Source organism: Protopterus annectens, chromosome 17.part0 (assembly GCF_019279795.1).
Source record: "Protopterus annectens isolate FY-2018-M chromosome 17.part0, PAN1.0, whole genome shotgun sequence".
In the NCBI taxonomy this organism is placed as follows: Eukaryota; Metazoa; Chordata; order Ceratodontiformes; family Protopteridae; genus Protopterus; species Protopterus annectens.
Window position 1 is genome coordinate 405573075 of NC_056751.1, and position 144179 is coordinate 405717253.

A 144179-nucleotide genomic window follows, 5' to 3' on the forward strand; every position below is an offset into this window, starting at 1 on the left:
TCAGGGAGATGACCGTGGTCTCCGTGGCTTTCGGTTGATGGGGGCTGAAGGGGTGAGACCATTGTTGGGGATTTTGAGACATCCACCAGAGTAAATCTTGCTTGCATCTCTGAGTTACACCTATCTGAAAAGACAAAGGATTTTGTAGAGGGTACCACTGACTGAGAAATAACCACTGAAGGAGCCTCATGTGGAATCTGGCTAGAGGAGCAATGGTGATTGAGGCTGCCATTGACCTCAAGAGTTGGAGTATAGATCAAGCGGGAGATCTGTGGTAACAGAGCAGCGGTTGAACCTGTTGCCTTATTCTTTGAAGCCTGTGGTCTGGAAGAGATGCTGTGCAATTTCTCGTATCTAACCGTACCCCTATGAATTCCAAAGACTGAGCTGGGGTCGTGTTGGACTTCTCCCAGTTTATAGTGATTCCCAGGCTTTGTGCTGTGAGGACAGTTTAGTGCAGGGTTTCTTCCAGTAGACACTTGGTGGGGGCAGTGAGGAGCCAGTCATCTAGATATGGAAACACCTGGAATCCTTGAAGTCGCAAGTGAGTGATAACCACTGCCATGTATTTGGTAAACACTCTGGGGGCTGTAGAGAGACCGAAGGGCAGAGCTTGAAATTGGTAGTAACTGGCTCCTATGCGAAAACTGGGTGGAACGTCGGGTAATACTCCGCATGAGATTGGACAAAGAAGGAAGGGGGATGCGATAGCCTCTGGATATTATCCATTGTACCCAAGAGTCGGTGGTTATATTTTGCCAGGCAGCAGGGTACAAGGAAAAACGACCCCCGACCACTTCCAGAGGTGAGCAGTCGGGCAACGCTTCAGGAGCGCTGATAGGGTTGGTCAGAGAACGAATCTCTAGAACCCCGGTTTCACAGACCTCCTCTGCCCCGAAAAGGGCACCTTCCATTGGAGTTTCCCCCTCTGCCTCTAGGGGAGAACTCGGCATGTGCACCACGGAAAGAGGCCTGTGATTTTCTCTGCCACATCTTCCCGCTCCTCTGATTTCTGAAGCAGAATCGTTGAGGAGTGGGAGTGTCTGACACCAGCGGCAGACAGGGTCTTGCCATCCTGTTCGCACCTTGCCAGCATATCTTTCACTTTAGGGCCAAACAAAGAAGTGGCCTCAATGGGGGGCGTTCATGAAGGAAGCCTTAAAGGAGTCCGCAAAGTCACAAAGGCGAATCCAGGCATGTCGTCTGGTGACTATACCCGCGCCTGCCGCTCTAGCTGCTCCTTCCATTGCGTGAGAAATAAGACGCATGGAAGAATTGGAAATGGACTCTAGGGTGGCTATCTGAGAAGCCATGTTGTCACAGACCTCATCAGAAACAGCTACTGCCAAGGTTTCAGAGAGCTGGTTGATAAGATCCCTCTGAGGCCTGGTAAAGTGTGCCAAATAGTTCACAGACCTTATGGCAAAGGTAGATGAAGCAAAGACATGCTTCCCTAGTCTGTCTATCACCCAGGACTCCTTGTTGGGCGGATGGACAGTTCAGCTCTCTTCTGCCAAATCCTTCTTAGTTGCAACCAACACCCCCATGGCATCTACTGGAAGACCTCGTGACCAATATGGGTGCTCAGCTGGGGGCGATAATATTTTATATGTCCTCCGTGCTATCGCTTCCAGGGTGTCAGGAGCCTTCCATGTGAGCTGGATGATGAGCTGGACAAGCTCAGTGGTTGGTGGGGTAAACCAGGAGGTAGGGGACCTGGCACGTAAAGCTTGCAGGAATACGGATTCCTCAGAGGAAGGATTAGAGGGCTTCCAACCACCTCTCTGTCTAAGGATCTAGAGGATGTCACCAAAGGACACCTCATCAGAGGGTGACCGTGAGGACCCTTCCCCATCATCAAAATCCATATCTTCAGTCAGCGACTCCTCAGTGGAGTCCATGTGCTTCCTCTTGCACAATGCTTTGCGGGGTACTTCCTCAGTAGGAAGTTCTGGGGAAGACTGCAAAGAGGGGGTCTCCTGAGGAGGAGAAACCTGAGGACCTTGTGCCCAGTGTCCAGCGGTTGCGGCTTGTGAGAGCTGCGGCACAGAGGTGGGAGAGGACTCCGACATGTGGGGCTTGCCAGTGGAGGCAAGCACCCTCTCCATGTCCTGGAAGGCAGGCCCGCCCAAGGAGGGATGGGAGCCTGGAGCCAAGCATGACAACCTCAGAACTGGGGTCACACCCCATCCCAATGAGCTGACCCCCAGACCAGGAGTCACAAGAGGACTGTGAACCGTGAGAGAGGGAGGATTCCTGGAGGGTGCCATAGAAAAAATCGGCATGGAACCAAGAATGTCCTCCCCCATGGCACAACCACTGGCCTGAAAAGAGCCTGATGCCCAGTGCACCAATGGCCACAAGGACGACTCCAGTTCCGAAGTGAGATCTACTACTGGAGTCAGAGGAAGGGAAGCTGCTGTCAGAGTAATGGGCTTTGATACTTGGGTGGAAGTCGAAGGAGGAGTGTACGTTGGGGTTTGAGGCGATATACTTTCACTTGCGGGAGGGAACGTGGACTTCGACGGGTGAGAGAGAGACCTCTGGCCACAAGCAACCGGTAAACATTCACAACACATCTTGTTCAGAGAGGCTCCTGGTCGACCTCATAGAGAGACCTGATGGTGATTCTGGCCTTTCAAGAAAAGGACTATACAGGCTCCCAAAGAATGGATCCAAAGAAGGCGAGTACTTAGTCCTTGTTAATTCGAGATGTCCAGAGCCCATAACCGAGGACGTTTGCAGCGAAGAAAACAGCTTGGAAGTAGTCTGCACCGATGACATCAGCGCCACAGAAGTTGAAGGTGTCTGCACCGTAAAAGCAAATGTCTGCACCGATGGGTATGGTGCCATCAAGGAAAGTGTCTGCAAGACTAAGAAAGACGGTGACGAAAAGGACTGCACCAAAGAACATGCCGGTGCCGAAAGTGTCTGCACCATGGAGGACAGTAACGTCATACTCAGAGCTGAGGGGGAATGTACCAACGGTGCCAAAGGGGACTGTACCTGCATGGACAGTGCTGGTAAGGGCTGTGATGGAACGGTCAAAGCCATAATTGTCTGCACCTGGAACTCCAGTGCCGGTGTCGATAAGGAAGACATGGCTGGAGCCAGAATCAGTTGGGGCGGTGCCTAGCCTGGAGCCGACAGGGTCACAGGTGGCAGTGCCAAAGTAGTAATCAATTTCACATTCTTATGAGTTGACTCCCTACAATCTCCAGAGAGAGAAGAAGGGAGCAACCTTGATGAGGAAGAGGAAGAATGCCTCTTACGGGGTATAGCATTAGGGGGTGCGCCTTCAGACCCAGAAATAGCCTCACATAAAGGAGATTTGAGAAGGCCTTTCAAGATTAATTTGTTCTTTTTCTTGTTAAGAGTTCTGGTTGAAAATTTTCTACAAATCCCACACGGGAGATCCACAGTAAGGTGGGAGAAATTCAGACAATAGACACATAAGTCATGGCCATCGGAAAGTGGTAACTTATGGCCGCAATCCTTACACTGCTTAAAACCAATGCTGCTTTTCTTATCTGACATAATGATGTGGAGAAGAAGAACAGTACCAAAAAGAAGAGGAAAAGCTACCCAAAATGGTAAGAAGAGAGAAGAAAGAAGGATTGTCAACGATGGTAATGAAGAATTACCTCAAAAGTAAGAAAAAGTTAATAAAGAGAAATAGACTAAAGAGAGAGAGTCTTAAGTATACAATAGGTTACGAGAATATTAGCAGAAATGGTTTGAAAAACTTTAAGTAGAAAGTAATCTATAAAACTTTCAAAAAATTAGACAGCTGAAGAGAGTGGCTTGACACGGCAGTACAGCAATGCGGTAAACAAGATTATGGAAAGGATCATCATGGACCTCATAAATAAAGATATTGGAGACCTACAGACACTGGATCCTACCCAGTTCGGCTTTGTTAAGGGCAGATCCTGCCACTTAAACCTGGTTGATTTCTTTGAAACAGTCACCAAGGCCATTGACGAGGGGAAGGTGGTCCACACAGCCTACCTGGACCTCGCAAAAGCCTTCGATACAATACCCCACTTGGGCATTATAGATAAGCTCACCAGCTTAAATATAAACCCCTATGTCACTAGATGGATTGCAAACTGGCTCAAGGACAGAACCCACATGGTTCGAATTGCTGGAGCCATGTCAGACTCCAAACCAGTTACAAGTGGTGTCCCACAAGGCTCAGTCCTGGGACCTCTCTTGTTCGGTATATATTTCTCGGAGGTACAGGCCAACACAGAAGGACTGTGGCTGACCAAGTTCGCAGATGACTGCAAACTGGGCGCCATAATCGACTCTCCAGCCGACACAAGCATCCTCCAAAAGGGCCTCATAGAAACAGACAACTGGTGCCAGAGCCATGGCCTCAAGCTAAATGCCAAAAAGTGTATAGTCATCCCTTTGGCAAAAACAAAGTGCCCACAAATTACCACATAGGTGGTAATCCATTAAGTACAGAAGAAGTAATTAGGGACCTGGGGACCCAAGTTGATAGCAATCTGTCATTTGACAACCACGTGGCCAAAGTGGTTAGAAAAACATTTTATATAGCCCACCTAATCATGAAGGGATTCACATCTAGATCAGGGGAGGTCATTGTGCCTCTTTACTCATCCCTCATCAGGCCCATAATTGAGTACAATGCCCCTTTTGGGATGTACCTTACCAGACACCTGCAGCAACTGGAAAGACCCCAAAAGTACCTCACCAAGAGGATCAAAGGGCTCAAACAGATGCCATATGCTGCCAGGTTAAAGAAACTCCAGCTCTACTCAGTGGCATACCGCCTGTTCAGAGGCGATCTGTGGCTGACGTATAAAGCCATGTCCAACCTGGAATTAATGGACATGCTGCACCTCAGAAAATCCAAATCCCATCGAGCTACGCGCTCAAGAGACTTGAACCTCAGCACTGAAATAAATAGGACATGCTGGAGGGACAGATTCATAACCCAGAGGCTCCCTTCACTCTGGAATAAAATCCCAGTCCAGGTTAGGCAGAGTCCCTCACTGACTCTCTTCAAGAGGAATCTTGATGAGTGGATGGGAGATCGTAGGTTTACCCCGGGTATCACTGTTAGACAGAGGCACAGTATACTAACCTCGAAAAAGGGCATAGCAAAATAAATTTAAAATGGGTGGCGAAAGCCAAACACATTCTGGCTAGGCTTATAAATGCCCAAGGGCAGATAGCCTAGTATGAACCTATGAACCTATGAGGTAACAGGGAGCAGAGCATTCTGGGTAGGACCTTGGCTCGAGTGTTTTTGGCTGATGCGAGCTTGATATTTGGCCAGCTCAGTTCTGAGGACGGAACCAATAACCCATCAGTAAGGAATGAATGAAGATTAACAACATCAGATGTTGATGTTATAGTATTTGATTTACATTGCATATTAAACAATTATTAGGCAGGTTTACTCACACCAGGATCCAGCACTATATGACCTATGCAGTTGCCTAGGGCCCCTTGGCTGGGGGGTCCCACTGGCCAGGGGCTGCCACAACATGTAATTTTTAATTTAAAAAAAAAAAAAATACATGTCTATATGTTTTTAGCAGTGGTCTTCTTTACGAATACTCTCATATTTGTTGCTGCTGCTTTTTCTTTTCCACACATGCGAACTTTAAAGTTGCTTGCTTGGGTTCAGGTTCCTTTTCTTCTTCTTCTTCAGGAAAGGCGAGACAAATGTTCATTCTGGAGACATCGGTAAGGAGTGTATGTGTGTATTTGTGTGTGTGTGTGTGTGTGTGTGTGTGTGTGTGTGTGTGTGTGTGTGTGTGTGTGTGTGTGTGTGTGTGTATGTGCCTGTGTGCGTGTGCATGTGCGTGTGTGTGTGTGTGTGTGTGTGTGTGTGTGTGTGTGTGTGTGTGTGTGTGTGTGTGTGTGTGTGTGTGTGTGTGCGTGTGTGCGTGTGTGTGTGTGTGTGTTTGAAATGCCCTAGTTAGGGATGGCAGGTTAGTTAATTAACTTGCTCAAGCTCAAACCTGTCTTTTGGATACAAGAAACAACAGCTGGAAACCAGACTACTTAAGATAACAGTTTTGGTGTATTTTTCAAGGAACTGTGAGTTTCACTGCATTTTTCAAGGAATTGTGAGTTTCAAGAGAAGTTTACTGTTGCTTATGTTACATCTGTTTTCAGTGTGCAACTGCTTTCTTTAGCAAATAGTAATCAGTGCTTGTGCTATACAATTTGAAAGCAGTGTTAGTAGCACAATAGGTAGTATACTTGCCTTTGGTTTAGAAGGCTATAAGTTCTACTCCCACACCATGTAGATAGATTGCTGATACTGCAGTGTACTTTAAGGGGGCTTGTAGGTACTGCACTGCTGAGTGTGTCCTCCTCTGGATGAGATGCTTAGTAACTATGAACCCGCTGTCAGTTTGCCAGCATTCCCTATTGCAATATAACCAGCTTATCAATTGTTTTTTCTTTTGTAATATGACATCGCCAGTTTATTCTGAAAGGGCACATGCACTGAATTTGTAGATAAAACTCCGAAATATAAAGTTGTTTGCCAGCAGCAATGTCTTCATTAGTTACAAAAAAGAAGTTATGTACTCACCATAACGTTCCACGTGAGTTGTTCATCTTGCCTTCATTCTTTACTGATGGGTTCGGAGCCGATCCTCGGCTCCGACTCATCCAACTGCAAAAGCTCAAAGTCTTCAACCAGCTGGAGGCCAACTCCCTATCTCATGATGCACGGGAGGTCTTCCATCAGATCTTGTTTGCTGCCTGACTACTTAGTAGTATAAATATGCCACTCAGAGAGTTGGATAAGAGAGAAAGCACCCTATACGGACCTCAAGTAGACTGGATGGGGGTTGGATGGTGGGACGTAAGAATGAAGGCAAGATGAACAACTCACATGGAATGTTATAGTGAGTATATAACTTCTTTATGTAAAGTTGTTCTATCTCACTGTTCATTCTTTACTGATGGGTAGCATCCCAAGCACTATCTTCTTGGGTGGCTCATGGGAGTATATTCCTCAGAACTGTGGAACCAAAGGAGCTCCTGTCCCTGGACGCCTTGTCTACTTTGTAATGAGTGATAAAGGTATGAGGTGTTGACCAGGTAGCTGTTGCACAAATAGAGTCTAATGGCAACCTCACAGAAAAAGTCAATGAGGTTGAAATACCTCTAGTAGAGTGGGCCTTTACTTTTTGTTGCAAGGGGGCATTCTGTGAATTATAAACGAAGGAAATGCAATCTGATAGCTATCTTGACAAGATTACTTTTGTCGCTGAGGCACCCTTCTTTGACTCTGAAAAGGAAACAAAGAGTTGATCCGTTGACCTGAACTGTTTCGTTCTGTCTGGGTAAAATCGGAGTTGTCTATGAACATCAAGCTTGTGCAGCATGTGTTCCATCCTATTTGTGTCCTGGGGAAAGAAAACTGGCAACTCAATAGATTGGTTAAAATTTGCCTCTGAACAAACTTTTGGTAAGAAGGATGGATTAGTTCTGAGCGAAACTCTGTCATTGTGGAAAATCAGATAAGGAGGTTTGATGATTAAGGCTTGCAGCTCAGAAATCCACCAAACAGAATGAATGGCTATCAAAAAAATAGTCTTCCATGAAAGGAATTTCAAAGAACAGGACGAGGCTGGTTTGAAAGGAGGTAGTATGATTCTGGATAGAAGACTGAAGCATGACCATCCGGAGCTTCGTCTTTTTCACTGACCTGTTTAGTCTGCTTAGGTCCAGGATAGGTCTCCAGTACCCTGTTTTCTTTGGAACTAAAAAGAACCTTGACTAAGTTCCGGATCCTCTTTGGTCTGCTGGGACTGGCTGGATGACTCTTTTGTCCAGCAACCTTTGGACCTCTAAGACTGCTAGCTCCCTGTGACTGGGTGGAATGTCTGGGATTTTCTTTACTAGAGGGGGTGGATTGGCAAAGGGAATAGAGTATCTTCTGAATATTATGCTTTGTACCCAGTTGTCTTTTGTTATTTTTAGCCAGGCATCTAGGTACAAAGATAGGCGTCCCCTGACTGCCTCCAGAGATGGACAGTTGGGCCTCCTCTCAGGAGCGCTGATAGAGCTTGCCAAAGAACTGGTCTCTGTCACCCTGATTCTGTAGACCGCCCCTGCCACATGGGTGGCATCTTCCATTATTACCCCATCCTCTGCCTCTAGAGGGGGTGTCACCACGAGTGGTTTGTAAAGATCCTTGAGACTTACAGAACCATATCTTTCCACCTCCCCTCCCTTTGGGGTAAGGTTTGCTTGGGGTAGAAAGACATACACCGATGGCAGACAAGGTCTTTCCGTCTTTTTCACTCCTGGTAAGAGTTCCTTTACCTTATGTCCAAAAAGGGACAAACCGTCAAAGGGGATGTTAAAGAAGGAAGACTTAAAGGGTTCCGCAAAGGAACATAAGCGCATCCAGGAATGTCTCCTGAGAGCGATTCCTGTACACACTGCCCTGCTCGTACCATCAGCTGCATGAGACAACAGATGCATGGAAGTGTTCACTAACGAATTAAGAGTGGAGAGCTGGGAAGTTACTTTGTCCGAAAAACTCCCGCAGCTACTGAAACCTGTAGGGTGTCTCCTAGCTCGTTCAGGAGATCCCTTTGTAACCTAGTAAAATGTGTGAGGTAGTTTAGCTATCGAAGAATGAAGGCCGCTGAACTGAACATACGCTTCCCATACCTGTCCATAATCCTAGATTCCATATTAGGAAGATGAACAGATGAAGTCTCCAATAATTCCTTCTTGGTGGCTGTCGCCACCACCGTAGCATCAACAGGTACTCCTTTGGTAAGGAGAAGTCTGCCTTGTGGGCTAGTAATAAATTTGTTAGGCCTCCTAGGGACAGACTCCGTGGTGTCTGGGGACCCCCACGCCCTTCAAGTGAGTAATTCCAGCAACTCATCAAAGGGTGGAGACACCCAAGAGGTGGAGGTTGAGATCCAAAAGCCTTCAGCAGGACTGACTCATCATCAGAAGGGTTAAGGGATTTCCAGCTACCCCTCTGTTTAAGAATCTCTAAGATATCTGCAAAGGAGATATCTTCTGATGGGGACCATGGGGACCCTTCTGACTCATCCAAGTCAGTATCCAAAGTGATTGACTCCTGTGGGGAGTCCAAATGCTTCCTCTTGCAGAGTCTCTTCCTAGGCACTTCTTCAGTGGGGGCTTCTGGAGAGGTCTTAGAAGAACATGGCTCACCCAATGGAGCTTCCTGAGGCTCAGGATCTCTACGCTTCAATTGAACATGTGATGATGAGGCAGACACCGGTGCTTTCAGGGAGGGAGCTGCACGAACTGATGGAGTGGTTGTCGGGGCGGACAAAGCCCTCCTCATAGCCTCGAAGGCCCCTCGGTCCTGACGAATCCCTCGGATCCGAAGAACCGATGGAAATCGTCTGCATCAGTACAGAGTGCTCCGAGTCAGAGGTCAGGGCTGAGCTCACTCGAGCCAAAGCCCTGAGAGGAAAAATTGGCATCGACACGTCAGTCCGACTGTCCTCCCCGGACCCGACGGGTGAGTGTCAGCTATGAGATTCCTCTGTCGGTGCCGAGGGTGTCAGGGCAGTCAGGGCCGAAAAACCTATAGAAGGTGTTAGACCAGAAGGGTCCACAATCATCAGTTGTGCGCACTCCAGCTCTGAAACATCCATGCAAGTTGGAGGAGGAACAGAAGGTGTAGGAGGAAATAAGATCAGCTCTGAAGCCCCCTGGGTTGGTGCCGATAAAATTTTTGCTAGCGCCGGTATCTGTAGGAGCTTCTGCACCACATAGTCCACATCCAAATCAGACAGTCTACTTAAGGCCCATGAGGAATGTGACAAAGCCACAGATTGCAGTATAGGGGACTTTATGGTAGGAGATACCGGTTCCTAATGATAATGACAGTCATTTCTGAAGGCTGTGGAACTGATGTTGATGCTTTTCTGGAAGCTGACTTCGATGTAGATGGAGGTTTTGTCGGCTCCGTCTTCTTTGAGTGTTTGTCTGACTTATCCAACGATTCCTGAAATGAGGATTTAAGCAGACCTTTCTCCATCAACTTTCTCTTTCTCTCATGCAACACTCAAGCTGAAGGAGTGGCACATAGAACAGCTTTCTTGCAGGTGAACCTCACCCAAGCAGTAAACACATTCAATATATCCATCAGTTATGGACATCTTTTGCCCACATCTAGGGCATTTCTTTTAGCCAGACTTGGCTTTCTCTTTTTCCTGGTGAGACATCTTCCTCAACAGCAATAAGATTCACACAACAGCTATTCATGCCTTGTAAAGAGAAAGGCTTTAACAAATCAGTACACACAGAAATTATTTATACGCCCTGTAAAAAAAGAATGGCTAAACAACACACACTAATAGGGAAGAAACTCTGTGCCCTATGAAAATTAAGGGCTATAAACTATTAAACACACTAAACTTTGCTAGAATATATATATATATATATATAACTATATGCCCTATGAAAAGGCTAACATACACTTTTAGCTAAAGAGTAAAGAGAAATAAAGGGCCTAAAATGCGGCCATTAATTCCTCTGTAATTAAGCTAATTCAAGAGAGATAGGGAGAATGGAAGGCCTAACAAAAAAAAAAAAACGACCTTAAAGATTAATTATATAATCTAAATAGTCAAATATATATTTACAAGAACATGCTACACACTCTAACTACTATATCAATGCTAAATGGTTACATTTTTGCTAAAATTATAGCTATAAAATTTAAACAAGAAAGGTTATTCACTGGCCAGAGTTGGTGAACATCCGATCAAGTTGCAGCGGCAAACGAGATCTTAGGGAAGATCAGGGTGCATCATGGGATAGGGAGTTGGCCTCGAGCTGGTTGAAGACCTTGAGCATTTGCAGTTGGTCGGGTCTCCGAACCCATCAGTAAAGAATGAACAGCGACATAGAACAACTTCACATGCTCTTTTATGTGAAATTATTCAGATGACTTTTAGTTTTGCAGAGATTGTACATATTGACTGATATTGGTGGATTGTAATGTAGTTTTAGTGGCCTTTTATGGTTAAAATGCCCTAAAATGGGTAGTTTCACCATTATTAGTTCATATGTTTTGTTTCATTGCTTACTCAAAAAATGTTCAAAAGTACAAAGTTAAAATTTGCTCTAACAAGTGGCACTGTATTGCACAAGGAATATAAATGAATTTAATCAGGAAGGTGAATCAAAGAACACATGCATGTATGCATGATTCTAAAAAACATGGTCAAGGGGTCTATGGTTTGAAAACAGCCCAAAGTTAAACTTAATCTGCCACTGGCCAGATGCATTTTCTTTGAATGTGGGTTTCAATGCTGTTTCAAGGGCAGAGAAGTTTATTGTTCATGCTAAGTCTGTTTTCATTCTGAAACTGCATTGTTCTGTTTAGCAAATGGCTATCAGTGTTGGTGCTATAAAATTTGAAATAATGGTTTTACATTAAATCCAAATATCTGCAATCATTGTAGAAGTAAGGAAGAAAATAGTACGCACACTAACAGGTTTGAAAAGTGTTCATGATAACTGGGCAGAAATAGTTAAGTAATGGGACACTGAACAGCTGCAGGTGGAGGGGGGCAATCTATTACCCTTTCTAGGACCCTAGTTGACCATGATCAGGCTTTGGATTTACTGCATGAATTTCTGCTACATATTACATTCTTTAATAATGCTACCAAACAGTACACATACTGACTGTGGTACAAAGCTTATTTATGGTTATTTAATTATTTTTGCACTTATTTTCCGATTACCATTTACACTTGATACAGATCATCTAAAATTCTATCAAGTCCTTCCTTTTTTTGCTACAGAATGAAACAGGTAATACATGACTATATTTTGTATACTTCTATAATGAAATGAGTAATACTTATGAACACCTTCTGTCAATCGTTTAATCCTCCTGTGAGCCTGATCCTTAGTGTAAATACTCTCATTAACTGTAGTAATGAGAAGAAAAGGCATGCATACTTGTTTACCCATGCTAAACCTGTGTGCACAGCTGTGGAACACATATTTTGTTTTTCTATCAGACTTTTTCTACTAGATGTAATACAACACATGTATTACTTAAACGAACAGTACAGTAGTTCTTGCTTGATCAATGCAAACTGCTATCTGTAATGAATGCTTTTCTTAGTCACTGAAACATTTTGCTTAATTTCCTTATTTATTTATTTATTTGGTACAAGAAAGTGTTACATGATTAACTCTGTTCCTGTGATTTGATGCATTGAGAGGCACCAGAGTGTCTGGGGAGGGGGTAGAGGGAGGGATAGCTATTCCTGACTTGCTCTTAATGCAAAGTTACATGATAACTTTAACAAAAATCTTTACTTGACAACTGTAATCTGGATTTTGATGTGTATTACTTAATTTTGCTCCCTGATTTAGTACATTTTCATCTACCTGTAAGGCATACAATTCCTAGTTAATGGTAAAATGAATAGAGCAGTGCAGCATGCAAGAAGTTCTATGTAGGTCACTGACTTGCTGCTCTGATGTCCCTCCCCCCACCCTCCCTAAGGTGTGGTGGCTAGCTCTAGTCAGCCATTTTATATGTTCAATAAGTATTCTGGAAATAAGTTACATACTTCAGAAAAATGTGCAGTTTGTAGAGCAGTAAAACAGTAAAGCCTTATTTATGCCTAGCGATAACCACTGGAAAATAATTTGGCATTCATTCATTGTGTCTACCTACTTTTTAAAAAGTTAGGCATTTTCTATAATCCGTAAGAAAGATGACAAAAATGCCTTAGGGAAGCATTACTTGGTCTGCATGAATTTCAATAGTTTTAAATTCTTTGTATTACAACAAATCAATCTTTTTTTGGAGGACATGGACACATTTTTAGAGTTTTGTGAATTAATGTGGTAACTTGAACTGAACGCAGACTCTTATCCAAGACTCAATGACTACATTTATTTAAAATGTGCATTAAAATGCTCAAGTAGAACTGTATATTGCATATTTTGCACTATGAATTTGTACTGTATCTAGTTTATATTTTTAACAACTACTACATATTATCCACTGAGATTTTGTACTGTATTTTGTTTTATTTTGGAACAAAACCTACGCTGCCATTTTTTGTAATATAACTCAAATGTCAATTTTAGATACTGCACTACACTACTAGACAGGAGTTTTTTCACTTTAAAACTTTGAAACCTTTACTTTTTCATGTCCCTCTCTAATGACATGGTCTCTAAAGCTGATATAACTGACGTACTTGTCAAACAATTGAGAACTAAGATATTAATGCTGACTGTTATTTAACTTATAGGCTATATTTTTGACAACCCAAGGAATGCCTTTCAATTTCCTACATGCTACCATGGTTCAATTTATTGATTTACGTTTCCATTTGATTCTATTTTATTTTATTTTATGGCAACTGGCATACATGGGATTTATTTAGTTTATAAACGTGTATTTTGTGTTATAGTTGTACACAGTGATAGACTACCTGGACAATACCGAATTCTTAAGACTTGTATGTGTTTTATTATGCTCGTTATTAATTATTAACAGTTTCTACTTGCCAACCAGTGTACATCTACACCACCTGGGCTACAATTTTAGGATGTTCTCCTATTGGTTACTTATCTGTCTTAAACTAACCAGATACTTTAAGTCATTGGATTACATATGTAATTAACTATACTGCATTGTGTAACTGCTGATTGGTTGACATTAATTAATTAGTGACTGACAAACAGGCACTATATTTTCTATAAAAAGGCATTCTGTAACATTCTTGTTATTTCTGATGAAGTTCTGTGACACTGAATAAAGGGAAAAAAGTGCTAAAATACTAGTTTGCAATCCTGGTCTCGTTTTTAGGTAAAAGTTTATTGTGTTTATAGGTTCATAGATTAGTACTAAGCTAACTGCTCTTGCGAACCATTTTAAGCCTAGCCAGTTATCCCTTGTGAGACTCAAACCCTGTACCTTGTGTTTGTAAGACAAACACCTTAACCATTAGGCCACCCTTATTTTCTATAATTTCACACTATCTATTTGTACATACAAATATGAAACACTTCAGCAAAAATTCTAACACAGTCCTTCCTTTTTTTTTTGGCTGATACAATCATACATATATATGCCTGGACTGACTTTACCTAGTTATACCTGCAAACATGCAATGTTTCCTTACATTATAGAAAAAAAAAATAAAGATCTCCGCCATTCTCTCCTGCACCTCAGTACTCAAATGGACCAGCTGGCCGTCCTCCACCTTTGCAGGATGTCATATCTGTGCCAACACTGATGCCCAGAATAGGGTATCCCTGTAAGAGATGACAGGTGCTTCCCCCAGCTCCTGCTAGATATCATTTTTCTTCTACTCTGTGCTGGCCACAGTCTAGTCAAGTTTCTGCAGGTATGGCTCCTGCAGCAGGTAGAGAAAGATCTTGGTCTCTTTTTCTGACCAACTCTGGGGTCAACCCTGGGCTTTCACAGATATCATCCTACAAATTTGCCAGTATAAACAGTGAAGGATATAGGTGTAGAACAGGAGATAAAAGGGTATAAATTACACCATGGTGTGACATCAGCCTGCCCAACTCATGCAGCAATATGGGAGTACTACCCATGGAACTTATATCAGGGCAAGATTTGTTTACTAATTGGACTGAACGAATCCCATGGATTTCCACAGTTTTTATTTAATTTTACTGCTTCTTTAGTCACGTAAATGGAAATGTTTCAGCAGTATAATAATTGCAGATGTACTGGAGTGGTGGCTTTTTAATGCACGTGAATCTATTCAAAAGGCTGTTAGGTATTTATTTCTTTGAGTAATCTAAACAATTATGATAGCACAACCTTAAGGTTGATAATGTAACCTGTGCTTCTATGATGCAGTCATTTTTAATGTTAAAGCAGGTCATTTCTAAATTTTTACATTTTTCTCTAATGTAGCTGGCTAATGCTCAAGTTTCCCACATCAAAGGTACATGGTTTAAATCCCAATGGTTAAGATCCTTACCTCATAGACACAAGGCACAGAGTTTGAGTATGGCCTTAGATTACTGGGCTAGACTTTGTGTCCACTAGCAAGTAAGTCATTGGTAGAACTTTATAAGTTGATTTATGGGTCTTGGAGATACAGTAGTAGAAGGTTAGAGTACAGTTCTATTGACTGTAACCACTTCACACAGATTCAAAACGTATGGTATAGTTTATTGTGTTTGACATCTGTTATGTGTCAGCATGTATCCTGTGCTCAGCATCCCTCAGCACAGATTGCCCACTAGAAGCCAAAATTACTATATACCTATTGAAATGGAAAGATACTTGTGCTACTGTGTGATTCACAGAGTTCAGTTCAGCTGAGCTTCATTTGTGTAGGATCTTTGTAAATTAGCCTTAATTGTTCACCAACATGCTTAAGTCCGCCACATTAAACTATGTTAAGCTGTGTTTGTCACCAACTAAAGGTGGGCAAACCTGGGATTTTTGAAGGCCAAACCAGAGAAGAGCCAAGGGTCTGGCTTGGCTCTTAGAGCCCAATAAGAGACAAGCCACAGCAGACACTCACAGCAGTAGCTCTGTTAAAAAGTAACTACATCTGGAAGCCCAAAGGCAATTATGTAAGTAACAAAAAATACAACAGCTATACCCAAACAGACAATGAGATTGCCAGCATTCACTTGAATGAATGCCAATGGTATGTTGATTACACTTCCTAACAGCATAAACCCAGCCATCTCCTTCACTGTTCACAAGCCACAGGTCTGTTGACAATGCAAAATAGGGTGAAAAACTATAATAAGCAATAACATGCAAGTACACTACTTTGTATGAAGGAACAGGAATGTTGCCCTGGCTAGTAAAAACAATTCACTTTCCCCCTTCTGGTATAATGATGATTTAGTGTACAGCAGTTCAACCACACTTTGCAAGAAATGATCAAACAGCCCCAAGGTAAAAACTAGATACACTGCCTAAATGGAGCAACAAAAGCCTTGTAAAGTAAAAACTTATGTACTCACCATAGTTTTCCTTCTGTGTTGTCCATTTTCATTCTTCCTCAACTGTTGGGTTTGGGTCCGACTCTTGGATCCAAATCATCCACTTATTCTACATCATATGATTCTCAAACTCTCAAGCTTGTCCCTTTACCCATAATGCCATATCCACCTAACATACCTCAGATCTAGTTTGCTGCCCATATGATTAACAGAAAAGTGGAAAAATAAGAAAAGAACTGAAGCTGGAGCTCAAACAAGGAACACAGATTCCTCTAATACTCTTCAGTCTCTCCAGAAGTAGAACAAGGAGGAGGTAGGTGGGAGAGAAGTTGAGGAAGAATGAAAATGGCAATACAGATGAAATGTTATAGTGAGAACATACATTTTTAATCTGATGTTTTCATTTTCCTTCATTCCTCAACTGTTGGAACAGAGTCTCCAGCTACCCTAAGGAAGGATATTCCGAAGCACTGACGAGCCAAAAGCTGCTCTTCCCCTAGAGACCAGATCCAGTTTGTAATGAGCAATAAAGGTATGAGGATTAGCCCAGTTTCAGCTGCACAAGTATCATCCAAGGAAGTTCTGGACAAAAGGCTGATGAGGTTGCCATAGACTTGGTGGAGTGGGCTCTGGGTGGTTTTGGTAACGGTAAGCCCACTTTTTGCTAAACAAAGGTAATACAATCAGTTAACTAATTGGCCAGCGTAACTTTAAATACTGGTTTGCCTAGCTTTGAATCAGAAAAGGAAACAAACAATTGCTCTGACTTTCTTAGATCCTTAGTTCTGTGAAGTTAGAAATGTAATTGTCTGTGCACATCTAACAATTGTACTAATGTAACATATACTCACCTTTGTTTGAAAATTTTGGAAAGAACACTGGAAGATTAATATCCTGATTAATTTTAGACTCAGAAACCACCTTTGGTGAAAATGATGGACTGGTCCATAGAGAAACCCTATCCTTGTGAAAAACTAAATAAAGAGGCTTAGAGGACACGGATTGAAGTTCAGACACTCTTCTGGGAAATGTAATAGCAACTAAAAAGACAGTTTTCCACATCAAAACTTTTAGATCAGATTTAGCTGAAGGTTCAAAGGGAGGCTGAGTCAAGGGCTGAAATTAATGTTTAAATCCCAAGGAGGGGTAGGATCCTCTAATGGAGGTCTAAGTAAAAAGATTCCTCTTAGAAAGGCTTTTCAAAGTTTAGAGAAAGGTAGAATTATTTGCTCCCAAATGAAAGTTGGAAATGGCTGCTAACTGTACTCTAATAGACGAGGAGCTTGCACCTTCACTGAAAATTGTGGCTAAAAAGTCAAGGACATTTGAAATCGGTGATGAAAAAGGGGTCTAAGTTTTTGCTTAGGACCCAAAGAACAAATCTTTTCTATTTACTCTTGTAAATCTTTCAAGAGAAGCTTTGCGGGAAGATAATAAAATGTGATGGACAGGGGAGGAGAGCCTGGTTTGTCTAGCTATCAAAGGAACTGGAGAAACCATGCTGTCATCTTGAGGCCAGTTAAGTCTGGGCGAGTCATGCCTGTCGGATGAGACAGGAGGTCTGGAGTTGGATCTAGAATCCACTGTGGATGTAGAAGATGAGGCCAGAGGAAGGGAAACCAAATCTGATGAGGTCAGTAAGGGACAATGAGGATAACTGTGCTCTTCAATCAAGATGCTTTCTGTAGAAATTTGGGAATATCGGATACAGGGGGATAAGTGTAAAGGAGATGGGGGGCAAGCATGAAGTAGAGCATCTCTCTGTGTCTCCCCCAGTGAGGGGATCAGGGCAAAGAACCAGCTGCATTTGTTGTTGAGGAGAGAGGCAAATAGATTGCAGAATGGTTTGGCCTCATTGGTGGCATATTCTCTCCATCACATTGACATTGAGAGACCACTGATGAGGCATCAAAATTAACCTGTTTTAACTTGTCTGCAATCACGCTGGATTTCCTCAGGGTGTGCATTGCTATTAGAAAGCGATTGGAAGATATCGCCATTGCCATACACTCACAGCTTCCCTTCAAAGATGGTAAGATTAGGTTCCCCCGTGTTTGTTGATGTACTACACTACTGACATATTGTCCATCTGGATAGCAACATTCCTGACTAGGAGAGTACCTTGGAAAGCCTGCAACGCTAAGAAGACAGCTCTCATCTCCAGGACATTAATATGTATCTTAGCCTCTTCAGGGGGCCATGTGCCTTGGACTCTCCTTCCCAAAAAATGCCCCTCACCTGAGCTGAAAGGTATCCATGGCCACTGTGGCCTTGGGTTGAGGGAGAACAAAAAGATGGCCTTTGTGGAATTGACTGGAGTGGATCCACTATAGAAGGTAATTCTTGCACACTTCAGTAATTTTGACTGGAATGGATAATGAGTCCTGGAGAATAGACCACTGAGTGGTGAGTGTCCACTGAAGGATTCTCATATGGAACCTGGCAAGCAGTACAAGGATGATTTCCACTGCCATGGAGCCCAAGGCTTATGAATCAGTCATGCTGGAAGGGAAGAATTTTTAATTATCTTCTTGACCTGGAATTGAATGATGTCTATTCGAGACACAGGAAGAGAAACTGCTTGAGTGACTATTCAGATGAGCACCAATGAACTCCAAACTCTGAGTCGCTGTGAGTTGAGATTTGTTGTAATTGCTTGATATTCCCAGACTAGAGCACAGATGGACTAAATAGTCTGTTGTCTGAATACGTTGATACCTGGTTGGAGCAGTCAGGAGCCAGTCATCTAGATAAGGAGATAAGGACACACTCAGAATCCAAGCAGGCAGAGGTAAGGTGCTATGACTGCCATGCATTTGGTAAACACTCTGGGGGCTGTGGTGAGACCAAAGTGCAGTGCTCTGAACAGGTAATGACTGGCTCCCAGCCAGAAGCGTAGTTACCTTCTGGAGCGTCTGCTCATTTTGATGTGATAGTACATATCCCGAAGATCTAATGAGCACATCCAGTAGTCCTTGTACAGAAATGGCAGAATGGACTGAACCATGATTATCTGGAACTTTGTATACTGAACAAACTGATTTAGTCTACTGAGATACAAAACTGGTCTCAAGTCTCCTTTTCTTTTTTGGCACCAAAAATAACCTTGAGTAAGTTCTGGATCCTCTCTGGTCTGGGGGACCTCTTGGATGACTCATTTTTTCTAACAGCTTTTTTATCTCTAGAGAAGCTGCTTCCCTCTGACTAGGTGGAACATCAGGGATCTTCTTCTTAATTGCTGGAGGGGATTGGGAAAATGGTATAATATAACCTCTGGATACTATCCTCTGCACTCATAAATGTTTTGTGATATCTAGCCAGACTCTCTGGTGCAGGGACAGACAACTCCTGACTGCCTCCAGAGAAGAACAGTCAGGCCTTCATTCAGGACTGCTGACAGGATCTGTCTGAGAAAGAATCTCTAGATCCCTGGTTATGTAGACCACATCTGCCATAGCGATGCTGTCTTCCATTTGAGTGCCCCCCTCCCCCCCCGTCTGTGCTGCTGCCTCTGGGCAACTACCTCCATGTGATTCCTGAAAAGGATCCTGGGATTTCTTGAACCAATTCTTTCTACAACCTTGCTGGTTCCTAGAAAAAGACCTCTGAGGAGCAGAAAAATGTATGCCCACAGCAGACAGGTTCTTTACTTCTTGGTTGCACCTGGAGAGTGTGCCTTTTACCTAGGGGCCAAAAAGCAAGGCTCCATCATAGGATGCACTGATGAAAGAAGATTTAAATGGTTCTGCAAAATCACACAAGCGCATCCAAGCATGTCTCCTAATGGAAATGCCTGAACACGCTGCCCAAGAGGAACCTTCTGCAGCATGAGAGATTAACCTCATGGATGAATTAGATATTGATTGAAGGGTAGCCAGCTGCAAAGAAATGGTATTCCCTTCCTCGGAAGACATGGACCTCAAAAGAGATCTGGTAAGCTCCTTCATCAAATCTCTTTGAAGTCTGGTAAAATGTGTCAAATAATTCAGTGACCTTAAAGCAAAGATCGCTAATGCATCGACATGCATCCCAAACTTGTCCAGCGTCCTAGACTCATTGTTAGGTGGGGTGGACAGAAGAATTCTGTTCTGCTAGTTCTTTTTTCTTGGCTGCCGCAACAACTATGGCATCAACCTGCACTCCTTTACTCTAGCGTATATGGTCTTTTGGTGGTGCAAGTATTTTATTTGGTCTCTTGGGAATAGGCTTAATGGTTTCCAGTTCCTTCCATGCCCACTGAGAGACCAGATCTACAAGCTCATCAGTGGCAGAAGTCACCCAGAAGGCAAATGAGCAAGACCCAAAAGCCTACAGAAACACTGATTCCTCTTGGTGAGGGTTATCGGGAGACCAACCACCTATTTGTTTAGGAAGGTCCAAGATTTCTCCAAAGGAAACATCATCAGGTGGTGATCTGGGGGCCCCTTCCCCGTCATCAAAATCAGTGTCCTCAGTAATAGACTCTTGTGGGGAGTCTAAGTGCCTCCTCTTGCATGTTCTAATCTGAGGGACTTTCTTGGTGGGATGTACTGGGAAAGTATCGGAGGAGAAGACTAGCTTGGACTGGCTGTCCAGGTGGAAGGGATGATCGAGGCTCAGAATGCAAAACCGAATGAGACAAGGTAGTCTGATCTGAAGAGAAGGGGGTCATCTGTTCTCTAGGCAAAGAGAAAGCTCTCTCTACTACCTTGAAAGTGGAGAGCCTAGGGGAAGGAAAAACAGACAGATCTGACAATGGTCCCTCTTGGATTACTGGCTCCAGTCATCCCAAAGGCACTCCACCTGAGGAGGGAGTTTGAAATGAGATATCTAATGCTGATGCTCCAAGGGGAAGAGATGGTTCTGACAGCTTCTAAGTTGACTTCAAAACCCCAGAGCCTGCACCTATGTTTCTGCTCTAAGAGTCCTCCAACTCCGAGGTGCTTTGTACTATTACACTCAGAGAAACCATCAGAGTTGAAGAAATAAGGATCTTCAAATCCAAGGAAGACATCCCCAGGGGTTGTGGATCTGATGACGCCAAAACCGAAGGATGGATCGGAGAAGGAGAGATCAATGATAGAGTGGCTCAATGGAGACTCTTCAGACCCAATGCGGTTTGAGCCAAAAGAGCTCCCATTTGAATCTGTGTCCTAAGGAACTTCCTCATTATCATATCCATATCTGCCTTGGATAGGCTCTTGGAGGATCAGAGAGAAGAAGCCGTTGATATGGCCTAGAATGTCTGTTCAAGAAATGGAGATGGCAACCTAGAAGAGATATGCTCCAAAGTTAGAGGTGGGCTGTGGATCCGAGGAGATTTATCCATCTAAAGTTTTGGAGCCAAAGGGGTAGGATCTGACTTTTTCAAAAGTTTTGCAGGTGCTTCTGGCAAAGGAGCCAAAGTCATATTCAAGGTGGAAGAACGATAAGGAGACCTTTTATGAGTCTCCTTGTCCTTAGGAAGAGAGTCACCCTTTTTATCTGGTTTCTTAGGGGATTGAGTCCCAGGAAAGGATTTGGAAGGAAGAAGCGCCCTCAAAATGAGCTTATTCTTCCTATCAATTAAAGCTCTAAAGTTAAAGCCTGCACAAATATCACACTCTACCTTTAGATGTTTCGGACTCAGACAGTATACACATTCCATGTGGGCGTCAGAGTTTGGAATCTTGTAACCACAGGAAACACATTTTTTAAAACCAGAAGGCATATCCGACATTTTTCAACAAGAAAAACAAACAACAGTAATACAATACAATAACAGAAAGGGGTTGACAGGAATTTTTTTTTAAATGGAGAAAAAGACTACCAACAATGATATTTAAGAGTACTGTAAAAATATGAGAATGGATAGAAAAGAAAACCAACTATGGTATTGAGAGGCACTCAAAGAGTACAAGGAAAAAAGGCCATTAGAAGAGAAAAAATTAGGTGACAGGGATACAAGTATGATTAAGATAATAAAAGAAACTAAACTCACTCATATCAATAGCAAATCAACTATAAAAACCTAAATCTTGACATCTCTTAATCCACTTCTGTTCACAATGGTGGCAAACAAAATTTGAGGTATGTTAAATTGGTGGGGCATTATGGGTGAAGGATGAAGTTCAAGAGTTCAAGAATCCTATGATCTGGAAGAAGAAGCTGAGTCAGATCCGATCCAAACCCAACAGTTGAGGAATAAATGAAAATAACAGCAGATCACAGATTTTTGTTAGCTTTATGTAAGAAACCATATTTCAGTTCCCTTAAGGCAACCCACAGTAATAAAAATCAGTATTCTTACTAATCTATTTGGGTACAAAATACACACACTGTCCAAGTGGAATGTGACACTTCTGAGAAAGTATACCACTGCTGACTGTGAAGTTGCTAAAACTATAATAATGGCAAACTTTGCTCTTTGATGGATACTGCACTCCAATAAACCATATTAACCATAACTGCCATTTTGCTCTCATGTATTGCATGCCCCTAACAATGATAGCACCTTTCTGTACACTAATTTCTCACAGAGAAAAGAATGGAAAATGTAAGAACTACAGCAACATTTTGATATTTCAGCTTATGATTGGTAAACAAATACAATATCACCAACAAGTCAAATCACTTTTATTTGCCAGCAGTAATTATATGATGATGGGCTTGTGCTTTCATGTACAAGATGCCTCCACACCCCTTCCCCAAAAAGGGAGCCCAGTTCTCTGCACGTCTGATGATTGATGGTGAGGAGAGTGAAAGAAAAAAGATGCAACTACTACAATAATATAGTAATTTCAAAATATGTTGCTCTTGAACACATATACTCATCCTCAAACATTCACTAAGCACCTCTTGCAGATTCACAGCATTGAGCTAAAATCAGGGACAACTGACAGACTGGAGTTTACCTCAATAAGAAAGAAACACAAAATAATTTTGCTCATGCTTTCCTTAGCTTTGGTTGTGCTTTCCAAGCTCTCCTGGATCTCTCACTGAAACAGGCTCGTCCCCCTCCATGGAAATATAAGTATTCTGAAATAAAGGAAATAATGCACCCATCACCTGAAAATGAACTGGAAATCTTTTTTTTTTTTTTTTTTATAAAAGGACTGCATGACTACAATGTCTTGCGATAGTCCTGCCCCATGAAAAATGTTTAAATCTTCTTCCTCTTCAGCACTATGACATGTGGCACCACCCTGTCTGGCATTCCATCCAACCTGAATGCTTAGATATACTGATCTGACGTAACATAAGGCACTCACAGCCTGCAGGTTTTGTCTAAATCAACAGTCAGCAGTTACTCAAAAAAAAAAACAAAAAAACTTGTGACTTAGCTCTTTGACTTGCTGAATCACGAGCCACAGCTGAGCTTATACTCAAGCTCCAGCCAAGCTCTTTGTCATCTCTGGATTGCCCATCTCTACCACCAACAGTCCAAAGAAGCACAAACAGATTAAAAGAATTATTAAAAGAAGCAATATGTGGAAATTATTAGAAAATCACAATTAGATCATTTTATCAGAGGCATATAGTAAGGAATGACAAATATGTTTTATTACAATGTTAAGAAATATTATAATGGTAAAATGTAAAGTGCCATTTCTGACAGGTTTGTACAATGTATTTTGTTACTTTCTGGTCTTTGTAAGGGTTACAAAAAAGTAGAGAGGCAGCATAAAATTAACAGCATGGTTAAGGCAACCACGTATATAATTACTGGCTGCAATAATAATGGAGAAAAATTAAAACGACACTCAATACACTTTTGCAATATCTACTACTAGACTTTTTTTAGCATGAGTGTCATTTGTGAGTCTGATTTAACTGGGGCCCTCAATTAATGCTTTCATGTTACAGCATGCTACTGTAGCAGGAATCATGACACTACAGAGACAGCTTCACACCTACAGAGGACCACATCCTAATGGATGTGCTCAGGACATATAGGAAATGTATGTTTGGTAAGAGAGATCAAAGCAGGCAGACAGAGCTAAGGCATGCAATCAAGCAGTGGCTGACATCATTGATGTAGGGGGAAGGAACCACACATTGGCACAGTATAGGAAAAGACCAAATGTCCAAGTGAGACATGCAAAGACAAAAAATGGTAAAATACAGCAGCACTGGTGGAGGCCCTTCCACAATCCAACCATTAATACAACTGTTAAGGAACATCTTCTTTTGACAGGGGATTAAGACTATGATGCAGGTGATGATGCCACAGGAATCATCAGTAGAAGTGTGGACACCAGTACTTCCAGACCACTGCAGCAATCATAGTGTGGCCCACAAGGTTAGTGCATGGGTGATGGCAATATTTCATGCTGGCATATACTGCTCAGGAGAGCTGTGCATATATGACCCATTATATTTTCCATCACCAGATACTCAATCTACATCAAACATGCAAGAAAATATTCACTGTGTGTATGGTAAGTGCCTGCATCATCTGTTTATACAAAAAATAATTTTTAGTTGCTGGAGTCCTAAACATGTCATCACTTACTCTCACATGCTCATCACTAGGATCAAACACCTCCACTGTGCCACCACAACAAACTGAACATGACAGCACAGTGGCTGTTGACAATTATGCCATAACTCTCATATTCATGATGCAGACTGTGAATAGTTAGACACAGTCTCAAAGTGTACTTGCAGGTCCCCCACCACAACAGGAATGTAACTCCATAAACTGTGGCATGGGCACACACAATCAACAGAATAAGGACATAACACTGCAATCTGAAAAATGTGATATACCATGTAGCTCAACACCCATCTCTTCTGAACAAGTACTTAGCAGTACTCAATGTGACACCTGTGCAAAGGGGTGCCAGGTTAAAGCATATGCCACAGCTATCTCTGGAGACACACAAGGCCTTGGCCGACCATCAAAAGATGTATCATGACATTTTTCAGCCTCAGGCCAATGCCAAAGACAGTCAGGTAGAGATAAAGTACAACAGAGTATACATAAAGAATTTCATCAGTACATGGGAATGATGGAGTCCAAGGACAATGACATGATGATTCTCATATGTAGTATGGTGGCACACACAGCATCCATGTCCACTTCCATATAAACACTAGTAAAGCCTTATCAAACTCAAATAGGAAGCACAGCTGGATAAAGAAAGGGGAGTGTTAGCACATGTGGGAACAAACAGGCTGCACATCAAGTGATTCTCAAGGTAGTGCTACAACAACTTCAGGTGACATAGCACAAAAGAAGGCAGGAAGGACTCTTCAGCCTTCTATAACATGTTTTAAAATCTTACAGTCGAGGTCTTGCTCCTACAGTGACAGCACTGTCAGATCACTGCTTAGCAAGGACATCAGGAGGCATACTCACTGTATGCACTTCAGTACAGAGTTTGTGTGGAGGGGGTAGCACAAGGCAGGCACTAGGAGCCAGAGGAGAAAGCTAAAGGCAAGGGAGCAGGAACCATAGGGTGAAGGGGGTGAGCACCCTGCCACTTTTACAGTTGCAACCTATCCAATAATTAAAAAAAAAAAAATTCTCTCCGTGGTGGCAGCATCTTCTCCTTCAAGGAGGACCATGCATGCACTGCACACGTGCTAATGCAGATGTAAACCTATTTCACACTAGTGCATGGAATTTAAAATAGCCATTCTGTTGAGAGAGAAGGTAAGTGGCATATATGTGTGTGTGATTTGAGCTAGCTGTTCTGTTTGTATGAGAAAGAAAGTGTGTGGTGTGTGTGTGTGTGTGTGTGTGTGTGTGTGTGTGTGTGTGTGTGTGTGTGTGTGTGCGTGTGTGCGTGTGTGCGTGTGTGTGTGTGTGTGTTACTTACTGTGGGAGATAGTCAGGCCCCAGGATTCACTAACCTTCCGTGTAAGACTAAGTTAGTCTTACACGGAAACTGCAGCCTAAGAGTAAGACGTCAGCGCGCCATGCATATTCATGAGGGCGCGCTGCCTCAACTCTAAGGCTAACACGGAGCGTGCATGAGTGCAGGGGGCGTGTCGGACTGCCGAGCAGTCCAAAAATCCACTCACCTGCAAGTCTCTTAATTGGGAAATGTCAACTGACATGAGCGAGTCCGCTCAAATGTGTACATACCCAACACTACATTCCCCCACATTCTAAACCCCTGTACAATTATAAAATGTAAAACTTTTTTTTATTATTCCCGATATAGCTGCCCGTATTTGCACGGGTTTGCCCATTGCTTAGCTTCAGTTAGCAGTTTAGACATCGAAGAGGATAATAAGAAACTTTTATGCAAATTAAGCCAAATAGCAGTAGCGTAGTGGTAGAGCCTTCGCACAAAGAGGAGGCATTCCCGGTTCGAGTCCCACCACTCCCCTTACTATTTTCTGTTGGAAATCTGTATATAAAAATAATTCCTGACATTTATCCTTTAACTTTTAGTAAAAAGCATTGAAATGGCCTATGTAGTAGTGAACGATATTTTATATAAATATATATATATATATATATATATATATATATATATATATATATATATATATATAAGAAGGTGAAATGGTTATGCATACTGATGAATGCATAAGTAACATATCTTAAGCAATGTGAAGCACTGCTAAGCAAAGTTTACCAGTATTAAGCACATTTAAGTATATAATTGCTCATAACTTAGCACTGCTTTAACTAGCTCAATGGCTTTGCGCGTAGCTGAGCATCGCGCCAACTAGTGCAAACAAAACATGTTTGCGCGTAGCTGCGCACAGCGCTAACTAGTGCAACGTCAGGCAACGTACAGCACCATAGAGCAACATTGGGCAAAGTTGAGCAAAGTTGGCTAAACACAGCCTCACCTCCTAGCTGGTCTGGCCAGTAGTAAAATAAAAAGCAATGACAAGCCTCAAACCCAGGATACTGTGCACCATAATCACAGTACTAAACCACTAAGCCATGACAGCTTTACATATGCATGCACTTTCAACACACACATACATATCAATGGAAGTTTACCCATTGCTAAGCAGGTGTGCTTTCAGCTGAGATTTTTCAAAACTGTCCAATCACAAATAAGTGAGGGAAATTAGGCATATTTAAGCTCCATAGGTGGGAATACTTGCCATAACTGGTTGTAGCTCCCATCTGCAGTCAGCATGGCGGTGTTGGAGAGGGCTCTCGATTTCGAGCGCAACGTTGGGGCATTGAGGAGTCAAAAGTAATGGCTTGGCTCCTTCTCCATAATCATGATGAGAGACTCATGCAGGGCCAGTTCCAGGGCACCCAATACAAAGCGGAAGCCTGGAACCGTCTAGCTCATGGTCTCACCAGTGCCACTGGCGTCCCTCAGACTGGTGAGCAGGTCAGACACCACTACTCAGACCTGAAGAGACGCAAGGAGGACCGACTGAACCAGTGGATACAGGAGGCCCGTGGGATGGAAAATGCCCCACTACTGAGTAGGAAGCCATGGAATGAAGTATGTAAGAATTGCTATTATAGTCTATATTATGGATAGGTATGTCTCAATATCACTTCATTTACTACACAGCTGCAGGTGTCCATGCTGCGAATCAGCAAGCCTATGCAGATAGGCTGCTAAGGCTGCGCCACCGGGCAGGTTAGTAATTATTCTGCATGTACTGTTATATAAAATAAGGGAGAGAGCCTGAAAAAGAGTGTTGTAACCCATTAATAAAGGTATAACAAGTCTTGAATAATTTCTCTGCATGTACTGTTATATAAAATAAGCGAGAGAGCCTGAAAAAGAGTGTTGTAACCCATTAATAAAGGTATAATACATCTTGAATAAGTCTTCTTCATGCACTGTTATATCAAATAAATAAGAGAGCCTCTAGAAAAGTGTGTTATGTAATTAATAAAGGTATAATTCCTGGAGTGTGTCCGTGTCACTTTCTTTGATATGTTGTTGTACTCTTGCATTATAGAAATAGTACTGTTGTATTAAGCGCTGTCAACCCACACTTGGGTAGGCCCATATAAAGAGGATGAAGGAAGTGCCAGTAGCTGTTAAGCATATATATACAGTCCTCAACTGTTGGTTCATGGACGGCATGTACAGGTTAATCTGGCACATGAGTAGCTTGTTATTGTGTTCCCCAGAAATGTCAGTGTGCTGCTAGAAATGTAGGGGGCTGTTAAAATATAACTGATAATGTCACCTGAACACATCTAGATATGTAGATATATAAATATAAATATAATATATAAATATGTAGCAGTAACATCTGCATCCTGGACAGTTTGTATGTCAGATACAGGTCAGATATATAAAGAACTAGCAAAACCCATTACGCAGTTCAACGGACATTGCGTAGTGTAATAATACATGTAGGGGATATATACCTGCAGTCAATAGGAATGTAGTGTAAACTATAAGTATATATAAGTTATTAATGGAGGTATCTTTTTACACCCTACTGTATGTGCATAAACAATGCAATTCCACACCTCAATGGGTATGTCTAATCTCAAAACATTTGTTGGGACATATGTCCTATTGGTTTATAAATATCTGCATTTACTTTGATGCATGTGCCCTGTTCAAATACCACAGTCTTGGTGGCTGGTTGCCACCAATCAATCCTACATGCTGTTGGAATGTCCACTGTTGTTCTATATATGCATGTGTTATGCTTGCTGTTCAACTGTTGGAACTCTGGTGTGTTGGGTTAATGGGAATACTACTGCATGCTGTTACAACTAATTTGGAATGCTGTTGGCTGTTACCAACCCATATTGTCATTAAATCCTCCTAAACATAGAACGTATGGGAAGGCGGGTCCCAGCGGACCCACCTGTCCCACCTCAGCTGGTGATGGCACCTGGCACCAGTAGGTCCGGTGCCCAGCCTGGGACCTCCTCCTCCGTTGGCCCTGTGCCACTTTCAGGTGGAAGCGCTGCAGGGGATGGGGCTCGTTCCCCCCCCTCATGCAAGCATGGGCGGAGGAGGGCCACCTATCACTCTCCGAACGGTCCAGGCTGTGGTGCATAGGGAGATTGAGCGTTCTGTTGCTGATCCTCTAAGTCAGCTTGAGGCATGAGTGGCGTGACTCACGGGTGAGCCTGCCCCTCCTACGCAGCCACCAGCACAGCCACCCTCTGGGCTGTGAAGGTGCAGTGGTGACTGTCCATGGGTGGGGATCTCAGTTCCACTGTTGCCATCTGTGGGCTCATGGGCTTGCGATTTCCAACCATCCTTCCCCGTCAATGGTGTTCACCCACCACATGTGTCATATACCGCCCCTGTATGTGTCTTGTTTGTCTTGTCTGTTTACCTTCCCAACCTACCTCCCCAAATATACCTACTTCCCCTAGCCCACATTCCACTCTCACCTGAAAAAAAAAAACGGCAATCTGCTCCTAAAAAAAAAATTACGCCCCATACATAGCTGCCCATTTTGCACACATGTCCACTGGACACATAAAGTGATATTTAATTGGCAGTACAACATACTTTGTTGTCCTCACCCCTCTCTCAGGGGTGGAAGGTTTCATATTTCCCTCCAAATTTATTGCATATGCACAGCTGTTGCTGTTAAAGAAATGGGCAGCTATGGACCTTCCCTACACCCGTCCTGCACATCCCGAGCTGTTTTCCCTACTGTCTTTCCCTCTTTGTGCCCCTTTTTCACCACTTTCCTATCTCCCCATTTTGTTTTCTTTCAAAGAAATGAGCGCGGGGGTTAGCTGGAGTAAGCACTTTTAAGCAGTAGTTAGCGGGTTTGCGTGAGTGTGCGCTTGTGTGCGCTTAGCTAAGTATTGCTAAGCTTCACTCAAACCAGCGCAAACCCGCTTACAACTGCTTAAAAGTGCCTTAGTCACCCTGCATGTGAGGGCCCTTGTTCTGCTCAGCAACAAAATAAAACACCTCTGTCAGTCTCGAACCCCAGACCTTGGAGACACTAGACTGCATGAAGTACCACTAAGCCACAGTAGATTTACAGCAGGTTGTTGCTGAAATAGATATATCATGCATCAGAATGAGTGAATGTAAAGGAAAGATAGGAATGCCATAACACAAAACCTGTTCTGTGGAACTTTACCAGCAGTTGTTGTTGAATTGCATTACATGACTGTGATAAGAGAACCAGCCATTCTAGCAGTAAATAATGTTACAGCAGCAGTTTACAACCCCCCACACAGTATCATAGCAGGACAATCCCCACCCAAATGTACAATATACCTGTGTGTTCAGGGTCTACCAAGGATGTATGTAGGCATATTCAGTACTGGAATTGTCCAGTTTTCTTGAGCATCCTGTGCTAATGTCAACAATAAAAAAGCACAAACTGTGCAGAAGTGAGTACATTAATATTCACAGTATAGCAGTTCACAAACAGTTCATGTGCCAAATGAATACATCTCAATAACTACTTATGTATGGCAGTTAATTGTATAAGTAGAAAAGAAACTACATACTCCCATGTATCTTGTGTTAGCACTTGTAGGGGTGAGTACAATTCTACACTGACAACTCTGTACTGGAAGTAGCAACATTCAGGTCTGAGTACAACATTTAAATCACTGGCTACACCCCTAGCTTCAGATATAAGAACTATACCAACCTTCTGACTTAAACAACGGTGTCCACAGCAAACAAACATGGGCCCCACTTTGGAAAGCTGAAAGGGCTACACCTACCTGACTTAGCAATTTATAGCATTGGGTTGCTATGACATTGAGTACTGCAATTACCACACAGCAAGCTGCATGCAATTACCTAATGGTGGCCACCAATTGGTGCAGAGGCCATCACATGCACATGTGCAGATACCTATAAAAGCAGGCTGTACTTGCTGTCCACACACACAATCATTCCATTGCAGCTATTGAGAGAGAGAGACAGAGAGACAGACAGACAGACACACACCAACATCAACAGAAAAAAAAAATGAACTGAATACTACAAACACATACAAAGGAAAGGTATGTAACAGATATGTATTTACTGGCATGTAGTAGATGTTTTTGAAGAGTACTCTACATACTTTGAAACATCCATATGTGTCAGCAGTACAAATCTATGCACAGATGCCCTGCATAACTACTGCCATGGACAAATCAGTGTGTAGCTGTGTGCAGTGGGACATAACTGTGACATATGTAGCTCAGCATTAAATGTCAAACATCTGATCCATGTTATCTGTGTTATGTACAGTAGTGTGGACAATGGCTGTTTGGGAGAGTAGCGCATACAGCTATATAAACATGGATGTGACAGAGTAACACATGCATGACAGTCATATTAACGTGCAGCTTAGCAATGGCAACTGTTGTACCATGCTAGTATGCTAATCTAATATTTGCAGCTATATATACACCCTCTAATATTACTGTGTGCTCACATGTGACACCTGTTTATGTTGCAGCAAGGACCAACAGGTCAGCCGTGAGGTCCAGGACTTACAACAGTGTGGACCTTGTGTGTGTATGGCACACACATATGGAGAGATATATCTGTGTCAGACATATTAGCATCTGTACATGTGCATAGAGCAAGGGACATACTGCAACTGTTTGTGAATGGTGGACATATATATGTTGGTGAAGGTTGTTATGTGCATATTTGTATGTAGGTTGTAGTATGTGGCAAACAAGACAGCATACAGTGCTGGTATATGACATGTGGTGGTTAAACGCAGTGTTGCAGCCAGTGAGGCCTGCTAAAGCTACATGGGTTGAGAACACCTTCAATGCATTCCGCACAAGACTGTGCATATTATTACATAACTGTATACCTCACAACCTTCGCATAATTGATATTCCCACCATGAAAGGTGGACTGTATATGTGCCTATACGTATATCTATATGTACACCAATGGATGTTTATATGTATGTGTATATATATATATATATATATATATATATATATATATATATATATAGAGAGAGAGAGAGATGGTCATATTTACTGCGACAGATGCCTGGTGACAAAGCCATGGCCTCAAGTTCAATGTCGAAAATGCACGGGCATCCCTTTTGGTAAAAACTCTGTACCCATGAACTACCACATAGGTGGTAGTCTACTTAACACCAAAAGTGTGATGAGAGACCATGGGACACAGGTGTACAGTAGTCTCCCCTTTGATAATCACAGTGCCACACTAGTCATGTAATCTGTCTACGTGGCACACCTCATCACAAAAGGTGTGTCATCCAGGGAAAAAGAGGTCAGTGTTCCCCTCTACTCATCACTCATAAAACTCATTATAGAGTACAATGCCCCTTTTGATATGTACCTCACAAGACATCTACAGCAACTGGAAAGGCCACAGACATACCTCACAAAGAGTATTACCGGCCTCAAACAGATGCCCTATGCAGACTGTCTCACAAAACCACAGCTAGACTGTGTTGCATACCGCCTACCCAGAGGTGATCTCTGCCTAACATACAAAGCTATGTCAAACCCAGAGCAGTTGGACATGCTCCACGTAAACAGATCACAATCCCTACGAGCTACACGCTCTAGGGACCTAAACCTTGTCACCTCAATAAACAGAACATGCTGGAGGGACAGATTCCTATCTCAGAGACATCCCATACTCTGGAACAAACTACCTATCAATAGCAAACAAAGCTCCTCATTAGCAGTCGTCATGAATAATCCCGATGATTGGATGAGAGATAGGAAATACACCTCGGGAATCACCTCTGTGGCTCTGCTTGACAGGGGCACATGAAATTAAATTACATGGGTGTCAAAGCCAGGGTACCGTATGGCTAGGCTTCTATAGGCCCTAGGGCCAATAGCCTATTACCTACCTATGAACCGATACACACCCACATGTACTTGTTGCAATAATTGCTATGTGAGGTTGACTGAGTGTGATGGTGAATGTGTCAAAGTTGTGTATATGTGTGATAGCTTAGTGGGAAACTGTTTCTATCATGGTATTTTGTGTCCTAGCTCTGATCCCAGCAAAAGATGTGTATGCTATTGCTAGGCAGAAAAAGCAGTATGGCATACGGTATGACGAAGTCCCTTGGTGTTGACTGGGGCGTGCCATTGTAGCCTAAAGCAGTACATGTATGCTTATTGATTGGTACTGTTGGTGAATCCAAATCTCGTATGAACTGTAGATCATAGATTCATAGATTCATAGATTAGTACTAAGCTAACTGCTCTTGTGAGCCTTTTTAAGCCTAGCCAATTATCCCTTGTGAGACTCAAACCCTGCACCTTGTGTTTGTAAGGCAAACACCTTAACCATTAGGCCACCCTCCCAACCCTGTAAAACTGTAGTATTACCTGAAGCTGTAGGCCTAAACAGCACCGTATGGTGTATATCCACATTGCTTGGAACCACTGTTCTGTGTGTTCCCTGTAGTCCTCACAGATTACATACTTCAGGCATAAGGTTTTGTAAGTACTGACACACAGTACTTTATGGTACACAGGTAAAGCTCATTGGGGTTGCCATACCTTTGTGTCTTGTATGTATGTCTGATGTGTGTGTGGGTATGCCTGTAACATGCCCTCAGTCATATGTGTGTTACAGGATATAAGTGCGTATCTAGCAACATGTACAGTCTAGTACAGCAGTATGCCACCTATATTCACGAATGTGCACATATGATAGGCAGGGGTTTGCCATCAACAACTAGTGTGGTATACTGGTAATACTGTAACTGGACTTTACAATCATTGCAATGGATGACATATTTCTTTATGCATTAGCTTGATATATACCTCATGTGGCTAGGTGGTGCATTGTGTCGCATACAGTGTGCCATGGACTGTTGTATAGTCTTACATACTGGTTTCTCTTTGTTGCTGTGCAGAACATGGTTTAATATATAGAGCGTGCCAGGCACTGTCAGGCAGTTGTGGGTTGAGCACTGATATGTGGTATTGAAAGTGTGTATCCTCTGACAGCCAATAGGTTGCTATATATGGCAGTTCAATGATATCTGTACTTTAGAATGTTAAGTGTGCCACATGACTTGCTCACACATATTGTTTCATTGTCTTCCAGGGTCATGGCCCACCATCGCAACCCAAACTATAGTCCAGCTGAGGATGAAGTAATAACAACCAGTCTGGTTCAGAACTACACCCTGCTTTTCTCAAGTTCCAGCCAGGACCAGCATGAGTGGACTGCACTGTGGCAGGATGTTGCCCGTAGGGTAAATGACATAGGAATGCATAACTGGACATATGAGCAGGTACGCCATCGTTGCAGTGATTTACTTAGACATGTCTGGCAGCGTGCGTCTGATGTCCGTAGACCACAGCTTGCCACAGGTGGTGGGGTTACCATCCATCCCCCCCTCACCAGAGTGGAGGAGCTGCTCCTGAGCCTGGTGGCCCCTGGCCAACAACAACAGCAGCACACATGTACCATCATGGAGGCTGGAGCCACCCAGCAACTTCACCTTGCAGGTAACATGGCATATCTGTAGACTACTGTTACCTCGATTGGTAGATCATGCATATGTGAGATGTGTACTGTGTAGTTAGAAGATGTGGAGCCTGGTGTTGTGCAATACTGATAATTTGGAACATAATCTGTAGGCCTGTGACTGTCAACCGTTGTACTGCTGTAAGATTGCAAACCCACAGTAGCAATGCCACAGTTGTTGCCACTGACAAACTGTCTCATATCCTTGTAGGTCCCTCTGGTGTGACAGCAAGGCAGCAGACCCATGCTGGTGAGTGTGTTCTACATTTAATATTGCAAATAAAATGTGCATGTCATAGGTGAGGTGTAGGCCATGTACACATGTAACACACCTACGCATAATGCATGCTGTGCATGTTTGCTGTGAGACTATGCACATCTCAGTAACGTGAGTAGCTGTCTCAAACACATGCAATACACAGAGCATCCCAAACAATTGTGGCTACACTGTAGTGGACATTGGATAGACAGAGTCTATACACATGCACACAACATACACAACTTTGTCATACGCAGTACATGTTAATATGCTACACATGGCATATTCAGACACCCGCTGTAAGGTCACACTCCAGTATCCCAAATGTCATCCACACAGCACACATAATATACCTGAGGGGTAGAGGCCTATCATGGGGCGGTGCGACACTCTTCAACACACAACACATTCATGTTAGTCAATGCTCCCTATTGGGCACCTTACAGACCCATGTAACAACTGGCTGTGAAATGGTGAATGTAGCCATGGTACTGCAGTTCAGGTACAGCATGATAGTTGCCGGTCTGGCACACATTAGTAGCCTTGAGTGACCACATGATGCTGCATGATGATGGCTTATGGTACTATACCCCATTCAGTTACAGTAACCACAGTACTACACATAGCATTCATTGCTATACACCTCAGTGTTGTGTGTGTGCAAACATATGCACCTATACACAATATGCAGAGCAATCACCATTTGCACAAAGTGACACATATATGTCTTGTAATGCTATTGAGTGTATAGGTCACATGACACACATTGGGCATGTGTGATGTTTAATGTTGCAGTTGTGTTGTAGCATGCCATGTCATGGCTGGCACTGGCATGTCCACAATATGTTCTACACTCACCATAACCACTGTACAATGGCTGTGTTGAGCAATGGCATTCCATCAAGTATACATGCACCACTCATCCTGTGTGTATACATAGCATGCATGAGCTAAACCTGTGTCCACAATTATCTGCTAAAGACACAGACACTCTAATCAGAAATGGATATCTATGTGACACACAGATACACATCCAGCCATGGTATGTATACCTGTGAGTGATGGTGGACAGGACAATGAAGAGCTTTTAATACTCGCACAGCAATGTTGTGTCCATGTACACATTGCATTCCAGGGTGAGGCCAATCACTGAACAATAACACACATGCATTAAAGCCATGTATACTGTTATTAGCAAGGACTGTCGACACCGCACTGCATGCTGTTGAGCAACACACGTCCTGCATGCTGACAAGTGTGATATGACTGTTTGGCTTGAGATACTGTACCCCACCATCAACCGCTATTGAGTATGTTCTGGATTGCTGGTGGTGGTGTGTGTGTGTGTGTGTGTGTGTGTGTGTGTGTGTGTGTGTGTGTGTGTGTGTGTGCATGTGTGTCTGCTTTAGTGAGGAGTGTATTTGTGTGCATTTGTGCAATGTGTTCATGTGTTCATGTGTGCATGTGTTCATGTGTGCATATGTTCATGTGTGCATGTGTTCTGCCATCATGTACAGGTTGTAAAGTGTGTTTCCTGTCTTCCTCTCACAGGTGCTGAGGTTGGGCTGGTTCACTGCAGCAGGGAACCTGATGTCACTGACACAAATAGTGATAATGAGGATAGGTGTGTTGAGGCACAGGCATGTTTGCCAGGGTCTGTCATCGGGCCACCAATCGACAGTACACAAGTGTCCACCCCATCCATGCACACAGTCATACTGCCAATACATCCATCACCAATGCCCTTAGCTGAGGGACAGTGTACAGTCGGCATTGGCCAGGACAGTGTGGTATCTATGGCACATGCATCCTGACACAGCAACCATACCCAGATGTCTGGAACGGTACCACATAGGCAAATGTCCAGGGGTTCTCGTCGGAGCACTGCTGGTCATCATGCACCTGGCAGATGTGCCACAGGTCTTCCAACCTCACGCATGTTCCAGGCTGTCATGGAGGCACAGGCACGCATGGAACAGTACACCAGACAGGGACTAAGGGCACAGAGGGCACATAACACCGCTTTAAATGACAGTATCCATGACCTAGCAGGTGCCATCCGTAATTACACTGAGGTCACTGATAGTACCCAGTCTGGCTTAGTACATGATACTGTCAGTAGTACCCCTGCCAGGCACAGGTACCGTATCCGTGGCCAGAGATGGTGATCTGTAAAGCCTGGCAGGTAAAGTCTGTGGCTGTCCCACAAATCCCTGTATATGGCAGCCACATGGTGGAACTGTATGCATGCAGACACACACACACATAAACCAGACAACTAGGGCTAACACATACCCGCACACATTACATCAACATTGCCCCACAGCAGTACTCTTGGCCCTCTCACACACACAGACACACACACACACACACACACACACACACACACACACACACATACATGTCGATTGTATGGCTCAATGTAGGCCTCTGGCAAACCAACAACACACCCTGTGCATATGATGAAACCTGTGCCACCTCCTGTCATCTGTAACATTGATGCAGGAACAGGCTAACATGGTGCTGATGCACAGGGTGACTTTATAGCAGTATAGCAATGTTAGCATGTTGTCAGCAGTAAAGTGTAATGATATCCTTGAAGGTGTAGCTGAGCAGGCATGATGCATTAAAGCTATGATTGTCAATGTAGTATTGTTTACACCAGTGTTAATTCCAATAGTGCATTGTCTGCCCACGTGCCACTTGGCTGATTTGTGTAGTATTGGCAGCATGTGTTAGAGAGTGGACAGTACGTGTGGGATGTGTGCAGCACAGATTTGCAGGTGTACATTTGTGAACATGGTGGACATGCACTGTCTGCATGTACATGCATAGTGGACACATGGGCAGGGTGATATGCCCTGTATTACATAGTGTTAACACTCCATAGTTTCTATTAGTGGCCAGTATGCATTGTACTACACACATTTTGGAACTTGGGTACACATGTGTGTATGACATGGTTTGACACTGTGCTGTGGGTGATGCTGTTATTATTTGTCATTGGTTTGCATTCTGGTAGTATACATAACCTCAACAGCCTGACCATAAACAGTCGTTAGATGATGTCTTGACAACTGACACACAGATGTAGGACACACAGTAACATTTGGATCCTTCAGGTACTATACTATGCCAGTAACCAGTGGTATTCACCTGCACCCATTCCTGGGACCACTCCTGTTTGGCATGTAGCTCTCTTAGGTACAAGCAAACACAGTAGGGATATGTCCGTCCATGTCTGGAAATGCATACTGTGGCCTATAATGCATTCTCTAGATGACACACACATCCTCCACAAGGGTATCATACAGACAGATACCTGTTGACAAACCCATACTGTAAAGCTATAAGCCAACTAAAGCATAGTCATCAACCTTTACAAAACATAGTATCCCCACAGTACCACATAGGTAGTAGCCCCCAACATGTTGAACAGGTACCGATGTGTACATACAGCCAAGTGTTACGTCATCTCTCCTTTGGTAATCACATTTCCAAAGGTATTTTGAAATCTCTCGGTGGATCACATAAGCAATAAAGGGTCTGCATGCATATCCACAAAGGTTGTTGTACACCTATAATGAATAGCCATCATTGACAGACTTTGCTGCGTTTGAACAGGTCTGAACTATACCTCAGGCATAAACCCTCACTCACACTATTCAATAGAAACCGTAATGAGTGTGTGTGACATGGATGACCTAGGCCAGGGATCACTGCAGTGGCTGGGCTTGTCACAAGCATACAGATGTGACCTAAGGTCTGGAAAGTGGCAGCACACTCTGGCAAAGATAGATGTGTTCATGGAGAAAGCAGGGTTTCCACCTATGAAATAATTGAGGTCACATGTACGTATATGTATTTGCCACACAGCTACCTGACGTGCAATGCACATACTGTTGTCATACAGTAGTAAAAGCAAAACCCACAATACATCGACCAACAGTATCACACACATAGAGTACACACACACACTCACCAAGTGCAGGATTCAAACCCCTACCTAACTACTTTATGATAATAGAGCAGTACACATTAACATGACGTGCTATACACTTTACTGGAAGATTTCCTTTCCACAGGTATATTTGTAGGATGGTGACATCATCAGACTTGACAAAGATAAGTATACCACTTTTAAGGTGTTTTAGTAGTCTCCAAAAAGGTTGCTCCTCTCCAACGAGATCACACACAAACACACGCAGTTGTCAAGTGCAGGATTCAAACCCCTACCTAACTACTTTATGATACTAGAGGAGTATGCATTAACACGACGTGCTATACAAATTACAGGGAGTTCTCTTTTCCACAGGTATATATGTAGGATGGTGACATCATCAGACTTGACAAAGATAAGTATACCACTTTTAAGGTGTTTTAGTAGTCTCCAAAAAGGTTGCTCCTCTCCAAGGAGATCACACACAAACACACACACACAGTTGTCAAGTGCAGGATTCAAAGCCCTACCTAACTACTTTATGATACTAGAGGAGTACGCATTAACACAACGCGCTATACACATTACAGGGAGTTCTCTTTTCCAAAGGTATATTTGTAGGATGGTGACATCATCAGACTAGACAAAGTGGGTTACATTAGGTGGGCTACATAGAAGGAATTTCTAAACACTTTGGCCATGTGATCATCAAAGGAGAGTTTACTATCTACCTGGGTCCCCAGGGCCATAATTACTTTCTCCGTACATACTGGATTACCACCTATGTGGTAATTTGTGTGCACTTTGTTTTATCCAAAGGGGATGACTATGCATTCTTTGGTATTTTGCTTGAGGGCATTGTTTTGACACCAGGTATCTGTCTCTGTAAGACCCTTCTGGAGGATGTCTGTGTCAGCCGTAGAGTCGATTATGGACCACAGTTAGCAGTCATCTGCAAACTTGTTCAGCCATACTCCTCCCATGCTTGCCTGTACCTCTGAGCAGTATCTACTGAACAGGTGGGGTCCCAGGACCAAGACCTGTGGGATGCCATTTGTGACTGGTTTAGAGTCGGACATGGCACCCGCAACTCTCAACATGTGTGTTTGATCTGTGAGCCAGTTGGCCACCCATCCTGTGACATAGCTGTTAATGTTCAAGCTGGTAAGCTTGTCCATGATGACAGAGTGGGGAATGGTGTCGAAAGGCCTTAGTGAGGTCCAGGTGGGCTGTGTGGACTACTTTCACCTCCATCTATGTCCTTGGTAACTGTTTCAAATAAGTCAACTAGGTTTAGGAGGCAGGATCTGCCTTTAACAAAGCCAAGTTGGGTAGAGTCCAGTGTCTGGAGGTCCCCAATGTCTCTGTTTATGGGTTGCATGATAATTTGCTCCATAGCTTTGCAGACCAGGCTGAGTAGGCCTATAGGGCAATGGTTTCCAGGTTCTGTTGTGGCACCCCCTTTGTGCAGCTGGATGACTGGTGCTGTATGCCATTCTTTGGGTACATAGCCTGTGGTAAAGTTGAGTCTGGACAATGAATGTAGGTGAGGGTGTAGTTCCTTTTGGGGCTGGTGTAAGACGCAGCCTGGGACACCATCCAGTCCCATTGATGCTGTTTGTTAGCTTTGGAGAGGGCTGTTTTTACCTGCATGTCCATGAAGTCTGGGACTCTGCATTCTTCTGGGATGGACACAGGCCCTTTTGGGGGTGATGGGGGGGGAGTTTGCACTGAACTTGTCCCCCAGGATGTGGGCAATATAAGTTGGTTCAGTGTATTTCTTGCCATTTTGCAGTAGCTGACAGCATATTTGGATGTTGCCACCTAAATGTTTGGTATAGCTAATGAAGGCTTTGTGGTTGTTATTTTTACATTCCTTGGCAATTTGTCTTTAGAAACTGGCCTTGGATTATTTTATGAGCGATCATTGTGTCTTCCTAATAATGATCAGTGATGCCTTTCCTTTTGTGAAGTTTGCTCTATCATGTGTTCGTTTCCTCCTTCTATTGTATAGCTTATTTATGGGCGATGACCACCAGATTGGTTTCTTATTTTTGGAGGAGTGCATCTTGGTTTTATTTGGGATGTCTCGATCCATGCATCCCTGTAGATGCTCATAGAATGCACTTGTAAATGATTCAGCAGATTGTATAGCATTATCCTATAGCAAGAGGGCTTTGGAACTTTCCACTTTGGTCTTGGGAAGTGTGCAGTTTGCTTTTGAAAATGTCTTCACAGTGGTTTCCTTGACTGGGGGGGGGGGGATGTGGATGTCCAGTGTGATTACTTTATGATCTGATATTACTAGCGAGGGGTTTATCTCTGTTGTGGAACACTGGTACCCCATGTTGGTGATGATCAGGTCTAGTATGTTGTCATCTCTAGTGGGCGTGGTGACCAACTGTTCCAGGGCGTTTAAATTCTAGGAAACATTGGGTAAAGGACGTTATACACCAGTAATTCTCCCAATCAATGTTTGGGTAGTTGTAATCTCCTCATATAATGGTGTTTGATAGGACCTTTATATTTTCCACTGTTTTCAGGAATACTGAGTGAGGTTCTTGAGACAAGGTAGGTGATCTGTAGCAGGCTACAATGTGATAAGCAGCTTTACCCAATGTTAGTTGCACTTGCACGGTCTCCAAGGCCTCATGCTGTGCCACTAACCTGAAGGTGTGGGTATCCATAAGGTAAATGGATACACCCCTTCCTTTTGTATATCACTCGTGGTTTTGGGGCCGAAGATCAGAGGGATTGTGAGTGTTTTATGTGGAGCATGTCCAACAGCTCTGTGTTTGACATAGCTTTGTATGTTAGGCAGAGATCACCTCTGAGTAGGTGATATGCGAGAGAGTACTGCTGGAGCATTTTGAGATGGTCTGTGTATGTCATGTATTTCAGGCAGCTAATGCTCTTTGTGAGGTATTGCTGCAGGCTTTCCAGTTGTTGTAGATGTCTTGTGAGGTGCATGGCAAAATGGGCGTTGTACTCTATTATGGATCTAGTGAGTGATGAGTAGAGGGGAACAATGTCCTGTTCTATTCTGCATGAGATGCCTTTTGTGATGAGGTGTGCCACATAGAAGGATTTCCTGACTACTGTGGGGATGTGATTATCACAGGTGTGTCCACTGTCCACCTGTGACCCAAGGTCTCTTATGACACTTTCAGTGTTAAGTATACTACCGCCTATGTTGTAGTTCGTGGCTACAGAGTTTTTACCAAAGGGGATGGCAATGCACTTTTTGGCATTAAGCTTGAGGCCATGGCTTTGACACCAGCCATCTGTCTCAGTGAGGCCCTTTTGTAGGATGTCCACATCTTTAGTATTTACAATTATGGCTCCTAGTTTGCAGTCATCTGGAAACTTCATTAGCCACAGACCTTCCATGTTAATGTTTACTTCAGGGAAGTATATACAAAACAGGACAAGACCCAGGACTGAACACTGTGGTACTGCACTCGTCACTGGTCCAAAGTCATACTTGGAGTATGCTACTTTCACAGTATGTGTTCTGTCGGTAAGCCAGTTGGCAACCCATCTTGTGACATAGCAATTTATACCTAGTTTAGTGGGTTTATCTATAATTCCAGAGTGTGGGATGGTGTTGGAAGCCGTGGCAAGATCTACATAGTCTGTGCGAACCACCTTACCCTTGTCTACGGTTCTGGTGCCTGCTTCAATGTCATCTATCAGGTTTAGGAGACATGATCTGCATTTTACAAACCCAACATTGTTGTGGTCCAGAGTTTGGATAATTACCAATGTCTTTTTTTTATAAGTTGTATGATGATACATTCCATGGCCTTGCAGAGCAGGCTCATCAGGCTAATGGGACGCTAGTTCCTGGGGTCCGTGGTGTCTCCACCCTTGTGTAGTGGGATAACTGTCGCTGTGCACCATTCAGCAGGCACGAAGCCTGAGGTGAGGCTATGACTGAACATGGTACATCGGTGTGGTGCCTGTTCATTCTGTAGTTTGTGTAGAACACAGCATGGGAAGTTATCTGGTCCCATGGATGCAGTGATACTGGCTTTGGAGAGTGTTCTTTACCTGTGCAGCCATGATGACAGCAACTTTGCAGTCTTCCATTATAGAGATGTGCTCTTTCATGGGTGAGAGGGGTGTAATGTTAGCACTGATCCTATCTGCCAGGATGTTGGCAATATCAGTTGGGTCTGTATATTTAGTGCCATTGAGCTGTAACTCAGAGCAAATCTGAGTGTTGCCATGACATGGACCTGTCTGTTGGGCAGAGATCTCCTGAGTAGACGGTATGCAACAGAGTACAGATTGAGTTAAATTCAGTCTTGTTGCATGGGGCAACTGTTTGCAGCCAGTAGTCCTCTTGTTGAGGTACTTCAGTGGTCTTTCCAGCTGCTGAAGGTGCCTAGTCAGATTCATCACAAGTGTGTTGTGGTACTCTCTGATGGGTCTGATGACTGATGAGTAGAGGGAACCTCCTTTGACCTACATGCAAAGACCGTGGCAGTTTGTGGGAACACATAGCATGATTTTCTGACCACTTTGTGAATGTGTTTCTGAAAGTAGAGATGACTATCCACATGTGTCCATAGATCACTTATTATCACCTCCATATTTAGGGTGTTGGTACCTATCTGGTATTTGTATGACTGCAGCTCAAGGCCAAATTTTGACACCACATCTGTCTGACTGAGACCCTTTTTAAGGATGTCTCTGTTATCCCAAACATCGATTATGACAACTTTTCGGCAGTCATCCACAAACTTTGCTAAATATAGCCCTTGTGTGTTTGATTGTATTTCTGAAAAGTATACACCAGACAGGAGGGGTCCCAGGACTGAGCCATGGGGGACAGCAGTTGTTACCAGCTTGTACATGAGACCACAATTCTTACCTTGTGTAATCTATCTGTGCCCCAGTTGGCAATTCATCAGATGACAGACATATTTATGCACAGGTTGTTGATTTTGTGGATACAACATGCGTCTGGGATGTTGGCAAAGGGCTTTTCAAGGTCTTTGTGGGACGTGTGTAGCTCATTTCATTGATGTATGTCCTGGGTGACTGCCTTGAAAACAGTCTAGCAGGTTTGGGAACCATGATCTACCCATGACCAAACCGAAATTAGTAGGGCTGGGTGTTTGTAGGCTCCCAATAGCTCTGTTTATGAGTTCCATCATGATGGACTCCATGGCCTTGCAGATCAGGCTTAACAGGCTTATAAGACAATAGTTCCCATGGTCTGTTGTGCACCAACACTTGTGGAGTGTGCCAAACGTTGCTGTAACACACTCAACAATTTCATATCCTGTACAGAGGGTGAGGCTCAACAGACTGTTCAGGTGCAGGGTCTGTTTGTTCTGGAGTTCACTTATGACACAGCTAGGGAAACAATGTAATCCCATAGATGCTGTGTTTTCAGGTTTGGAAGGAGCTGTTACCCATTCTATATGTGATATTTGTGCTTTTACAATCTCCAGGTATGATGATAGGGCCTTTTGTCAGTGAGAGGGGGGTATGTATGTATGAGCCTGTCTGACAGGATGTTGGCAATGTCAGTCATTTACAGTTTGTACTGACACAGGACATATATGAGTGTACATTGCTATTTATGACATAGCAGAAGGAAGCGTCATGGTTCTCTATGGACTCCTTCACAGATTCTTTTGCCAGAACATGGATTGGATAATGTTTGGAGTGCACATTGTTTATTGATGATACTGATTGCAGGTTTATTGATCTTCTTTGTTTTTTCACTTTCTGTGAAAAACTTAAGTACTTGTGGTACATACGAAAAATAAAGTACAGGTCACCGCTGAAATATTCTTTGTTGAATCTCCTTTATTAAAAGTAAGCGCTTTCGGAATAATCCTTCATCAGACATGTCTGATTATTCCGAAAGCGCTTACTTTTAATAAAGGAGATTCAACAAAGAATATTTCAGCGGTGACCTGTACTTTATTTTTCGTGTGTACTTGTGGTACATAGTTTGATTATGACAGGGTTCCAATATATTATATGTGTCTGTTTTCATATAACTGTGTGCACAAGGCAGGATTGGTGAATAGTGTCAGGTTCCTGGGGTAAAACATGCAACTGCCAGATATGTGTGGCCCACTGCTGTACTCAGACATCTCCTAAGTGTGTGAGCATGCCCAGTATGACCTTTCAGTATGTTGCTGAATGAAATCCACTACATTTGTTGAAGTGTGTAAGCACGCCTGGTATAGACATTTATACTATATGTGTGTGGAAAATCAAGTTGTATTTTTACTGCAGGGCTCACCTTTGTGTCATAAATCAACAGGGATCATGCTGTGCCTGCAGGGCTTCCATGAGACACTTTGCATAGACTTATCAACATTTCTACATACAGGGGGGACAGATGTTCTTTGTATATTTCTACCCGGGGCACACCTGATTGTTACTGTGGGTGTACATAGGATGAGCGGTTCACCTGACACATACACATTTGCTAGGCCTGCACTGCTATGTAAGGTACACCATTTCAGTCTATACTGTTGCCTATCGTACTGGCTTGAGGCATACTACTGTACTACAGATCTTAGCGTCCAATGTCACGTATATTAGATTGCGACTTCGTAGCCTACCCAACCCACATCACACTGCTTGGCCTGCTGATCTCTGTCTGCATAGGCCTGTGGGGGATGTTACCCATATGCCTCTTTAGGGGCATGATACAGCATTTCTTTGTGTTTGCATTAGTGTACAATTGTCCTGCTGTGTCTGTGCCAGTGAAATGCTGTCATGGCTTAGTGGTTCAGTACTGTGACTATAGTGCACAGTATCCTGGGTTCGAGCCCTGTCACTGCTTTTTATTTTCATGCTGGGCAGACCAAATTTTGTTTACATATACTAAATAGTGGTAAAAGCTGCTTAGCACTGCTTTATATTGCTTAAAACATGGCAATCATGCCTCAGGTGGTGCTGCAGGGCTGCCTATGTTAGATGCACATAGTACACTCCCTATACATGTTTGAAAACAGGTAGTGCCAAGTTAGGCATCCCTTTTATTTTATGTGCGAGTCAGAGAGAGGTATCATTTCCAGGGTTCCACTGAGCCAGTGTATGTGCTATGTATTGCCTCTTTGCCAAGGCCAAGGCATACTGGGCACACCTCCTTCTGCCTACTGGGGCTGGCTCAGGTTGTTCCTCCTCCGAGTCACACTCTGCCTGTGATGGCCCAGGCAATGGTGGGGGGCTGTTTGGCCCTGCCACATGCTGTTCCTGCTGCAGCTGTTTTCACAGGATCATATTGTGTAGCATGGCACATACCATGACAATTTGGGTACATGTAGTTGGTGAGTACTGCAAGGCTCCACCAGATGTGTCCAGGCACCGGAAGCATGACTTGAGCATCCCAAACACACGCTCGATTACATTTCGTGTTTGTGCGTGTGCCTCCTTATGGAGTTCTTGTTCAGGTGTGTGTGCATTTCTGATGGGTATCATCAGCCACGGCTCCAGTGCGTATCCAGCATCCCTCACTAGGTGACCGTCAGGGATGTCCCCATTGGCAAATGTCTGGTACAGCTGCGTCAGATGCCAGATATGGGAATCGTGGTAGCTTCCAGGGCAGCCAGCACACACGTTCAGTATTATGCCCTGGGCATCGCACATGACCTGGCAGTTGATGGAGGGGAAGCCCTTGCGGTTGATGTAGGCCCTACCCCGCTCACTGGCTGGTGCTTTGATGTGTATGCGCGTGCAGTCAATTGCACCCACTACCTCAGGGTATTCCGCTATTTGCTGGCCAATACCTCACTGGAATTGGGGAAATATACATGATCACTGACATGTGCTGACATGACATTCAGGAACTGGTGCAGTACCCTGGATGCCGATGCCTGTGAAATCCCCATCATATCACCAATTGGTCTCTGGAAGGTACCTGTTGCTAGTATTCTTAGGCCAACACATACCTTGGTTTCCACTGGGATGGGTTCCCCTCTGTTGGCTCTGTGTGTGAGGTGTGTCCTGCACAGCTCAACAATTTGCTGCAGGAGGTCTCTGTCCACTCTATAGCACTCCACTATCTCCAGCTCATGTAGCCCTTGGTAGGTTACCCTGGGTCTGTACACTCTTCTCTGTCTCCTCACTGTGGGTTGCTCAGCAGCATTCGCAATGGCACCACCCTCAGCATCTTGCACATGTTGGCTTATAATAGCAATGGGAGCCCCTAACATTTTTTTGTCTGAGTTAAGCTTTTTAAGTTTTCACTCTTTGTATACTGCAGTGTTGCAGTGTTTTTGAGAAAAACATGGGGGAATGTTGTTTGCAGAGTTTTAAGTGCTGGGCTGGGCTAGTGTACTGCCTGCGTAATTGGCTGATTCTGATTTATTTCACCTGGCAGCTCTGCTAGTTCTCCTTGGTTAACTTCCTAATACTTCTTTTCTTTCCTTTTCCCTTTCTGTTTCCACAAGGAGCAGTGCCTTGCAAACACGCACACACGAGCGCACATGGATGCACACAGGCTTACACAGGCTTAGACGGGTACACACGTGCGCACATAGGCTTCCACAGGCTTAGACAGGTGCACACGCGCGCACACAGGCTTACAGGCGCGCACACGGTGTAAGCAGGTTTGCAAGAAATTTCAGATATATCCACGGTGTACACCTTCGGTTTCTGGGTTTCAGCTAGGACAACTGTAGACACGCCTTTTGCAATCCTGAGCAACTCATGTCAAACACAAGCCACTCTGCTCCAATAAGCTTACAGTCTTTCAGACATACCTCCTCATGATGTCACCTATCTTCTACTCTACTACTCCCCTACTCCTACACTTACACTCTAGGGACATGGCTCACATGCCAGAAAAAACTGGGATTCACTATCCTTATCCTCATTTGCATAGGCTTGCCTACTAATGCTTGGTTACATCTCTCAAACTGAGCTTCCCCCCCTTAGCAACCACTACTCAGTAGCCATGTTGTCTTCAGCCTGCCATTCACCTGCATGGCAGAATAATCTTTTTATTAAATATGCCTAGTTTTGGCTATTTTTGAATTATTTTCTGTTTTTTAAAGCACCGCACGTTTGCGCGGCGCTATGCTTAAACATCGGAGATCGGGGGAAAAAAATAGATTTTTATTAATTTTCAACCTATAAAAATGCCAATGGCCTTATATTTGGCCATTGGCATGCTTCCTCAACTGGATGCATCCTTTATTTGGAGCTGTCATAGCTCCGTTTTGATATTTGCAGAATGGTACTCCGTTACCAACGGAGTACATTTCTGCAAATAACTCTACTCTTCCACGGACAGGTTAGTGTTTCCTGGATCGCAAATTTACCTCATTTGCATAGCTTTCAGCAGCAAATGAGGTAATTTGCATATCATAACACTGTCCGTGCAAGAGTAGTTTTAGGAGCTCTCATGCACGCCCCTGCCAGCTATTGCTGAATCGCTCAGCAGACATATTGCCTGTCTGAAGTCTTACACTACTCTTAGACTCCGTGCAAGCCTTTGTGAATCCGGCCCAGTATGTGTGTGGAATTTAAACTAGCCGTTCATTGTTGTATGAAAGAGAAGGTGGGTTTTGCTATGTGAGAGAGTTGGTGTGTGTGTTGCTATGACAGAGAGACTAGGTGTGTGTGCTGCTGTGTGACAGGGAAAGCATGTGCATTGCTGTGTGAGAGGGTAGGTGTGTGTTGCTGTGTAACAGAAGTGTGTGTATTGAGTTTTAAACTAACTGTTTGTTGATATATGAATGTGTGTGTTGCTATGTAAGAAGAAGGTTGGTAGGTGTTTGTGTGTATGTGTATAACATACCTCTCAACTGTCCAGATTTAGCTTCATAGTTTTGGTCTGTTTCTCATAAAATGTTGGTTTTCTGGCAAATCACAGAGGACTGAAGTCACTAAATAATGAGATTTATAAGTTTCAGACTTCATATCCTTCAGAAAATACATGTTAACACAAATCATGTTATTCTAGCAACTTTCTAATTTAAAAGAGCAATATTTAAACTCTATCTCTATTTTAGGCTACTGTATCTCCATTATTTCAAGCTTTGTCCACATTTCTTGCACTAAGAGACTGAGAGATATGCATACCTCTCAACTGTCCAGATTTTTGCATAATGTCTTGATTTTTGCCTCATATTTTTGGCCTATTCCCCAATATTTGTGGTTTTCTGGCAAATCATTGAGGATTGAAATAACTAAATAATGTCATACATTTGAGTTTCAGACTTCATTTCCTTTAGAAAATGCACACTGAGAGAAATGCTGACATTCTAGCAACTTTCTAAGTCTGTAAGAGCAATATTTAAAATCTGTCCCTATTTTGGGGCCTTTGCCCCCCCCCCATTATTTCAGGCTGTGTCCAACTTTCTTATGCTAAGATGTTGAGAGGTATGGGTATGGTATTACCCTAGTTAGGGGGAAAGGCATGTTGATCAAGCTTGACTCTGTAGCTTGGTTACAGGAGACAAGAGCCTGAATCCTCTATACCAACTACCAGGCTGCTGAAGGAATTGTGTACTTCAGCGGAGACAAGAGCCTAAATTGTGTACACTGACTACCAGACTGCTGAAGGAATTGTGAGTCTGGGTTTCAGTACATTTTCAGGGAATTATGAGTTTCAGTGCATTTTCAAGGATTGAGTTTCATTTCATTTTCATAGAATTGTGAGTTTCAGTGGAAGATACGTTTACTGTTGCTCATGTTAAGTCTGTTTTCAATGTGCAACTAACTGTTTTGTTCATCAAATGTCAGTCACTGTTTGTGTTGTAGAATTTGAAGGCAGTGTTAGTAGCATAATTGCCTTTGGTGCAGAAGGCTGTGGATTCTACTCCCACACCATGTAGATGGAGTGCTGACATTGCAGTGACATTTTGATTGCCGATTATTTGGTGCATTTTAAAGGGGCATAGAGGTTTTACACTCCTGAGTGTGTCCTCCTTTGTATGAGATGCCTAGCAACTATGAACATGTTAGTTTGTCAGTCATTCCCTATTACAATAATACCAGCTTACCTTTTTTGAATGTAACATAGGCAATTCATTCTTCAAAGAAAACCAGCACTAAATTTGTAGATGAAACATTGAAATGTGAAGCTGTTTGCCAGTAGCAACCTCTTACAGATCTCTTTAATGTGGAATTATTTGGATGACTTTTACTTCTGCAATGACAGAAGTTTGAGTGGCCTTTTATGCTTGAAATGTTCTGAAATGGTTAAGTTATGTCATTATTGGTTCATACATTTTGTTTCATTGCTTACTAGAAGAATGTTCATAACTCCAAATTTAAAACGCCATTCTAACAAATGGTGCTGTATTATACAAGGAATATAACTGAATACAATCAGGAAGGTGAATCAAAGGACACATATATGTATGCATAGCCTTATAAATGTGTGCAAGAAGCCTATGGTTTGAAAACAGCCCAAAGGTAAACTTAATCCTCCACTGGCCAGATGCATTTTCTTTGAATGTGGGTTTTCATGCAGTTTCAATGAATGTGAGTTTCAAGGACAGATAAGTTTACGGCTCATGTAAAGTCTGTTTTCATTGTGAGACTGTATTGTTTGTTTAGCAAATGGCTATCAATGTTGGTGCTATTTTATTTCAATACCTGTAATCATTGTAGAAGTCAGTAAGAAAAGAGTATGCACACCAACACGTTTGAACAGTGTATGGTAACTGGGGAGAAACAGTTAAGTAATGGAACACTGGAATGGCTGGGGAGGGGGCTGCTTCTGGGGGGTAGGGTTTGCTGATGGAGGGGCAATGTGCCTAGTTTTGTATCACATTTTGGTTCTGTTTTTTGTAAACATTTATGATGTTATGTCAAACTGTTGGGTGTAGTAATACTCAGACAGATATTTGAGTTTCAGAGTTCACAACATTCAAAAAATGTATTGTAATTCAAAACTTAAAATTCAGCATGGAACTTTGTTACACAAAAAATGTCTCCGATTTTCAAACTTTGCCCAACAGTACCTGGGCTTTGTTCTATGGCTTTTAACTGTTCAAGATTTTGTCACATATTTTGGTATGTTCGTAAAATGTGAGTTTTTTTGTCAGTGTTCAGGACTAAATTAGTGACTAAATGACGACAGTCAAGAGAGTGTCAGAGTTCATATCCTTCAGAAAACATGCAAAAGCAAAAGCTGTTGTCCTAGCAAGTGTAATACATAAGGTCCTTATTTGACCTCTATCCTTTGTACTCCATTTTTTCTTGCTTTGTCCCATATCTCCTCACAGACACTGAACTTGCAGAATGTCATTGTGCATTATATTTCTGGTATATTTTTTTCTTAAATTTTGTGATTTTCTGGAACTTTGTTGTAGATTGCAGTCACTAAATAAAGGCATATTTGAATTTCAGATGTAATATACTTCACAAAGTCTACTGTACTATTCCAGCAACTTTCTAAACATATAACATCAGTATTAAAACATATCCCTGTTTTTGCGTTTTAAGACATAATTTAAGGTAACTGTTTCATCTCTCTTGTTAACTTGGGGCCTTCAGGCCAATGACCTTTTTTTGTCAGGAGTCTTTAGAGTCTGATTAATGCAGAATATAGAGGGGAAAGGGCTTCCTTGGACCTAAAGGAAATAACCTGTGCAGTCAGCTGTGCCAGACAGAGAGATTTCATGAACACTGTTGCAACAAGGTCATCAAAGATTTATAAGCAACTATTAAGTTACCGATCTTTGAGGATCTTAAGAAACTTAGCCGTGCATTCCAATTTAATTATCAGACAGAAATATTCAACAAGTGTATGTTGAAGTAATTACGTATTTCTGGTATCCATGAGGCCCAGTTCTGCTAAACTGGAGATGAATTTGCATATATCCATCCATACATCCAGATTACATTTGAATAGAGTAAAATAAATACTCTGCTTTACATGGAGTGAAAGACTGCTCAGTAGGAATGGTATTCTCTGTGATAAATACCTATCCATATAAGTTTACTCCTAATTTCATGATTTTGTTTATAATTCCTGAATAGAGAATAGTGTTGAATGATTTGACCAGGCGAAGATAGGTAGTGTACCATTTTGCATTTGTCCACAGCTTTTGTCACTTTCTCAAAAAAAAAAATCCACCAGGCTGATTACACATGATTTGTCTTTGGATCCAGCATGATTTGGTTTCATCAATGTATGAAGGTTTCCTATGTCTTTATTTAAAATATCCATGATAATTTTTTTCCACTGCTTTACATACAAGACTAGTCAGTCTTATGGGTCTGTTGTTATCCAGGTCAGTACTTGTGCTGAGGATTAACTGTTGTAGTCCTCCATTCACCAGGCTTGAAGCCAGTTAAGAGGCTAATGTTGAACAGTGATTTTAGAGACTTGACAGTTCATGTTTCATGCTATTTAAGAGGCATCCCAGGATATTATCAGGGCCCACTGATGCAGTATTCTTTGCCTTGGAGAATACATTGAAGACTTGTTCACCAGTGATAGCCAGGGGAGTTACGGTTGAGGGTATCTCTTGAAAGGTATTGGGGGAAAGGGTAAAACTGAGACAATTTATCAGCTAGTAGATATGCTATATCCCCTGATTCCTTGTAGGTGGTCCCATTTACAATTAGTTCAGCACACTGTTGTGTGTTATTTTTGAGGTTGCAGACAAGGCTGATGAAGGCCTTGTGGTTATCCTTTGCCTTTGAGGCTATTTTTACCTCAAATTTGGTTTTGATAGACTTTTGCTAGACTTTATAAGTTTTCTGAGTTGCTTATTTAGTTTGAAGGGTTTCTCACCTTGCTAGGTATTGCACTTCCTGGTTTTGGCCATGATTTTCTTCCTTCAGTTATACAACTTGTTGATATTGGGATTCTACAAGTGTGGCTTGTTGTTTGAGTTAGTTCTCTGTTTACTCCTTATGGGAACAGCTGCCTCAATGCAGCTATACCCATAAGAAATAGCTGCCTCAGTGCAGCTGTTTACACGATGGCATAGGGTTTCTGTGAACAATTCCATATTGGTAGCAGTGTTCACACAGTTTGGGGGGGATCAACATTTTACCATGGTATAACTCACTAGTAAGAGGCTTGCTTTAGAATAATTCCTAAATGTTTGAGGGTTACGTGGCATCCACTTGTAAAGTCTCACTTTCAAGCAAGGGAATGTCTGTTGCAGTCTTTCATTCATCCAGCACAAACCTATTTTGAAATTAGTATTGAACAGCCTTTGTATAGGGTTCGAAAAGTCATGTTTCAGACTAACCCTTGGGCAGCCTGTTGTGTTATCCAATCCCAAAATACATTATGTTCTTAGCCTTAGGTAGTGACTTGAGAAATTGTTGGGAGATTTGAAGAGGTTGTAGATGCAGGTATTTGATCTGAGAATACTGGATGATGGGGAATGAAGTTTGAGCTGAATTAGTTGGCCAGTGGATTGGCTGTGTCCCCTGGTCCAATTATGTGATATCATTTGTTACTAGCTCACTGCAGTGCCAGTCATTTTTTCTGAGATTTCTAATACAGTTAAAAATGCTTTCTGGTTATCTTTCACCTGGGTTTATATTTTTACCTTGTATCTTGTTTTGGTTGATTTTGTCACAATCCAGAGTTCCTTGTTTAATTTAGCAAGAGTGTTTTTGGCTTTTTAAGAGTTAGATTTACTTTTGCATGCAATGAGTATTTTTTCTTTTATTTTGCTGCCCATGGGGGTTATTTTTGAATCTGGGGTTTTATTTACTTCTAAAGGGGAAAATGTGTGTATGCAACTATTTACATATGCATAGAGTTTGGCAGTAAATTATTCTGTACAGTAGAAGTTTGAAACAGGCTTAGTAGAGGAAGCACATCCCCAATTAATTCCCTGTACCCGGGTCTGCTTCACAAGACTGAAAAAACAAAAGACTGAATCTCAAAAGACTGAAAATTCAAAATACTGAATGATGAAATTTTCCCCTTCTCCACTGTTGTGCTATCTTGGAGTTCTTATATATAGTTAGCAGGGGGTGAGGAGAGGCGCAGCCTCCCACATGAGGGGTGCAAGGGGCTTGCCCCCTGCATTAAAAAATGTGTTCAGTATTTTGAATTTTCTACCTTTTGGGATTCAGTCTTTTGGTTTGTCAGTCTTCTGAAGTAGATCCTCTGTACCCTGTACTCAGATATGTGCACACAAGATCACTTACATTAGCTTACAAGGAGACTGAGAAGATTGTGGTAATTACTTCTTTAACAATTTTCACAATCAAACCTATGAGTGTCTTCATTTGTTCTTTCAGCATGTAACAGCATAGGGGTATACATAATGTGACTATGTTTTCATTTTATGGTAGAGAGGCCAGCTCCATTTGCAGATCTGCTTTGTCCTTACAGGCAGTTGTCTTCTCAGTATATTGAGTAGTATCATGTCATCTTTGAACATTAAGCCTTGGGCAAAACATAATTCTTCCTGGGAAAACAAATATAAGACTGAATTTCTTTTCTTTCCTTTTCAGTAATTTCTTTCAGACAATCACTGAATCATAAGACTGGAAAACGCTTCTAAAAAGCATCTTAGAGCATGTATGTTCCACTGGTTCTGAGGCTTAGGCCAGTATCTTCTTTAAGCAATTTCCTTTCAGCAAAGGCTTGAGATTAACAGAATGTGAGTAAGGTAGTAAGGGTGTAACTTTCAACAGCTTAATTTTTAGCTTGATTGACTCCCATGGATACACTTTTTCATTTATTGTCAGTGGCAGTATAACTGAGCCTACCCAAAATGTATTTGTTGTTGGGAATGTATGGTTTACCATTCCAAAAGGCTTAGTGTGAGTGCAGGTTATAAGCAGCCATTGCTAGGTGACCCATGCGGGTGGAAAGTGGGGTAAGTTGTGGTTCACAAATTGGGTGTAACCTGGGGGGAGCACTATATGTTGTACCTACAGACCACAACACTGTGGAGCATGTGCTGCCTAGAGGCTGCCAGTCCTTTATTCAGTAGCACTACTGGAGCTCTAATGAGCTACTACAGGGGTTAGGAGGTGCAAAGGGGAAGAAGAATAATCTTGGGGTGTAAACAGGTCGATCTACCCCAGTGTAAATGGAAAGGTATTTTATTTTCTGACCCAAGGAAGACGCACTTTTGGAATGAAATGTTCATGTTGCTTCATCATGTAAGTAATAACTACCCTGGCTTATACTTGTCAGTAACCTGTTCAGAGATCAGCAATATAAAAGGGGCATGGCTTGGTCAGCAGTGTCAATGTGGGTGTGGCTTGTTGGGCAGCAGTTTGGGAGCTGTAAGTACAAATTTGAAAATCCTAGCTACACCCCTGCTGCCTAGAAGTTCCCCTGTATCCAGCAGATCACAGTATCGCAGCAACTCAGCATCAAGTTCTCATGCCAGCATTTGCTTAAAATCACTAGGACCATCACCTGCATTATCACTGGGGACATTGTTTATGAAACCTCAGGTATACAACTGTACTGCAGACCACATGAATAAAATTCAAGCATGGATATAAATACACAACTACTTATAACGTGTAAAACTATGATGATAAAAACGAAGGAGGAAAAAAAATCTGGGTAGAGTAGTTTGACTTGGTTCTGTTAACTATTACTTCAGGTCGTATTCTGTGATTACTGCAGGTGGGATGTACACAGGGCAATGCACTTGTTCATAGGTTGGTACTAGGCTATCAGCCCTAGGGCCTATACAAACCTAGCCATAACAATTCCCTGGATATTTCTTCCCACAGTATTTATTTCCCTGGACCCCTGTCTAGCAGGGCGACTGACGTGATCCCCAGGGTGAATTTCCTATCTCCCATCCAATCGTCAAGGTTCCTTTTGAAGAGGGCCAAGGAGGTGCTCTGCTTGACATGTATGGGCAGCCTATTCCAGAGTATGGGGAGTTTCTGGGTCAGGAACCTATCCCTCCAGCATGATTTGTTCATTGTGATGACAAGGTTGAGATCCCTGGAGTGTGTGACTCTGAGGGATTGGGATTTCTTTAAATGGAGCATGTCCAACAGCTCAGGGCTTGACATGGCCTTGTATGTTAAGCAGAGATCGCCTCTGAGTAGACGATATGCCACAGGGTATAGCTGGAGTTTTTTTAGATGGTCAGCATAGGGCATCTGCTTTAGGCCTGTGATTCTTTTAGTGAGGTATTTCTGCGGCCTTTCCAGCTGGTGCAGATGTCTTGTGAGGTTCATACCAAACGGGGTATTGCACTCTATAATAGGTCTAATGAGGGATGAGTACAGTGGGACAATGACCTCCTTTTTTCTGGACGAAAAGCCCTTAGTGACGAGGTGTGCCACATAGAAAGATTTCCTGACTGTTGTGGCGATGTGGTTATCGAAGGTGAGACCACTGTCCACCTGTGTCCCTAAGTCTCTCATCACACTTTCAGTGTTTAGTGCACTGCCCCCTATGTGGTAATTCATGGGTACATGTTTTTTCCCAAAGGGGATAACTATACATTTCTTGGCATTAAGCTTGAGCCCATGGCTCTGGCACCAAGCATCTGTTTCTGTAAGCCCCTTTTGTAGAATATCCACATCATTTGGGGATTCAATAATGACTCCCAGTTTGCAGTCATCTGTGAACTTTGTTAGCCAGAGTCCCTTAGTGTTAGCCTGTACTTCAGAGAACTAGATGCCAAACAAGAGTGGTCCCAGAACTGAACCCTGAGGTACTCCACTTGTCAGTTGTCTGGAGCTGGATTTGGAGTCGACTACTTTTACAGTCTGGGTTCTGTCAGTAAGCCAGTTGGCAATTTATCGAGTGACGTAGGGAGTTATGCCCAGCTTAGTAAGTTCATCTATGATTCCAGAGTGGGGGATGGTGTCAAAGGTCTTGGCGAGGTCCAGATAGGCTGTGTGGACCACCTTACCCTTGTCCACAGCTCTGGTGACTGAGTCGAAGAAGTCAGTCAGGTTCAGGAGACAAGATCGGCCCTTCACAAACCCAAACTGGGTGGGGTTCAGTGTTTGAATGTTGCCAATGTCTTTGTTTATAAGTTCCATGATAATGCGTTCCATGCCCTTGCTGATCAGGCTAGTCAGACTGATGGGACAGTAGTTCCCGGGATCCAAGGTGTGGGATAACTGTAGCTGTGTGCCACTCAGTGGGCACAAAGCTTGAGGTGAGGCTATGATTAAACATGACACTTAGGTGAGGTGCCAGTTCATTTTATAGATCATGTAGTACACAGCCCGGGATGTCATCTGGTCCCATGGATGCTGTATTCATAGCTTTGGAGAGTGTGGTTTCTACCTATGTGGCTGTGATTACTGGAATTTGGCAATCTTTTGGTATTGAGATGGGCCCTTTAGGTGGTGAGAGGGGGGTGAAGGTGACACTAAATCGATCTGCCAGGATATTGGCAATATCCTTGGGATCAGTACATTTAATGCCATTCTGTTGTAGCTCAGAGGAGATCTAAGCATTGCCATTTAGATTCTTGATATAACTATAGAATGCTTTGTGGCTATCTTTGGAATCTTTGACAATTTTAGTTTCGTAACTAGCTTTGTAGGATTTTATGAGGGATCTCAGCTTACTGAGGCTGGTAAGGGAGTTTTTTGCATCCTGGGATTTTCCTCTTTTCTGCAACAGTTTCTTCCTTCTGTTGTATAGTTTGTTTATGGCAGGGGACCACCAGATTGGCTTCCTTTTTTTGGAGGAGAACGTCTTGGTTCTATTTGGGATGGCATGATTCATGCACAAGTGGATGTGCTCGTACAGTGCCTTAGTGTATGATTCAGCAGTCGAACTTTCAGCTCCTGTCTGCATGGGTGTCATGAAATTTGTCACTTCTGGCTTGAGTAGCATGAAGTTGGCTTTGGAGAAGTTTTTACGGAGGTTTCCTTACTGGGGGGTGGGGGTGAGATGTGGATGTCAAGGGTGATATGCTTATGGTCAGACCTGACCAATAAGGAGGTGACCACTGGTGTGCAGCATCTATCTTCCATGTTGGTAATGACCAGGTCTAGGATATTGGAGCCCCTGGTGGGACAATGGATTAGGTGATCCAGGGCATTGGAATTTATGAATTCAAAGAATCGCTAGGAAAAGGTGTTGGTACCCGAGTAGTTTTCCCAGTTAATGGCAGGGTAGTTGAAATCTCCCAGTATTAGGGTGTTTGGTTGTATCTTAATATTTTCCAGTATGTGTAGAAAGGTGTAGTGAGAATCTTGGGGCATGGTGGGGGATCTGTAGCAAGCTACAATTTGGATTGCAGTCTTGCCTAGTGTTAGTTGCACCTGGAGAATTTCAGATGCATTGTGTTGGGCAACTAGCCTGGAGGTGTGACTATCCTTGGTGAATATGGACACTCCTCCACCTTTAGTGTTTCAGTCTTGGTTTGGTGGCCGAAAAGTGTGGTAAGAGTTGTAGCCTGGTATTGCGGGGGTGCTCTCTGGAGCCTTGAACCAGGCCTCAGTTACTGCACAGATATCGATGTTCTCCATTTTTAGGAGTACCTTGAGAGAGTGCATTTTGAGGTTTAGACTTCTAGCATTAAATAGCATTACCCTCAGATTTTGCATAAGCCGCAGTGGTGCAGCGGTAACATTGTTGCCTCACAGCAAGAGGTTCTCCTGTTCGATTCTCGGCTGGAGTGCCTTCTGTGTGGAGTCTGCATGTCCTCCCCGCGGTCAAGTGGCGTTTGAAAGACATGCGTGAATGGGCGTGCCTTCGTATAAGGTTGGGCGTCGGGCTGGCACCTCGGCACCATAAAAATCTACTGCCAATCATTAGCGGACCGGAGTTCCGCTGTGGCGTCCCCTAACCGGGAAAAGCCAAAAGAAGAAGAAGAACAACAAGAACAACCTTCAGATTTTGCATGCCTGTATCTGTTACGGTGGTGGTTTTGCCCTTTGGACCTTAACTAAAAAAGCCACTATAGGGGTGGCAAGAGCTTTAACCAGTAACTTGAATTCCAGGGGCAGACCATCTCTGGCAAAGCATCATGGTTTGTCGATCACGTCGTCCCAGGTAGACAGATACTGGATCCCCTTTGAATGACACCAGAAGCTTAACCAATTGTTGAAGTTAATAATTTTGTCCTTATACTGTGGTATCATTCTGGATGAAGGCAGGATGCTACTTAGGGCTAGGGTCATACCTGCCTAGGCCACATGATCCGAGAGCTCTTCCATGTCTCTTTTCATGTAGTCCAGGGAGGTATGTCTCAAGTCATTCACTCCAACATGGACAATGACAGAGTCGCATTTGTACTTGTGGAGTGACTGGAATGCATGCGTTATGTGGCAGATTCTGGCACCCGACAGGCAGCTGACTGTAATTTTCTCCTTGTTCAGCCTGGTGAGTGGGACATCAGTGTGCCTGACTATAGAGTCACCTATGACTAAAGTGTTGGGTATGTTGTCTTGCCTTAGGGGCTGTTGTTGTGTGGCACACTGGTGTTGTGAGCTATGTGTCACTTTGGTTGTGACTGGTGTATGTTTACGTTTCAGCCTCGGAGGTTCTTGTTGCTTGGGCAGGTTAATGTTAAGAGCCTTCGCATATGTGGGTTTAGTGTTGCTATGTGTGGGTGTTGATGGTGTGGGTTTTGAAGGGCTATGTGTTGCTTGAGGTGTAGTGCAGGTGTTAACCTTCTCCTCTTGATTGTCTAACACAATCTTGGCTGGAGAGAGCTTTGCTTCCAGTTTGGCTATGTAAGTGCATCTCTCACAGGTTGTAGTGTTGGGTGGTAGGAGAAAAAGGTCATCTGTGTACATGAGGCAGTTTCTGCATTGCCCCAGTATGCCCAGATTCACCAGGTGGATAGGAGAAATCACTGGAAGCTGACCCTTGGACATGCCTGTTTAGGTGCTTTTTTTGTAAAGTACAAGAGCTGTTTTCCCTTACCTTTGCAAGGTACTTTGCAATTATAGGCTGTTTAGTGCCTACGATTAATTTCTCCTTATTAACAAGGACAGTTAAGTGCTTGTATCAGTTTAAGGCTTCCTAGTGCTTTCCAGCAGGTTCTAGAGCAAGTGCTAGTTACAGGGGTTCAGATTTTAGTGCTACTACTGAGAAACCAGCTAGTTCTAAGGGAAAATTTGAAGAGCAGACTTTCCCTCACCTGGAATAGTTTAACCGTAGCCCAATGCAAAAAAACGCGCAAACACATGCGTTTTTAAGCCAGAAAGTTGAAAGGGATAGAAATCAGCCAAAAATGGCTAATAAAATTACAATTCCAGAGCTGGAAACCACTCCTCTAGTGTTAGATAGGCAGTACATTGCTCACCACGCCCACTGATAAGCAGTAGGACTTCTCTCCACCACAGCAAGGTCTGGATAGCTCTGAACACAGAAAATAAAGTCCTGAAACCAGCAAAGCCTGGGATCTGGACTATACAAGATAGGAAAGGTGGGAAACAAGCAAACAAGATAGTATTTTTTTTATTTTGTTAAAACAGGCTAAACAATGCAATAATACAGTAAATAAACACAGAAAAGGTCAACACACTTGAGTGTGTAGCCCTTAACAGTAAATGCAAATAAAACTCTACAAAATTAGCAATTTAAAACTTTTTAAATGAAGCAAGGCAAATGCAAAACTGAAAAATGATTTAAGAGGCAGTAATACTGTACAATAAGTAGCTAGTCTACATATACAGAAAAGCAGCTAAAACAACACTAAAACAATTCAGATGCAGTGCAACCTAGAGCACTTGGGTTGTAGCAGTATTAAGGCAGATACAGTTTTAATAAATGCATTAAAATATACTCTATATTTCCAAAATGCTTGAGAAGCACACTCAGAACACAAGGAGATTCAGGCATTTTTTTTTTCTTTTTTTAAGAAAGGGAGAAAGGAGGAATAGAAGGAAAGAAACTAAGTGGGTTGGCCTTCTCAGATGTTCTCTCTGTATTAGGTAGAATGAGCTAATGACACTAGACTGGGTGGAGTGCCCAAGATCAAATTTAGAGTAGGGGGCGGGCAACTGCAAGGTCAGCAAGTATAAAGACAAGATGCCAATAGGGATGGACAGCGGAAAGCTATTTTAGGCAAAAAACACTACAGAAATTTTTATCACAGCAGAAAACCAGCAGTGAGCCAATAGCTATGAAATACAGTACAAGTATGCAGTATACAATAAAATTGCTATAAATATCTAGAATAAACAATAACTTCTAAAAATAAGCAAAAAAACAGGCTACTTATTGCTATATATCACAGATCAGGTGCTCCTCCTCAGATAGCTCTGTGTGTAATGGCTGAAACACTCAAGTTAACTTCTTAAGTAACAGAAAGTTGAAACCTGAAACAACTTTAAAAAAAATCTCAAAAGAACCAATGAGGTGCTTTCTCCAAGCCATAGACCTGGCAACCCAACTAGACAATGACCATAAACACTAAACTCTCACTGAAGTGGGGGGGGGGGTGGTCTTTGCTAACTAAGATGGCCTGGACAATGAGCTCAGAAAACAACCTCTAACAAACAACTAGGCCCACAAACACAATCAGGAACATGGAGAATATCACAGCTACTACCTAAACTATTTTAGGCATAACACACTACAGAAATATTGATCACAAACACAATCAGGAATATGGACAATATTACAGCTATGACCTAAACTATTTTAGGCAGAACGCACTACAGAAATGTTTATCACAGCAGAAAACCAACAGTGAGCCAATAGCTATGAAATACAGTACAAGTATGCAGTATACAATAAAATTGCTATAAATATCTAGAATAAACAATAACTACTAAAAATAAGCAAAATAACAGGCTACTTATTGCTATATATCACAGATCAGGTGCTCCTCCTCAGATAGTTCTGTGTGTAATGTGTTTTGTGATAAATTTTGCCAGTGAAACTAACACCATTACCACTTCACCCACAGGATTGCACATGTGATGACTATTTAATAGTTTACATGACAAAGAAGACTGGGGTTGATAGAAGAACTATCTAATCTGTTGTGCGGTCTCACCTGAGTAAACATTATACAGCAATGGCCAACACTACACATGCCAATTTCTCCAGTGTATGCAGTAATACACATTCCTTTATGTTACTACTTGCAATGCAGCCTGAAAAAGTGATAGATAACTAACACTCCTCTATCCCTGCTACAAAAAACAGTACTTCTGGATATGACCATTGTGCTTAAAGGAGTCATTACACTTCTCCTTATGCCTTTACCATTAACCATATTGATCACAGTTGACAGTTAAGCATCAGACTGGAGATATGACAAACAAAAGACATACAACAATCAATTGTTTATAAAAATCTTAAAATGATGATGAAAGTGTCTGATGTACAGTGACAATAGGCCACACATCACACAGCATACCCCACAACTAACACTGCATGCATCATGTTAAATGATAAAACTATGTGATATTTGAGTAAAGGTACCAGTGACTTAAAGTCATAGCCCATAGTGATGGACTACATGTTACATCTTTACCTGTGCAGCCATCTACTGTGGACGAGCTTGTAACTTGGCATTTCTTGATACTGCCAGCCACTATCACTGTCATCAATGTTTGAATGAACAATAACGGGAGATACACTGCTATCATGAGGTAGTTGAGTACCAGTCTGACACATAATCATGCTGTACAGAATGCAGCACGCAGTAAACATCCTGCATGAAGTAACAGTATCATACTGAAGGGCCTCCCCCGACTCACCCTGGCATTGGAAAAGTACAGTTGCATAAGTCCTACTTACCTTCAGCAGTAGATGTTCGCAGAACACACTACCTTACTTTTGGGTAATAGTGCCCTGCTATCCTGTTTTGGCAGTCTACTAAAGTTCATAGTCCAGCCCACTGCCTGTCTGTGAGTAAAATGGACCAATCAAGTGGAAGTACAGGGACTGCTTACAAATCCACAGACAGGACCCCTTCAGTTTTCTACAGTCCAGCAGGAAGAGAAGATGGAAAGAAGCTTTGTGAACACCTCCTGTTCCAGGACCAGCACACACACACGCACACACACACACACACACACACACACACACACACACACACACACACACACACACACACACACACACACACACACACACACACACACACACACACCACTCCACTGTAACCCAAATGCCAAACTATGTACATCCAAAAAGGGAGATGGTAGATGGGTACTGCTAGTAAGGTAGTGTATTCTACAAGCATCTACTGTTGCAAGTGTTACAAGTAAGTTGAACTTACACAACTGTACTATAAACACACTACCTTACTGGCATTTGGGTAGATTCCCAAAGTTTACCCAACGTAGGAGGAGGAAGGATAAGGGTCCAGTAGCCCCTGGAGAATGGTCCAATAGAAGCCTGCTCTGGATTTTGAAAATGTATCCAGCATGGAGTGCTTTATAGAAGTGTAAACAGAGGATCAAGTTGCTGCTTCTAGAAAACTTCTAGAGTCCACTCCTTTCCAATATGCCACTGAAGGTCCTGGTGAAATGTGCCTTTACCTTGCCTGAATTTACCTTTTAATGATGGATGTAACAAAACGCAATACCAGAAGACAACTACTATTTAGTGGTTTGCTTAGAGAGAGGCTGACCATTCATTGCCCTATGTAAGAAATAAAAAGCCTTTCAGCCTTCTTGTAGAGTTTTGTTATGTCAAGGTAGTACCTGAACTGACGATGGATATCCAAGTTAAGAAGTATCCTCTCTCCCTTATGCTTCCATTCTGGGAAGAACACAGGGAGGCTGACAGACTAAATGAGAGTGAATTCTGAGGCCACTTTCACCATGAAAGAGGGTTAGTGCATAACACAACCCTATCATTGTAGAAAATCAGGGAAGGTTGTCCTAATATGACAGTTTGCAGCTCAGAGACTTACCTTGCAGATCTTAAAGCAATAAGCAAAACAGTTTTCCATGTTAGGAGCTTCAGATCAGCCTGAGTGGCTGGTTCAAAAGTGGTAATATCAATTTTTTCAGAACATAATTGAGATCCCATGGAGGAATTTGCTTGTGAGGGGGTCTCATTTGCAATACTCCTTTAATGAACTGTTTTTCCAAAAGAAAAGAAGAAAGATGGGAATCCTTTGGCAGACAAGCAGAGATGGCTGCTAAATGTACCTTAATGGATGTATACGATAAGCCACAAAATATTTCAAGCTCTCACAAACATTTCAAGACCAGAGGGATGTTAACCTTAAGGGACCCTCTGTTCCTACTTAAGCACCACTTAGAAAACCTCATCCATTTGTAAACAAAAGATTTTCAAGCTGGAGTTTTTTTGGCCTTATTTAACATCGGCTTTACATTCTTATGAAACGAGTACCTAAATGGAGTCAGGAATGAATCACCCAGGCTGTCAGCTGTAGTTGCTTCAAATTGGGGTGCACTGGTACCCCCAGACTGTGTGAACAAGTACAGAGTGTGAGAAAGCCTGTGGTAATTGCCCTTGGACATTATAAGGGAGAACTAAGACTGCCTGGGCCACTAGGGGTTCACCACAATGATCTTTGGCATTTCTTCTCTGAATCTTCATAAGTACCTTGTGAATTGGTGGAAAGGATGGACACACATGCAAGAATATTCCCATCCAAGAGAACAGGAATGCAACTGTCCTCCAAGCATGGCTGAAAGGTTGTCTGTAACAGAATTTCTCCAGCTGTCTGTTTTAAAAGGAGGCAAACAGATCTATTTGAGACATTCTCTACATCTAAACTAGATCCTGGAACACCACTACCTTGAATTGCTACTCATGTGAGTCTGCCCAGGGTCTACTTAGTCTGTCTGCCACAACGTTTTGCTCTGACAGGATGTATGAAGCTTGAAGAGTCAGAGAATGCTGTAAAGCCAGCTCCCAGGCCATCATTGTCAAGCAACATAGAAGATATGACCTTGTGCCCCCTTGTTTGTTGAGGTACCACGTCACTGTGGTATTGTCCGTAACAACAAGAAGAGGTTCGTCCATAGCTGGTGAAGGACTTTCAAGATGTGGATCACCACTAATATTTCCTTGATACTGATGTGCTTTTTTGCATCCTTGGGACTCCAAGTGGCCTACACTTGCACTCCCACTGACACAGATCCCAAAGCAAAGCTGGAAAAATATGTTAGGGCAGAGTGTGTCATTTAAGGTGGGAACAGGGGAAGCCCTGGATTAATAGTCAGCTGTGTTCTCCACTGTAACTCTCATAAGATGAAGGCAGGGGAGGCTCGTGGTACCAGACTGCTGGGTTGCAGCACCCCCAATTTTCTCATTTAAAAAAAAAGTTTAATTAGTATTTTTTTATACACTAGCAGCAGTTTGAACTGCAAACTAGTGTGTAAAGTCAAAGAAGCGATGTGATGCAGAACTCGGAGTGGTGCAAATGCATGCTTGAGTTCTGATTTAAAAAAATAAATAATTTTGTCGCCAGACTGTCCAGATTGGGAAGACTGCAGGCATCAATGAAGATGCTCAAAAGTCACTGCGGTGCAGGTAACTGGAGGCCGACAGGACTGTTAAGTCAGCAGCCTGTCACATAACCTGAGTACGTGACGTGGCTGCTGATTAGTCCTGTTACTCTTGTGGTCTTTTCCTTCACTTTAACTGGTCCTAGTTAACTTGCAAGGGAGAGCGTTAGAGACAGAGGAAATCATTTTAAGAAAAGAAAATCCATCAATCAGATTATTTTTTGATTCTGATTGAGACTCGGAATCAAACTTTAAGGTAAGAGAAGCCAAGGAAGGCTGTTTATAAATTACACCCCCCCCACCACCACCACCACCCAAAAAAAAAAATAAAGTTGTCATTTTTTTTCCTGGCAGGGTCAACAAGATACTTTCTGCATTTTTTTCCTGCCAGGGCAGGGGTCAACCAGAGACTAGTGGTCTGTGTGTTTTTGGGACTGTTGATGACTTTTTTTTTTTAATATAATATCCTGTAAGGTTAACCAGATACTAGGGAGGCTGAGTGTTTTGGGGGCTTTTAATGATTTTTTTAATAGACTTAATAAAGGATTTTTGACTGGAAAAAGACTGCCTACCCTGCTTGGATTACTTTCGAATACTTAGTAATTCTGTACAATTATTCAAATTATATATTCATTTTTTTATTATTTTTTTGAGTTAGGACAAGTTTAAGTTCGCTACATCTACTACCATTACTGGATCTGATTAATATATAGTGATTAACTAGATATATATGGACTGAAAATCTTCAACACAGAGAAGTTTCTTACACTGTTTTGTTTCTGAACCCACTGTACTTGTTTAGTGGGTTGTTTGAGACTTTGGGGTTACCACAGAGATTACTGTTTTTTTAATATAATATCATGGCAGGGTGAACCAGATACTAAGAAGGCTATGTGTTTTGGGAGTTGTTGATGGATTTTTTCATACAATATCCTTGCAGAGTCAACCAGATACTAAGGAGGCAATGTGTTTTTTTTTTTTTTTTTTTTTGGGGGGGGGGGGCTGTTGATGGATTTTTTTAAAAACAATATCCTGGCAGTTTTTTTTTTAATATCTTGGCAGGGTTAACCAAATACTAGGTATTGGGACTGTGATGTTTTTTTTTTTAATATAATATCCTAGCAGGGTGAACCAGATACTAAGGAAACAGTGTGTTATGAAGACTTGTGGATTTTTTTTAAAATATAATGTCCTAGCAGAGTGAACCAGATACTAAAGGGGCACTGTGTTTTGAAGTTTGTTTGTGGATATTTTTTTAATATATAACATCCTGGCAGGGTTAACCATATACTAAGGAGTCAGTGTGTTTTGGGGGCTGTTGATGATTTTTTTTTTAATTATAATATCCTGTCAGGGTAAACCAGATACTAAGGAGGCAGTGCGTTTTGGAGGTTGCTTGATTGTGGATATCTTTTTTTTTCTAATAAAATATCCTGGCAGAGGTCAAACAGATACTAGGTACGTAGAGTGTTTTGGGGTTGCTTGTGGATGAAATTATTTTTTTAACCTAATATCTTTTTTTTTTTCAGGGCCAATCAAGATATATTAGGATGGTATGTGGATGTTTTGTTGTTGAAACTCTGGCCTTGCATGACAAAAGTGTGTATGGGAGAACTGAAGTAAGATCACCTGCAAGCTCTTGATTCTGTGATGCAAAAGAAATATACAGTAATGTAACCATTGTTTTCTCTTTTCATTATTTTAAACGTTGTAGGCTCAAAGCAGATACTGTGGATAACCAGTCGAGCTGGGGGTTATGCCTAGTATGTGTGAATGAAATGACTGGCCTTACTTTTGTACTACTGGCTTGCTTTGCAAGAATGTGCAGCTGAGTGAAGTAAGATTGACCACAAGCTGTGAATTCTGGCTATTGTTTATGTGAAAAAATATATATATTAATAACAAAGTTGTCTTTTATCCTTTTTTGTTGTCTTTTAACCTCACAAGATCAAACCATATACTATGGGTAGGGTGGGCATTAGGATTGGGGCTATGTGTGAATGAAACAACTGGCCCTGCTGTTTACTGTTGTTGTAATTCCGGCATTGCAAGACTATATTAGTTGTCTGTACTTTTAAATCAATTTAATCTAATTAACAAATGTATGACTCATTCTTATGTACATTATTTCATACCTGTACATGTATATACTAATTATGTCCATCTAACCAAAGACAATTGAGGCAACTTCGGATTAACATGGCTACGCTTGTAAGGGCTCTACAGCCACTAGCTTAGTAACCTCCTGTGAACCTATGAATGTTTTGTTTAAAAATGTTTGTAGTATATTAGAGCTTTTCTCCTCAGACATATGCTGAAAAGGGTTTTTTTGACTAAAGACAGCTGGACAAACCAGGGTAAACAAAAGTAAAATAAAATTAAATGTGTATTAGTGTAAGCCAAGCTGGCACACATAAGGTGTGACCAATGTTTCTGTCAACTACATGAAATTAATGCAAGTACATAACCTAACTGTTACTATTATTTCTACTTTAATCCTTGCAGGGTCAAAGCAGATAGTTTTGTTCAATAATAAGGAGGAGGGACTGTTTGTGAATGAAATGGATTGACTGGCCCTGCTGTTTACTGTTGTAATTCTGGCTTTGCAAGATTAATGTGTATTTTGGCAAAGTCAACTGTCATACAAGCCTATGTAACTGTCTCTCAGAACCACTGGCACATTAGGCGCTGGAGTGACCTTGAATTGTGAATAATAAATTAAGATAGTACAGTGGGGTTTCCAAATCTCCTTAGTTTTCACTTGGCATTGTACAAAATGCAGATTACCTGATACAGTACAATGTATGTTTACAACATCATATGTATTCCATAATAGTTTCATGCAGTCAAGGCCAACCACTTTTTTACTGTTTAAAGATGTTTACATTTTGTGCTATTATAGCATAACCTAAACATCTCATTAGCTCTGAAATGAGATTTAGTCTAGTATTTGGTAGACTATTCAGCATGTGCAATAGTGATTGAGCAGTTATTTTATGTAAAATGGTAAGCATGATCAGTGTTGTTCCCACTGTAACATAACTCTGCCCCATGAAGTTAACCCCACTTCTTTCTAGTTGGTCGCACCCCATTCAGGTGTCTCTTTAATTTGAAGTCACCAGCTGCTATTGGATGAAAGGCAGTACCAGCAAATGGGTCCAACAATTTTCTACATACCACTGAATTTTCCTCATGTGTACACAGGCCAGTGGTGTCATGAGAATCATGGATGCAATTAGTCCTACAATTTTTTTAAGAATTCTCTTGCTGAGTCAACATTCCTCCTGGAGAATTCCTGAAACATCACTTCTTGGGACAGGACCTTGTCTTCAGGGATAAAATCCATTCTTTTGTCAGTGTCAATTAAGTATCCCAGGACGATACGCCTTTGAAATGGTGTCAGGCAGAACGTCCAAAGGCTGAACTTGAACTCTAGCTGGGAGAGTAAGGTTGGGATTATCTCTAGTGATTACAGACACCTAGATGCAGACTCTGCACAGATAAGCAAGTCATCCAAGAAAAGAAAAATGTGAGTGCAAGAGTCCAGTGGTGGGCCACTACCGATGGAAGGCATTTTGTAAACACTTGAGGTGCTGTGCTTAGCCCAAAGGCCAATGCAGGAAACTGATAGTGTGAACCAGACACAACAAATTTCAGATACCACCTGAAGAGATAAGCAATGGGGATAAGATGACATGCATCTTTCAGGTTCAGGGTCACCATGAAGCAGTGGTCCATCACAAGGGGAAGCATTGTCTGCAGGGTGAGCATATTGAATCTGGGGACCTTGACAAAAGTATTCAGAAAAGTAGGTGCAACACTGGCCTCCACAACAGCTCTGTTTTGGGAACCAGGAAAATTCTGGAGTAAAGATCTTTCATTCTCTCTGAAGAAGAGACCAGATATGTGACCCTTGAGTCCAGCATTTGCTGGAATATACAAGGGAATTACAAAGTCTGGTCCAGCAGGTGAGGGAGAACCCCCTCCCAGAAGGAAGGAATATGTACCTTCCACTGTTTCCTGTAACTTCTGCCAACAATGTTGAACAACATTTTTTTTGGAAACCACTGACTACCAGACTGCCATGGTAAGAGCTAACTTTCACAACAGGGAATTTGGAGGGGAACTTGGAATGATGGAAAGAGAGCCTTGGCATCATCATAGGTTGGAGGGGGATTTATCCTTTTTGGGAAAGGAACCCCTCTTGTTAGGTTTGGCAGCGTTCTCATCCTGCCGTTTCCTTTTGGTGGTTTGTTTTTTGTTTGGATGGAACTTCTTTTCATTGGGCCGCTGAAATAATTATCTTGTTTACTGGAGGAAAACTTAGGAATATGAAACATTTTAGACATCCCTTGCATCAGTTTACCTCTGTCATCCCAGTGTTTAAGGATCTGATTAGCTGCTGTACCAAGCAACAAGTGGGGCATTCAAAAAAATGAACTTATGTACTCTTACATATGTATGTATTCTCACATATGGGACAGATCATATCGCTTGGCTCCATCTCAGCCTTATACAAATGCTTGTGACCTTCAACCAAGGTCTCATGCACCCACCCCTTCCCAGAATGCACCTCTCCATTACCTCAGATCTTGTTTGCAAAAAAAAAAAAAACAAACATTATATGTAAACAAAAATAATGATAAGAAACTATGTTATTGTCACCCATGTTCCAAAGCCAATGAGTCCATGAAAAAAGGAATTTTTATCACTCATTCTCCTAGAAGACAAGAATAGGGGCTGGTGGGAGGATTGTGAGAATAAAGACAAAGATGGACAACACACATGGAACATTATGGTAAGTACATAACTTCTTTATGTGATGTGGTCAATCTCACCTTTATTCTCACATATGGGACAGCATCACTAGCAACCTGAATCCTGGGTGGCTCACGGAAGAATATTCCTCAGTACCATAGATCCAAAGGAAGCTCTTCTCCTGGAGACCAAATCTAGCTTGTAATGAGTAACAAAGGTATGGGGTTTGACCATGTCACTGCAGCACAAATATTATCCATAGATACTCTCGCTAGAAATGCTGAAGAAGTAGCAATAACTCTAGTAGAATGGGCTCTCACAGGTTCATGTAACTGTTTATTCTGGGAAGTATAAATAAAGGTAATGCAATCAGAAAGCCATTTAAATAAGGTAACCCTGGAAACCGGTAAACATTTTCTTGTTTCTGAAAAGCAAATAACTTTTCTGACTTTCTAAAATCTTTAGTTCTGTGCAAATAGGAATGTAATTGTCTGTAAACCTCCAATAAATGTAACGTACTATCCTTTATTTTGTAAATTTGGGAAAAACACTGGCGGTTCAATTGATTGACTTAGGTTATTGTTTGATACTACTTTAGGAAGAAAAGAAGGATTAGTACAAACAGAAACTCTGTCCTTATGAAACACTAAATAAGGAGGATTATCAGATAAGCCCTGCAACTTGGATGCTCTCCTTACTGAAGTAATAGCCACCAGAAAAATTGTTTTCCATGACAAAAATTTTAGATCACAATTGGCTGAAGGTTCAAAAGGTATATGAATAATATGAGACAGTACAAAATTTAGATTCCAAGGAGGAGATGGACTTTTACAAGGAGGTCTTAACATCAATGTTCCTTTTTAAAAGGTCTTACAAAGCTTGTGTGACATAACTGGAGAGCCATTTTCTCCTACAGGAAAATTGGAAATGGCCAACTGAACACTTATAGTTGCTGCTGCAGCATCTTCATTAAGGAGCTTCACCAAAAAATCCAAAATAAAATGAAGGGGAGCAGTAACAGGATCAAAATTATTCTCTGTAGCCCACATAATAAATCTTTTCAATTTGTTTCTATAAAGTTTACGTGCTGAGATTTAATGAGAGGAAAGTAAAAATATGTCTAGATGGGGACGAAAGTAGAGGATGCCTGGCTATCATTGGAATTGGAGCAGCCAAGCTGTAACTTTGAGGGTCTGTAAATTGGGATGAACCATTTTCTGCGGATGCAAGAGGAGGTCTGGAAATGAGTCCAGTATCCATGGTTCTTATACAAGATGAGGCTACAGGAAAGGGAAACAAATCCACCGGGGCCATTAAAGGACAATGAGGATGATTTTTCTCTTCAACACGCTTGCTTTCTGTAATAATTTGGGAATCAGGGGTGTTGGGGGATAAGCATAAAGAAGTCCTGGGGGCCAATCATGAACAAGTGCATCTCTCAAGGTCTCCTCCTGAGGGGGGATTAGGACAAAGTAGTTGCTGCATTAGTTGTTTATTGGAGAAGCAAACAGGTTGCAGCAAGGCTGGCCCCATTTCTGGAAAATTCCTTCTGCAATTCTTGTTTGAGAGACCACTCATGAGGCATCAAAACTGCCTTGCTCAGGTTGTCCGCTATGACGTTGGATTTCCCCGGAATGCACATTGCCACCAAAAAGTGGTTGGAAGATATCACCCATTGCCAAACTTGGAGTGCTTCCCGACAAACAGGGTAAGATCTGGTTCCTCCTTGTTTGTTGATATACCAGACTACTGACATGTTGTCTCTGACTGGACCACTATTGTTCCTTGAGGGAGAGAGTCTTGAAAGGCTTGCAACGCTAGGAGCACTGCTCTCATCTCTAGAACATTTATATGCAGAGTGGGCCTCATAAGGGGAGCATGTGCCCTGGAGGCATCTGTGGTCACCGTGGCTTCGGGTTGACTGGGTACAAATGAACGACCTAGACTGACATGACTGGAATGGATCCACCACTGAAGATCCTTCCTGCATGAATCTGTAATCAAGATCTTGTGAGACATTGGAAGTTCTAGAAAGGACCATTGTGTCGACGACAGCCATTGCAGTATTCGCATGTGTAGGGGGACGAGTAGAAATAATATTACTGAAGGCGCCACTGTTTCCAAGACCTGTAGTACTAATTTTGCAGATGCTTGTTTCTTGCAAATCAATACTTTCACCTGATTGCGCAATGGCATTACTCTCTTAGAGGGAAGATTTGCTATCATTTTTCTTGTCCAAAGTCCAAATAAAACAGTCAAGGGTAAATTGCCTCTTAAGGAAAAACAGTAAATCCATGAATAGACAGAAGAGGCAACGCCACAACAATCAAAGCTGACTGTTTATTGGAATGAAAATAAAAAATAAAAATAAAACTGATATAGTGAGCACTTTCACGTTCAACAGAAAGCTTCATCAGACTACATGAATACACCATAACTTCTCTCAATTAAATACAGATGGATAACTCATGAATACCCAATCAAAATCAACGTCAAGTTAAGAAATAATGACATCAAGTCTGCTCATTTACATAAAATCACTTAATAACTTTAAAACGAAGTCAGTAAATTCATATATATATATATATATATATATATATATATATATATATATATAATGAACAATTTCATAGAACAATGTCAACCTGTAAAAAGTGAAAAAGATTAAGAAATAAATAGCACTGAAAAGAGGCAGTTCAGAATAACTTAAAATCTGAATAACAACAGGTGTGAATTATTAAGTCCCTAGAGGACTCCTATATAATACTGCTATGTGAAACACTGAACCTAAGTAAAACTGTGACAGGATGTATATAAAAAAATATAAGTATTAAGTATCCATAAAGGGTATTATAAACAGTATGCCCTAAGATATTAAATCAGCAACATATACAAATGCATGTAAAAGCAACGGCACAGCAATACCAAAGAATGGTTGCACAGTCAGCCCAATAAAAAAATGGACAAATCCCACTATTCTCTCTCTAAATAGCAAACTGAAGTCTATTTCTATAGGCTACTATTCTGAACACTGCATGGAATAAAAAGACAACTGCTTCAGTAACACTGTTCAAAACACAAAAATATGTCACACAAGTCCATCAGTTTTAATTAAAAAAGCTAGTTTCAGCCCTAAATGATTAGAAACAACATAAAATAGCATTATACAAGAAAAAAAGCATACACTTAAAAAAATTCCTGTCATAAATGTTTAAGACATAAACTGGTAGGAAATCATGATATAAATGAAAAATTGGTTAAAATGCTGCAAACCTGCTCAGTCACCCCTAATAATCAAAATCCCAAAGAAAAAAATGTAACATCAGCAAGTTTTCCTGTTAAAATTTTCAAATGGAGCTTATAATAAATAGTACAAGCTTTATACTGCACGTAAAGTAAAACCCTAAGCAAATGCAATTTCCCAATCAGAAAAAAAACCACAGCAGCAGAATACACTATTAAATTACTGAGAGAAAAAATACAGATGGGGGAAATAAAAACCCAAAACAGTCTCTTATCTGAGTTCAGCAGCTGAAGTGATCCAGGGTAAAAAGCAGTCTTCCATGAGATCTTTCTCTTACTATGGTACTAGAAAACTAAAGGATCCTGTCTGTGGGTTTGTAAGGCAGTCCCTCTACTGCCATATGATTGGTCCATCACACTCACAGACAGCCAGTGGGAGGTACTCTGAGATTTAGTAGACTGCTGGAGGAGGGTAGCAGGGCACTGCTATCCAAATGCAAGTAAGGCAGTGTGTTTCTTTAGCATTAGGCCTTCAGCAGACCAAACACTTGTTCAGTGACAATCTGTGTCTGGGATACAGCTGTGCTGAAGCATTCCTCAGTAGCTCCCAAAGGGCTACAGACTAGTGTCATCAGCAGGGTTCAAGTGGGTAGCTTGCATCACCTGCAAAAGACAAAAGGCCAGGATACATAACACGATAACTGGGGTTTACTACAAAGCAAAAAAAAATTACCGAATTATGCATGCAGAAATGAATATGACTGGAAAACTTTGCATTTATCAACAAGGTGACCATGGGGTATCCTACCACACAGGAAGATGCAGTAGAATAAGCTTGTGTACCAGACGAGAGTATCATAGGTACTTCTACGATGCTGAGCTGACACATTGTTGATGCACCCAACATATCACACATGACCTGTCAGTTGATGAAATGTTAACCCTTCCTGTTCTAGTACTGCTCCCCCTGTGGTTCAGATGGGGCCCTAATAGCAATATTGGTGCAATCTGTTGCATCAAGCACCTCTAGAAAAAGTGCCATCCAGCAGAAGGCAATTATGATTCTGGCACGGTCCTGAGAAGATACTGGCAGATGACGATACTGATCTACCCCTGCCAAAAGTACGTCAAAAAACTGATGATATATTCTTAAGGCAGATGCATGACAAATACCCAAAGATTTCTTAATCAGCAAAGTTATAATGAATAAGTCTCTGCCTACAGCTGTGCCTTCTTGACTGTCAAGTGCCACTGGGTGCCTGCAGTTTTGTTATAGTCAAAACAAGCAGCTGACAAAAAGGAATAGATAGGCTGGCAGCTACATCAAACAGCTTTGCTAACTACAAAGTAGATAAAAAAGATAACTTTGACTGTTTTAAGGTATGTGTGCATCATGCAGATGTGCATAAAAAGCAGACTGTGAATCAAAAATAAGTGGGAAAATACCTCATTTAGATAGGTCTGTCATGTAAATTTAAGGCATTCTTCATCTATATCTCATTAGTATTTCATCTGCATACTTTTTCTTAAGCTGACTAAACTGGCTGCTCCTAAGTGCAGCTTGTTTCTATAAAACACACTGAAGCTGCACTATGCCTCAGCCTGTGCAAATTCCTGCTATGCATAAGCACAGTGACTATGAATACCACCCATAATGTCATTTATCAACTAGAGTGCAATTTATAGTCTCATCTTCCATCAGATTCCTTTTTTAATACGTCAGTAAATATGTCTTCTTGTTCCTTCTGGATAACACAGTATGCCTAAAATAGGTCTTTAGTGGATCTGTGTATTATCCCAGTAAAGAAATTAAATAAAATAAATAAATATATGCCCCAAGAACAAATTTCCAAAAATTACAATTTGACTCTTCTGTCTAGTCTATAACGTGGTCAAGTTAATTTCTTTATCACAAAGATCAAGTTCCAAACTAAGGGAAAAGAATAGTATGATGGTCTTATAAGACACATCTTCACTGACAGCAGGGTGTGATACAACTTGTGGAAAATTTTGGGTGTATGCCCTCGCTGACAAAAGGTGTACCTTTACTGAGCTGGTCTGTCACAGCGATAATTTACATAGCCCCAAAATTTAAGAATGTTTTTCATATTTACCACATGCTGGGAAGGCCACTATGAAAAAAATCTTTTTGTGTGTATATAAATATAAATATATATATATATATATATATATATATATATATATATATATATATGTGTGTGTGTGTGTGTGTGTGTGTGTGCATATATCTTTCATAAGGCTTCTAGCTTCCCTTAAATCACGGAATTGATTAGCTTATTAAATAGTTGCAAAACTTGAAAGCATGATGGTTCATGTTTTTTTTTTTTCTTTTTTATTTGCGAAATCAGTGTTATGCTAGGAGGAAGGGCACAAGAAAGCCAGGCAGAAGACCAAACATGGAACCAGAGAGACAGAGAGAAACATAAGATATGTGCGTGCTCCCCTTATCAGGTGACCTTTGAGAGGATCATCTACAGTAAAGAAATTGTTGAATTTGCTTTCTAAGACTCTCTTAATGGCTAGTTCTTTACTTGATGCTTAACTTCTGCTTTTGTGGAATGTTTCCTTTTCTGTGCATATTGGGACATTCCTGTGCTGGCACAAAGGATGCACCTGTGCCCAGGATCCCATGTTCTTAAGGAATCACCCCTGCAAGCAAACAAAATAACAAGAAAGATGTAAAATTAAAAACCCGTAATATTTACAAGTATATTCTTTGTCTCATTTAGCCAAATAAACTGCTCATCCATAATGTAATGGAAATTTTTATTTATTTATTTTTTATACCTACTGTAGAAAACTTCTTTGAATAATGCATAGTTGAGTGAGGAACTCACCATAACATATTGCTGAATAAACTCATAGGTTGGTACTAGGCTATCGGCCCTAAGGCTTGTACAAGCCTAGCCATAATAATTCCCTGGCTATTTCTTCCCACAATATTTACTTCCCTGGACCCCTGTCTAGCAGGGCGACTGACATGATCCCCGGGGTAAATTTACTATCTCCCATCCAGTCGTCAAGGTTCCTTTTGAAGAGGGCGAAGGAGGTGCTCTGCTTGACATATATGGGCAGTCTATTCCAGAGTATGGGGAGTCTCTGGGTCAGGAACCTATCCCTCCAGCATGTTTTGTTCATTGAGATGACAAGGTTTGGCTCTGATGGATTGGGATTTCTTTAAGTGTAGCATGTCCAACAGCTCTGGGTTTGACATGGCCTTGTATGTTAAGCAGAGATCGCCTCTGAGTAGAATCATTAAAGAAGTCTATGAAAGACTGGATCACTGCTGCAGGAATTATACAAGTGTATAGGACATTAGCCATAGGCAGACATTACTCCTCTGGTATAGCTTTTTCAGCAGTCATACCTCCCTATGGATGGGCAGATGCATTCTCAAACCACAATCTTTACAAGAAATCAGAAATCAGATTCCAGAGTTCTTACTCTATTCTTTTTGGAGCTTCAGAAATAAGCAAATAGAGATGTTGCACCAAAAAAAAAAAAAATATATATATATATATATATATATATATATATATATATACATACATATATATATATATATATATATATATATATATATATATATATATATATATATACGGGAACACTACTAAATCTCGAACGTTTGAAATCTCGAATTTCAAATGCTCGAGACCATCAAGCCGAAATCGCATATTACCGAAAGACCAGAAGCGGGAATTCAAAATCCCGATGGTAAGGGATTTTGAGTTAGCGCTTCTGGTGTTGCAGTTCAGGTAAGTATGTGTGTGTAAGTGTGTTTGTGAGGGCTTTAGTGTGTGTATGTGTGTGTGTGTGTGTGTGTGTGTGTGTGTGTGTGTGTGTGTGTGTGTGTGTGTGTGTGTGTGTGTGTGTGTGTGAGGGGCTATAATGTGTGGGTGTGAGTTTGCCTTGTGTGTATGTCTGTGCGATCTCGGAGTTGGAATATTAAAGTCGGGGGGTGTGGGGGGCATAGCCCCCCTGCTTTCTTTAGTGTAGGGTGGTTTGTTTGGTTATGGGGGGAGGCTGTGTATATGTTTGTGTGTGTGCTGTATGTAAGTAGTATTTTCGCGATTTTGAATTTTGCACTTTTAAAATGTCGGTAATGTGTGGTTTGGGGATTTTAGTCTCGGTATTGTGGGCTTCGGGAGTGTGTAGTTTCGGTATTACGTAGTGATTCCATATATATATATATATATATATATATATATATATATATATATATATACTCTTAAGGAAGACTGATGAGGCCAAAAAAGCTTAAACCACTCCCAAGTAAAGAAACGCTATAAAATAACTTATGTGAACACTTCAATTAGTTATGTAATTACAACTGCAACACTACAATGGTAATAAAAGCACACCAGCACATAGCAGATTACCCTTTCTAATATAATCTATAACAACAGCAACCCAATAAGTCTTGTTAAAGAACAAATTAAATATACTCTAAAAGATCTGTAAAGTGCAGGAAAAGATGGATGGAGGGAGGGGACGGTCAAGTACTAGTGATCCACTTATTCAAACACTTAATCTTATGGTGACTACATCCATACAACTGCATTATGTTCATCATAAGGAATGCTGCTGTAGGAATTACACAGCTGTTTGGAAAAGTACTAGCCAGTGAAGCCTCAACTGAAAGTAGAGTTGATTACAATATGCAGCACAGTACAGAGAAAGCAAATCCTGCTCTTTTTTCTAGAAAAGACATTTAGCTTACAAAGCTTTGGATAAAATGTGAATGGCTGCCCTAGTATCAACCTCAGAAGTACTTTAGGCATATACATTTTTGAAGAAAGCTGCAGTGGTAGCCACTGATCTGACATTTAGTTTTATATCTCTCATAAAAATATATAATTAACCAGCCACCCAAAAGTGGTTTGCTTACTTAACACTTTCTTCTTTTCAGGAAGTACACAAACAACTGATTAAATTGTTTCAGTGGTTTAGTTCTTTTGGTATACCATCTGAATAATAAGTACACATCCACTGTGTACACAATTTACTTATAATTGTTTTACTTAGGAATGAAGACTGGTAGCTGCTAAACAGAATAGTTCAGAGATATTTCAAAGACTACTTTAATCATAAAGAAGGGATTTTTTTTCCATAAAGAAGCCCAGCCCTTTATTTTAGAAAAAAAAAAGTTGTAGAAGGAGATACAGGTATACAGGTAGAGACAGTGGACAAAATATCTTTTAAATGATTGTAGGCCACCCTAGCATTAAATAAGGTAGTAATATATTGCAAAATGTAAATAACTGAACTTGATACCGGACTTGTACATTTATAAGCATCCATTAGGAAATCTGTTCCATTCAGACAGATTTAATTTTCTGGTGGTGTGCCTTTTACCATCTTTTAGAAGCTTGGCTATATTGGCTTTCTAAAGGAATCTAATGAAGTCGTTATGGTTCAAATGAAAGCACTTATTCCTGGTACTACTCATTAAAGTTCTTTTAAGCACCTTTATTGAATTATTATTTGTGACAGGCAAATTTACATTTATATAAAAGTAATCAAACTGTATTAACAAGTTCACTCTTACAAACACTGTACTTCATATATATTGCTATATATCATATAACCTAAGTAACATTACATAAATTATTCAATTCCTGCCTTTTTTAACAAGAAACATTTTTATTAAACCATCACTTATGACATAGGCAATCATACATTTATATAAATGAAAACAAACCACACAGATACAATCCTAGTTGCAAGCATTTTACATCATAAATCATACTGACACACTCACAGTTGCAAACATTATACATCACTTATAATCTACCCATTCATTTTCACTCAAACATTACATAATCATTTAAGTCCTGCCTTCTTTTAAACCTCATTCCTCCCCTGTATGTATTGTTCCCACAATTCCCATTTTTTTCCTACATAGTTTGCTCCTACCCTTTTCTAAATATCTCAATTCCAGTTGTTTTATCTCTGTTACTATATTCACAATGTCTAGTATAGTTGGTTTAGACTTTGATTTCCATTTTCTAGTAATTGCTTTTTTGGCAACCACCATAATTAGATACAGCAAGGCCTTACCATGTCTAGGCAATTCCGATTCTGTAACATAGTTCAGAAAAAATCAACTTCCTCGTCATACCAATCTGCCCACCTAGCATCTCCAGCAGTGCATCCCGCAGGGAATCCTTAAAGTCTGCCAACTCATTGCACTCCCAGAAAATATGTTTTTAATTACATCTTTCTTCTCTGTCACACCTCCAACACCTGCTGTCTACCTAAGGAAAAACTCTTCAGACTCTACTTGGGGTATAAAAATATCTATGTAAACATTTCCAAGCAAACATCCTAAATCTTCTAGATTTTGCTGCATATTTGGGAGACATAATTATACCCTCCCATTGTTTCTTTGTGAATTGCGTATCCAATCCCACTTCCCAATACTTTCTAACCTACTCTGATTGATTCTTATAGTTATCATGCAATACTTTATATGCTTTCTACTTTCTGTTGTCCGAGTCATTCTGCTAAAAGTTTTTGTGATCTAGTGTTATTATCAAAAAACAGTTGCTTAACAGCAATCTTTCTAAACTCATATACATTATCGAGGTAATCCCTTATTTTCTTCTTAGCAATCTACAATTGATCTTCTTCTTCTTCTTCTGTGAAATTCCCCTAATTTTGCAATACTTTAATATTTGTCAGTCCCTCTAAATAATGTTTGCTACTTCTTAACCACTGCTCCCTTTTTTTTTATTTCCATCCTATTTTTAAACCCCACCTTAATTTTATCCCACTCCCTAGCTGTATGTTCAGAAGTAATTTCTATCATTTCAAATAGCTCCTGAATAACCTCCACTACCCATTCCTTACATTCCTCTCTTTTCAAAAGATAGGCGGGAAAGCACCAATGTCTCATTTTAATTTCATTACCCTGTGTTTTTATTTTACTTAATATTGACGCATCATCTGAAATAGTTACTAGGTGCATATCAGGGCCTTCAATTAAATGTGCATGTTCCTGTGAAATGTAAAATCTGTCTAGTGTAGCCTTGTTTTTATATCTTGGGAAATAATATGTAAATTCATTCCGAACTCCTATTACTGAATTCACATCTTCCATGTTAGATATTTTCATAAATTTCTTCAAAAATCTAACCTCCTTTGTTATACTTTCCCTTCTGGGCCCCCCAGACACATCTTCACTGCTGCAATCAAATTCCATTCCCCATCTAAAAGTAGTATTCCTTGCTGAAAACTGATTATTTCTTCCAGAATTTTCTTAAAATCCATTATAGCAGTTGTAGGTGGAATATAAATACATACATGCCAGTTTAATCCTCCTCCCTTGCCAGTAGCTCCTTAGCATTAAAAATCTGCCATTATTATCTTTTTTTATCCTCTTTTGTCCCTATTGGAGTTCCTCCAATAATTAATATACGTACTCCTCTTTTCTTTTCTCCCAGATATTCTGCTGAATAACATCCTGAAAACATTTCTTTACCAAATTCACATATTCATTTGTTTCCAAGTGTGTCTCTTGTAACACAGCTATTTGCACTCTATATAGCTCACTATTCTTTCTTTTTTGTATTTTTCTATGAGACCACTGACATTACAGAAAACATCATTGTATTAAAAAGTTATTATTTGCACCTTTTATGTATAACACTTTTTTGTTACATATCTAGTTCCATCTTTTGTGTTACATGCATACACTGTTTGGCAGGTTGAACTTTTACATAGTTGTTTCTTGTCATATCCATTTGTGCCTATGTCACATCTTACAAAACTTTTTGTTTTACTGAAAGCCCTCGGGGAAAAAAAACAATACCCCCCCCCCCAAAATCTATTAAATACTAACACACAAAACTATGTACATCTTTAAATATTGAAGTTTTACTCTCCTAATAGGAGCAAATGTCCCAAACTGACAGCCACACTCACAAACTTGAGTTAACCTAAAAGAAAGGTTATCCATGCTAAGATGCATGGTGCAGCCTGTGCTTCTACTAAGTATTAACTGGTTTTGTCTTATCTTTATATCTCTCCCAGCTGGGAAAACCCCAGAATGGTTTCAGAGAAGATTATCTCCCAGACAATTTCTCTTTTCTTCTTTTCTCCCCCAGCCAATTACTCTCCACCAGACTGTAACCAATTTCTCTTTATCAGAGTGTCTCTACTCAACAAAGTTTTTGACCATGTTACATTTGGTTATTTTCATTTTTATTTTATATTTCCATAGAGGTAAAACTGTAAATAAAAATATTTGTTGTCAACATAAGGTGGCTGTTTGACACTGAAAATCCTCCATGCTATTACACTGCATGATATGTGGTCTGGATGCAGTATTCTGATCTTTCATTGGGTGAAAATCTTCTTGTAGAAGGGCCAGGGCACTGGTTGCACTGCCATCATTTGATGACCGAAAAGTAAGCCATGGTGCCTTGTCCAGCAAGGAATTATGAGATTGAAATCTGCTTTTCAACACCTACTTTCAGCAGCAACTGTATAATCAGTGGAAATGAATGGAATGTGTACAACAGACCATAGATGCAGATGATGGAAGATATATCTTCATAAAAGTTTGAGACTGGGGAAACCTGCAGTATAATAAGGGAAACTGATGAGTCAAGGTGAAGACAAAAAGATCCACTTTTTGATGATCCCACTTCTTTGTTGCAATAGGAAAGGTTAATTTTACAGTTTTCACTTGGGAAAGGCAAACATTTTTCTGCCAGAATGTTTTATTGACGTGAGGTGTAATATGGAGAGAAGTGACAAATGTATCTGAATTGTCTGTTCCCAGATTATCATGTTCAGTCTACAGAAAGGTTCTAGGATGCTCTGTCTGTAACAATGTGACGGATTCACTGTCAAAGAACAGTGAATAGCTAATGCTTCCTTCTAGCCAATGTATTTTTCCTTCTGGGATGGGGACAATAGGCCTTGAGCTTTCAAGTCCTAGCAATGTGTCCTCCATGCAAAGTCCACATAGTCTATAATCAGTTTCTGATTTAAAATCATGGAAAAAAAGGCAGTCACTGGTTCAGGGAAATCAGGATGGACCACCAATGGAACTCCTTTTCTAAGGTTAGAATTACTAGGAGTACATGTTCCTGAGAAAAACAGTTGTGAATCTATAGATCTCTGAAGTACCAATAAAGCTTTCTCATGTGATGTTTTACATTTGGAGCAGCAGTAAAAAATGAGGACATGTATTAAACAGCTTTCAGAAATGTCCTCATTATTAATGCTTTCTGCACTAGAATATAGACACAGACGTCTGTCATCAGTTGCATCATATCCTAAGTTAGGGTAGTTATGGAAGACTATGGATTCTATACTTGATAAAACATAAATAATTTAAATATACTTCCTCCATTATTATAGCACAAACCCTAGTGATTGCTGGTGACTTCAAAGTGGAGGAACTGCAGGAAGCAAGTGAATGGGTAGGATAAGGCATTGGTCTCCTATGTTAGGGACTGTAGGTTCAAGTCCCATGTGGGGTGACATAATCTTGATACAATGAGGTGACCAGCCACTGCTCTGCTGTATTCATCTGTTCAATCCAAGGAATCTGTTGCATTCTGATAACCATAAGTATAAATTTATACTGTATTTTGCACTTTTAATCTGTGTTTTTGGTATTTTGCTGATGTTTTAAATTATTCTTGCTGATTTGTTGCACTTTTTGTCTGCTGTAGCATAGACTAAATTCAGACCTGCTGAATCTGGTTCTCTTTGTTAAACTAAGCACTTAACCAGGGTATCTGTTGTTGGAGAGGGCCCCCCTGCACCCCTGAGGCAGGAGAGTACAGTCAGAACTCATCTGATTGATGGTTACTGGCACAGGGCTCCATTTTGAGCGTTTTTATTGGTTAAAGTGTTTAATTCAGTTTGCTTACTGTTTTAACACACATTCACAGAGTTAGGTGACCAGGCACTGTTCTGTTGTATTCATCTGTTTACACATAGTGCACCTCCATGCACTATCAAGTTATAGAACCAAAAACTTCAACAGATACATTTTCCCTCAGTATCTGCCTGTGATCCACCCAAGAAGTCCTTAAATTGCTCTTATCTGCTCATAGAGCACCTCAGCTGTACTTTTCCCCTTAAACAATCCCAAAACCACCAAATGTACTATACTCTCATACCATTTAGAGAACCACCACTAGTATAGACTCTTTATAGAGCACCCCATTAGTATAGACCCCTTTTAGAGCACCCAGTTATACCACACCCCTCCATTTCTCTCCCAACTGTGAAAACAGAATTAACCTAGCATTATACATGGTAAGTTTCCCCTCCATTTCTCCTGCCAGCCTGACTGACATGGGTATCTTGAGGCAGTGTAGCAACTACCTCATGTACATTGAACAACCCTCTACTCCTAAATCACCCAAGTACAAGTTGTGAGAGATGCATCTACACTAAGAATCTGGAATCCTTGCTCTCTCACGCAAAGAACAGTAGCACGGAACAGGTTGTCAGCTCAAATACTACACCTCATATGCAAAACATGCACTCAACATATAAAGCATCATTTTGCAGAGGTACTCACCAGAAACCTACCTAAACATCAGAGACCTTCCAAACACAAATATGCTATACCTAATACAACATCTGCAGCACTCAATACACATAAACATACAAGCACCAGTGTCTCATCAAATAAGCTCCTAAGACAAAGCACATCGAAACAAAATTTTCTGTCAGAGGTGCCTCCACTGTGAGACACACAGATGTCCCACTCATCATGCTGGACAAGGAGAAGGTTATGGTCAGCTGTCTACCGGATGCCAGGATCCATCAGAACACACATACATTCAAGTCTTTCAACCACCGTTATGACTTGTCATAGTTCATGTCGGTCTGAATGACATGAGGTGTACCTCACTGGACTATATGAAAAAAGACATGATTGAGCTCTATGAATATGTGTCAAAGACAGGTATGTCCCTAGCTTTGAGCAGCATTCTACCCTCACTTAGAATGATGCCACATTATAAACAAAAAAAATGATTGACTTCAACAGCTGGCTTAGTTTCTGGTGTCATTCTAAGGGGGATCCAGTTCCTGTCAGCTGGGATGACATGGTTGATAGACCATGCTGCTTTGCCAGAGGTGGTCTTCACCTGTCACCTACAGGCTTTTGGTTACTGGCTAAGGCACTTGCCTTCCCTATAATGTCTTTTTTAGGCAAGGGTCTCAAGAACAAAATTTCCGATGTGAAAATATCACTCATATATAAATTAAAGGTTATCCTACTAAAGGCTAGGAGTTTAAATCAGAAACTGCACTTTCTGGAAGCACTCCTCTCCCCGGAGGATGTTGACGTCTGTGCAGTCACAGAAACTTGGTTTAGGGGAACAGAGATTACAAAATTCCTTCTACATTTTCAGACTGCAAAATGAACTTTTGAAAACCAGAGTATCTTCATCAAAGATAAATACAACTCTAGACTGGTTAGACAGGAAAACTCCATGGAGTTACTCCAAGTTCAACTAACTGTGAGTAAGACCCCCTTCAAGTCATCATTAGCTACAGGCCCCCTTCAATGAGCCATGATACCCACGCTGTTTATTTGGACCTACTTGAGTCAGTCAAATTATAACCAAACACTCTAGTCATGGGCGATTTTAACTATCCCTCCATTGACTGGGAAACTTATACAAGTACCAACATGCTTGCACAAAGGTTCCTGGGCTGTGTTAATACTAATGCCCTAGAACAAAGAGTATGCAACCCCACAAGTGGTTCAAATATTCTCGACCTAGTCCTCACCAACATGGACAAATGTTGCACCACCACAAGTATAAGACCCACAGTGGTTAAATCTGATAAAAAATCAGTCACATTTATCGTAGCTATAACACTTGAACTCCTCTTAGGTGAAATCAGGCTAAAAAATTTCATCAAAGCTAATTATACCCTCCTTAGGGATGGCATAAATTATTTCCAAGCTCCTGTTCCCGCAGATGGCATTGAGAACTATACTAAGGTATACACAATTGCCCTGTAGCCCTTTACAATCACTTATACAAATATATTGACACGGCTATACCTTATAGGATCACAACAAGATCCTCAAGAAAAAAACAAGCCTCCCTGCTGGACATTCAACATTAATAAGTTATACAAAAAGAGGAAGAAGTTGCTGTCTAAGAATAAAAAAGAGAGGTCTCAGCACAGGAAGAACACTCTCCTCCTCTGCTGAACAAACAAATAAGACAACTTGTAAAATTCTCTAACTGCAACTTCAAAAAACCATAGCTAAGGATAACCATAAGGCATTCTTCAGCTATATCCATAACCTAAAAGGTAGGACCCAGACGTGTGCTGAACTAACTGTGGATGGCATCACACACACACTGATCCTGCAAAAATAGCTACACTATTAGCTGACAGGTTTTGGCAAAAATTGTAGCCCCCCTCTATCCCCTCCAAAAATTCCACAAAGCATTCCTTCTACATCTCCCCCATCTTGCATCTCCAAAGAGCAAGTCATTAATGCTCTCTCCAAGGCCAAAAACACAGCATCTATGGGACTGGATGGCATCTCAAGTTGAGTTTTAAATTGTCTAAAACATGAGTTAACAACTCCATCAGGTACTCTCTTCAACCACAGCCTGAGTACTGGCTTTGTCCCTGCGGAATGGAAAACAGCAACCATCATCCCCCTTCAAAAAGGGGATACAGCAACAGACCCTGGGAAATACAGACCCATAAGCTTAACCAGCATTATCTGCAAGGCCATGGAATGAATCATCATGGACCTTAAAAATAAGGATATAGGTAATCTCCAAACCCTTGATCCAACACAGTTTGTTTTTTTTCAAAGGCAGGTCATGCCTGTTAAACCTGGTGGACTTCTTCAAAAATGTCATCAGAGCCATAGACAAAAGCAAATCTGTGCATACAGCCTACCTTGACTTAGCCAAGGCCTTCAACACAATCACACATTTGGGTATCATTGATAACCTCTCCCAGTTGAATATCAACCCTTATGTCGTCAGGTGGATTGCTAACTGGCTCACTGACAGATCACACTCAGTCAAAGTTACCTCAACTAGCACACCTGTCACCACTAGGGTTCCACAGGGGTCAGCACTGGGCCCCCTATTGTTTGGAATATACTTCTTAATCGTTCAGGCCAAAACAGAGGGGCTGTGGCTGACTAAGTTTGCTGATAACTACAAATTAGGTACAATCACTGAATCCCCAAACAATGTCAATATACTTCAAGAGGGACTTACACAAACCAATGATTGGTGTTAAATCCATGGACTCAAACTCAGTGCAAAAAATCCATTATCATCCCCTTTGGTAAAAACAATATCCCTGCAGAATAACAACTCAGTAATGAGAGATTTGGGAACATAAGTTGACTGTAGCCTAAACTTTGACCACCATGCCTCTACTGTGGAAAAGAAGGCATTCTATGTCACACACCTCATTAGCAAACGCACTGCCTCAAGAGGGAAAGAGTTCATAACACCCCATACTCGACCCTTATCAGGCTAATAATTGAGTACAATGCTCCCTTTGGTATGTACCTTACCAGGCACCTGTAGCAACTTGAGAGACCTTGGAGATTTCTAACCAAGAAAATTCAGGGTCTCCAGCACATGTCATACATTGACAGACTAAAGTCATTGTCACTGTACTCAGTAGCATACAGACTACCTACAGGAGACTTGTGTCTGGCCTACAGAGCAATCTCAGATACAAGCCTAATGGAAATGCTGCACATCCACAAGTCAAATGGGACAAGGGTCACCCGCTCCAGGGACCTTAACCTGGCCTGCAACATAAATAGGACCTGCTGGAGAGACAGATATGTCTCTAAGAGGTTGCCACCCCTCCTGTGGAATAGGCTACTAGTTCACATCAAACAAAGCCCCTCTATGGCCCTGTTTAAGCATAGCCTGGATGGGAAAACCGTAAATTCCTGCTACGCATTTCATCTATGACCCTCTTATACATGGGCAATCACTGCTAACTAAGATCTTGAGTTTAGGCAAGATCCTTTATATTGGGTTTCTCTAGTATTATATTAGGTACACATGGCTAGGCTTATAAAGACCTTCAGGTCAATATCCAGTAACCACCTATGAACCTATAATTGGAATGGGGTGGGGCTCTACTTTATCAGGTTAATGTCCATTACCTGTGACCAAACAACAGATGGAGTCGGTCAGTCTCATCCACAGACTGCTTCAGTACTCACTCATTATAGCCACTTTATGGACTATATACCACAGCTATCTGACTGCAATCAACAATGGTAGCCTTAGGTTACATGGAGCCGTAAACAAATGACTCCATGAAATCCCCCTACATACTGCTCATCACTCCAATTCCCCAGTGGCCTTCCGCTGTTCCCCCTTCCTATGTCCATACCATTAAGACTCATAACTTTTGTTGTTTTTACAATATGTCTTCCTTTTTAGCTTTTTCTGACATCCTTTTAACACACCCTAACCATCCAAGACTCTACTGTAGTAAGTATGGAAAATGTAATTGAATTAAGCAGGGGAGTCTGGGGGCCACTAGGCCTTCAGAGATCCTAGGGTTATAGATGCTCTGAGGTGCATTTAAAGAGCTTTTTTACAACTCATTCAATGATGGCCTCAACAAAAATCATAAGAAAGGAAAGAAATTCAGTCTTATTCAAAGTTAATGAAAGTACAGTTGTGTAAGTAAGCGTATAATAACAGTAGATGTTTGAATTATAGCTGCTGCAGTAGCCTTAGCTATATGGGTCATATAATGCCAAGGATATAACATCTGGCCACCTTTCAAAGCTTCAGGGCACCTTCCATGCACCAAAACTGTCAGACAGCGTGATCAGAGCTGACTAAAAGACAAATATGGGCACCAAGCCTTCAGAGTTTTCCTGCCAACAGAGACAGGGTGGCTGAGACCTGAAGGGGCAACGTTAGGAACAACAAACAATACATGTCCACATCCCGGCATAAAAAAATACCAAAAAGCAAAATGGCTATGAATAACCAATCTACAAGAAAGTCCCCAGGAATAGATGGTATTCCTGTGGAAGTTTGGAAGTCAGGAGGAAAAAAAACTGATTAAAATTTGGAAGGTTTTGTTTAACAGTATTTTAAGAGGAGGAGAAGTACCAGCATCCTGGAAGAAGGCAGTAGTAATGGCAATACCTAAAGAGCGTAAAGATACATTGGATCCAGATTCATACAGGGCCATTTCAATACTAAACCATGATTATACAGTGTTTATGTATCCTATGGGCTAGGCTTGTAAAGGCTCCAAGGCCATTAGCCTAGTACACACCTATGACTCCATCGACCTACAATGGCTAAAAGAATGACAAAAGCTATAAAAAAATGATAGATATGGATCAGTGTGGTCTTGTGGAGGGGAGGCAAATACTTGACAATATTAACAGAACACTGATGATGCAGAGGGAAGCAGAATGTAAGAAAGTACCACTTTTTTGGTGGGTCTTGATGCAGAGAAAGTATTTGACAGAGTAGACTGGAAATTCATGAGCAGGACAATGGAAGCATTTGCTTTCCGATACAATTATACGGCTGATTTGAAGAATATATGAGGGATTGGAGGCGCAAATTAAAGTGGATGGGGTCCTCTCCTATAATTTCTGTTTGAGTAGAGGAACCAAGCAGGGTTGCCGACTTTCTCCTTTGTTGTTTGCATTATATTTAGAACCATTGGCAAAGAAAATAAGGGACTCAAATTCAAGGATAAAATTGGTATGGTAGTCAGGAAAAGCTGGCTCTATTTGCAGATTATATTATTTTATATATAACAAAACCAGAAAGGGACATTACAGTGTTGTGAAATATTTTAAGACAGTTTCAAATCATCTCGGGATAAAAAATTATTGAAGCTAAAATAAAGCCAATAGCGGTAAATTATGTACCCACGCACAAATTGGTCCAACAATATCCATATTTATGGGGCATGATAAAATGAAGCATTTAGCAGTACGGATTAGAAATGACTCTGATGGTAGTTAAGGATACGTGGAAAGAAACTAAACAGAAGATAATACAAAAATTGAGAAACTGGAAGTTCTTTTATATGAATATTGATACTACGAAACAAGCCATTAAAATGTTTTTAGTCCCTTTAGTCTTATACACTGGTCAGGCATACTTTTATCAACTGGAGGAGAAGTTGTGGATAGCAATTAAAAAGAGTTGAAGGATTTTATCTGGGAAAGGAAGACAGCATGGGTTAAGTGCGATAAGCTGATTCTACCAATAGAACAAGGCGGACTAGGATTACCTAATTTGAGGGGGTATTTTACAGCAACACAGTTAAAGTTCTTACATAGCACAAGCAGAAAATGAGAAGTTATGTACCTACCATAACGTTCCATGTTAGTTGTCTTCTCTCGCCTTTTTTCTTGCTGGATGGGTTCGGAGCCGAACCTCGGCTCCGACTCGGCCTATACTAAAGCTCGAGAGCTAATTTTACCGGCTCAAGGCAACCCTATATCCCATGATGCTAGGCGGTAACTACCCAGATCTCGTTAGGTAGCTGAGAAACAATAGCCAATTCAGTCTCCCCTCTGAGGTGGAGGAGGAGAAAGGAGAACTCCCCAAATATCACTACCTGAAGCTGTAGCTACCCCAGGACCAAATGTCTGGGCTTGGAATAGTGCAAGATAAGGTCCCTTAGAAGAAGGGGAAAACCTCTCGGTCTTTTCAGGCTAGGGGGATGGTGGGCGGGACGCAAGAAAGAAGGCGAGAGAAGACAACTAACATGGAACGTTATGGTAGGTACATAACTTCTCAATGTTAAGTTGTCAATCTCGCCTTCATTCTTGCTGGATGGGACCACGTCCCTAGCACCTTCATCCTGGGTGGCTCATTGGAACAGACTCTTGAGAACGGTGGAACCAAAATTTGCCCTGTTTCTGGAGGCCATGTCCAATTTGTAATGTGTAACAAAGGTATGAGGAGAGGCCCATGTGGCTGCCGCACAGATAGTGTCTATTGGCACTCTAGCTTGAAAGGCTACTGATGTAGCTAACGCTCTGGTTGAATGGGCTCTTGGCCTAGTAGTCAATTATTTACCTCTGAGTTGATAAATATAGGTAATCACAGAAGACAGCCACCTAGACAGGGTTACCTTGGATACCGGAAGGCCCTTTCTACTTTCTGCATAAGATAAAAAGAGTTGATCAGATTTCCTGATTTGTTTAGTTCTGTCCAGATAGTAGCAGAGTTGATGATGAATGTCCAGGCAATGCAGTTTTTGCTCCGCCCTGTTTGAATAATTAGGGAAGAAAACTGGAAGATCAATAGATTGATTTAAATTTGCCTGAGAAGCCACCTTGGGTAAAAAAGTTGGGTTAGTTCTTAGAGAAACTCTGTCTTTGTGGAACACTAAATAAGGAGGACAAATGCAAAGGGCATGAAGTTCAGATACTCTCCTAGCAGATGTAATGGCGACTAGGAAGAGTGTCTTCCAGGAAAGTAACTTCAATGAACAGGAGGCCGCAGGTTCAAAGGGAGGGAGAATCAAGGATGCTAAAACTATGTTTTAATCCCACTGTGGTGGGGGGGTCTTTGATCAGAGGCTTGAGTAAAAAGATGTCTCTAAGGAATGCCTTGCAAAGCTTATGGGACATGATACTGGAGTCCGACAAGCCTAAGTGAAAATTTGAAATGGCTGCTAACTGAACTTTTACTGTGGAGGATGAAGATCCTGAATGAAAAATTTCAGCTAGGAAATCCAAGACCGAGTGTATTGGAGCAGTGAAGGGATCTATATTCCTAGCCTTTGCCCAAAAGGAAAAATGTTGCCATTTACTAGCATAGATCCTTCTGGTGGAAGACTTAAGGGAAGCTACAATAATATCCCGGACAGAATTTGAAATCATTGGAAGCCTGGCTAGGGATGGAAGTGGAGCAACCAAGCTGTGAGGTTGAGAGATTGGAGGGATTGGTGCAGCTGCCCTGACTGATGGGCCAAAAGATCTGGCAGTGGATCCAGATGTCAAGGCTGCTCCAAAAGATAACGATGCAGGAAAGGGAACCATATCTGTCGAGGCCAATAAGGGGCAATGAGGATCATCTTGGCTCTCAAGGCGGTAGCTTTCTGAATTATCTGTGTGATTAATGGAAAGGGGGGAAAAGAGTATAGAAGTCCCCGAGGCCAATCGTGGACTAGAGCATCTCTGGGGTGATGGCCTGGAAGGGGGAAGAGAGTGAAGAAGTCGAAGCACTTGCTGTTTTGTGGTGTTGTAAAAAGATCACAGCAAGGAAACCCCCATTTCTGAAAAATTTCGTCCGTCACCGATTGCTTGAGAGACCACTCGTGGGGCATGAGAATAGCTCTGCTCAGCCTGTCCGCTATGACGTTGGACTTCCCGGGGATGTGCGTTGCTATCAGAAACCGCTGAGAAGAGATCGCCCATTGCCAGAGTCTGAGTGCTTCTTGACACAGGGGATAGGACTTGGTTCTGCCCTGCTTGTTGATATACCATACTATGGACATATTGTCCGTTTGAATTGCAATAGTCCCCAGGGGAAGAGAGTCTTGGAGGGCTTGCAATGTCAAAAGCCCTGCTCTCATCTCCAGGACGTTTATGTGCAAGTGGCATTCGAAAGGTTGCCATGTGCCATGGACTGTCCTGCCCTGAAAATGCCCCCCCCCCACCCAATCAGGGAGGCATCCGATGTGACTGTGGCGACCGAGGGGGGGAGGAGTAAATGGTCTGCCTTGATGGACTTGAGGGGAGACCATCCACCAAGACAGATGTTTTCTGCAAGATAGAGTTATTAAGATCTTGTGTGTCATAGGGAGCTGTTGGAAGGACCACTGGGAGAAAAGCATCCACTGAAGAAGCCGCATGTAAAAGCAGGCAAGGGGAAGAAGCGTGATGGCTGCCGCCATGAGACCTAATACTTTCAGAACATACCTGGCCTGAATTTTGTTGCTCTGAAGGAGGACGTGAACATGATTTTGAATATCTAAGACCCTCTGCTCTGTTAACTTTGCTGAGAACTGAACGTGTGTCCAAGGTGGCGCCTATGAAGGTAACAGACTGACAAGGTGAAAAGGCAGACTTTTCGAAATTTAGAGATACCTAGCTCTTTGCAAATGTGAATGGTGTAATCTCTGGCTAGAAGAAGTTGACACCTGGTGGTGGCAGTGAGGAGCCAGTCATCTAGCTATGGAAACACCTGGAATCCCTGATGACTCAGGTGAGCCGTAACCGCTGCCATACATTTGGTGAACACTCGGGGGGCTGTAGTGAGACCAAAGGGCAGGGCTCTGAACTGGTAGTGACTGGCCCCCAGCCGGAAGCGGAGAAACCTTCTGGAGCACCTGTGTATTTTGATGTGATAGTACGCATCCTGAAGGTCCACTGAGCACATCCAATTGTCCTTGCCCAGAAGGGGTGGAATGGACTGTAGCGTGACCATCCGGAACCTCGTTCTTTTTACAAACTTGTTTATAAATTTGGAAGGCCTCCATGGGGTGGGTTCCATCGAATCAGGGGCCATCCACGCCTTCAGCGCCACCACTTCCATAAGGGGTTCGAAGGGCGGAGACACCCAGGAGGTGGAGGGTCGAGAACCAAATGCCTCCAGGTAAACCAACTCGTCCTCGGAAGGATTAAGGGAGGACCAGTTCCCCCTCTGTTTAAGGATTTCACGGATGTCAGAGAAGGAGACATCCTCAGAGGGGGACCTTGGGGATCCTTCCGACTCATCCAAGTCGGTATCAGATGTGACGGACTCAGGGGAGTCCACATGCTTCCTCTTACATGTCCTCTTACGCAGGGGGTTCACCTGACGGATCAGGAGAAACCTCGGAAGAAGAGGATATTCCCAGTGGGGAAACCTGAGTCGTTGGATTTCTACGGCCGGGGGCGAGAGAGTAGGAAGAGACCTCAGCAGGTACTACAGTGGGAGGAGCTGATGGAGCTGACCGTAGAGCAGGCACTGGGGCCAGTACGCTCCTCATGACCTCGAAGGCTCCCCTATCAGGCAGGCCAGAGGGCTCCCACTCCGAAGAACTAGGAACCCCAGCCGGCACCGACAGGGATGGCTCCAAAGCCGATGTCGGGGCTGAACTCACCAGCGCCGACGCTCCGAGAGAGAGAACGGGGTCGGACAAGGGTCCGATGCCACTCACCCCCTCGGAGCCAGCGAGAGAGTCCAAGCACCCAGATCCCTCCAAGGATGGCACCATGGACGAGATCGGAGCAGACGACGGAGCTGAAGGGGGAGGTATCGGCTCTGACGTCACAACGGTCACGGCTCCGAGGAGCTCCGGCTCCGAACACTGGGGCAGAGTCGAAGGAGGAATTGTAGGTTGTATGGACGTATCCGCTGTCTGATGAGACAGGCTGTGAAGCATTTGGGCCACTGCCCGAGACTTTAACAGTCTGCTAACCACCCTCTCAAGGTCATGGTCGGAAAGCCTGGAAGACCGAGAGGAATGGCTCCGTTCCGAGAGTAAAGGTGACCTCGGTGCTGAATGGATAGATTCCAGAGATGGAGATCTGGACCTCTTGCATGTGGAGGGCATCGAAATTGATGGAGCCGATGGAGCCGTAGACACGTCGGCTCCAGCCGGAGCCGACTGTGAAGATTGAGTCTTAGAGGCATCGGCTCCGGCCAGAGCCGATGCAGGAAGCTGCGATACAGAGATATCGGCTCTAGCCTGAGCCAATCGTGTCGCAGAAGGTGAGCCACCATCCGAAAGCTTAGAGCAAGGAGCCAACGGTTTGGGTGGCTTCGAAGGCTTCCCCAGCACGGACTTAGCCGGGGAACCTTCGGGCTTTAATAAGCCCCTCAGAATCAACTTATTCCTGCGCTCCTGCAGGACTCTTGGGCTGAATGCATGGCACACAGAGCAAGAGTCCTGCAGGTGCAGGGGTCCCAGGCAATAAACACAAGAAGTGTGACCGTCCATCAATCTTCTGACAGCACGAGTCACACTTCTTGAAGCCTGAGACCTTTGTCTCTTTCGACATATTGCTGTCGAAAAGAACAAACAAAGTTTTAAAGTTAGAAACACACACACACACTCAAACAGACAGGGATACAGGGATACTAACGGCAAACACACACACTAAGAATCCCTGTGAGGGAAGTTAAGAAAAACGGAAGGGCCTAAGGCCTAATCTACGGTGGGGAGTATAACTGGGATAAGGGATAAAGATAGGAACTAAAAATTTGAAATAACAGAGAAATTAGCCTATTTAGAAATAATAATGGGAAAACTAAGTAGAAAAACTAGAATTTTTCTTAATTTTAATCACTAACCTGTGAGCCGGTAAAAAGAGCACCTCGCTAGCGAAAGCGGCAAACGAGATCTGGGCAGTTACCGCCTAGCATCATGGGATATAGGGTTGTCTCGAGCCAGTAAAATTAGCTCTCGAGCTTTAGTATAGGCCGAGTCGGAGCCGAGGTTCAGCTCCGAACCCATCCAGCAAGAATGAAGGCGAGATTGACAACTTAACATCTATAATTAAAAGTGGAAAGGAATGATGCTGACACAGGCAGAAAGCTCAAGAAATAAGGAGAAATTGGGATTTTGGATACAAACTCTTAAGGAGAACAACCAAAATCATACACAGTATTCATAAAATGACAGGGATTATTCTAAGAACCAAGAGAATGGAGAAAAGAGATTTTTTCAATAGGGATGACTGTGGTCAGGGATATAGATAATAGGAAAGAGGGAGCTGGAATTTATTGGAGAAAACTGGCAAAGGAACCAAGGTATTGGGAGCAAATAAGTAGAAAGGGAAAGATAATAGAATGGGAACAGGCAAAGAATTTATTTGGACTGCAGGCTGGAGATTGCCTTCCCTATCAAGGATTGATATCAGAGTATAAGCAAAGAGAAAGAAATAGGGGGGGTCCTAAATGAAAGGCCAGCACTCTTAGAGTTTTTAATAGAATCTAGAAAAGAAGCTGCCATTAAAAAAGGAATAATTAGTAAAGCATATAAGATATTCCATGATAATTCTAAGAATCAATCAGAGGATCTTAGAAAGGATTGGGAAGAGAGGCTAGATAAGCAATTCACAAAGAGAAAATGGGGGAATATATGTATATCTCCCAAATATTCAACAAAGTCTAGAAGATTTAGTACCTTTACCTGGAAGTGTTACATAGGTATTTTTATACTCCAAGTAGACTCCAAAGAATTTTTCCTCGGGTGGATAGCAAATGTTGGAGGTATGACAGGCAAGAAGGAGGTAGCTGAGAACATATTTTCTGAGAGTGTAATGAGCTGGCAGACTATAAGGATTACCTGCAGAACACTCTATCAGAGATGCTGGGTGTACAGAATGGACTGACTGGAGAGATGATTTTTTTGAGACATGCTACAGAATTGGAATTGCCTAGACATAGTAAAGCCTTGCTGAGTCTAATTATGGTGGCTGCCAAAAAAAGCAATTACTAGAAAATGGAACTCAAAGTCTAGACCAACTTTACTAGAATTAGTGAATATAGTAATAGACATAAAACAACTGGAATTGGGATCTTTAGAAAAGGGAAGAAGCAAACTACACAGTAAAAAAATGGAAATTGTGAGAATAATATATGTAGAGCAGGAATGAGGTTTAAGAGGCAAGATTTGAATGAGCCATATAATGCTCAACTGATGAAGACTGGATGGTTTATAAGTGAAGTATAATGTTTGCAACTGCAGTTGTTTCAATGGTGTCTGTGATGTAAACTGCAACTAAATGGTTTTCATTTATATAAACGTAAGATTGTCTTTCTTATATGTGAACATTTAATAAAGATGTTTGGGAAAAAACATACCAAAAAGCAAGGAGGGATGGAAGAGGGAAGGATGGAGCAGCTACTGCAACAATGATCATTTGAACATCTATTGTTGTGGTAAATTTACTTAACAACTGTACTATGGTCAACATATTGATCACTGCTGTAGTAGCTTTAGCTATCTGGGTTACTACATTTAGGAGGTGGAAGGAGAAGAGTCCAGGAGCCCCTGGATAATAATCCAAGCAAAGCCTGACCTGGACCTAGAGAAGAAATCAAACTTATAGTGCTTTCTAAAAGTATGTACAGAGGACCAACTAGCATCTTCTAGAATACTTCTAGAATCCAACCCTTTCCAAAAAGTCATAGCTGAAACCAAGGCCCTGGTACAGTGGACCTTAATCATATCCGGAATTGTTTTGTTATGGTGATTATAAAAATGGGTGTTAGCCTTAGACAACCATTTGAAAACAGTCTGTTTTTACACAGGTTGTCCTTTTTTCTTACCTTCTCAAGAAATGAACAACTGATCTGAAGATTTGAAAGAATTAGTTTAGTGACGATAGTACTTCAGTTGTCTATGGACATCCAAGGAATGGGGTATCCTTCCTCCCTCATTTTAAGGTTCAGAAAAGAAACAGTGAGTTGGATAATTTGGCTTAAAGTAAACTCAGATACCACTACAGACATAAAAAGAAGGATTAGTTCTTAAGGAAACCTTATCCCTGGACTTCTAAGATGACGACACACTAATCAACAGCTTAACTTCAGCTCTACCAGTGTGAAAACAGAAACTGCAATCAGATATATTGTCAACATGAGTAAAATGCAGATATCCTTCTATATCACTGTTGCGGTATTCTAAACAGAAGGGATCCCCTGCCCAGGGCAGTCTGATGCTTGGCCAGTATTCAAAGCCTAATGATCACACTTATGCTCCTCTCACAGAATACAGGGCATAAAAGGGACATGTAGGGGGCTGATGGTATGTGGGAAGAGACTAAAAAAAATAATAATACAAGAACTGAGAAACTGGAAGCTCTTGCCCATGGACACGGATAGCAAAATGCAAACAGTAAACATATTTTTAGTCCCTTTAGTTTTATACACAAATTAGTCATATTTTTATCAACCAGAGAAGTTGTAGCCAGCAATTAATAAAGAGCTAAAAGATTTTATTTGGGAGAAAAGAGGGCAAGAGTCAAGAGGGATAAATTGATCCTCCCAACAGAGCAAAGAGATTTAGGATTACCTGATTTGAAGGGATATTTTAGAGCAACACATTTAAGGTTCTTAAACATAATACAAGCAGAATGCTGTAATTCAAAGTGGAAAGGGATGATGATGAAGCAGGGCCGCAATTCAAGAAAAAATAGGATTTTAGAAGCAGATCCTTAAGGAGAATAACAACAGTCATACAAAATATTATATTCATAAAGCAGGATAAAGTATACTAAGAACTAAGCCAACACGGGAATGGAGAAAGGAGCTTCTGCTGATAGGGGTGAATGCAATTTGGGTTACCGAGAACAGGCCAGAGGGGGCTAGAAATTACTGGAGACAGCTGGAAAAGGAGCCAAGGTACTGGGAACAAATGAGCAGAGAAAACAAGATAACAGAAAGAGGACAAGATATTTGGATTACAGGTGAGTGATTGCCTTCCCTATCAGAGACTTAAATCAGGGTATAGGCAAAGAGAAAGGGATATGGGAATCCTAAATGAAAGACCTGCACTGGCTGAGTTTTTAACTGAATCTAGAACAGAAGCTGCTGTTAAAAAGGGATAATTAGTAGGACATATACAATATTGTACAATAACTACAGGAGTCAATCAGAAGAGGTTAGAAAAGATGGGAAAGAGAGACTAGATATGCAATTCACAATGAAACAATGGGATGACATATGCATGGCTCCAAAATATGCAACAAGGTCTAGAAGATTTAAGATTTTTTGCCTGGAAGTGTTTGCATAGATACTTTTATACCTGTAATAGACTCTAAAAAAGTTTTCCTCGGGTAGATGGCAAATGGAGGTGTGATGGGGAAAAAGAGGTAAGTGGAAACATGTTTTGGGAGTGTAATGATTTGGCAATCTTAAAAAATTATCCACAGAGTACTCTATTGGGAATACTGAGTGAGCAAATGAGTGTAACTAAGGAAGTGATTTTTTTGAGCTGGGATACAGGATCTGAATTGCCTACACATAGTAAGGCCTTGTTAACTTTAATTATGGTGGCTGCCAAAAAAGCAATTACTAGAAAATGGAAATCAAAATCTAATACAACTGTACTTGAAATAGTGAGTATTGTAACACAGATAAAAGAAGAGGAGGCAGGATCTTTAGAAAAGGGTAGGAGTAAGTAACATACACAAATGGAAATTGGGGGAATAATACATGCATAAAAACATTCTGGATGAGGAATGAGGTTTAAGAGAAGGCAGGAATTGAATAATTTATGTAATGCTGCCTATATTATAGAATGTATAACAATATATGTGATATACAATGTTTGTAAATGTGAACTTGTTAATATGGTTTGCTTACTTTTATATAAATTTAGGTTTGCCTAGGTCACAAGTGATAATTTAATAAAGGTGTTTAAAAAAAAAGAAACCCTATCCCTGTAGAAAATTAGCTTGCAAGTCAGACAATCATCTTACAGTGGGCAGAGCAATCAGTAAAACTGTTTTCCATGTTAATAACCTTAAGTCAGCCAGGTTAGCTAGTTCAAATGGTGCAAGTGTTAGCTTCTTTAACATAAAATTAAGATTCCAAGGCGGGGCCACTGGTTTACTTGGAGGCCTCTTGTGCAAAACCTCTTTCAAAATTATTTTGACAACAGACTGCCTTGAAAGAGGAGGATCCACAGGGAGATATTAACATGGTGATAAATAACCTTTGACACAGCAATAAGAAAAGCCACAGGATAGTAATTCACAAATATAGTAAAACCAGAGAACAACTAGTTCTGAATGGGTGCTGGTTATGCTGTTGTCACCAACAAGAAACCCTTTTCCATTTGCTAATATATAATTTTCTAGTAGCAGGCTTTCTTGCCTCCATTAGTACCTGCTGCACATCTTCAGTAAACAGATGTCTAAAAGTAATTAAAACCCTATCACCCAGGTAGTCAACTGCAGTTGATTGATGTTGGAATGTAACAAACACCCCTGTTCTTGTGTGAGTAGATATAGTCTGTGCGGAAGCTTGTGGTAATTACCCCGGGTAGTTCCAAGGCAGGACCATGGCTGCCTGGGCCAGAAGGGAGTCACCACAGTGATTTTGGGGGACTCCTTGTGAATCTTCAGAAGTACCCTGGATATTAGTGGAAAGGGTGGAAAAGCATACATGAACATTCCTGTTCAAGGAAAAGAAAATGCATATGTCTTCCAGGCCTTCTTCCATGGGGTTATGGAACAGAATCCTGACAGTTGATTGTTCAAACAGGAGGAAAGAAGTCTACTTGAGGAACTCCTTATAGATTAATCAAATCTTGGAAGACCACCTGATTTGGTTTCCATTCGTGAGGGTCTGCCCTAGTCTGGGTAATGCTTGTCTGCCACACAATTTTGTTCAAGCAGAATGTAGGCTGACCTGGTTCACCCCTACTTGTTGATGTACCACATGACTGTGGTACTGACTGTAACAACTTGAAGAGGCCCCAGGGACCAAAGATAATTCAAAGAGTTGAGTGCCTTGATCAGGGCAAGCATCTCTTGGATATGTGCTTACATCTGTCCTTGTGTCCCACACACCCTGCACCTTCATCTCTTGTGAAACTACTCCCCATACACAGCATGAGGCATCTGTGATGACTGACTGCTTTGGAACAGGGAGGGAGAAGGGAAGACCTAGATTTAAGGATATCTGTTGTCTCCACTAAATGATTTCTCTTCTGACAAACCCCAGCACTGTGATAAAGACAAAGGGTGTTAAGTCTGAGACCAAAGAGACTTCAGCTATCACTGTATCTTTCTCATGAGGAGTCTTGCCAGGAGTCTCATGAGAATCATAAAATTCATGAGACACAAAATCCTAAGGTATTTTCTTGCAGTGACCAATGTTTGAGAGAAAAACTTGGAAGCAAATCTATATATACATTTACTTATTTACTTTTTCCCTGAGGAAGAAAAGCTCTTTGAACAGAGGTGTTTAGTTAACATCCCATGAGCACAATAGTGTGTGTGAATGAGTCAAGAAAGATTTTTAAATGTTCTGTTGGAATTCCAGCTTGTATAAGAGATCTCTCAGCCAAGAGAGAGATTCCTAACATTTTGAAAAAGACTCCGCAAAGATAAGCAAGTCATCTAAATATGGAAAAAGGTAGACATCCTGTAGCCTGCAATGAGCTATAACTGGAGCTAGACACTTTGTGAATACTCTTGGTGCAGCGGATAGCCCAAAGGTTAAGACAGAGAACTGATAATGTGATCCAGACACACAAAACATAGCCCTGGAATAAGTATCAACATAGTCATATATATACATTGTAAACAATGACTAGTGACCTGTGCAATAGAAGACATTAAAAGTGATGTGCTCACTGTAACTAGGCATCTGTGTTGTCCATTTTCATTCCTCCTCAACACATGAGTTCAGATCTGATCCTTGGGTCTGACATGGCCATATACTCCAGACTTCGGATCCAACTCTCAAGCTCCTCCCTCTACCCATAATGCCTTAGTTCATCCCCAATACCTCAGATGGAGTTGGTTGCCACATCGATGAAGTGAAAAGATTTTAATGAATGGTTTAGCGCTTTCTTCTCCTGATAGTGACTTCCTCAGAACAAAATATAATAGTTTACCCAGCCCTTAAATACGCTTGAATTAATTAAACTGTATAATGACATCATTACATAAATTAACACATAATGTACTAATACCTTTCATTTAAAAACATTAAAAATCCTAAAATACTGTATATATATTTATATATATATATATATATATATATATACACATATAAATACAAATACATAAACTTTAATGTCATAAAATTTCTAACAAAAACATATACATGTATTTCTAACCTAATAAATGCTTTAACTTTAAAATGCATGCTATGTTGGTAGCTTCATTAATTCCTGGATACTGAGTTGCATCTAATCTCTGCTGCCATTTCAACTCACAAATATCCACGTGCAAATCCACAATTTTCCCCTGCAGATCCTTCACTAACTGTTCAACTACCAAAAACTTAAAATAATGGTCACCATGTTCTTTAATATGCCTATATAAGCTTTTCTTATATCGTTATTATGTTCACTAATACGATTTTTTAATAATCTACTCGTCTTCCCTATATAAAAAATTGGACACATTTGGCACTTCACCATGTAAACAACATTAGAACTACCACAATTAAAATGCTCCTTTAAAATAATGTCTTTACCATTAAGTTTAAACCTGTCATTGGTTTCCAAAATATATGTACAAAAATTGCACATCCCACACTTAAAATTCCCATTTGGTCTATTAGTACTTCTATTTAAATTACCCTTATTTGTTTCAAAAAGGCTTTTGAATGACCTATCCTTTCTAAACACTATATTTGGAGGGACCTTTCCCACTTTCTGCTCAACACTTATGTCATAACTCAGGATTTGGCCGAGAGAAAATGGGCGTGTACCGGAGCATATACATACTTCAAGTACATCACTGAAACATACTACTGAGTGTGCTACACATCCTGAACTTTTGGTTGAATCCTCTATGCCGAATGAATCCATAATTGATACATCGGGCAGTGGGTTAACATCTACTACTGCCTCAATCCCATGTAATCAACAATGCCTACAAATGAAAGACGGACTGGGGGCAAGACCAAAAACTGTGACAGCTACTGACTCTTATTTGCTTCCTGCACCTTTAAACTTCCCGCTGCCATACAAAAACAGAGCGCAGGCGCGCTCAACCAGCAGAGGCAGGGGGAAGAGAAAGCTATCGGGGAGACACCGGAGCCAAGGAGGAAAGCCAGGAACTAAATAACTGGTTATTTTTTAACCTAACCTCGAAGGTCTTTACTGATGATGAGCAGTTTATTTTGAATAAAGGACTGTCTTTTATCCCTTCGAAGGGGAGCACACTTTCCGACACATTAATAGCAGTACGCCTTTTTGCGAGGAAGGTGTCTCTTAAGGTACTATTTAATAGCTCTATCAATAATGATTTGACATATGAATCGCAAGTGCATAAAAGAAAAAGTGGCTTTATACCACCTACGCCACAACTAGTTGAATGCTTTATACGCTCATGTGAACATGACTTTTATTTATATTACAAAGAGCGTAAGCATAAGAATGTTTATGTAAATTTGAACTATGATCAAAGATGTTGTCTGGATAGCCTTTGTAAGGATGAAAGTGTTGTTTTTAAGCCAGCTGATAAAGGAGGAGGGGTGGTTGCCATGGACACTAGTTTATACACTGAATTAATGCTAAAAATGTTAAGTAACCAAACAGCTTATAAACTGATTGACAAATCTAGAGTGGACTCTTTAATAAGAAATGTACACGATACCATCTATGATATGCTAATGACTAGGTGTATTGACAAACCTTTATATGAATATCTAATAATAGATTCTCCCCTGATACCATTAATTAAAGGGCTTCCTAAAATACACAAATGGGAAAATCCACCTCCCCTACGCCCTATAGTCTCTGGTAGACATTGGGTGACGGAAAATGCATCCATTTACATACAATCCAAACTAGGGCCCTTGGTCCATTCTATCTCTACTATTTAAAAAGATACAAATGGGCTTTTATTAGATTTAGAGCAAGACATTTTTAGAAAAAACTTGCGGCATGACACCCTATTGGTAACCCTTGACATTAAAAATCTTTTTACAAGTATTCCCAATGACTTTGGCCTTGATGCCATAAGATCATGTTTAATTGAACTTAGTACAATGAGTAATAATGACCAAATGGTGACTTGTGGCCTTTTGAATCTTATACTGAACAATAACATCTTTTTATTCAAGGATTCTGTTTATGCACAAACATGGGGAGTTGCCATGGGCACTCCCTGTGATAATGCTTATGCTAATTTGGCCATTTATCAATGGGAGAAGGAATTCATTTTTAATGATGGAAGATTCAGGAATGTCATCCTGTATAGACGGTTTGTGGACGATATTATATTATTTTGGAATAGTGATGAGAATTCATTACATGAATTTATAGCATATATGGAGTCCACCACCTCCTTCTTGAGCTTTACTTATGAATTTTCCAAATTCAGTGTCAATTTTCTAGATGTAACCATTACCAAGGATATCAACAACATCATTACAACTTCCTTGTATAGGAAGCCATGCTGGAGAAATAGTATTTTACATTTCGACAGCATGCATCCCCGTTATATTTTTCGGAACATCATAAAGGGCCAAATGTCTAGAATATTGAAACTTTGTAGTAATGAGATTGATGCCCTGAGGCTTAAAGATTTTCAGAAAAACTGTTTTATAAACAGAGGATATCCATTAAATTTAGTGAATGGGCCAATAGGGACAACATTGGAAGTCCCTAAGTACAGAGAAGGAAGAATATATAATAATAACTGTGTTAATCAAAATAAAACGCAGTTAGCATTTGGACTAAAATATACGAATGATGTAGATAATGTCATGTCAATTATAAAGAATAATTGCAAAATTCTACTCCTTGACCATGGGCTGGCACGGATAGTGGGCACCAAGCCTAACTTTAGGTTTAGCAATAGCCCAAATCTTAAGAAACTGTTATGTAAAGAAAAAATGGACCAAAAAGGATTGGATATCAGAACAAGATATAAAAAGGGCACATATCCATGCAGAAAATGCTGCATATGCAAATATATATCTACAGCTCAAACGTTTGAAGTTCCCAACCTAAATATAGCATATGAACCCTTATTCTATGCAACATGTGATACTCAAAGTGTTATCTACTTAGCCACATGCAACTTGTGTGAAGCCTACTATGTAGGGATGACCTCACGTAGATTTAAAGATCGGGTCTACAATCATATATATGATATTAGGAAGGGGAACCTCACTAATGCCTTGGCCAAGCACTGTCAAATACATCCGCAGCATGGGTTTAGTTTTAAGGTCATTCAAATAGTAAACCAGAATAAAAGAGAAGGAGATCATATAGGTACACTTGAGTTGCATGAGCTCAAATGGATATTGAACCTTAGAGCCCACTTAGAACCAGGTTTAAACTCTACTCTTAGTATTAGACCGGCGCTCTTAGGGTCCATATAATGCTATATTAATAGCATTGAATACTACCCTTGCTCCATTTTTTACCTGCAATAAGACAATCTTTCTTTCCTTTTCCTCTTTTCTTGTCCCTCCCCCCCCCTTGCCCTCCCCCCCTTCCCCTCCCCCTCTCCTCCCCCTCCCTTTTAACTATCCATTATCAATTTTATTGTATTTATATAGTTCATTTGTATCAACATTATCATATGCTTATCATGCACACGTCAAATATTTGACATTTATTTTGATAGAGCTAAATTGTATCTTCAGAATCAAATATTTTGATTAATGTTTTAATACCTGTTTTAAAATAGGTATTTTGCATATCCATTCAACATAGGTATCTCCTGTTTTTGTCTTTTGTCTATGTCCCAATATTTATATCTGAAACATGATTTTTTAATATACGTCAGATACTGTTTTATTATTCATTTTATTATCTATTATAGAGGTTAAGCATGATGTTTTGAATTCAGACAGACAAAAAGGACAAAACTCTTTTCTGATGTCTTCTGATGTTTTTTGATGTTTTACCTTAGATGCCTCAAGTCAGTTATAGTACGTCAAAAATGTCTTACTAATGGTGTATAAGTTGAATTAAGTAAACTTATTTATAAACTAAGTATAGTTAGATTCTAAGGTTTAGTACTCAATACTAAAAAAGGAAATACTGTTAAGAGTACATGCTACCTAAGAAGCATATAATGCAGCTTTCTTTTTAAATGGTAGCGTTAAGCTATTTTAATTGCTTTATTGATTGATAAGCGCAATTGAATAATTGAAGTGGTTTTTGTATTTAAATGAAGATATTCTTGTACTTGAGTATAACCTGATGAAGCGCACCGGGATGGTGCGTGAAAGCGCTTGTTCTTTTTAACAACAACAATTAAAGTGTTTTTGGATTTTAAGTCGTGGTGGTTCCTTGCAGTTTCTCTTCATAACTCAGGATATCCCAATTCTTAATAATAACCTCAAATACCTTACTTGCATCTAGATTAAATGTTGTAATAAAGCTTAACCCATAATTTTTACAAACCTGCCTTCTATTGTTATCTTGTCCCATAACAGGCACCAATCCGCCACCCAGTATTGGCCTATAAATGCCTTTCATACGTTTCCTTACTTATCTTGTCCAACAATTCATTGGGGTATCCCCTTTTGACAAACATATTGGTTATAAACTCAACCTCATCCAAAAAGTCACAGTCAAGGCTGACCATTCTGGCTGCTCTCACCAGTTGTCCCTTGACTATTGACTTTTTTTGGTGTGATGGTTCTGAGGAAGTCCCTATCGGGGGAAGAAAGTGCTAAACCATTCATTAAACTCTTTTCACTTGGTCTGTGGCTGTGGTACTTCTGTTGGGGTGAAGTGATCCTGAGTTGGTTTATTCTACTGTTCTTGTATGGGACAGAGTCCCCAGCTACGCTGATGTTGCATGGCCCTCATGGAAGGATATTCTGCAGTACCACCGAACAAAAGGCGTCTCCGTTTCTAAAAATAACATCCAGTTTGTAATGAGTATCAAAATTATGAACATTAAACCATGCAGCTGCAAAACAAATGTCATCAATAGATATTCTTTTTCCCCCCAGACATCTTTATTAAAATTTCACATATGACAAAGGCGATCTTACATTTATATAAATGAAAAACATACAAAATGATACCACTTTAGTTGCAGTTTACATCACAGACACCACTGAAACAACTGTAGCTGCAAACATTATACATCACTTATAAACTATCCAATCATTGTCAGTTAAGCATTATATGGCTCATTCAAATCCTCCCTCTTAAACCTCGTTCCTGCTCTGCATATATTGTTCCCACAATTCCCATTTTTTCCTATGTAGTTTGCTCCTTCCCTTTTCTAAAGATTCCAGTTCCAGTTGTTTTATCTCTGCTGCTATATTCACTATGTCTAGTAAAGTTGGTCTAGACTCTGACTTCCATTTTCTAGTAAATGTTTTTTTGGCAGCCACCATAATCAGACTCAGTAAGGCTTTACTATGCCTAGGCAATTCTGATTCTGTAGCATAACTCAAAAAATCATCTCCCCAGTCCAATCTGCTCACTCAGCATCTCTGGCAGAGCGGTCTGCAGGGAATCCCTAAAGTCTGTCAGCTCATTATACTCCCAAAAAATATGTTCCCAGATACCTATTTCTTAACCAGCACACCTTTGTCAATAGATATTCTTGACCAAAAAGCAGATGATGTGGCCATGGATGTGGTTGAATGAGCCTTGGGAGTTTTAGATAATGTCATACCTTTCTGAGAATCAATCCAGGAAATACAGTCTCCTATCCATTTTGCTATATTGACTTTGGATACTGGATAAACATTTCTTTCTGATGAAAATGAAACAAAGAGTAGGTCTGATTTTCTTATCTTGTCCTGAGAAGATAAAAACACAACTGTCTGTGCACGTCAATGAGATGCAGCATATACTCTTCCTTGTTGGAAAAATTTGGAAAGAAAACTGAAAAGTGGTTGGACTGTTGTTATTCTCAGAAACCACTTTATGCAAAAAAAGAAGGGTTAGTCCATAAGGATACCCTTTTCTAATAAATAAATATCAAAGGAGATTCTGCAGAGAGAGCCTGGAGTTCAGATATTCTCTTAGCAGATGTGATGGCTACCAAGAAAACTGTTTTCCATGATAGAAACTTGAGATCAGATTTAGCTGAAGGCTCAAAAGATTTCTGTGTTAGGATTTGTAGAACTGTCAGATCCCAAGGGGGATAGGGATCTTTTATAGGATTACCTGGTTCAAATGAAGCAAGTGTTAGCTTCTCTAACAGAAAATTAGGATCCCAAGAATGGGCCACTGGTTTACTTGGTACCCTCTTATGCAAACCCCCTTTCAAGAACATTTTGACATGAGATTACCTTGAAAGATGAGGATCTCTGGGCAGACATGCTGAAATGGCTGATAACTGAAGAAAGGTCAAAGGATACTAACTCACACAGATAGTGAACACCAGAGAACAACTAACCTTGACTGGGTGCTGGTTGTGTTGCTGCCAACAAGTAAAAAAACATTTTCTATTTACTAATATATTATTTTCTGGATTTAGGCTTATTGTGCCTTCATTAATACCTCTTGCACGTCCTCACTAAACAGGTGCCTAAAAGGAATTAAGGCTTTATCATCTAAGCAGTCAGTTGAAAATTGTTCATACTGGAGTGTATCAAACACCTCTGTTCTTGTGTGAGTGGAGCCAGTCTGTGAGGAAGCTTGTGGTAATTGCCACTGGCCATTTCTGACAGAAGGGATAATCACAGTTACCAGGGGCATAAGGGAGTGTCCACAATGACATTGGGGTATTCCTTCTGAATCTTCAGAAGCACCCTGCATTTTAGTGGAAAGGGTAGAAAAGTATACAGAAAAATCATGCCCAAAAAAAAGGCTTCTGTCTTCCATGCCTTCTTGAGTAGAGTCCTGGAAGAGAATCTGCCAGTTGATTGCTCAAATAGGAGGTAAAAAAGTCTACTTGAGGAACTCTCCACAGATGGATCAAATGTTAGAAGACTCCCGATCAAGTTTCCATTCGTGAGGGTCTGCTCTGATCCTGCTCAGCTTGTCTGTCATACAGTTTTGCTCTAACGGAATGTAGGGTGCCTCTAGAGTGAGACTGTACTGTGAAGCTATATCCTAAGCTAACATGGCTAGTCTGCAAAAGGGGATATGTCCTGGTCCCCCTTGTTTGCTGATGTACATTACTTTGGTATTATCTGAAACCACTTTGAAGAGGTCCCAGAGACCAAAGATGGTTCAGAGACTTTAATGGCTTGATCAGGGCAAGCATCTCCTAGATATTTATGTGTTTGCAACTGTCCTTGGTCTGCCACACACCCTGTACTTTTATCCATCCTGAAACTGAGCCCCAGGCAAAGTCCAAAGCATCTGTGATGACTGACTGCTTTGGAACAGGATTGGAGAAGGGGAGACCTGGATTTAAGGACATCTGTTGTCTCCACTGTTGATCAATATGTATGTACACCTTTAAGAAGCTTTCTAGGGGCTTGCACAAGTGTATAAATACTAAGCAAATGTGAGCCTGACTGACATTTTGTAGTAAGCTGTTGAGATGTAAGCAAACATGTCTATGTAGTCTGTCATTTAATCAGTTTGTTTATATTTTGCACAGCTGCTATACATCCTGATGTGTTTCTACATAATAAAGCATATAAACTAACTACCCTACCTGTTCGTGTTCACTTGTGGAACAAGACGAGCTATATGGTGTCAGAATGGGATCCAGATTCAGGACCGAGAGGCACTCAGTTAATTTGGAGGAATACAGAGGAATGGATCATCCCTACTGCACATATAACTCGCAAAAACAGGTCAGAAACAAATTTCATGTATCAAAGCTTACTTAAATGATTTCTTACTTGCAAAATATAAATTTCTAGGTAAACAAAATGTCCGAAACTAGACATATTGATGAAAATATTCTAATAATTAGGGAAAATGTTTGAAATAAAGTCTGAATTGCATAAAATATATAAAATAAGGAAAATGACCACATTTTTTGCAATGTGCTACTTTTTCACATTAATTAAAGCCATTTGAGATATCAGAGGTGTATGAAGTGCTCGCAAGCTTGTGCAGTCTTACAGTACAGTTATTTTGCAAATACAGCCATTTCAAAGCATATTTCGCAAAGTACAGTATTTCAAAGAGTTTATTATGCATCTGAATGTTATTACAAGTACTGGCTGTCTGTGCATGTTCATACATAATTACAACGGCCATACTTTTACTGTGTTTGGGCATACTTTGTTGGCATGGGTGAAGGATTTCATAGATCAGCATCTCTTTTCTTTGATACTTATACTGCAGAGAATTGGAGAGTGTTTGAGCAAGAGTACGATATTTTCATAAAAGCTGCATTTTCTGATAAAGATGACTATACAAAGGCATTTCTTCTGCTTAATTTCGCTGTTTCAGATTCCATAGAAAGAGAGCATTCATTTGTGTATGCACCTGCTGTAGTTGCAGGAGAGGGGGAAAGCCATCGCATAGTGGCAGCGGCTGAGTCAAGGGTAGACCCCGAGTGCTTAAAACATAAATTTAGAGACGTGTAACCCCCAAACGAATATTACAATGGAAACATTTGCAGCATATATAACTGATTTGAGAAACAAAGCTAGAACATGCAGATTTGGTGATTTAAGGGATGAGTTGATAAAAGACAGACTTGTATGTGGTATTAAAGATGATGCTGTGAGAAAGATTTTGCTTCATGACAGTGATTTAACTTTTAACAAGGCCATTGAGATTTGTCAGATATATGAGCTTAAGAAAAGCACACAAATGTGCTTAGAGAAATGCGTGCTTCCAGTAACTTCTAAAGCCAATGTTGATAGTATGCAGCACGTGGTTAAAAGAATACCTCTCTAGCAAATTCCAGAGTATGCACAGTCTCAGTGAAGCACAAGAATGAGTCAGCAAACAAGCATTAGAGTGAGGGCACATGTTCATCTAGCCTCATAGTCAACTGTTGTAACTGTGGTGAAAATCACAAGGCCAAAAGAGAAAAGTGCTTAGCTTTTGCTCAGCAATGCTGCAGATGTAAAAAATTGAATAATTTCCAAAGATTTTGTAAATCAAAAGGGGTTCATTCTTTTATTAAAAGAGAACATTCAGAGACAAGTTGATCAATTAGAAAGCTGTGACCCTACATTTTGTTGATGGTGTGTCAGTGCTTAATGAAGCAGTCAATGCAGTAGATTTATGGGCAAAGAATGACATATTTTGTACTGCTTGGATAAAGTTGACACAGGTTCAAAGTGCAATTTTATATCAGCCGAAACATTCACTAGAGTATGTGCTGGTGAGAAGCTTGATTTGGCAAAGTGTGCGAAACTTGTTGCTTATGGTGGTGAAGAAATTCAGGTTCAGTAGTGCTTTCATGTTACTCTTCTGGGAACAGCTATGACCTGCAATTTTATGTGGGCAAAAGGCACGTACAATCATTATTAGGCCTCAGAGTCAGAAAATGGGACTGCTTTAATTTCATAAGGAAGTCCACCATGTTAGCCTAAAAGACCACTGTTCTAATTTCACCCAGTCTATTTTCTCTACCTATGCTGATGTTTTCGAAGACAGACTAGGCAAATTCCTAGTTGTGTACTCCATGAAGTTAGACACTGAAGTCAGTCCAGTTATCAGGCCAGCCAGGGAAGTTCCAGAAGCTATGCAGAACAAAGTCAAAGTCAAGCTAGATAAAGTAGTGCCACAAGGTGTGATTTGTCTAGTAGATGTACCAACTGAATGGGTATCTTCCTTGGTTTTAGCTCATAAGAAAAGCTCAGATGATATTAGAATATGTATTGATCCATGAGATTTGAAGAAAGCACTGAAAAGACCTCATCATCCAATGCATACAGATGAAGAAGTCGTTGCTTTCATGCCAAATACCACTGTTTTTTCTGTCTTGGATGCAAAGAGTTCATTTTGGCAAATTTTACTGGACCGAAAATCCTCATTGCTAACTACTTTCAGTACACCTTTTGGCAGGTATAGATTTTTGAGAATGCCATTTGGGATAAATTCTGCCAGTAAAGTCTTCTAGTGTGCAATGGAGCAAATTTCTTTCTTGTTATCTGTATGCTATTATAGTAGATGATATTCTAGTAGGAGGCAATGGTGAAGCTGAGCATGACAGAAACCTCAAGAAAGTTCTGGAAAGAGCATGTGAAGTGAATCTTAAGCTGAATCCTCTGAAGTGGGAATTCAGGTTATGAGAAGTTACAACCAGATCCTTCCAAGAAAACTGCTATTCTCAAGATGCCAGCTCCAGAAAATGTTCAAGCCCTACAACGTTTTCTTGGCATGGTCATCTATTTAGGCAAGTTCATTCCAGACTTGAGCCAACTTTCAGCACCGCTCAGACAGCTGACACGTAAAGATGTATCTTGGTCATGATCAGAACAGCATCAAAGAGTCTTTGGTGTCCTGAAACAGAGAATTGTCAGTCCACCATCTCTCAGAAACTATAATGTTTACAAACCAGTAACTCTTTCTTGTGATACTTCGAAATTAGGTCTTGGTGCAATCATTCTTCACAGTAGCCTATGCATCTAGAACTCTAATCCAAACTGAAATGCAGTATGCTCATTAGAGAAAGAACTCTAGGTAACTGTGTTTGCATGTTGTAAGTCCCATGGTTATACTTATGGTAGACCTATCCAGATCGAAACTGATCCCCAACCTCTAGTCACTATTTTGAGAAAGCCTATGCATACAGCACCTGCCAGATTGCAATGCATGATGCTAAAATTGCAAACGTATAATTTCAATCTTGTCTACATAAAAGACAAACTTCTTTATCTTGCTGATACTTTATCCAGATTGCCCAGAACTACCACTGAACAGCATGGAAATGACAAACTTGATTTTGAAGTCATGGAAGTGAGAATCTTTTCTTTCACATGTCTTGATGAGCTTAGAAGTCAAACAGCCACATATCCAGTTATTCAGAAGCTCAACCACTTTACCAGGATGGCCATCAAAACAATCTTGCTTACCAGTTGACCTGCAACCATATTTTCCTTACAGAGATGAGATTTTTGTCTGATAATAGTATCATCATGAAAGTGATTGTTCTAAAATCCTTGCAATAAGAGTATATTACTAATTTGCAATGTGGCCACCCAGGAGCAGATTCTACCAAAAGAAGGGCAACAGAATTAGTATTTTGGCCTTCTATGTCACAGGATATTGAGAAAGTATTTTCATCTTGTTCTGTATGTAATACGACTAAGACACATCAACAGCTGAACCTGATTCCTGAACTACCTTGGTCGACAGTAGCTACAGACGTATTTGAGTAAAATGGTCAACATTACCTGGTGTTAGTAGACTCTTATTCAAATTGGTTCGAGACTGACCTACTTTCTAATTTAGCATCAAGTACTGTCATTACTAAGATGAAGCATCATTTTGCAGTCCATGCTAGTCCGCACAAAGTTATTTCTGACAATGGTACACAGTTTACAAGCCAGCAGTTCAAAAAACTTGCTGAAGAGTGGGACTTTACTCATGTTACAAGTAGCCCTGAATATCCACAGTCAAATGGTTTGCCAGAACATGCAGTTCAAAGTGTGAAACAATTACCAGAGAAGTCAAAATGAGACAACAGTAATGTTTTCTTGAATCTCTTGAATCTCAGAAATGTTCCTCATGATGAACACCTTGGTTCACCTGCACAGAGACTTCTGTTGATACCACTGTATCCTTCTCATATGAAGTCTATCGTAAGAATCATAAATGCCATGAGACCCAAAGGCCTGTGTGATTCCCTCAAAGTGACCTTAGTCTGAGTGGAAAACCTCAGAATCAGATCTAGATATAGATCTATTTCTCCTGTGAAAGAAAAGCTCTTTGAAATGAGATGTCTAGTTGACATTCCTGGGGCACAATCCTGTGTGAGGGAGGCAAGAAAGACTTTTGACTATTCTCTTGGAGTCCCCATGGGACATATTCCAGACACTTTGAAAAAGACCCCGCAAAGTCATCTAAACATAGAAAAATATGTGTAGCCTGCAATGATCTATAACTGAAGTAAGATACTTGATGAACACTCTTGATGCAGTGGATAGTGCAAAGGTTAAGACAGAGAACTGATAATGTAATCCAGACATACAAAACCTTAAGAAATGTCTAAAGTCTAGATGAGTAGGGATGCAATGATAAGGACTTTGTAAGTCTAGTGTTACCAGGAAACCTGAAAGAGAAAGACGAGGTAACAAGTTGTGATGTGACATCATTTTGAATTAGGGCACTATCACAAACAGATTTAGGAAAGAAAGATCAGAACTGGTGTGCAAGCTTTTCTTTCTTTGCTTCTGGGAACATTCTTGAATAGAAACATTCTTGAATAGAAACCCTTCCCCATTTGGGAACTGATTCTTTCAGTCCTTGGGACAGCATGTAATGAAAAACAGGTGGAAACAAAAGAGTCTGATCTGGAGGATGAGGAATGACCCCCTAGGAAGGAGGAATTTCCTCCCAGTGCTATCTGTAATCTTGATGAATGATATTCAGAACCCATTTGTGTGAAACAATCTGCTGCCAAAAAAATGAAGATTAAGACTTTCTGGAAGAAAAAGAGGGGCAGGGCTGGAGTGGGTCACAAGATCTCTTGAATAGTCATTCAGACATACTGAACTGGCCTTGCTTTTGGGAGGTCAGAAACTTCTTTTAGGAACTCCTTTGCCATTCCTTCTTAAAAGTCAGTTTACCTGAATTCTGTTGAGACTGTTTATTCTGTTTTCTGCCAAAAATGGAACATGAGAAAGAACATCTCTTGGACAATTAGGAAAAGGAGAGCAGAAAAAATAATATGAAATGCCCTGGATCAGCTTGCCCCTTTCATCACACTTTTTGATTACCTCTATAGCACAGAGGCTAAACACAAAAATCTCTATCCAATGGAGAATTTAAAATATCATTTTTAACATCAGCTGGAAAGTGCTGAGAATACAGTCGTGCAAACCTCTTTAAAATAGTATCAGGGGCCATAGCCCCATAGGAATTATCAACAGAGTCATGCACACTTCAAACAATGATTAGTGACCTGTGCAAAAGAAGAAACTAAGTTATTTAAAGCAGATGTTTCCTCACAAGAAGAAACTGCAAATAAAACATTTATCATACCTTCACAATTTGTCCAAACAAAGATTAACCTATAAACCTGAAAATTAAAAATTCTGAAAACCAAAGTTGCAGAAGTATACACTTTTTTCCCATACATATCAATAATTTCCCCATCCTTATCAAAAAAAGCAAGATTGGAATTAACTAATTGCTTAGCAGCAGTGAGATCAACTGAGGCTATAGTACTGGGTCAGATTTGGGAACATTGTATAAATATTTAAAAGACTGTAGAATTTTATATACCCTGTCTGCCTTTTTAGGGTTAGCTGGCTGACTATTAGGAAAATTGCAGGCAGTAAGTAACACACTCTCTAAAACTGACAGAACATGAAGAATGGATGTAGTTTCTAGAAAATTCTTTGGCAAAACTCATAGTATATTCTGAGGGACTGAGAAACATCACTGTTTGAATCTCTTTAGCTAAAGAGGTATCCCTCTTTCCTTTAGCAGAAACTACTTTACAAGAAGGAACAATAGCCTGAATTAAACCCTGAGCCAGACTCAGTAAACTTCTCCTCTCTGTGGAAATGTGAGGATGAGTGGACACATGCTTAGTTTTCTGTTTCTTTTTGACAGGAAAAACAGGGTCAGCCATGTTACCAATGTCAGCAGCAGCTTCCCAGGGTTGGGCACAGCATTCTGACACAACAGGGAAGCCTTCCATGTTCCCTCTCCCAGGACAGGCAAGAATGGCTCTCCCTTGCCCACTGAGGGGAGCTCAACAGCCACAGACGATGTGGCTAGCCCCCTGTCCATAGTGGCTGCAGGTGCTACACCTGAGGGATCCGAGATGAAAGATAAGTGGTCTGAGGTACAACAAATGGCCACAACAGAGTCACTCACCTATGACTGAGGCAAATTTCTAGCCTGCTGTCGTGGCAAAGGCTGTTTGTTTAACTTTTTCTTTTTGTTGTTGAAAGAAGGACCAACTATGACCAGTAATTTGTTCCATTGTCAAGCAGAAAACGGTGTCTCTTTCCTAAGGAAGGCAAGCTGTAAACAATGGTAAAAACTACAAGTCTTTAAAAGTGACTTTTTTTCACAGAAAACACAGTAAAAAGCACTATAAAACACTTTGCTAGCCCCCAAAAGTAAAATAAACACAATATACCAATAAAATAAATATTTTCCATTACTTTACACAACTTTTAAACCGACAGCAAAAAACAGTGATCCCGTTTAAAAGTACAATACTGTCTTGTGACAGTCCATTACAACACAAACCTCCAAGCTTTAAAATAATTATCCAGATGTAGAAATTGGTAAAACAAAAACAATATTTAGAAAATGGAAGGCTCTTCCCCAAATGGAACTTATCTGCCCAGCAAGGGAACAGCACCAAGCCAACTGTCAGTTCTCTAAAGCTTTAGAGTAGCATATTCTTCATTGGCAGTAAAGCTCTGAAGGTGTGGAACCCAAACTTATCTTTTAGTCAGCTTAGCTTGAGCTGCCTGACAGTTTAGGGATGTAGAAGGTGCCTTGAAGCTCTGCATGCTGGACAGATGTTACATCCTTGGCAGCATATAACCCATATCGCTAAGGCTACTGCAACAGTGATCAATGGAGAAATGAAATTCTACTGATAGGGACAACTGCAATTAGGAGTACAGAGAATAGGCAAGAATGGACTGGAATTTACTGGAAAATGGCAAAGGAGAAAAGGTATTGGTAGCAAATACTTCAAGAGTGAAAGTTAAGAGAATGGGAAGAGGCCAAGACTAGATTTGGACCACAGACTAGAGACTGCCTTCCCTATCAAATTTTCATATCAAGTATGGGCAAAGAGAAAGGAATTGGGGAATCCTAAGTGAAAGCCTACCACTGGCAGAGTTTTTAGTTGAATCTAGAAAAGAAGCTGCTGTTTAAAAGGGATAATCAGCAGGCATATAAAATATTGCATGATAACTATAGGAATCAATTAGAGGAGTTTAGAAAGGATTGGGAAGATAAACTGGATAAACAGTTCACAAAGAAACAATGGGAGGATATATGTATGGCTCACAAATATACAGCGACGTGCAGAAGATTTATGTTTTTTTTTTTTTTTTGCTTGCTTGGAAGTATTTGCATAGGTACTTTATACTCCAGACAGACTCCAAAGAATATTCCCTCAGGTGGATTGCAAATGATGGAGGTGTGAAGAGGAAGAAAGACATAATTGGGAACACATTTTTTGGAAGTGTAATGAGTAACTTTAAAAATTCCCTGCAGGCTATTCTGTCAGAAATACTAGATGAACAAATTGGTGCAACTACAGAAATATTTTTTTGAGCTGTGATACAGGATCTGAACTGTCTAGACATGGTAAGGCCTTGCTGAGTTTAATTCTGGTGGTTGCCAAAAAAGCAATTACTAGAAAATGAAAAGCAAAGTCTAAACCAACCATATTAGAAGTATTGAATATAGTAACAGAAATACAAGAACTTGAAGTAGGATATTTGGAAAATGGTAAGAGCAAATGACCTAGAAAATGGGAATTGTCTGAACAATACATGCAGAATAATGTTTTGGAGGTGGAATGAGGTTTAAAGGAAGGCAGGAATTGAATGAGCTATATAATGTTCGATTGACGACTGTATAGATTACATGTGATGTATAATGTTTGCAACTGAAAATATGACAATATAGTTTGTTTTCATTTATATAAATGAATGATTGCCTATGTCATAAGTCATAATTCAATAAAGATGCCTTTTGTTTAAAAAACATGGCAAACATATAGTAGTTCCCAATAAACTGAAATAACAAATGCTTGCAAGGATCAAAATCTTATCTGAGAATAGAGCCTACCTCACTACCCTTCTGAAAAAGATAATTACCATTTTTTTTGCCTTTCTGGTGTTAGTTTGAAATAAAAGAAAAATCACAAAAGGCCACAAGCATTCATTATACAGCTGAGGGTTTAGAGGAGGAAATCAGAGCACCAGGGTAAACTTTACCTACTGGCAGGCAGTACATGCAGTTGCCACATGGAAGAAATCACAGCCAAAAACTCAACCTGGGAAAGAAGCACTGTTAGACAGCAATGCACTCACTGCAGCACTGTGACAGTGATCAGTTACTGTCACATATATCCTACTCATTCAACTACAGGAAGTCACTTGCTGTGCACAATGTTGACATTTGTGATGGAAAGTGAAAAGAAATGTCCATCTTGCTACTTCTAGATACACTGCAACTCTGCTGTCACACACACGCACGCGCACATACACACACACACAAAAATTTCCATCAAAGACAATCCTGTAACAGTCAGTTACAACCCCTTTATTGACCCCGCACAACTCAGACATCAGTGGTGGCTAATTTTTTAATAAAATCTGACGTATTTCAGCTGGTTTCACACAACTGTGCACTAATTTTTCAAACCCTGAATAACTATGTCTTAACTTGAGCAACTAACAGCAGGGGCAGTCATTTGTAGTCAACAGCCCCTAAACTCAGCAACTAAAGCCAAATTTATTGACTGTGTATACCTTGTAATACAATAAAATAAAAATAATACAATCCCATAAAACATATTTTAACACAAGCTCAGACGTGACCATCAATTATAGCTACTTGTAAAACTGTGACTATACACTTCAGATGTTTGACTGCTATCAAATTAATAAATAAACGTATAGATAACTACCACAGATGGATGTACTGTCTCAGTTTCACTGCTGTCGGCAGAGTATGCAATCCACTGCATCCTCCAAACATACATCAACCTCTTAGCTCAACAGTCAAGGTGAAACTAAAGAACAATGAGAATAAACGGGAAAAGGCAGAGGCAGATATTGCCCTTAACATAGAAAGTTGCTAGAACAACATGTTTTGCATTAACATGCTTTTTCTGAAGAGCATTAAGTCTGAAACTCTAGGGTTTGTCACTATTTACTGACTGCAGTCCTTTCTAATTTGCTAAAAATCCACAGATATTATGAAAAACAGATCAAAATATGAGGCAAAATGAGATATTTTCCAAACTCAGGGACAGTTGAGAGTCATACCTCTCAAATGTCCAGATTTTCACAGAATGTCCAGATTTTTGCCTCATATATTTGGTCTGTTCCCAATAAAAGTTGTGGCTTTCTGGCAAATCATTGATGATTGAAGTCGCTAATGACAGACATTTGCATTTCAGACTTCTCATCCTTCAGAAACTGCATGCTAATACAAAACCTTTTAATCTAGCAACTTTCTAAGTATATAAGAACAATATTTAACATCTGTCCTTATTTTTGGGCATTTATCCCTCAATTATATTTTGTTTTGTCTAGATTTTATGTGCTAGAAGGTTAAGAGGTATGGTAGAGCAACTCTGCCCACTACATTTACATATAAACACTCACACACAAAACCATCAATTACAGCCACGTGTATGTCTGTATGCCACAGAATGTAGATTGCTATCAAATGAATAAATAAGTACATAAATAACTTACATACAGGAATGTACCTTTTTAGCTAAATGCTATCATAATAACATCTGCAACCAAATGGAACTCTTCCCGTCCACATGCCTTTCAACCTCTTAGTTCAAAAATCAAAGAGAAAGCTAAAAAGTATTGTTGTGTTAGTCCAACTTACCTTTAACAGTAAATGTTTGAATTTCTGACTGCCTCAGTGGCATTTTAGGTTATCTGCCAAAAAGCGAAGACCCCCCTCCCTCTCTCTTTCTGTTACAGCTGATTGATTGAGCGTAACTTGAGAGAAAAGCCTTCAACTGTCACAGGACGTGAGAGTTCAGGATTTTTCACTTCCAAAAAGAGAGGAAAGTACCTGAAACCAGAATTATCTAGCAAGAGTAATTTTGCAGTGAACCACAATACCATATAAAAACAAAATCCATCTACAACCAAATTAAACAGGTTGAAATCCACTTCAACTGTGCACAGTCTGGAGGATGGTGGGTGGATGCCGTAGATAAAGCAGTGGGGAATGTGAAAATCTAATGTTACAGGTAAGTAGGACTTACAAAAACTGTACTATATTCACAATTCTCACTGTCTCAGTGGCATTTTGGGTAGATTCCTAACTTTCCTTACATGGGAGGTGGAAGGGTAAGGATACAGAAGCCCCTGGAGAATGATCCTAGCAAAGCCTGCTCTGGACCTTGAAAAGGAATCCAGTTTGTAGTGCTTTGTGAAAGTATGAAGAGAGGATCAAGTTGCTGCCTCTAGCTGTTTCTAGAGTCTAAACCTTTAATATGCGATCAAAGAGAAAGATATTTACCAAGGTGAGAGTAACAGAAAGCAATAGCAGAGGACAACCATTGTGCAATAGTTTGCTAATATACAGATTGGGCTTTCTTATCTGCTGTATAGCAGACAAACACCTGGTCAGCATTCCTAAAGGGCTTTGCTCTGTCAAGGTAGTACCTGAACTGCCTGTGTGCATCCAAGGACTGTAGAATCTTTTCTCCCATGATTTTTGGATCAGGATAGAATACTGAGAGAATGATGGCTTGATTCAAGATAAATTCAGAAACAATTTTAGGCATAAATGATGGATTAGTGCATAATACAACCCTATCCTTGTGAAAAAATCAGATACTAGTCCCACCATGAGAACTTGCAGCTCAGAGACTTACCTTGCAGATGTCAGAGCAATGAGTAAAACAGTCTTCCAAGTAATGAACTGTAATTCAGCCTGTCAGGTTCCAAAGGAGGTAAAATAAAAATTTTTCAAGAACAAAGTTGAGATCCCAGGGACGAGAAATGTGCTTTTCAGGGGGTCTCATGTGCAACACTCCTTTCATAAACTGTTTGCTCACAAAAAGAAATGAAGAGTGCACTTTGACAGCAGCATATGAGAAACCATCTCTAAGTAGCTCACAAATATTTCAAAAACAGAGGGATCAAAACCCTTTCATGACCTCCGTTACTGGCTAAGCATTACCTAGAAAACAACTTCCATTTGTAAACATATAGTGGATATAAAAAGTGTACACACCTTGTTAAAATGCCAGGTTTTTGTGATGTAAAAAATGAGACCACAATAAATCATTTCAAAACTTTTAATGTGAACAAACAAATCTGTTAGGGGAAAAAATATAAAAAATAAAAAACGTACAATAAGCTGGTTGCATAAGTGTGCACACCCTTAAATTAATACTTTGTTGAAGCGCCTTTTGATTTAATTACAGCATTCAGTCTTCTTGGGTAGGAGTCTATCAGCATGGCACATCTTGATTTGGCAATATTTGCCCACTCTTCCTTGCAAAAGCACTCCAAATCTGTCATATTGCAAAGGCATCTCTTGTGCACAGCCCTCTTCAGGTCACCTCACAGATTTTCTATTGGATTTATGTCTGGGCTCTGGCTGGGCCATTCCAAAACTTTAATTTTCTTCTGGTGAAGCCATTCTTTTGTTGATTTGGATGTATGCTTGGGGTCACTGTCATGTTTTAAGGTGAAATTCCTCTTCATCTTCAGCATTCTAGCAAATGCCTAAAGGTTTTGGGCCAAAAGTGCCTGGTATTTGGAGCTGTCATAATTCCTTCCATTTTGACTAAAGCCCCAGTTCGAGCTAAAGTAAAGCAACCCCAAAGCATGATACTGTCACCACCATGCTTCACTGTGGGGATGATGTTCTTTTAGTGATGCGAAGTGTTGTTTTGCACCGAATGTACCTTTTGGAATTGTGGCCAGAAATTTCAACCTTGGTCTCATCAGACCATAACACATTTTCCCACATGCTTTTGGGAGACCTGATGTATTGTTTTGCAAATTTTAACCAGGCCTGGATGTTTTTCTGTGTAGGAAAAGACTTCTCTCTTGCAACCCTTCCCCATAGGTCAGACATATGGAGATATGGGAGATTGTTGTCACATGTAGTACACAACCAGTACTTGCCAGAAATTCCTGCATCTCCTTCAGTGTTGCTGTAGGTCTCTTGGCAACCTCCCTGACTAGTTTTCGTCTTGTCTTTTCATCAATTTTGGAGGGACGTCCAGTTCTTTGCAACATCACTGTTGTCCCATATTTTTTCCACTTTTTTGTGACTGTCGTCACTGTGTTCCATGGTATATGCAGTGGTGTGGAAATTTTTTTGTACCCTTCTCCTGAATGATACCTTTCAACAATGAGATCCCTTTGATGCTTTGTAAGCTCTCTGCGAAACATGGGCTTTGCTGTAGCAGACAGCTCAGTAAATGTCAGGAAAATCCTACTAGGACAGCTGAACTTTATTTGGGGTTAGTCAGAGTCTCTTTAATTGATGGCAGGTGTGTACCCAAGAAGACTGAATGTTGTAATTAAAGCAAAAGGTGCTTCAACTCAGTATTAGTTTAAGGGTGTTCACACTTATGCAACCAGCGTATTGTACATTTTTTATTTTCTCTATTTTTTCTCCTAACAGATTTGTTTGTTTTTCAATTGAAATGTACAGGTTATAGGTCACATTAAAGGTGGGAAAAGTTTTAAAATGATTTATTGTCTTCTCATTTTTTTTATATCACAAGAACCTGGCATTTTAACAGGGGTGTATACACTTTTTATATCCACTGTAAGATTTTCTAGTTGCATGTTTTCTTACCTCCATAAATGCTTGCTGCACATCCTCATGGAACAAGTGCATAAAAGGTAGCAAATAGAATAATTCAGGCTGTTAGTTGCAATTGCTCAAAACTGGGGTGTTCCATTCTCCCCTGATGCTGTGTGAGCAGATCCAGTCTGTGAGTGAGCTAGTGGTAATTGCCCTTGGCCTTCTATTTAAACTTTGCCTGGGCCAAAAGGGGGGTTACGACAATGATCTTTGGTAAATCTGTCTGAATCTTTAGAAGTACCTTGGGAATCATTGGAAAGGGAGGAAATGCATACAAGAACATGTCTGACCATGGGAATGATAGACCGTCTGTCTTCCAAACATGGCTGCAAGGATGTCTCGAACAGAATTTGTTCAGTGGTCTGTTTTGAAAGAAGGTGAACATATCTATTTGAGGTCTTCCCCTCATCTGGATCAATTCATGGAAAACCTCTACATGGACCTTCCACTTGTGAGGGTCTGTCCGAGATCTGTTTAGTCTGTCTGCCACTGTGTTTTGCTCTGATGGAATGAACGAGGCCTGAAGAGTCAGAGAATGTTATACAGCTAGCTCCCAGGCCATCACTGCCAACTTGCAAAGATGGTATGACCTTGTAACCTCTTGCTTATTCAGGTACCACATCACAGTAGTGTTGTTTGTGACCACTAGAAGACGGAACAGAGTCCATAAGTGGTGAAGAACGTTTAAGGCATGAATCATTGCCAACATCTCTTTTATGCTTATGTGCTTTGGCATGTCCTGAGGACCCAACAAGCCTTTCACTTGAGCTCACATAGATGCTAGTTCCTACCCAAAATCTGAAGATTCCATCTGGACAGACAAGACATCTGAAGAGAGAGAAAGAGAGCCTTAGATACAGAGCCGTTTGCTCTATCCACCACTGCAGTTCCTGATTCACAAATCCCAGTACTGGTACCTGGAAATCCAGGGGATGAAGGTGCTGGGTCCAACAATTCTTGAAGCACCATTGCAGTTTTCTCATGCATAGTCTGGCTAGCATTATCAAGAAGATCACTGATGCCATAAGGACTAGCATTTTGAGGAACGTTCTTGCTGAGGCCATGTCTAGAAGAAAGAAATCCGATAAAATGCCCTGAGAGGCCAGAACTTTGCCATCTGGCATGAAGGCCATCTTTTGACTGTGTCTATCCAACATCCCAGGGAAACAATTTATTGAGAGTGTGTGAGGAAGGGCATCTAAAGGTTCAGTTTGAAGCCCATGTGAGAAAGGAGGGATGCAATCTTATCTAAGGACTACAAACACCTGTATAAAGAATCTGCACAAATCAGCAAGTCATCTAAATAAGGAAAATTAAGATGCCTAGGGTTCTGCAATATTCAACTGCTGAGGCCAGACACTGTGTAAACTCTTGAGATGCAGCAGATAGCCCAAAGGGTGATGTAGAAAAATGATAATGTAAGCTGGACATAACAAAAGTTTCCTGAAAATTGGGAGCAGTAGGAATATGATGACAAGGGTCCTTGGGATCTAGAATCAGAATGAAAGAGTGCTCTGGAAACAAGTCTAGGACCAATTGTAAGGTAAGCATTTTGAATTTCAGAACTTTTACAAACGTGTTTAGGAAAAACAAATCTACGACAGGTCTCTAGGAGTAGTACTGCAGGCATTGGTTTTATGACCCTTGCTTCTACCATGTGATGGAACACTGGAGAAAATAGGCTGTATCTGATCTGGTGGGTGTGGGAGAATTCCATGAAAGGGGGGAGGATTTTCTATCCACTGCCATGTGTATCCTCTCCAAATTATTCTCAGATCCCATTTGTCTGAGACTATTTACAGCCAGGCTGCAAGACTGAGACAGACAGACTAGGAGAAGGAGAAAAGAAGGAAGGCAGGAAGGAGGGTAGGAGTACTCTGTGACTAGACATAGTCATTCCTTTCTAGGGAGTTGATCCTTTTTGGAAAGGGAGCCTCTCTTGTTTGGTTTAGAATTGTCCTCCTGCCATTTTGTTTTAGATCCCTGAGTTTTGTTTGGCTGGGATATTTGTTTGTTCTAGGGAGAACTTGGGTATAAGAAACATCCTTGATAACCCATGCATTAATTTGCCTCTATCATCCCACTGTTTGAGAATCTGTACAACAGATAGCCTGAACACCAATTCAGAACTTAAAGGTGCATTCAAAATTTTGACTTTAAATCATCAGAGAAGTTTTGATTACCTAATCAAGCATACCATCTTAATGCAAAACAGAAGAAACAGCATTTCTCAAGACAGGATCTGCACATTCAAAAACACCTCTCAAAGCATGCTTTTTGAAACTTGAGGCAAAATTAGAAACAAGTTAATTCATACAAGACTTGATCTTCAGATAAGGATGCAACAAAATGATCAAAACAGTGTGGAAATTCTACTCACTGTCAAATATATTTTACACATATAGCTTTGATAATTTAACATTCTAAAGGCTAGATTACTATAAGGAGCATCCCTTTGCCTTGTAGAAATAACCATTTACCCTCTTTATCAGCGGGCAATGGACTAGATGAAGCCAATAACTTTGTAGTTGAGCAGGCCGCTGGGTTAGCAGTCAAATGAGAAAAGGAGACCTGTTATATCCAAGGAGACCCTATATTTTTTCTGATCCTTTTTAGGGACTGCTGGAATAGATATTGGTGTCCTGCAGGCAGCTTTATAAACATCTTCCAAGCCCAGTAAGAGAGGGGGATAGCAACGAACTGGGCATCTTGTCCTCTATAAGGTCATATATTTTGCCTAACTCTGGGGTATTCTCAACTGCACCCAAGCACAAACTTCACTAAATCTAGCAATCATCTGACAGAAGTTGAACACTTGTCTGGAGTTAAGCTCAGGTTCACCCTCTGAAGAATCAAAGTGGCTGGACTCATTGTCATCTAGGAAATCACCATTCTCCTCACCAGATTCTTCATCATCATTCTCTGAAACTATTGAAAGGTCTCTAGGAAAAGTAGCACTAGAGCCACGGATGGGAACACAACCATCACAATTAACTGTATGCAGAACTCTCACCCAATGAAACTGTATCAGCCGTATCAACAGCTATAATCTGATTATCAACTGTATGATAACATTTCTGTTTCTTTTCCTTGTGAGCTTCACTACTAGATAAAATATCTAGGAATGGAGAATTATATAAGGTAAGGGGTCTCTTACCCCAGACTAGTCCTGCATCTAAACAGTTTGGTTCTCCCATGCCTACACCAGTACTGGAACAGCCCTAGAGGACATGCCTAACTCCCATTCTATACTGGCCAGCAAAGCTACACTAAAGAAATACAGGGCAAAAAGGTAAGTGGCCTGTGGGTCAAGCAGTGGCCCTGAAAGAATCGCTAACCTTAGGCTGAGGTATATTTTTATTTTGTTTTTTTCTTCTTAGTTGCAACCAGATTTGATGGGGGAGTACCAGTATTAGGATCCATCAAGTTAGGAGAGAAAACACCAAACAGAATAACAAACTGACAATACTGGATAATGTATCACACTAAGCACTTATGTTTTCTAAGTAATAAGTATGTCTTTACACAACTAAACTCTGCCAAATTGTGCTATTATCATAAAAAAAAAGTTTGAAATATGTTTGGAATTCTTTTACAACTGACAGAAGTTAATGACTTTCCAGTATGCAAAGTCAAAACATCAAAGTAACTAATGGGTCACACTAATGGCACCAAACACTTTAACCATGTTAAACAGCCATAAAATAATGTTTAATGGCAATTTATACTATATTTTCTTGTCAGAGAGATTAAAATCTCCTCAGTATATTCAAATTATTTAATTTGCAGTAAAATCTCACTCTGATGTTCAAAACACATAGGGCCGGATTCATTAACACCTACACTAAATATACATTAAGTGTACACCATTCTGAGTTAATAGACAGCATAAGCATAACTTCTACCTTCTTCCCCCTAATTTTAGTTTTCCTATGGATTTTCCTGCAACCCCAAATATTGGGGGATTGTAAAGGCTACCACAATGTGTAGAGTACACCTACACTTAGTCTAATCTTTCTGAATGAACAGACAGCACAAAAAATGTGGTAGGATGCTCTTGAATACAGATAATGTACACCTAGTATACACTTAGTATAGTCATTCATGAATCTGTTCCACAGAGTTATACATATAGTAAATAATGCATAAGTGTTGAAAAAAAATAAAGTCCTGCAATATTTTCCTGTCCAGTAAAGACAGGTGTGATTAATTCACAGTTCTGACTGCACAAGACAGTCCCTAGTGTTTAACAGCACACATACATACTGCACTTCTGAAAGAAATGCTGAAAGTTTCCTCAGAAACAGTAAAACAAGAATTTGTCAAGGATAGAAGCCACATAAAAAGAAGTTATGTACTCACCATAACGTTCCATGTGAGTTGTTCATCTCGCCTTCATTCTTACAGATGGGTTCGGAGCCAATCCTCAGCTCCGAGATGGCCTACTACAAAGCTCAAGGTCTTCAGACAGCTTGAGGCCAAGTTCTTATCCCATGATGCACCTAGAGTTACCTCAGATCTTGTTTGCTGCGTATAATAATACGATATGTCATTCTATCACTCTATAAGAGAAAGCCATAGAAGGGTTGAGCGACCAGGAAGAATCTAATATCTCGGTCCTCGAAAAACCCTGGAGGGGGTAGGAAGGTGGGAAGTAAGAATGAAGGTGAGATGAACACCTCACATGGAATGTTATGGTGAGTACATAACTTCTTTATGTGAAGTTGTTCTATCTTGCCGTTCATTCTTACAAAGAGAGTGTCAGCACCTAGATTCTTCAATCGGTGCAGAGGACATCAGAGTAAATGGGGACGATGACACTGGAGCAGGCGTTGGCTTTAAAGGCTCAACAATCATCAAGTCCGACTCCTCCGGCTCCGAAGAACCGGTATGGCTTGGAGGAGGGAAAAGTAGTAGATGGTAAAAGGGTCTTCGGTTCCGAAGTCGTTTGGGTCAGGGCCTATAACAATTTAGTAAAGGCCGGTGCCTGTAAAAGCTTCTGCACCACATGACCCACATCCAAATCGGAAAGGCTTATCGAAGACCGAGATGAGTGGATAGAAGGAGGTACAGATTGCAGGAGTGATTTAGGCACTTTGGATACCGGTTCCAGGACCAGGGACTGGCTCCGAAAGGACAAGATGGTCGGATCCGATGGCTGTGGAGCCGACATTGACATTTATTTTAGATTTTTTTTACTTCAGAAGAAGTAGAAGCCTTAGAAGACTTTGAGGATTTGCTAGACCTGTCCTGGTCGCTCAAAGCTTCTTGAAAAGATGGTTTGACTAAACCTCTGTCTATTAACTTTCTCTTTCTCTCCTGAAGCACCCTAGAAGAGAAGGAATGATAAATGAAGCAGATTTCTGAAGGTGCAATGGTCCCAAACAGTATACACAATTTACATGGCTGTCAGTGACAGACATTTTCTGTCTACATTTTGGACATTTCTTACACCCTGATTTAGGGTGTTTATCCTTATCCTGGTCAGCCATACTGGAACATACAATCTCAAGAGAGGGTACTGTAATGAACAAGACACATACAAAAACGTATCAAACAAGCCCTTTAAAACTATGGTCTAAAAATACTATTAAGGACACACACACACACACACACACACACACACACACACACACACACACACACACACACACACACACACACACACACACACACACACACTATAACTATTTATCTAAGCACTCTAATATCTATATATCTAAATATCTAAATATATTCAAAAGCTGTGACAGAAAAAGTCACTATACAAAGGCACACAACTACTATATAAACTACAGTAAAGATTTAACAAGGCCTAAAATAAAACGGGGCCAAGAGAGCTAATAACTAAGTCAAGAAAAAGGCACACCAAGGAAAGGGAATCTACTCAATAAGCTATAAGAGCTAAGCTAAGTCTAAATAGAGATATATCAAAATATTTATATAAATTTGTATAAAAAAGTTTTGTACTGGCCTGAGCTATGCGAGGAACCTCCGATCTATTGCAGTGGCAAACTAGATGTGAGGTAACTCTAAGTGCATCATGGGATAGGGACTTGGCCTCGAGCTATCTGAAGACCTCAAGCTTTGTAGTAGGCCGACTCGGAGCCGAACCCATCTGTAAGAATGAATGGCGAGACAGAACAACTTCACATATAAAGTTATAAGCAGTAATTCTGACAGGAATTACTGTAAACACTAAGAGCAATAAAATATTAAAATAAATATTTTTAAATAAACATAAAAATAGAAAGAGAATAACAAGTCTACAGTAAACTCTTGGTTAACCGGTACCCATGGGGATTGGTAGATGCCAGATAACTGTAGTTTCTGGTTGCTTGAGAGTTACTATTAAAACAGGCTTGACTAATACTGTACCCTATACTATTTGTTTGGTTTGACTTCTTAGGTTGGGGAGAGAGGGAATTTAATCCTATCTTCCTTTTTAAAACTCTAAAACTTTAAAAAACTCAAGGTATGTTTCTACCGGGGAAAACAGAAAGTGCAACACATGAAAATTGTACTGTATTTCTTTGATTTTTTTTTCTTTGCGTGAGAGTTCTGGTTGCTTGAGTTCTGGTTAACTGAGAGTTTACTGTAAAAATAAAAGAGAGGAAGGGTGTCTCCAAATTGTGCTTATCTGAGCAGAAAACCAGAAAAATCAACACTGCATCGTGTGAAAAGTCAGAGGACGTTCTTCTTCGTAAGGCAGAAAAAGACTGAACACTCACTTTCTGAAATAGCTGCTTCCCTCTCAGGATATTCTCAGGCAATCAGCCATCACAAGAACAGAGAGGAAGAGGAGTCTGAGGTTTTGACAGCTGGCCAGTACTGAGTTACCTTGGCATATAACCCAAAATGCCACTGAAGCAGTGGGAATGATGAACTTTATGAGAGTCAAAAGAAATTAACTAACAGGTATTATTATTATATACTTAACCAAGTTGTTAAAAATAACAGAATGTGCATCAGCATGCTTTTTTGAAGGCTATTAAGTCTAAAACTCAAATATCTTTCATTATTTAGAATTCACTCCTCATTCATTGGCAAAAAAACAAAACAAAAAAAAAACAGAAATGTTATAAGGACTAGACCAAATTATGAGACATAATCAGAGACATTCTTTGAAATCAGGGACAACCAAGAGCATTTATTACCCCACACATATATTATAAACTAACAGAGACACACAATCAAATGAATGAATAAATACATACAGAATTGATGACATTTTTTATTTTCCTGATTTCAGAATCATATGGTGCAACCCAACACCCTTTCTACATACATTTGTACACACAGCTCTCGTCCTTTCATCTCCAAAAGTGGAACACTATCTTTTGCAATGTGGAATAAATGAGTAAAATGTGGAAAACTTACTAACAGCTTGTTAACAGTTTCAACAAGGAAGCTCACAGAAAGGCTAAAATTTGTTACGTTGTACTTATAAGAAGTTCCTTGATGAAGTAATATGATTCAATATTAATTACTATGGATATCAGTTAAAAATCTTAAAATGTATGAAAAAACTATTTCATTGTGGAACTATGAGGAACATATACTTTTTATAAAACTCAAAATGAGGAAAATTCTTCATAATGAAATACATTTAAGAGGCATCTCACACACAAACACACACACAGACGTACACAAAATACCTCTCAAATGTCCTTGGTTTTAGCTCAAAACTTGGTCTGTCTGTCCTAAACTGGGTAATCCATCCTGGTGATTTGGGAGGAGGTGGAACACGCCATATTTAATAATGACAATCGCTAAAGTTTTTGACTATTTTTATTCCAGAAAATACACGTTAATTCACATTTTTTATTCTCTCAACTTTTCAACTTCATACCAAAGCTGTTCCTAATTTGCCAGGTCCCTGAGAGCATACCTTTTAATCTCCTAGTGCAAGAAATCTGACCAAACATAAGTGTGTGGGAGGGGATGACAATGTGCTTACAAAAATAATTGATAGAACTATGCTCAGTTTTGCCAGAAAACCACAAATTTTATTAGGAAAAGACCAAAAAATATGAGAGAAAAAATCTGGACAGTTGGGTGCAGAAGAGAAACTTGCTGTTTTTGTACTGGTTGGCAGCGTGCATAGCCCTTTTTTTAAGTAAAACAAATAAATAATATATTAACTTAAAAATAAACAAACAAACAAACAAATAACTATTACACCTGCCCTTGTAAATCCAGGTTTGTATCCATTCCTTCCCTTTTTTTCAGGCTACCTTGATCACATGAGGCAGCCTGAACCAAAAGGAAGTACCCTTGTTGCCTTAGTCCTTTCTATCTGGATGCATAGCTTGGATGTGGCTCTCTCCTATTGTTGCTTTTATTAGGGTGCCATCCATAATACTACAGAAAAGGAGGAATTCAAGTGCAGGGGAGAACCTGCTTTAAAGTCTGACACCCCCCATCAGTGAAGGGAAAAGTTACACTCAAGCATTCAGAGGCATCTGCATTTTACCCCCATCTGTCACTTTACTGCTGTAAATACTTTAGGTACCATACATAATACAACAGACAGGAATTCAAGTGCAGAAGAGAAGCTGCTCTAAAGTCTGACATGCCCCAATCAGTGAAGAGAAAAGTTATGCACCAGCATTCAGAAACACCTGCAATTTACCCCTCCTTGCCTTTTTAATGCTCTAAATACTTTAGGTGCCAACCATAGTACTACAGAATAAGAGGAATTCAAGTGCAGGGGAGAAGCTGCTTTAATGACTGGGAAATCCATCAGTGAAGGGAAAAGTTATACACTAGCATTTAGAGCTACCTGCAATTTACCCCTCTCTGCCGTCTTATTGCTCAAAATACTTTAGGTGCCATCCATAATACTACAGAATAGGAGGAATTCAAATGCAAGGGAGAATCTGCTTTAAAGTCTGACATGCTTCAATCAGTGAAGGGAAAAGTTACTGTTTCCCATCTACTAAGATAAGATATAACCTCCTGTGGTAGTTTGGTACCCTTGTTGTCTACAGACAACTTACCCCTGGCATTCTGTAATTTCCACTTGCTGCCCCCCCCCATCTTTTGATCCTCTCCTTGACCCCATGGACATCTATATGCTACATGGCCCCACTGGTTACATTTAAAACATTTAACCCTCGATAAAGGCTGTGTACCTTAACTAGTGGCTTCCCCTGTTACTGGCAGACTCTGCTGGAGTGGTTTAGGCTGCCCACCGTGGATTCTCTTCTACCCATGTGCAGCACTGGATATCCCTTTCCTGTGCAGTGATGTCCTGCTTGCTAGGTATAGGTCTCCTTTTTTCTCCAACTTATATGCAGTACTGAATTCTCTAGCTGGCAACCAGATTCTCATGTCCTCAGTCATAGTGCTAAGGGCTTGTTCCCTCATCAAAAGATCTGCCAGCTTTTCAAAAAATGGTGGCCTGACACCCACTCACCCACCTATGAAAATAAATGCTTAACTCAGCAATATAATCATACATACTTTCATCTGCCTTGCACCTATGCTCACAAAACGTTTTTTTTCTATAAGCTTCAGGTGTTAACTTAAAACATTCTAATAAACAATTCTTTACTTGGCTATACTCTAGACAATCAACATCAGAGAATTTATAAATAGCAGTTACAATTTTACCATGGAGTAATGGGGTCAGAAACCATACCCAGAGCCCTTAGTCAACATTATACTGTTAAATACCCTTTTAAACATATGAACAAAACTATCACAATTATCATCCTATGTAAATTGTGGAAGACATGTACTGACCTTTATTGCTTCTGGGGTTTGGTTATTCCCTTCCCCATTACCTCCATGACCCTGGCAAAGAGTCGGCATCTCCTTTTCGTGTCACCTCGGCCTCTCATTTTCTTCAACTTCCAAACATCTCAGTCTCTCATTTTCTTCAGCCTTCAGATGTCTCAATCTCTCTGCTGATTCTAATGCCATCTGTTACACCTTTTATTCAGCCTCTGAATGCCGCGGTCTCTCTGCTGATTTAAGTTCTCACTGTTTGGCCTCCAGTTCAAGTCTCTTTAACTCCAAATGGTTTTAAGTCCACTGAGGCAAAGCTGAGCTGTCCATTTTCTGAGAGTTCTACATCCCCAAGGCCAGTTTGGTTGTCCTCCTGGTTGCTAGTCTGTGGTGCAGCTGTGACTAAAGCTGCAATCATTTCTGCTTTAGTCTAGTTGCCATGCACCAGTCCTTTAGCTTTGCACATCTCAGCCAACTGGCTCATTGTCAGCTTGTCATAATCCTCTGCTGACATCCTTGCCTGCTCTCCCTGACTAACTAAGCTAACAAAAAATAAATAAAACTATTGTGATATGAGACTCTAAATGTCTTCTGTGTGGCTGCTTGACAGTACAAACACCTTCTTTAATGACCACTATTTACAGGCTACAGGAGTTCAATATCCACACCACTGAATCCCAAAATGTGATGTGGTAATCCCACCTCTGCCACCAACTGTGACAACCCACAACTGTCAACCAGTAATCAAGGAGCAGCAATCCTCACCACTGGCAACAGTGGGGGACATTCACTGAGAGGATGAAAGGTATACACACAGTATTTCTAGATGCAGCCCTCTGCATCAACTGCAAGTCCATTAAGAGCACACAGAGACCACAGTCAGTCTGGGGCTAGTTTCTTCCAATTTCTCCAGATCCCCAATAAGACTACCCACTGGCACAGCTATGGAGCTGAGATCTCAGCTGAGTGACCAAGCCAAGACCTCCGGCACCCTCTTGGTCCAACCAGTGCTTCATGTCCCTGCCCAAGTAGCTCATACATACACACACACACACACACACACACACACACACACACACACACACACACACACACACACACACACACACTTTGAGGTTGGATTTATGCAAACACACACACACACTTTGAGGTTGGATTTATGCAAACACACACACACACACACACGCACGCACGCACACACACACACACACACACACACACACACACACACACACACACACACCTGGGAAAGGCTGGCACAAGTTTACTAGCTATGCCCCCTCTTGTCCAGACTAAAATGTAGTTTTCACTGCCACCAGTCACTCCTTTCCCTTTCCTTAAGGCTCTTCCAAAGGTACCCAATATACTGAATGATATTAATATTAATACAAATGGTAGTTTGACTAAGAGCAAGGCTATTAGGACTGGCCCAAACAGTGTCACCAAATAAATATGCAATTACTCTCTAAACCTAAATATCTCTACACAGATCAGCCACAATCAAAGGTTTAAATATATATAATAATAAATAATAAAAGAAAAGACAATATTAAATATATATTCAAAGTGACATCAGAGTTCAAAACCACAGGAAATATTTAAAACAACATTGCAGGACAATCTCAAATAAATAAAGAAAAATATCTAAACTAAGCTTCACTATATTCCTGACTGAATCTAAGAGAATTATACTATAACCCATGAACTTACTAATAGAGCAAGGCAGGTGTGGTGAATGGATCTTCTAGTTGTTGTTGCCAGATCCAAGACAATGCAGAATGCTCTGTCTCACTAAGAGACTTCTCAGATTAATATCTTAAATATTACTGCTGGGATAGCTTATAAAATGACATCATTTCTTGTCACATGACTTCTAGTTCCCAGGCCAAAACCCCCATTGCTGGCAGCTGGTAGCATTTAACATCTACCTGTAAAAATACATAGATAAGGGCTCTTGCTCAGATCTTTGGCAGATGCTGGAAGTCATAAAACAATTGCATTCTTCCATGCTTTCAAGACTAATAATTAGTTCACCCTGAAGACAACACAGAAAGTTTCCTAGTACAGACACTGTGTCTCTTGCTGTATTGAAAACTGAAAGATACCATCCTTTATGGCCTAGCCATAAAGTAATTTAATTTCAGTTATTTGTCTAAAGTTTGCTAGACTGAAGTTAGCCTCTTGTATTGCAGTTTCCACTGTTAAAATATATACATTTTAACAGTTACAATAGTGCATGTACATTTCTATTGTCTTCCTGTAGGGCACACTGTGGTTACATTTCAAATAGCACTTTACAAATAACTTTTCAACACACACATCCGTATAAGTAGTTTGATATACGCATGACATACAGTTCTAATACATTTATAACACAAGCATCTTATATAAATCATGTTGATATTCAACAATAACATATAATTATTTACAAAATTCCAGTTAGTGGTGCTGGCAGTATTTGTTTTCATCACACTCACTATCCAACCTAATACAGCACACAGCTAGAGCCCTCTCCAAAGGAATTCAACTGCTGAACACAGGAGAAAAAATCATCTCCTATTAGCCACCTCTCTGTATGGTATGAATGTGACAGTCAGTTTGTTTATAAGTTTATCTAAGCTAAAGTTACTAATCCTGATGTGTCTGTACATAATAAAGCTGCTTGAACAGAACCCACAACTGTTCATCTGTTTTATCCCGACCAGACAAGCAACATGGTGTCAGAACTGGGATTCCAGACACTACTTTTCAGAGCCACGAGGTGCAGAGTTAACAGTGAAGGTAAACTAAGTGAACCGAGAGAAAAAAACGGTCAGAAACAAACTAAAGGTAATGAAAACTTGCACAAATGATTTATTATATTAAAAAATAAAACAGAGCATTACAAGGGCACAGAACACATTATTAAGTAAACGAATAGCACGGAAACGTTTATTAAGCAAATGAAAGTTACAAAAAGTTTATTAATTCTTCAAAATTCTTGAAAACATCCTGTCCTGGTTCTTCTCCAATATAAAAAATGAAACCTATATACTCGGTGATACCAACATCAACTGGAATACCAATAAAGGAGTTAGTTCTACAAGTCCGCTCACCTTTTTTGTTTTGTTCTTTGTTTTTTATCAACTGGAATACTATTAACTCTGAAGCCCTGTCCCACACAATCAACCTGTATAACTTCTCCCAACTAATACAATCTCTAATCAGACCAAATAAAGATGGTACTTTTGGTACCATTGTTGACTGGATCCTAACAACTAACCCAAACCTTATCACCAAAGCCGGAACATTACCCAATCCTCCCAGCGATCACCTACCAGCCTTCACAACCGTCTCCCATCTCCACTGCATAAACAACACCACTACAACCAAACATGCAACCTCTCCTCTTTCAACCCTCTAACTTTCTCCGAATGCTTAAAGCATACTGGCTGGTCCCCTCTAAAAACCCTTCTTCCTGATGATGCTGTTTCCTACTTTAATCACTCATTCCTAACCTTTCTCAATCAGCAAGCCCCCCCCGAACCAAACGCATCAAAACCAATCCCTGCCCATGATTAACAAAAGATATTAAACTAGCCTTGCACGAAAAGGACAAAAAAATGGAAACAATATCAAAAACATAAAAACCCTAACACCCTCCTAGACTATAAGCAACTACGAAACTCCACAAAAAAAAGTAATAATTAAAGACCGCAAAGCCCACTACTCCAAACACCAGTCCTTGCACTCAACAAATCCCAAAAATTTCTGGGAGTCCATCTCTCCATACTGCATCCTGGCAACAAAGAAAACCCCTGCCCAGACCCCAACCTCTCCAACCTTGAAGCAGCCAGCCAGTTCAACTCATTCTTCATAGACTGCATAGCTAAACTATCGGCCTCCTTCTCACCCCCCTCCTCACCACCACCCCTCCTACCCCAACCACCACCCCAATCATCAACTTTCCTCCACATCCTTCTGCCTCAAGCCCATCCCCACAAGCACTATAAAAAGACTTCTCCTCACACTCAAACCTTGTCACAAATGCACCAAACAATCTTCCACCCACATTCCTCAAACAATCTGCAGACAGCATTGCCTATCCTATCTCTATTCTTATAAATAGATCCATACAAGAATCATACGTCCCTTTTATCTGGTGCCATGCTTACATCATCCCCCTCCACAAAGGTGGCAAAAATACTGATACCACAAACTTCAGGCCTATTGCCATCCTTTCCCCTCTTTCTAAAATACTAGAGAAAACAATACAAGCACAACTCATGGCACACCTAACACTAAACAATCTCCTCTCCCCTACCCAACATGGCTTCCACCCTGGCTACAGCACCATGACTGTCCTTCTTTCCTTTCTTGAAACCATAAACCTCAAACACAACTCAGGCAAGTTCATATCCACACTATTCCTAGATCTGTCAAAGGTCTCTGACACCATCTCACACACCCTACTTATATCCCAACTCTCCACGCTACACCTCTCTCCCACCACCATCACCTGGTTTGCCAGCTACTTGTCCAACCGCCAACAAGCTGTCCAATGGAAAACTTCAACCTTCCCCATCCTTCCCACACCCACAGGTGTCCCACAAGGTTCTGTTCTTGGCCCTCTTCTCTTCAACCTATTCATTAACAACTTTCACCAATCCATCCCAGACTCATCTATCATCCAATATGCAGATGACTCAACAATCATCTGCTCAGCCTTCTCCCCCTCCGAGCTCCTAGCAAAAACCCAACTAGCTTTCTCCAAAACAGAAACCTGGATGCAGTCTAACCATCTGGCACTAAATGCAAATAAAACCAAACTAATGTTTTTTCCTCTACCAAAAACTCCATTGACAAATAATCATGCAGAACCAAAACAACACCCTCCTTGAAATCATTCCCAACACCAAGCTTCTTGGCATTAGTATTGATGAAGAACTAAAGTTTGACACAACATCCACTCCGCAAGCAAGAAAACCCACCAAAAGTTAGGCCTCCTCTACAGGCACAACCACTTCCTAAGCCCCTCTACCTGTCAAAACTCTTGCATCCACCTTCCTACTCCCCTCCCTTATGTACAGTGCCCCTATTTTCACCAATCTTCATTTTGGCCTTTGGTCCAAACTTGAATCCTGCTACGCCAAGATCTCCAAATTTACACCAATTCAAAAAACTCATCCCACCACTGACACTCCCTCCTCATCCTCAACTGGCTTGAACTACCCAACTACCTCAGTTACATACAACTTACCATTGCCCACAAGCTCATCTTTAAACCTGCCAACTGCCCAGCTCTCGCTACTTTCTTAAAACCTTACATTCCCAACTGCTCACTCAGATCCAAACACCAAAATCTCCTTCAGGTCCACAAACTTGCACAACCTCCTGGCCATCTACTGCTGTCCCACTCCTTAGCTAAACAGTGGAACTCTCTCCCCACACACCTACACAACCTACCTAACCATACAAATTTCAAATCTCAGCTATTCTCTCATCTCTCTTCCAAAGGGGAATGTCCTTGCCATGCTCCAACTTAACCCCCCATTCCACCTTCAACTGACTCATCCAACTACCTCTACTATTACTTCATCCCACCCAAAACAATCCCTCCCGTGCTAAAAACTAATTTTCTCTCTAAAATCTATTCTACTATACTCTCCAATCTCAAATATACTATTACCCTCTCCATGCATAATATTTTCCTAACCTACTAATGGTTAGTAGCTATATATTTTGAAATGTTAAACCTACAATTGAGTTTATAACAAAAATATTCACTTTATGTAAATGGTGAAATTTCTGTATTGAATTATGTCTTTCATTTTTGTAACATTGTGACAAGCCAATTGCAAATTTCATGGAGCTTATCTGTAAATGTTTAATTAGCTGTATGAACTATGTCCTTTTGTAACATGTTAAATGTAACTTGCAATTATTGTGGAGCTTTTCTCCCTGGGCCTCCACTGAAAATGGGCTCTTCTTGGCCCAGTGGACTTCCCCGGTCATAAACTTAAATAAATAAATAAACAAAATGTTCGAAGTTAAGATATTTGATAAAACAATTATCAGAAAAGCACATAAGGAGTTCAGAATTACCTCAGAAATGCAAAAAGAGCATGTTTAGAGTAAAACGGGCATGTTTTGAGTGAAACAAGCACAAGAAAAGTATAGTGGGCATGAAAAGAGATTAAATGGGAAAAATTAATATAATAAAGGGCAAGAATGGCAGATTAAGCATAAATAAAGTAAGGTGACTGCATGTCTTTTGGCAAATTACTGTGTTTGGCATAGACTACTACTTCACATTGACTGAAGCTATTCAGGGCATAACTAGAGTTATTTGAAGTATCTCAAAGCATGTAACAGTGCTTACAATGTATGTTTATTACTGTGCATTTATTCCGAAGAGTTTATTGTGTGCAACGTGCAACTATTTCATGAAGTGCAGTCAAAATACAGTCATTTCGAAAATTTTCTTGTGCTGAGTGTGTCTATTTGCAAAGTGCCACCAGTACAGAGTGTTTATTGCATTGTACGGAGTTATTTAGCAAAGTGCAGCCATTTTGGAAGAGTTTCAGTGTGTTGTGTACTGTTAATTCGCAAAGTGCAGTTACTTTGAAATGTTTCTTACTCTAAGCTTCTTCTGTCCAGTTTATTCACACAGTGCAGTTATTTTGAAATGTTTCTTACACTGATAAGAGGTGGTGTCTCAGAGTACAGTGATTTCAAGAATATTCTTGTCATATCTCTCAACCTCTTAGTGGAAGAAATCTGGACAAACCCCAACAAAATGGGGGAACAAAGGCCCAAAAATAGGGACATATTTTAAATATTGCTTTTATAAACTTAGAAAGTTGCAGGAGTAACAGGATTTGTTTTAACATACATTTTCTGAAGGATTTGAAGTCTGAAACTCAAATTTATGTCATTATTTAGTGATTTCAATCCTCAGATCATCCCAGAGGTTTGTCAGGAAACCACAGAATTTATGAGGAACAGACCAAAAATATAAACCAAAAATCTGGAAATTCTGCGAAAATCTGACCAGTTGAGAGGTATGATTTCTTGTGCCTAGGAGACTTACTTTGCAAAGTTCAGAGGCTTATTGTGCTACTGGGCATAGTTACAAGTACTGGCATAAATTTCTGGCATATGTATATGTGTGTGTGTTCATGCATACTTGCAAAAGCCTTCATTGATGTGTGTTAATATGGCAGAGGCATTTCGCAGACCAGGTCCACTTGTATTTGATCAGAATATTGCAGAGAATTGGAGAATATCTGAGCAAGGGTACGATATTTTCATACAAGCAGCTTATTCTGACAAAGATGCACACACCAGGGCATTCATTTTGCTAAACCTAGCTGGGTCAGAGGCCATTGAAAGAGATCGTTCATTTGTGTATGCACCAGCAGTATATGAAGGAGAGGGGGGAACCATCATATTGTTGTATAGGCTGAATCAAGAGAGGACCCTGCATGTCTGAAATGCAAATTCAAAGAAATGTGCAACCCCCAGACAAATGTTACATTAGACAGCCATTTGTTTTACACAAGAGATCAAAAGCCAGGAGAAACTTTTGCAGCTTATATTACTGATCCGAAGAACAAAGCTAAAATGTGTAGGTTTGGTAATTTAAAGGATGCGTTAATAAAGGACAGGTTTGTGTGTGTTATTAATAGTACTGCAGTGAGAATGATTTTGCTTTGTGACAGTGACTTAATTTAGAGTAAAGCTACTGAGATTTGTCAAATACATAAAGTTACAGACAGGTACACATGTTTGCTTGCAAGTGAAAACAGTATGGTTTCAGCAAGGTCCAGAGCAAATGTCGATAGCATGCAGCACATGGCTAGTAGAAACAGGCCTAAGCACACTGTAGCTGTAGCCCCTGCATACATGGCAGGGAAAACCCTTAGTCTTCCAGCAAGCTCTAAGACTAGCTCATTAAAAAGAGCATGCTCGGTGCAGTACAAGTGTGAGTCAGCAAAACCCAAGTCAAGCTTTATTGTTAACTGTCACAACTGTGGTGCCAACCATGAGTCTAAAAGGGAAATTAGAAGTTATGTACCTACCATAACGTTCCATGTTAGTTGTCTTCTCTCACCTTCTTTCTTGCTGGATGGGTTCGGAGCTGATCTCGGCACTTGCTTAGCTTGAGAACTCCTTTTACCAGCTCGAGGCAACCCTATATCCCATGATGCAAGGCGGGACTACCTCAGATCTCGTTTGGTAGCTATAATACCCTGCTAAATGAAAGACTAACCTAGTAGAACTAGGAAAACAAGTTCTTAATAAATAGACTCTTCTATTGAAGACTCAGGAGAGAAAAACCTGAGAAAGAGAAGCCCTTCAAGATCTGTCCAGGCCAGGGGGAAGGAGGGAGGGACGCAAGAAAGAAGGCGAGAGAAGACAACTAACATGGAACGTTATGGTAGGTACATAACTTCTAAATATTAAGTTGTCAATCTCGCCTTCATTCTTGCTGGATGGGACCGCGTGCCTAGCACCTATATCCCGGGTGGCTCAATGGAACAGACTCTTGAGAACTGTGGAACCAAAACTGGCTCTGTCCCTGGAGGCCAAATCTAATTTGTAATGAGAGACAAAGGTATGAGGAGTGGCCCAAGTAGCTGCTGCACAAATGGTATCAATTGGTAGCCTATCCTGAAAGGCTGTAGAAGTGGATAGGCTCCTGGTTGAGTGTGCCTTTGGTTTAGAGGGTAGTTGCTTGCCTCTGAGCGAATACACGTAAGAAATGGTGGAAGATAACCATCTGGATAAGGTCACTTTAGATACTGGGAGACCTTTCCTGTTTTCTGCATAGGAGACAAATAATTGGTCTGATTTCCTGAATTGTTTAGTTCTATGCAAATAATACCTGAGCTGACGATGGACATCCAAAAATGAAGCTTTTGTTCAGCTCTGTCAGAATAATTCGGGAAAAAACTGGTAGATCGATGGATTGATTAATATTAGTTTGAGAAACAACTTTGGGGAGGAAAGATGGATTTGTTCTCAAGGATACCCTGTCCTTGTGAAAACCAAGTAAGGGAACGGATGCAGAGAGCTTGAATCTCGGATACCCTTCTTGCTGAAGTGACAGCCAGTAAGAATATAGTTTTCCAGGTCAATAACTTCAAGGAGCATGAAGCAGACGGTTCGAAGAGTGGTAAAATCAAGGATGCTAACAATACATTCAGATCCCATTGTGGAGGAGGATGTTTTATTGGAGGCTTAAGGAGAAAGACTCCTCTCAGAAAAGCTTTGCATAGTCTATGTGACATAATGTTACGATCTTGCAAGCCAACATGATATTTGGAAATAGCCGCCAATTGAACTTTGACTGTTGATGAAGAAGATCCTGACTGAAAAACTTCAGCCAGAAAATCTAAAACAGAATGCACAGGTGCAGTAAAGGGATCAATGTGCCTGGAGTTTGCCCAAAGGGAAAAACATCGCCACTTGCTAGCATAAACCGTTCTGGTGGACGACTTCAAAGAAGCTATCAAGATATCTCTGACAGGATCAGAGATCATAGGAAGCCTGGCTAGGGAAGGAAGTGGAGCAACCAAGCAGTGAGGTTGAGAGAACGAATGGCCCGGTGCTGTTGACCCGATTGGTGGATCAGAAGATCCGGAACTGGGTCCAGATGCCAAGGCTGCACCAGGAGATGACGATGCAGAGTCGGAAACCAAATTTGTCGAGGCCAGTAAGGGGCAATGAGAATCAACTTGGCCCTCAAAACGGTAGCTTTCTGAATGACCTGTGGAATTAAGGGGAAAGGAGGAAAGGCGTACAGAAGTCCCCGGGGCCAATCCTGGGTTAGAGAGTCTCTCAGGGGTTGGCCTGGTAGGGGAAAGAGGGTGAAGAAGTCGGGGCATTTGTTGTTTTGGGGTGTAGCAAAAAGATCACAACAAGGGGTGCCCCACTTCAGAAATATCTGGTCCACTATTGATTGATTGCGAGACCACTCGTGAGGCATGAGAATGGCTCTGCTCAGCCTGTCCGCTAAGAGGTTGGACCTGCCGGGGATGTGCGTTGCTATCAGAAACCGATGAGAGGAGATTGCCCATTGCCAAAGTCTGAGAGCTTCTCGACACAAAGGATAGGACCTGGTCCCGCCCTGCTTGTTGATGTACCAGACCACAGACATGTTGTCCGTTTGAACTGCAATAGTCCCTGCGGGAAGAAAGTCGTTGAGGGCTTGCAACGTTAAAAGCACCGCTCTCATCTCCAGGACATTTATGTGCAGATGGTATTCTATGGGTTGCCACGTCCCGTGGACCATCCTGCCCTGATAATGCCCCCCCCACCCGATCAGAGAGGCATCCGTAGTGACTGTGGCAACCGGAGGAGGGGGAACAAATGGTCGGCCCTGATGAAGAAGAGGGGAAGATATCCACCAGGTTAGATGAGTCCTGCACGATTGTGTAACTAAGATTTCGTGTCTCATAGGAAGGCTCTGGAACGACCACTGAGTGAATAACATCCACTGCAGAAGACGCATGTGGAAGCGAGCCAATGGTAGAAGAACAATGGCCGCAGCCATAAGCCCTAGAACTTTCAGAATCAATCTGGCTTTGACTTTGCTGCTCTGCAATAAAATCCGAACGTATTTTTGGATGTCCAGAATTCTCTGATCTGTTAGTCTGGCTAACAAACTGACGGTGTTTAATTCTGCGCCTATAAAGGTGATAGATTGGCAAGGCAGCAGAGAAGACTTTTCGAAATTCACTGATATTCCCAACCTTTTGCAAAGCTGCAGAGTGTAGTCTCTGCTCTGAAGAAGCTGATGCTTGTTGGTGGCAGAGAGGAGCCAGTCGTCTAAATAAGGAAACACCTGGAATCCTTGACGTCTCAGATGAGCTGTGACCACTGCCATGCATTTGGTAAACACTCTGGGGGCTGAAGTGAGGCCAAAGGGCAAGGCTCTGAATTGATAATGACTGGTCCCTAGCCGAAAGCGGAGAAACCTCCTGGAGCGCCTGTGTATCTTTATGTGATAGTACGCGTCCTGAAGGTCTATCGAGCACATCCAGTTGTCCTTGCCCAGAAAGGGCAGAATGGACTGAAGCGTGACCATCCGAATCTTGCCTTCTTGACAAATCTGTTTAGATTGCTCAGGTCTAAAATTGGTCTCCAATCTCCCGTCCTTTTGGGGACCAAAAAGAATCTCGAGTAGACGCCGGATCCTACTTGGTCTGCTGGAACAGTCTGGACGGCTCTTTTTTCTAGGAGCTTTGAAACCTCCTGTTCTGCCAAATCCCTTTGACCAGGTGAGATGTCTGGAAGGGATTGGTGAGGTACGGGATACCTTTCGAAGGGGATTTTGTAACCCTCGGATATGATCGACTGTACCCACATATCTTGTGAAAGGGAACGCCAGGCTACTGGGTACAGCGAAATCCTTCCCCCGACTGCCTCCAAGGGTGGACAGTCGAGCAACACCTCAGGGATGCTGAAAAGGCTTCTCAGGAAGAGACTCCCTATTGCCCTGGTTCTGAGGACCCCCTCTGCCTCTAGGGTGGCGTCTATTATTGTTACCCCCTCTGCCTCTGGGGGTAAACTGACCATGCGTGTCCGGCGCTGCTCCTTGGGCTTTACGGAACCACATCTTTCCTCCTTTCTGACCCTTGGGGTAGGGTCTAGAAGGGGTGGAAAAATGGACTCCAACGGCAGAAAGAGTTTTGCCGTCTTGCTCACACCTGGTCAAGGTTTCCTTCACCTGAGGTCCAAACAAAGCCGAACCGTCAAAGGGGGTATTGGTGAAGGACGCCTTAAAGGGGTCCGCAAAATTACAAAGCCGCATCCAGGCTTGACGTCTAAGAACCACTCCTGTGCCTGCGGCTCTGCTCGCTCCATCGGCTGCATAGGATATGAGCCGCATGGAGGAGTTGGTTAAAGAATTTAGGATTGCTAGCTGTGAGGCAATCTTGTCTTGAGCCCCAGCAGCTGAAGGATCCTGAACCACTTCACCTAGTTCCTTGAGAATATCTCTTTGAAGTCTGGTGAAATGACAAAGATAGTTCAGCGAACGCATAGCAAAGGTCGCTGAAGAAAACATCCGCTTGCCATACCTGTCCATGGTCCTAGAATCTTTGTTAGGAGGATGGATAGGCACTGAAGGATCCGCAAGTTCCTTCTTGGTGGCCGCCGCCACCACCATAGCATCCACAGAGACGCCCTTAGAAAGAAACTGCTTGTCTGAAGGGGCCATAATAAATTTGGATGGTCTCCTGGGGACCAGTTCCACAGAATCTGGAGCTGCCCACGCCTTCCGAGCCACTACCTGCATAAGTGGGTCGAAAGGTGGAGACACCCAGAAGGTGGAGGGTCGGGATCCAAAAGCCTCCAGGTATACCGACTCATCCTCGGAGGGGTCAATGGAGGGCCAATTCCCCCTCTGTTTGAGGAGCTCAAGGATGTCTGAAAAGGAGACATCCTCAGAGGGGGACCGTGGGGAACCCTCCGACTCATCTAAGTCGATATCAGATGTTGTAGACTCAAGGGAGTCTGTGTGTTTCCTCTTACACATCCTCTTCCGAGGGGGTTCCCCTGCAGGATCAGGAGAAACCTCGGAAGAGGAAGTTATTCCCAATGGGGAAACCTGGGGCGATGGATCCCTGGGCCTGAGAGCAAGAGGCTGGCAAGAGACATCCACAGGCACCGAAGAGGGAGGAGCTAAAGGGATGGACCGTTGACCTGGCTCAGGTGCCAGGACACTCCTCATCACCTCAAAGGCTCCTCTCCCCGGGAGGCCAGAATATTCCCATTCCGAAGAAATAGGAATTCCCGGCTCCACTGAGAGAGAAGGCTCCGAGGCCGATGTCGGTGCCGAGCTTACCAAAGCGAAGCCCCGAGAGGGAGAGTGGGGTCGGACAAGGGTCCGATGCCACTAGCCCCCTCAGAGCCGACAAGGGAAACTCAACGACCGGATCCCTCCAAGGAAGGTCTCATGGAGGAGATCGGAGCCGAAGACGACGGAGCCGAAAGGGGATGTATCGGTTCCGGCGCCGACACGGTCGCTGTCCCAAGAAGCTCCGGCTCCGAACTCTGGAGGGGAGTCGGAGGAGGAAGTTCAAGGGGGAGAGCAATAGCCGAAGTCTGCTGAGACGGGCTATGGAGCATTTGGGCTAGTGCCTGTGACTTCAACAGCCTGCTTACCACCCTCTCTAAATCGTGGTCAGACAGCCTGGAAGATCTCAAAGATCGGCTCTGATGACTCCGTTCCGACAAAAGAGGAGACCTCGGAGCCGAGTGGATAGATTCCAAAGAAGGGGACCGAGATCTCTTCTTGGACGAAGCCATCGGAGCCGACGTCCTCTGGGTTCCAGATGGAGCCGAAGGCTTCTCGGCTCCGATACTG